Source organism: Trichomycterus rosablanca, chromosome 12 (genome assembly GCF_030014385.1).
Source record: "Trichomycterus rosablanca isolate fTriRos1 chromosome 12, fTriRos1.hap1, whole genome shotgun sequence".
NCBI classification, from domain to species: Eukaryota; Metazoa; Chordata; class Actinopteri; order Siluriformes; family Trichomycteridae; genus Trichomycterus; species Trichomycterus rosablanca.
This window is the reverse complement of record NC_085999.1, coordinates 20,138,747-20,263,688: the sequence shown is the minus strand read 5'-3', so window position 1 is coordinate 20,263,688 and position 124,942 is coordinate 20,138,747. Positions and strand designations below refer to the sequence as shown.

Genomic DNA, 124,942 nt, shown 5'->3' with positions numbered 1-124,942 from the left:
GTGAGGGGTGTACTCACTTTTGTGATACACTGTACATACTTGCATACACCCTAGCAACCAAACAAAACATCATAGCAACCACCACCATCACCGTAGCAACCACCTGGCAACTATTTAGTAACCCCAGTAATACCTTGTGGTGTTTGCAATTTGGCCTGTTGCCTTGTCTCATGTGGCAAATTACCATCTATGAGGTTATTTTATCCCATGGCAAGTGGCTGGGGAGACTGGCAAGCATACAAGTGAGGAAGTGGGTTGGGCTAAAAAGATACCTCAGCAGCATAGGGTTGTATGAAAATGGAGCTCTCTCTTTGTCATTTCAAGTCAAACATTTGCACTTCTCCACTAGGCTTAAAAATGGTGATCCTGTAGTAAGAGGCATTCCCCTTACACTGGCAACAGGAAAAAACTATTTCAACTGTAGCAGTATCAGAGGCAAAGTCTGCCCTCAGACATCAGGACATCCTGGGTGCCGTTCAGCATGACAGAGGGAGACTAGGGTTGGGAAAAACAATACCCAGTTGGTAAAAGGCCATTTCAAAGGAGCACAATTATCTGGTGGTGGAGGAAGTGTGCCGCCAGTAGAAAGAAGCCAGGTGGGCCAGATTAGTCTCCCAAGTCCAGTAATGCTGCTGGATAAGGTGGGATGGTATACAGAAAATAAAAAAATACATTAAGTGAACTGTGGAATATGTGTTTAGCCTAGAGTTGACGGTCCCATGGGATAATGCATTTAATGAGGCATATGAAAGGAAAAAGCTGCGGTATACCAACCTGGCAACTACTGTAGATCAGAGAAGCAAGGCTGGGATGTGAAGGTGCGTCCAGTGTAGGTAGGCTGCAGGGGCTTTGTAGCAAATTCAACCAAAAGGTTTTTAAAGGAAGTAGGCATCAGAAGTCGGACACAGTGGATGGTTATCAAGGAACTTGCCACTGCTGTCGAAAGGGCAGCGACTGACTGTGGCTGAAACAAAAGGAGACAGTGTGAGCTGCGGAAAGATCACTCAGTTGCTGAGCGACACACACCCAGATCTGATCAGCCTGTTGTGGGTTGTGATAAAAGGCCAAAACTATGGAGGTAAATATGTAGCAAAAGTTTTGCACCTGTGAAAACGAAATCTGTAAAATTTGTACCTGTAAAAAAAAAATCTGTAACTGTGAAAAAGATTTGTACCTGTAAAAAATAAATTTTTAACTGTAAAAATAATCTGTAAAATTTTTATCTGTAAAAATAAAATCTGTAACTGTAAAAAAGATTTGTACCTGTAAAAAATAAATCTGTAACTGTAAAAAATTTATTTGTACTTTTATTTTCGATGTGAGAATAAAAACCTTGCAGCACGAGTTTTGCAACATATATCTCAGACAGCGTGTTGCAAAACTGGGGTGCGTTTCCCGAACAACCACGGAGGTTAGCATTGAACTACCATAGTACGATGCATCGTTAAACTAACGAACATCCGAATTACGACCGTTTCTCGAAACCAAACTAACATGTTGGTACAACAGTAGTTCGAACCACGTTGGTTTAAACCACCGTTGTCTGAACGCTTTGATTTCCACAGCGAGAAACGTGGAGAAACTCACACAGGGCCGGCGCTAGGGGGGGGGCTGAGGGGGGCATTGCCCCCCCAAATTGTGTCTTTGCCCCCCCAAGCACAATGCAAGCAACGGCTATTTTTAAAATTATCTCTGAACCAATCACAAAAATGCATTTTGTTTTACAGTGTGAAGATATTTCCTTGCTTATTCCTGATTGGCTCTTTGAGTCATATAAAAATCGGCAGACTGCCCCAAACAGTTCAGTTCGGCAGTATACAGGTCCTTCTCAAAAAATTAGCATATTGTGATAAAGTTCATTATTTTCCATAATGTAATGATAAAAATTAAACTTTCATATATTTTAGATTCATTGCACACCAACTGAAATATTTCAGGTCTTTTATTGTTTTAATACTGATGATTTTGGCATACAGCTCATGAAAACCCAAAATTCCTATCTCAAAAAATTAGCATATTTCATCCGACCAATAAAAGAAAAGTGTTTTTAATACAAAAAAAGTCAACCTTCAAATAATTATGTTCAGTTATGCACTCAATACTTGGTCGGGAATCCTTTTGCAGAAATGACTGCTTCAATGCGGCGTGGCATGGAGGCAATCAGCCTGTGGCACTGCTGAGGTTTTATGGAGGCCCAGGATGCTTCGATAGCGGCCTTAAGCTCATCCAGAGTGTTGGGTCTTGTGTCTCTCAACTTTCTCTTCACAATATCCCACAGATTCTCTATGGGGTTCAGGTCAGGAGAGTTGGCAGGCCAATTGAGCACAGTAATACCATGGTCAGTAAACCATTCACCAGTGGTTTTGGCACTGTGAGCAGGTGCCAGGTCGTGCTGAAAAATGAAATCTTCATCTCCATAAAGCTTTTCAGCAGATGGAAGCATGAAGTGCTCCAAAATCTCCTGATAGCTAGCTGCATTGACCCTGCCCTTGATAAAACACAGTGGACCAACACCAGCAGCTGACATGGCACCCCAGACCATCACTGACTGTGGGTACTTGACACTGGACTTCAGGCATTTTGGCATTTCCTTCTCCCCAGTCTTCCTCCAGACTCTGGCACCTTGATTTCCGAAAACAGTACTTTGGACCACTGAGCAACAGTCCAGTGCTGCTTCTCTGTAGCCCAGGTCAGGCGCTTCTGCCGCTGTTTCTGGTTCAAAAGTGGCTTGACCTGGGGAATGCGGCACCTGTAGCCCATTTCCTGCACACGCCTGTGCACGGTGGCTCTGGATGTTTCTACTCCAGACTCAGTCCACTGCTTCCGCAGGTCCCCCAAGGTCTGGAATCGGCCCTTCTCCACAATCTTCCTCAGGGTCCGGTCACCTCTTCTCGTTGTGCAGCGTTTTCTGCCACACTTTTTCCTTCCCACAGACTTCCCACTGAGGTGCCTTGATACAGCACTCTGGGAACAGCCTATTCGTTCAGAAATTTCTTTCTGGTTCTTACCCTCTTGCTTGAGGGTGTCAATGATGGCCTTCTGGACAGCAGTCAGGTCGGCAGTCTTACCCATGATTGCAGTTTTGAGTAATGAACCAGGCTGGGAGTTTTTAAAAGCCTCAAGAATCTTTTGCAGGTGTTTAGAGTTAATTCGTTGATTCAGATGATTAGGTTAATAGCTCGTTTAGAGAACCTTTTAATGATATGCTAATTTTTTGAGATTTTGGGTTTTCATGAGCTGTATGCCAAAATTATCAGTATTAAAACAATAAAAGACCTGAAATATTTCAGTTGGTGTGCAATGAATCTAAAATATATGAAAGTTTAATTTTTATCATTACATTATGGAAAATAATGAACTTTATCACAATATGCTAATTTTTTTAGAAGGACCTGTATGTTCTGTTAGTGTGAGCGAGAGGCAGGTATACTGGTAAACACTTTTTTTTTTCTTTATATTTTAATTTCCCAATAATATAAATATTCTCACTCATTCCTATTTCCACGTTTGAATATTCTCAGTCTGTGTGTAGGTACATTTGTCAGCTTTGACTTAAATTTGTATTAAAGCCTTTCAAGAAATAGAGTTGTTCTATTAGTAATGGCAATTTAATTAAGGGGGCGTATTAAAATGAAATACAATTAGATAATCTTTTTTCTCCATTTACATAATCGACATGTATTTTTTAATCATTGGGTTTTAAGTTTAAGTTCGAAAACATGCATTTTTATTTATTTACCTCATACATCACTTTAAGCCAGTATCAATAGCTTGGCTGTCATCATTCATGCACAAATCAAGCCTTGAATATATTTCTGGCTTCAAAAACATGACTATCAACATGCCCCCTCATTAGGTTTTACTGCCCCCCCAAGCAAAGCAGTCCAGAACCGGGGCTGCTCACAAAGTTTGTAATTTTAGACCAAAATATGAGCGCTGTGACCGAAATAACGTCACTATTATTTAATCTAATAATATATATTCATATCACCGCCACCACCACCACCACCACCAACAAAAACATTCATAGAAATGACAATATTATTGAAATAAGCGTAAAAATAATGAATACTAATATATTATAATTATTATAAGTAAAATAATTCGAATTATATACAAATCTTCTTCTTAAAGGGGGAAAAAAAACCCAGAAGAACTAGCTATTTTAGTAAATTTAAATTCCCATCTCCGTATCAGTCCATTATGGCTCAAGAGGATAAACTGCTGAAGGCATTGTAACGCGTTTGCGAGAGTGGGGGGTTCGAATCCCATGAAAAGAATCTTTATTTCTTTCTTTTATCTTTTTCATAATGGCAGTGAAATATCTAATTGATGAACAATTGATTTATTAATCCTTGGTACCAAGAAAATAATGTTTAAAAAATATTATCTTAGTTCTAAATCTTAGTTCCCGTGGATTATACCAACAACAAACAATTAATATGTTTTTACTAGTGCACATAGTATTTTCACAGACAGACAGACAGACAGACAGACAGACAGACAGACAGACAGACAGACAGACAGACAGACAGATAGATAGACAGACAGACAGACAGACAGACAGACAGACAGACAGACAGATAGATAGATAGATAAATGCAAAGTATAAATTATAAAGTGTACCGTGCAAAGAGGTGTGTATGTGCCTGTCTGTGCATACATGTGCACACCCACATACATACATAGATATACACGTGCCACAATTCTGTTACATTTAGAATTATGTTCCTTCTCTGTTTCACAAAAGTTGTGTGCAGTGGGTGATTATGATTGTCCATAATAAAAAGTGATTAGAGTAATGAGCCTCTACCAAATAGCTGAGGTGATCACAAAAATGATGAACTTTTAAGGGTATTTTTTCAGCTGCAGGCTGTAATTTTACATATAGGTTTCTTGAAACAATCTACCCAATATTTTCCAGTTGAACATATGTCAAACAAGAAGTATGGCCCAAACAAGATTATTTAAATACAGCTTATTTTTATCCAGTTATTCAGACTCAAAGTAAGATCAGCCAAATGGTTTAAATAACTGTAAAGCTTTCAATGTTGTCTCTTCTGATTTGTTTGTAGTAAAATAACACTTTTCTCCACTTCAACACTTTTTCCTACGCCTAAAAGTAAACACATTTCCACATAAACTATAAATTTAAAGGGTAAATGTTATGTTCACCTTTTTTATGCTTTGTTTATTTATTTTACCTTTGGTTAAGTCATGTAATAATTAAGCAATGTGGAGCAATGCATGCAGGCCAAGAAAGACATCACCAATTAATAGAAACTATGTTTGGCCTTTAACCCCAAACCCACCCTCTCACACACCCTTTAGAAGTACTTAAGTATATTCATACACATGCATATGCATGCTAATGTACATATAGTTATGGCTATATTGGCCCAATCTAATGTGCAATACTTGTCACTTATCACCTTATATTTAAGATTTAATCTATATTTAATCTGTACCATATACTGTATACTTGGAACTGCACCTTCTTGCACTTTCTAATTCCATTCCATTGTTTATTTACACTCAATCCATCCTCATTATCAATAACTGCTCTGTAGCTATGCAGTATATGTAAAACTCAATCATCACTATAAAAAATTATTTCCCTCTTTCCCAGGATTTTTCTTCAGGATCAATAAAGTGTCTGTCTGTCTGTCTGTCATCCCATCTATCCCACAGCTTTTCCCTTCACTATTCATTTTGTAATTTTACATAATAATTCTCACTTATGTTACAACCGTTTCATTAATTCATTCACTCATTCATTCATTCCTGTATTAATCCATTATGTACAGATGATGGTTTCTACCAAATATCAGTCACAAATGGGAAAACAACATCCACATTCTTTCCCATACATTATATTTATATATGTAAATAATTATTCGACAAATGCAACTATATTTACATTAATACATTAAGAAGTCCATTAAGAACTACATTATTAAACATTTTACATTGTAAATGTTCGTACACCAAGATTACCGTCCAAAATTACCGTCCTTTAACGGCGTCCTACGTCAGCGATGACGTAGTCACCAGGAACTACGATTCTAACCACACATCTACAGGTGTAGTTGGACCTTTACCACAGTAGTTACGAACGTTCGTTGGAACCATGCTTTTGAGAAACACCTGTGTCGCCTTACGATGTTTTGAACTATGCAACTTACCAACGTAGTTACAACAGTAGTTCGAACTACGGTTTCGGGAAACACTTGCATCGCAACTGCATCGTTCCAACTATGTAAGTTGCTACTGTAGTTAGCAACTATGCTTTAGGGAAACGCACACCTGATCTGTACCTGTAGCTGCAGGGGCGGGGCTTAGGGGCGCAGGGGGGCGGGACTACTGGGGAGATAGACGTAATTACCGACCAATCAAAAGAGCTTGTTTTTAGAGCCACAAGAAGCGTGTCAATCACAAAGTTTCAGTGTAGTTGGATCAGAACATCATAACTCACGTTATAACTTCCTTATTACTGTTGCTGTGGGTATTATGTTGGATGTTGCCTGCGTGTTGTCTGCTAGTTAATGTGTTAATGCGTTTAACCCTGCTAGTTTTATAGTGGACATATTGGACACTCGGCCTGACATTCGAGTTTCTTTCATCTCGTTCTCGGCTAATAAACATTCAAAAGCGAATAAACCTGCACGAACTGACTCTGCAGTAAACAAAGCACAAACTACAATCTAATATGTTTTTAAAAGTCTTTCTGTTTATTTTTATTTAACGCTATTTCGTGATTGTGAGCTTTATCTGCCTTGAAAAGCCAGATAAATTCTCTTTATTCTCTAATAAAGAATAAAATATAAACGTAGAAATATAACATAGAAACGTACATTTTTATACAAAAAAGATTGTAGTAGTTACCATGTCACTTGCACTACTCACTATTTTACATAATAGTCTTACAGCATGAGTATAATAATAAAGAATGAAATATTGAAATTTTTCATTGCAATTTACATTGCTTATAGTTTGTGCTTTGTTTACTGCAGAGTCAGTTCGTGCAGGTTTATTCGCTTTTGAATGTTTATTAGCCGAGAACGAGATGAAAGAAACTCGAATGTCAGGCCGAGTGTCCAATATGTCCACTATAAAACTAGCAGGGTTAAACGCATTAACACATTAACTAGCAGACAACACGCAGGCAACATCCAACATGATACCCACAGCAACACTAATAAGGACGTTATAACGTGAGTTATGATGTTCTGATCCAACTACGTACACTGAAACTTTGTGATTGACACGCTTCTTGCGGCTCTAAAAACAAGCTCTTTTGATTGGTCGGTAATTACGTCTATCTCCCCAGTAGTCCCGCCCCCTAAGCCCCTAAGCCCCGCCCCTGCAGCTACAGGTACAGATCAGTTTTGCAACACGCTGACTGAGATATTTGTTGCAAAACTCGTGGCGGGCAGATTTGAAACTGTGCTGCAAGGTTTTTATTCTCACATCGAAAATGAAAGTACAAATTTATTTTTTACAGGTACAAATCTTTATTATAGTTACAGATTTTATTTTTACAGATAAAAATTTTACAGATTATTTTTAGTTACAAATTTATTTTTTACAGGTACAAATCTTTTTCACAGTTACAGATTTTTTTTTTACAGGTACACATTTTTACAGATTTCGTTTTCACAGGTGCAAAACTTTAGCTACATATTTACCTCCATACAAAACACCCGATGAGGCAGGGGTACACAATTAATGATGTGTAATAGTGATGGATACATCTCTAAGAGATCATTTAAATCACCCCCAAGAGGATATCTCCAACCCACTCAGAGTCTCTTTATGTATTGTAACACCTAGTCCTATTAACTAGTATTAGCAACTATACACATGGGCATTGTACGGCCCCCAGGCCACATCTGGCCCTTTGGCTGTCCCAACCTGCCCGCATGAGGTCAGTGGTAATTACAAATCCAACGTAAATAAACATACGTCATCATTTTGATGCAAAGCAATGATGATGCACGTGTTTTCTTGGAGGTAACCATGGTAAACACAAGAAGTCAATAGGCTTGTTCGAGATGAACTGCGCCTCGCCTTGGTGGTCAGCGAGAGCTGCCGGTTGCAGTTGGGGGAGGAGGTTAAAAGAAAGCCGTCAAGTCGGACAGTCGCCACCTGCAACAAACGTGAGCTACAGCGGATCTCGCGGCGTTTGCGTTCTGCGTGGCTGATGAAGTGAATGCAGTATGAAATCTGCTTTTGCATGAAATCGAACTAAACATTCTTGATCATTGAGCAGGTTAAACCCAGCGTTTGTTTTCCAAATCCATAGTGGTGAATATAGATGACCATAAAGTGTCAAACTAAGTTTCTGTAAAATCTGTAAATAAATATAGTTTTACTCATCATTCATTTATCTTGTAGATTGTTGAAAAAGAAAAGTTCTAACAAACATGTTATCAAACACATATTTATGTTATTGAATAGATTTAAATATTTGTCTACAACAATTTAAATGAATAGACCTAAACTAAGTAGCCTATTTTTCAAGACTGTCTATTGAAACATTTCACATGAAAACGTGAATACATAATTCCAAATATACGGTTTGTTCAAGGTAGAATTAGTGAATATGATAAAACAATGTACGTAAAAGTGTTCTAGAAATAATTAGATGGAAATTATAAAGTGCACTCAATCAGACCTTAATCATTATGGTTGTGTATATGGTAAATAGACTGCAATTATATTGTGTCAAAGTGGCTTAAAGTCCAAACTGTCTAATTATATTGTCTACGTAAGGACTTAATCACATTTACCCTTCTTTAGGCTTGTTCCAAAAATACAACATTTTGTAGAGGATGTTGTCCCCCTCTATAGTCTCTCAGAATTTAGAGGTCATTTCAGACTCTCCAAAGGACAAGTGGAGGTACGATATGATAACCTTTTTTCTCACTTACTATGTAGGATCTTATAAGCACCATTGTCTATATGAATCCACAGCAGACAAAATTGCCACTGACAAAGAGTGTCCTAGCCTGTCTATGGACACTGTCGAACCAGGAGTCATATAGGGGTATTTCAGACAGATTCAATATCACAAAATCCACTCTTGCCAAACATCTCCATGAGTTTTGTACTCACATGGCACACCACATTTCCTGGCCTTTAGGACAAACCCTGCACAATTCTTTGTTAGGCTTTCAAGCAGCTGGATTTCCAAACACTATCTGTGCAGTAGATGGATGCCACATTCATATTCAGAAGCCACACTGTGACAACCCCCTGGCATATTTTAACAGGAAACAGTTCTATTCTATCATTCTCACTGGATTTTGTGACAGTCACCGGCGGTTCACCCACATCAGCGTGGGTCATCCTGGTAGCTGGCATGATGCCAGAGCCTTTCGCCTCACAGAGGTTGCTTGTCTTTTAGAAGAAGATCCCCTGTCTGTCCCTGGTCCCACAAGGGATGTATATAATTGGGGATTCAGCCTACCCTCTATTGCCCCAACTGATGAGGCCTTACAGAGACAATGGGCACTTGACAGCTAGGCAGAAGCGCTTTAATAGAAAACTAAACACTGGCCGTGTGGTCATTGAGCATGCCTTCGGCAAAGTTTAGGAGACTCCGATGCCTGCACATGAGGAATGTCCAGTCCATCAGCTCAGCTTGTTGCATTCTACACAGTGTTTGCTTGGAGCCAGGAGACTATGGCGATGATGTGCAGGATGAAGAGGATGATGAACAGCATTCACTACAACCTCACAACCAAGATGTAATTCATTATAGAGACATAATAAAAAAAAATGTTTTTGTGTCATCTTTAACTTCATGCCTTTTGGAAATAATTTTATCTTCAACTTGCTTAACTGTTCACAGTAACAGTAATTTTGACCGGGGTGCCCAAATGTTCGCATGCCACTGTATTTTATAGATGCATTGTTAAACAGTAAACTTCAGTATGCTTACCGATGTGCCCAGTATGAGTCACTAATGAATAATGTGGTTAATAAGTACATTGTACAATTGTGTAGAAGTTTGTGCTTCTTCGAGCACTGACAAATCAGTTATTTAGGCATTGATGATGAATAGTGGCTGTGGTTTATTGAAGATGAATCTCTTAACACAATCATCTTCTGAACAACACATTTGTTTTGTTCTTCCAGAACAGCTTACCTTCTGGCCTTGGTTCTTGTAAAGAAACATGACACCATGCACATCCACACATTTTTATTTATGTAGCATATTTTAAAATGTTTACAAAGTTTACAGAGAAGAATGAAAAATAAATCAAAGTGTAGTAGTGATCGTGGTATTAAAACAGTTAAGATATAAAATATTAAAGCAATTTAGATTGCTTTATATTAATAAAATTAGAAGACAAGAACCATCAGAAGTTCTAGAAAAACATCAAGATAAAAAGATATGTTACATTAAAGAATATCAGGTAGCTTACTTGAGTCTTTTCATGATATGGAATGATAATTATGACATATGTTGCAATTTGTACGAAAATAAACTGTCATGCTACTAGAAAGCATGATAGTATTTCGCACATATCAGGTCTTTAAGACAAATAAACTGAGATTTACATTTTAGAATGAAACGAAACAACCGCCAAAGGATTCAGCGGAGCTTCTAGCCAATGAGGATTAAGCTCTGTCGTCATCAAGCCGTCTCTCAGGCAGCGCAGCCCGTGGAGAGCAACTGCAGGGACCGGTTCCGCCGCCTGAAGCCACCCCGCTCTCGCGAGATTATAACCAGTCTGTCACCGAGACGCGCCGGTGGCGCCGACGCAAGTCGGACAAAAAAAACTAACCGGCATGCACCGTACCGAGCCAGGCGGCGATCGGTCTGCGCAGCGCCGGGTTAAGACGAACAAGCCTAATGGTTTCAAGCACCACCCTTCTTTTAAAGCAACCAGTCTGCTCTTCTAATTCAATCAGCATGAGTGATATCAGCTGCCTTGTCTGTCATTAACACTTTCTCCTGAACTAACCAGAACATCACTGAAATGATGTTAGCACATGCATTTTGTGGCAGGGCTGAAATGCAGAGGGAAATTGGGTTTTTGTGATTAAGTTAATTTTCATGGCAAGGAATGACTTTGCAATTGCAAATTGTCACTATAAAAACTGAAGCAGCAAACTTTGTGAAAACCAACATTTTTGTCTCAAAACTTTTGGCCACAACTGTACATTTAGAACATGCTGTCTGAGGACTCAAAGTTTACACACATTCTCCAGTGGTTTTCGGCTTTGCCCTACACATACAGAGATTTCTTCATCTTTTCAACATACCACAATATGTTATCATTATAGCACAAAAGTTTCAAATTATACAAGACATATTTTTGAACTGATTAACAATTCAATCAAATTTCATCAAATTTGAAATGTTATATTTACAAGTTACAATCACATTGGTCAGTGGAGACACTTTTCACAGTTAAATCAATTTTCAATAGAATGAACGAATTCCTGTTTTTAATTGAATATATTCTTGATTTTATTGCATTTTATTAAAAATTACAACTGTTTTGAAAATGTGGCATGTTTAAACCTGGAGCTGAGCTGAACCTGACCAGTTAAGGTGAAGAATGAGCCTGTACAAATGTCTTGTTGTCAGCATTCTGATGTTTCTATATGACAAACAAAGCATTTTTGCACACCAGTGAAAAAAATTTCAATGTTCTCCACAATATATAAAGTCATATATACTTTTACAGCAAAAAAATCCTCTTAGAGACGATTTTTTTTTTTCAGTAACCCACCTGTTAAATGTAAAAATTGCTTTTGCTGTCAAAGTTTAATTGTAAACTGTAGCCAAAATGACACCAAAGTCCATGTACACAACATGGAAGATCTATTTTAACCAGTGTTTTTGGATTGTTCAGTCTCTGTTACTGACAAGTTAAAATACAGATATCTGATATTATATATTATATCTATCTCTTTAAGCAAACATTGGTAATAAAAAGATCAAAATGAACAAAACTATGGCAGTTTAGCCATGATCTAGTAGTCCATACAAGCTCACAATACTAGACATGTAATTCCAATCATCAGTTAAAGTGTTAGAAAGCAATGTTTTTCTTTGCTGGTCATGGAGGACTTTTGCCCTTTGGGTTTTTTCACTGCTCTCAACAACCCTGATTTAGCTCTTGTGTTTATTATTAAGCCCTGCATAAGTTTAAATGAAAACCATCAGTTTATTAAATATGCCATCAGTATTCCATTTGCAGCATGACAAAGTCCTCGTGTAAACACCTCATGCAAAGTACTAAAATGTACTTTTAATTTTTGTGGAGACGTGTTTTGTATTCTCATTATGTATTTTACTTGTGGTTTAATGTGGTTTTACAGTGTATTTGTAATCTTGATGTTAAAAAGTACATGTACATACTCATATAAAACATGTACATACTAAACATTAAAAAAGTACCATTGATGTTTCCACCACAGAAACAAAATTCTGGAAAGTGAACAGTTTAATGTCTGGAAAGAAGAAAAATTTGTTTTAAGGATCAACAACATTTGGAATGAACTAGAAAACCAACTGCAAGCCAGGCCTTACTATTTAACATAAAGGCCTGATCCTAATTCCACTAGTTCTAAGATCCAGTGGAAAGTATTTGCAGAATAGTAGTAGATGTTTTAGGAGCAAATAGAAACCAATTTCATACTGTTTCCCATGGATTAAAATGTGATATTGGGAAACCAGATTTTTTAAAACTATAACTACTGTACATTAACCTTTATTTTACTGACAAACATGAAAAGAAAATACTTTTAATGTTAACTGACTAACCTGACAATCTTCTGTCTTTGTAAGCTAAAATGCATTATAGAATAGAACCCCTTTTTTATAATACTGTATATACAGATACATGTGTACAGTACAACAAAATTCTTTCTTTGAATATCCTTTTGGAAGCTGGGGTCAGAGCACAGGGTCAGCCATTGTACGTCACCCCTGGAGCAGAGAGGGTTAAGGCCCAGTGGCAGCATGGCAGAGCTGGCATTCAAACTCTCAACCTTTTGATTAATAGCCCAAAGCTCTACCCACTAGACTACCACTGTCCCTAAAGGCTGTTAAGGGGCACCTGGATATAAACCCTTGGCTCATTACTTAGTACCAACTTAACTGGAGTGCTAGAACATTGGAAAAAAATTCTTAACAAAAAATTGTTAATAATTTACGTCTTTCACCATCTACCATACATACATTTGTGAATCGATTTAAGGAATCCTGAGAAATCTCAGTCTGTGTAGAGCAAGGTTGAATGTGTGTGACCTTTAAACCCTTGGACGACACTGCATAAGAAACCATCATGCTACTCTAATAAATATAATCACATGGACTCAGGAATATCAAGCAAAGCTGTTGTCATCTAACACCATGGTAGCATCAAGAACCTAAATCTCCTACATATATGCATATATAATCCATATATGAATTTTATGCAGAAATACCACTAAGTTCTCTGGGACTGAGCACATCTCAGACAAAAAGAAAGTGGAAACCTGTACATTGGTCAGCGTGGCTGCGTGTGCTTGACTGGCCTGCCTGCAGTCCAGATCAAGCTCCAATTGAAAATGTATGGTGCATCATGAAAATTACAAATATTTACTGCAACCGTTAGTATCCTCAGTTTCCAAATCCTGAAAAAGTCTAATTAATAAAAAAAAAAAGACAATGTAACAGAGTAATAAAGATGTCTCTGTCCCAACTTTTTTGCATGTGTTGCAGTCATTCTATATTGGTTCTTGCATTTTATAAAATGTCCCAGCTTTTCTGAAAATAGGGTTTGTAGTGTGAACAGATACTTGCAAGAGTGCAGCTAATCCTCAAGTTAAAAGATTAACATATAAAATTAAAACATTTTTATCTTTCTCATTAAAAGAATCATGAGGTTAACATGTAACGCTATCAGTAAAATTATTGCATCATAATTTTGCATACTGAAATATTACTACTTTACAAATTAAATAAAATTATTAAACACTGCAGAACAACATGTTTCAAAATTAACTAAAATTAAAACTAACTAGAAATATCTCTCTACACCTGTGGAAATACTGAAATGTATAAATATGTTCAAATATGCTATTTAAGAGGTGACTATATACTGTATATTACACTACTTTTACAGGTACAAATGAGTGGGATTTTAGTATCATTTTTTGATTTGCATGATTATTTTGCAGATTTTAATCTAATAGTAACTAAACCTGCCAACATACATTCATATTATTTGGCCGACTGCCTGAACTGTTTCAAATAAACCATAACAACCACTATTTTGTCTTAAACAGCAGTACCTAAAACTGGTAGGTAATGCCAATTCTACAGAATCTATTATTTGATAAAAGCTCAATTAGCAGGTCAGCTAGACAACTGCTAGAAATTAGCAGTTAACGTATTTTCAGTGAACAGTAGGCAAACATCCAAATGTACCATGTTAAAGTCTTTTTCTAGGTAAGATTTGTATATAAAACTAAACAACCAAAAAAAGTATTTTTAAACTAGTGAGTTATTTTATAAAATAATATGTATATTATTTAAGTGTAAGGGGCTCTTAAATGCCCTAAAGAATGACATTTAAAAAAGATCACCAGTCATTAACTGGAGGTCAGGATAAAATGACATCCAGTAGTTGGGAAGCACCCACCACTACCTCCTGCACCACCTGTCCCAGTGCACTACCTGCCTTTTTTAAAACAAATCATTTTACAAGAAAATCCTCTGGTACTTTCTTCTTTTACACAATCCACCTTTAAAAAAGCAGGATCTTTGATCTGCTGTGCCTTTAGTCCAAAAACTTTCTTGGTAAACTGTGTCCTCCTTAATGTTGCAGACAGTCATGAGGCATTAATATGGTTTAACAGGCAGCATGACAGGGCTTGTATAAGAAACAACCATGCCAGTAGGGTAATAAGGCCAGCACTGGAGGATTTATAGGCACACGAAACCTGGCCTTCTGCTGCCTCCTGCACTGTGCTGTTTTTCTGGTTCTCTGTTGAGTTCCCAGTCTTATCCCTGAGTTCCTGGTGCAGCAGTTTGGAAATCAGGCTATTAAACTTGCTCTCTGTGGGGGTGTTATCTGGAACAGCTGGTGTCAGGTCAAGCTCTGCTGGGTCTATGCAGGTACTGTTTAGATGAGTATAGACCACCTTGCTTAAGTCCAGCCCAGCTACCGAAGAAGGGGATGCACACGGAATGTCCCTTACCAGCCTATAGCTCTCCATCCACTCTTTTAGCCATTCTAAGTCACAGTTGCAATCCCAAGGGTTGCGAAACAAATAAATCCGTCCAATAAAGTAGACAGGCTGAAAGACAGTGAAAGGCAGTGCAGTAAGGTTGTTGCTATTGAGGTGCAGTGACATGAGGCTAATCAGGTTTTTAAATGCATCCTCCTCAATAAAGTTCAGACGATTTCGGTCCAGGTACAGCACCTCCAGTTCTATCAGATCACTGAACCAGGTTTTAGAGATATTGCTTAGAAAATTGCCACCAAGATTCAATATCTTCAGATGACTTAGACCCTTGAAACATTGCACTGGTAAGTCCACCAGTAGATTGTCGTTCAGGTAAAAGTTTTCTAGCTGTTGTAGGTCTTTAAAGGCCTCATCATGGATAACACTGATCCGATTCTCTTGAAGGTTTAGATACTTAAGGTTGGTCAGACCCAGCAAAGAGTTGTATGCTACTGCTTCAATTTTATTGCGCTCCAGGTAAACACGTGTCAGGTTCTCCATTCTGCGTATTGCACCTGGAATGCGTCTGAAATTATTTTGAAAACAAACCAGCTCTCTAAGTGAGACCTGTTCCAGGAAGATGCGGTCAGGCATGTTAAAGAGGTTGCAGTCAGAAAGGTCCAGGCTCACCAGCCATTTGAGGGAAGTGAAGGTCCGTGTATGAAGGTAGCGAATGTACTTGTTGTGGGCCATCTTAAGCTCCAGTAGATTGGGCAGCCCTTTAAAAGCTCCTGGTGTGATAAAAGAAATGTTATTGTGATCCAGTAAAAGTGACTTTAGAGAGGGCAGTGTGCCAAAAGCTCGCTCTGACAAAAACTTGAGGCTGTTCTTTTCTAGGTTAATAGACAAGGCTTCGCAAGGAAACTCTCTAGGCAGTTCTGCTAGATTAGCGTGGTCACACAGTACAGTGCAGCCCTTTTCCTGAGTGCACGTGCATCTGGGAGGACAGGAACTAGAGCAGGACCAGAGGGTGACGCCATGGGGCAGGACCATGAACACTAGGGAAAAGATTTATTAAATATTCTTTATTAGAAAGAAATATTTTGTCATGAAATATCCTAATAGTACAGATGGTGGGCCGAGTTACATCAGTTACATCTATTATAGGTGCATTTTGCAGACATACAATTGTGCTGTGCATAATTTGTCAGCTACTATATTCCTTATCCATCCATGAAACTAGTCCAAACAACGAACCACCACTGACTGTTATTATTTGGGTGGTAAACCATTTCTAGCACAGCAGTGACATTAACCTGTTTGATCTAAATGTTTCAAGTGCAGTAACACTGCTTTGAGTTTTGAACATTTTACCCTATGTTCAGACCAACAGCAATGTGATGAGACAAAGCATCAAGATGTCATTCATTTTCAGTTAGAGCTGACAATTTCTGTCAACGGAAGGCAATGCAAATGTTGATGAAGCGAAGTGGGCGGAGTTGGGGACGTACAAAGGTAAGCAAACATTATGCAAATTAGCAGTAAAGCGATGTGGTGGTTACAAATAAGAATTGAGCATTGAGCATTACATGCATTTTCACCACCACCATGAAATGGCGTGTTTTTGGTTTCAAGATAATAGTTACTACTAAAAATACAACACCAAATCAGAAAAAGTTGGGACAGTATGGAAAATGCAAATAAAATAAAAACACAGTGTTTCTTACATTTACTTTGACTTGATTGCAGGCAGTTTGAAGCCAAGATATTTCATGTTTTATCTGCTCAACTTAATTTCATTTGTTAATATACCTCCATTCCTGCATTTCTGGCCTGCAACACATTCCAAAAAAAGTTGAGACGGGGGCAATTTAGGGCTAGTAATGAGGTAAAAAAAATAAAAAAATAAATAATGATGTGATTCCAAACAGGTGACGGTTTGGTACAAAAGCAGCATCCAAGAAAGGCTGAGTCTTTGATAAGCAAAAATGGCCAGATGATCTATCTCCAGTTTGTCAACAAATGTGTGAGAAAATTATTAAAATGTTTAAAAACTATGTACCTCAAAAAATGATTGGAAGGGATTTGCATATTTCTCCCTCTATAGTGCATAGTATCATTAAACGATTCAAGAAATCGGGAGGAATTTCAGCGCGTAAAGGCCAAGGGCGCAAGCTAAGCTGATTACCAGTGATCTTCCATTCCTCAGACGGCACTGCATCAAGAACCGCCACTCAACAATAGCTGATATAACCACATGGGTGAGGGATTACTTTGCCAAACCTTTGTCAAGCACTACAATACAGAGTTACATTATAACAGAGCCTTATATTAACCATGTCCAGAAGCGGTGTCGACTTCTCTGGGTTCACACAGTGGAAATGTGTATTGTGGTCAGATAAATCAGCAAAACGTCTTTTAATTGTGGTGAAAAGGAATGGCAACATTACAAAGTGGTAAATGCTTTACTGTCCCAACTGTTTTTGGAATGCGTTGCAGGCCTGAAATGCAGAAATGGATGTTTATTATTATTATTATAAATTAAGTTGACCAGAAAAACATGAAATATCTCATATCTTCATTCTGTCTGCAATGAAATAAAAGTCAAAGTAAATGTAAGAAAGTCTAGGGTTTTTTTTTAATTATTATTTTCATTTTCCATGCTGTCCCAACAGCATGTTTTTCTGATAGGGGGTTGTAGAAGAGAATCTCAATGTTGCAATGTCAAACTTCTGCAAATAGGTGGCAGAAATTGTTAAGAACAAACACAGTTGTTTAGTGGGGACACAACTGATTTGTGGTAAACACTGGGTTGGAAAGGATCTGATTTGTGGTCATGGTATTTAAATCATGGCAACCAAACGCCCACAGGCGATGATTGCGCTTCCAGCGTGAACACAAGGTGATGACCAGTGATTTGACCTACAAAAGGATTAAAATTACTGCCGGACTGAACATAGGGTAAGTACTACTGCTGTGTTAACCATGGTTCACCAGCTGAAAATATCCAGTCAGCTGCATTCAACAGCAAAAAAGTGACAATGATAAAGATGAGATAATAAAGAGATAATTAACACAGAAGATGTTTAAATAAGGTAGGTGCCAAATGAAGTGTATAGCAGGGCTATTCAACATATCTATCAAACTGCAGCTTTAGTAATTACTGATAATAATATAAAACTGTGAATGTTAAATATAAAAGTTTTTGTAAAGAAAAGAGAGAGAGACAGAGAGAGAGAGACAGAAAGAATTACATCTGTGAAACATTAACATTCTGACTACCAAATGCATTATTTACTGCATTATTTGCAGTATACACCGATCATGCATATCATTATGACCACCTTATGACCCCCCCCCCCCCTTTTGCTGCCCCATACGTAAGAAACTGCGATGCACTGTGTATTCTGACACCTTTCTATCAGAACCAGCATTAACTTCTTCAGCAATTTGAGCTACAGTAGCTTGTCTGTTGGATCAGACCACACAGCCAGCCTTCGCGCCCCACATGCATCAATGAGCCTTGGCCGCCCATGACCCTGTCGTCGGTTTACCACTGTTTCATCCTTCTACCACTTTTGATAGATACTGACCACTGCAGACCGGGAACACCCCACAAGAGCTGCAGTTTTGGAGATGCTTTGACCCAGTCGTCTAGCCATCACAATTTGGCCCTCGTCAAACTTGCTTAAATCCTTAAACCCGCCCATTTTTCCTGCTTCTAACACATCAACTTTGAGGATAAAATGTTAACTTGCTGCCTAATATATCCCACCCACTAACAGGTGCCGTGATGAAGAGATAATCAGTGTTATTCACTTCACCTGTCAGTGGTCATAATGTTATGCCTAATTGGTGTATTTCATAGTATACCTTGTACAAGACCCAAAATCAAAACATAATTTACACCCTAAGTGTATCTATCTGTCTAGATGCATGGATGTATGAATCGAAGACAGACAGACAGACACACATAGATGTTTGTATTGTTGTATAGTTTAGTTGTATAGATGTTTAGTTTACCAGTATACCTGTGGTGTAAAAACAGCTTCCTATTCTATTGTATACTGTATATGTTATGCAGTTATTTCTGATGATTAAATATGACATATTACAAAGGGAATTTAAGCACAACAAATTTTTGTATAATTTAAGTTATTCCATATCACCCTATTAAAAAGTAAGTACCACTGAACTGGCTGAATCACCTTTAGAAGCAAGCTTACCTTGTGAACTACCAATTTTGCTTTATGATCTAAAATCTTTCAGAATAAAAATATGCAACAACTGAGGCTTTTAGAAGTGGAGCAATTACTAAACCGCACAGTCACAGTTCTTACCTATTATGAAAAGCATTGCTAATTCCTTTTATCTGTTGCATGTCAGGATCACATCTGAAACTTAAACAAACTTTATTGAGTATTGATTGATTAATGCTTACCATAAACAAACTAGTAATGCAATTAAGAAATCTATACATATAAAGACAAAATGAAATCTGTTTTTTTATCTTTTTTAAGCAAAAGAGGAAAATGTTGATAAAGAAACTGCAAAAAATAACAAATATACAACTTACCTGCCAACTCGTAGTAAAAATAAATAAAAACATCCAGTGGTTGGTATGCACATATCATACAGCCAACCCCACGCTTTTCCAGATCTAATCTAGTGATTTAAAGGTGTCTAAGAGTGGATGTGGATGCACTTACTAACTGCAGTGCTCTATTTTCAAAAGCCATCACTTAATGGCACAGAAATCCTCTAGATAGCTGAGGGATTAGAGATGGGTAAAACCGCCGACTGAAATCAGCTGATGTTTTGCAGGCCTGTATCGTGTGTGCATATCACCAAGGTTCTTATATTCAACTAGCAATGTACTGGAATAAGCTAAAAAAGAAAAATAGAAAGCAAATGCATGCAGAACATTTAATAACAGCATCATTACATCTAAATAAATAAAATAAGATTATTCATTTAATTAGATTATGTACACCAATCAACCATAACATTAAAACCACCTCCTTGTTTATACACTCACTCCATTTTATCAGCTCCACTTACCATATAGAAGCACTTTGTAGTTCTACAATTACTGACTGTAGTCCATCTGTTTCTCTGCATGCTTTGTTAGCCCTCTTTCACCCTGTTCCTTATTGGTCAGGACCCCCACAGGACCACCACAGAGCAGGTATTATTTGGGTGGTGGATCATTCTCAGCACTGCAGTGACACTGACATGGTATGAGTAGATAAGACACAGCAGCGCTGATGGAGTTTTTAAATACTGTGTCCACTCACTCTCCACTCTATTAGACTCCTAATAATACTTATAAATTAAAAAATCTAATAAATGGAAGCTACAATACACAGCACAGCCTACCTTAACAGATACGTAAATACTCATCCGTGGTCACAGGACGCTGCCCACAAGGCACTGTTGGCTGGATAATTTTGGTTGGTGTACTATTCTCAGTTCAGCAGTGACAGTGAGGTGTTAATCTTAATAAACAGGTTTACCAAATATAACGTATAAGCTAATTAAGCTAATTCAAAACAGCCAGGCTTGATGTCAGCTAACCCTGTAGAATAAACATGAATCACACTTACCTACCTGCAGACTTTTAAATCTTAGCTGTGCTACCGGCAGGCTAGGTGCCTTCACGAACAATGATTGGCTCATCCTCCAGGGTTAGATGCCAGAGAGAATTCCTAATTAATGCACTTATGACCTCTGCTGGCTTTAGTGGCGAGGAATAGTGGAGATTTGTATGTGACTCTCTGTGCTCTACACTGAGCCCCATATAAACTTGTCTTGTGCAGGTAAAAAGATGCAGTCAGCTACGTGTCGGAGGGGGTGTGGGTTAGTCACGGACCTCCTCAATCAGGAGTAGAGGATAGCAGCAGTAAAGAGGAAACGAAATGCAATTGGGTAATTGGACATGAACAGTGTTCTATTCTTATAGTGTGTCAATACTGAAAGTTTAACCCGAATCCAAACGTGCAGTTAGTTGGTATACACATATCATACAGTCAACCCCATGCTTTTCCAGATCTAATCTAAAGATTTAAAAGTACACTATATTGCCAAAAGTATTCGCTCGCATATGAACTTGAGTGACATCCCATTCTTAATCCATAGGGTTTAATATGATGTCGGCCCACCCTTTGCAGCTATAACAGCTTCAACTCTTCTTGGAAGGCTTTCCACAAGGTTTAGGAGTGTGTTTATTGGAATTTTTGACCATTCTTCCAGAAGCGCATTTGTGAGGTCAGACACTGATGTTGGACGAGAAGGCCTGGCTCGCAGTCTCCACTCTAATTCATCCCAAAGGTGTTCTATCGGGTTGAGGTCAGGACCTTGCTTTGTGCACTGGTGCCCAGTCATGTTGGAAAAGGAAGGGGCCATCCCCAAACTGTTCCCACAAAGTTGGGAGCATGAAATTGTCCAAAATCTTTTGGTATGCTGAAGCATTAAGAGTTCCTTTCACTGGAACTAAGGGGCCGAGCCCAACTCCTGAAAAACAACCCCACACCAATGGGTAAGATAGATGGGTAAAAAAGACTAAACGAAATGCAATTGGACATGAATAGTGTTCTAATCTACAGTGGTGTTCAAAAAAATAGCAGTGATTTTAAAAAAGCGAATAAAGCACAAAATCATTATAATAACTCTTATTTTCATAAATGCAAATGCACTGAAAATACTACACCTTAAATTATAAATCAAAACATTAACTAAATGTAGCCAGTTTGTGTTCATCCTTTACAGAAAGTTAAGAAAAATGAATATTAGGCTGTTCAAAAAAATAGCAGTGCCAGCATTTTTCTATAAAAACTCAAAAAAATTATCTATAAACTGAAAAAAATGTTTGAGGTTTCACTTTACTTTAAATTACTGAACTAATATTTGGTGGCATAATTGTTTTCGAGATCTGTGTTGCATGGAGTCGACCAACTTCTGGCACCTCTGAACAGGTATTCCAGTCCAGGATGATTAGACTACGTTCCACAGTTCTTCTGCAATTTTGGGTTTTGCCTCAAAAAAACGTGTTTCAGATGTCAGAACACAAGTTCTCTATGGGATTGAAGTCAGGGGATTGGGCTGGCCACGCTATTACCTCAATCTTGTTTGTCTGTAACCAAGATGTTTTAGGTCATTGTCATGTTGAAACATCCATTTTAAGCACATTTCTTTTTCGACATAGGGCAACATGATCTCCTCAAGTATTCTGATATATTTAAACTGATCCATGATCCCTCGTCTGTGATAAATAGACATAACACCATGGTATGAAAAACATCCCCATATCATCATTTTGTACCACCATGTACCACTGTCTTCACAGTGAACTTTGACTTGAATTCAGTGCTTGGGGGTCGTCTGACATACTGTCTACGGCCACTAGACCCAAAAAGAACAATTTTGCTTTCACCAGTCCACAAAATGTTGAGCCATTTCTCTTCAGACCAGTCAATGTGTTCCTTGGCAAATTTTAACCCATTCAGTACATGTCTTTTTCTTAACAACGGGACTTTGCAAGGAGTTCTTGCTGGTAAATTGGCTTAATTTAATCATCTTCTGTCCTCACTGGTAACTTCAGATGTTCCTTGATCTTTCTGGAGGTGATCATTGACTGAGTATTTGCCATTTTGGCTATTCTTCGATCCTTTCAAACAGTAGTTCCACGCTTCCTTCTGCGTCTTTCAGGTTTTGGTTGTCACTTCAAGGCATTTGAGATCATTTTAGCTGAGCAGCCAATAATTTGCTGCACTTCTCTGTATGTTTTTCCCTCTACAATCAACTTTTTAATTAAAGTATGCTGTTCATCATAATGTCTGGAACAACCCATTTTACCCAGTATTTCAGAAGGAAATGTGCTATGACCAACCTGTGCAACATTTGCCACCCTCCTACCTTAAATAAGGGCCAAAATTGACACCCGTTCTTCTGCAGAATGGATGACTTCACCAATTGAACTCCTCACTGCTATTATTTTGAACAACCCCCTTTCAATCAATGCTTCGATTACTCAGAATGAGCGGCATGCATGTCCTAATTGTTGGGTTTGTTTTGTTTTCATTACTCTACTACACTTTCAAGTAAATTTTTTGCTATGTAGAAATATCACTTCTACTAAAAACAGTGATTTATCAGGTTAATGGTGTTGGACTGCTATTTTTTTGAACACCACTGTAAATGTTTAAATACTGAAAATTTAACCCGAATCCAAACGTGCAGTTAAATTAAGTTCAATTTGATCAGCGCACTAAACTTGACCAGGTACTGTGACTGTGAATAACAAAGTAACTATCAAAAAAACTTCCAAGCTGTCTGAACTTCTCAAAGCTTCACGTGTGTGAAGCACAAACTACAAACTAAACTCTGTGAAGTCTCCTAACTAGGGCAACTGTTCCAGCCTTTTTCAACTTACTTGGGAGGGATGGTTTTTGATGGATGATGGTTGTCTGTGGGATAAGAGATCACAAGTGTTCAGCTTAGCTTTGCACCATTGCTTTTTATGCACGAAAATTCCTCCAGATTCCTTAAAACATTTAATGATATTATGCACTGTGGTAGGAGAAACATGCAAATCCCTTTTAATCTTTGAGGAACATTGTTTTTAAACCTTAAAATTTTTTTCATGCTTTTGTTGACATCACCTGTTTAAAATGACATCATTATTTAGTTTTTTGCCCCATCCCATTTTTTGGAATGTAAATGTTTAAAATAAAGACAAAAAGACATTGAGTTCAGGAAAGAATTTTATCAGATGTAAACAAACTTAAACCAGTCAAATTCTAAACAACTCCAAAGTTTCAGCCACACGATTAACAGCTGCTACGTGTTCTTCCCCATTTCTCCTACAACAAACATTTTTAGAAAACATGCTGTTTTGTACTTGAATTAGCATTTCAAACTTTAATTTTGGTAAAATCATACAATGACTGCACAGATGAGTTCTCTCATACAGTGCACAGCTTCTACGCTACTACAAAAAGCAAATACTAAATCTAAAGTGCTCTGGGGGGCTTTCAGAAAGGCTAGCAAGTCATAAGCTGTTGCTGTTTCTGCAGGGTATAAACTCAATTTTGCAAATAGACAGTAAGACTTTTAGCAACAACTATCACTTGCTAAGTGCCTGTCAAAGACCTAAACCCAGAGGCACGAAATATGCAAATGCAACACTAGAGAAGAACCACATGTGTAAGATTGCCTTGTGCCAGACATTCACTGAAACTAAACCTTAACAGAACAAAATTCAATTTAAAACAAAAATGCACACATTTGAGAAACTGGAAATGTTTGCACTAATACAATTAAGAACCTGTTGAGTTTTTTTAACTCTTTATTCCAAACCTTGGCATGTTTTTCTTCTATTTCCAAATTTGGTAGCCAAATCAACCAATAATTGTATAGAAATATGGCCTGTAGGCCGTAAACAGCTGTGGAAACTGACTCAGTCCAATATGTCTGAAACATTAAAAAGCTCACACTACCCCGAAGTATAGAAATTCCACGCATACAGGTGACATTCAACATTCAAGTGCCAGTGTTTTTGTACTGTCTTTTGGTCAAGTTTCTTTAAAATTTTAAAGAATCGCTTTGAGGCTTACAAAAATAAATATCTTTTTCAAAAAAGGCTTAATAAATTACACAAACTAGCAGCAAAAGTAGAATCTAGAAATCTGTGTGCAAAGAGCTAAATTCCCCCACTGCTAATCCCCCTGGTCCCAAATAAATCCTGGTAAATATTGAAATCCCTTCCCCTTTTGTAAACAAGCTGCGTTTCTACCACTTCATTTACAACATTTGGAAGCTTGAGGACACACACCCAAGACATTTTCTATAAAACTCTAGATGTGCAATTAAGAAACTTTGTAAAACTTGATGGGTACAACATACCTAGGCCTAGACCTAACTTAAGTAGCACCATTCATCATTAAAGTTCTCAATACTGTCAGTGCATCAGCTTCGGTTCATCAATTAAAAAAAATATATTCATATATGTATATATAATCAAGGCACAACACACATGAGAAAAAACTATTGCACTTAAAATGCTTTTTTTTCTCCTTCTCTCTAAAGCTTCCTTAATCTGTACAGGAAGCAGAAAGCTGGCACCCTGGCCAGGGGTTATTTCTTTAATCAGAGCAGATAAACTCCAGGAGGCAACAATATTAAAATGTTCAACAAAGTAAGGGAAACCTGGTGTTTGGCCACCACACAGTGATCAGAGCCCAACAGAACGCCCAACTCAGAAACCCTGGGCATATTTGTTAAAGCCTCAGACTGACCTCACAGCCAATTCTTTACATGTTTCCAAGGAAAATATGAGCCATGCATTTCAACGCAGCTTGAAAGAGAAAACATTTGTAATGACGTAAAGCCTGTGACAGAATTTCTCTCTTCTTGACCAAAAAACAAAACACTAGCATGTGTATATAATCAAAGAGTCCATGATAGAGAGGCAGGGTTGCTTTGGTACTATGGTCCATTTGAACTCGCCTTTAAAGTGGCAGGCACATTTTTGCTTCTTTGTTTTTTGTAATGAAACACTTTTCCCCAATCCATCTCTTTTTCTTAAAGGTGTTTCCAAAAAAACTAACGAAACAAAACAAAAAAAATTACAAAAAAACAAAAATGCTGCCCATTTAGAGTGGCTAGCATGTGGTACTTACTAGCTGCCATAACACTGTCAAGTCAATTAAAAACAGTGGAAGTAACAAGTTCCAGCACTCTCGGTCTTTAAATCTGAGTGCAGTTAACACTGAGTGTTTACCATTTTGTCATGACTATTTATCACAACTGAAATAGCCTTTCTGAAGACTACCATTTCCTTAAGAGGTGCCTACCCAGGATAGAGTGAGCAAAAAGTCAGAACTCTTTGTCCTTCATAACAAAGTTGCCACACATTGGAACCAAATGCCTCTGTGCTGGTTCCATGAGCTGTTAGTTCTATGGCCAGTAATAGGCCACATAATTCCCTGTGTCAATTTAAAGTTTAATCGGAATCGTGACTTATACCAGCTACATTCTGCTGATTGCCAAGGTTTGCTTAAGTACATACTTTTATATGTCTTACAACAAAAACAAATTAAGCTCTTGGCCAAGTTCATGTAAATTATAAAAAAAACTCTTATTTGAATGTAAAGGCACAGCACATTAACACAGAAATGATTCTCAGTTTTGTTTTACTAAACAAACCATAAAACAAAAAAGTGCAGTTTAGAACTAAGCCTAATATTTGAAATCAAGCATATAACTGAGTGTCTGTGTTGTTTTATGAATATAACGTGACTCTCTGTTCTGCCACAACTATTCAATCTTTTTAAGCTCCACTCAGAAGGCAGGCAGAGAATCACAGCGTGTGAATGTACTGTAAGTTCAGAAAGCTACACAGGGCGCAGAGTCTGGCTATGTGAACATGTGGTTTCCATTCAGCTAGTCTGGCATGATGAGCAACTGCACAGACACATTTAGTTGCCCCACCAGTCAACTTGGGTGTAGCTTCCTCCATAGTTCCCGTAACTTCCCCCATAGCCATCACTGACAAAATTTCCAAAAGCACCTGGGACAGAGAGAAGACAAAAGCATACATTATGGTAAATAAATACACTGAAACAAGCAATTGAATAAAGACTTCCCTTATACATACACAGGTAAGTAAACAATCAGTAGCAAAGCATATAAGTTTTGCACCAGACACATATTCTATTATTACTTAAGATTGTCAATCTGTCCATTATAAAACGGGTGGTAAACTTTTAAAGCAAGTTTTTTTGGGAACATTACTCCAAAATCATGTCGGTCATTATATCTGGGTAGAATTCATTTGGGGAGACTAATTAACTGTTTTACAGAGCATTTAGGATAAACAACCTGGGCAGAAGATAATTTTAAGGACAGGTGTGGTTCAGAGAAGGGACATAATTAAAAGCATATGGATATAACAGCAAAATTCACAAAAGTAGTACCTAGTTGTAGTAGTAGTCTAGTACTGTAATCTCATTATTTCCCGTTTAAACGTAGCATAGTATGCACTGGGTCAGTTGTTGACAACAAGAACCAAATACTGTTTTTAAATTCTTTTAATTTAACACTTAAGGTCTAATACCTTCTGACAAATAATAAATTAAGAACAGACCAAAAGCCTGTTTTACCCACATATAACGAATCAGTTGCACCTTACCCTTATTACCACCAAAACCTCGGTTGCCTGCAGCACTGCGAGCACCACGGTTGCCAAAGCTGTTGCTACCTCCTGGTATTTGACGATAATCTCTGGCTCCGAAGCCACCAGAAAACCTGCACACACAAAAAGCATCAAATCTCTAATCATAATAAAAAGTTAAGCACAAATGATTGAATAGAAGAAATAAATAAAAGTTTAAACCTCTTGGATCGGCCTCGGTTGCTGCTCTTGTGCTGGTGCTCAAAAGCCAAGCTCTCCAGCCAGGAAGGAACCTCCTGTTTAGCCTCCACCAGGATGTCCAGCAGATCTTTAGTGATGTTGCTGTTCTTATCATTGTAGAAAGAAGTGGCCAAACCTGAATACATGCAAGATCATATTTAAAATAATTATGATATCTTTAATATTGTTTTTTTTTTTATAATCATAATTATAAAAACAATATTGATATATTGTACCTAAAGTAGGTTGCAACCAATTCACATTCTGTAAACTTACCAAGATTTCCAACACGGCCAGTACGTCCAATGCGATGGACGTATTCCTCAATGTCACTGGGCAGGTCAAAGTTAATCACATGCTTCACATTGGAGATGTCAAGTCCACGGGCAGCCACCTGCAACATGAGAGGGTCATCAGTTCAAATGACTACAAATCCCTACTTTGCTGCTATAAATCAAATGTTGACAAAATATCACCTATCTAATTCTTGCTTGCACAAGGGCAGACATTTAACCAAAGTAACTGGAGATGCACAGTTTCAGGTAAACATTTGCTACAAAGAAACTGCCACTGAATATATGTGACCTATGTGAATATATGTGGAATGAGAAAATCATGCTACAGCAATAAATAGTCACATTGCCTCGGGAGTACTTGGAAATAATGAAATGTATCAAGAAATGCAACCTGAAACTATATTATGTATCGAGAAAGCCATACTTTAATTATATGCAGAAATGCAGTTTACTGGGTACAACCTCCCTTTAGATTGACAAAAAAACAAATGCTGTTGGCAGAAAAATCCACATACCAGCTAGGTTTTGACAAAACTGGATGCCAGGTCATTTGTGCCAAAAAGACTGTGATTAATGAAGATGGCAGAAAACCACTTCTATTGTTGAATAGGGGTGCATCAGTGCCCACAGCATGGGTGACTGTCCACATGTTTGTATCATCACAGTGTTTTAGGATTTTAGGGGGAACACATGCTGCCATTTAAGCAATGTCTCTTCTCAGGACACCCATGGTTATTTTAACAAGACAATGCCAGGCCTCATTCTGCATGTGCTACAACAGCATGGCTTTGTAGACACAGAGTCCATGTGCTAGACTGGCCTTTCTGCAATTCTGATTGGTCTTCAAATGAAAATCGTTAACGTTCCAGTCACAACTTGTGTGTTGCAGGCATTAAAGTTGCATATATATTTACAAATACAATTCGGTTTGATAATAAAAACATTGGAAATCCTTTCTTTGTACTTTTGTCAGTTAAATAAAGGTTGAAGAGCATTAACATTAATTAATTAAGCCTCCCATGGCTTCTCCTACAACTCCTATGCAGATGACACTCAGCTCGTTCTGTCATTTCCTCCTTCAGACACGCAAGTCTCAGCTTGTATCTCAGCATGTCTGCAAGATATCTCACAATGGATGTCGGCTCATCTAAAACTTAATCCCAGCAAGACAGAGATGTTGCTCATTCCTGGAGATCAGTCTCCAACCCAGGACCTAGTCATTTCTCTGGATGACTCCCAGATCAGACCATCTGATAAGGTAAGAAGTCTTGGTGTTGTCCTTGATAACCAGCTGACATTCTCTCTTCATATAGCCAACATGACAAGAGCGTGTCGGTTCCTCCTGTACAATATCAGGAAGATTCGTCCATTTCTCTCCAGGGAAGCTACCCAGATTCTGGTGCAATCACTTGTAATCTCACGGTTGGACTACTGCAACTCCCTTCTGGCTGGAGCTCCCATGTCCACGATTAAACCCTTACAGCTAATTCAAAATGCAGCTGCACGTCTGGTTTTTAACCAACCTAAACACTGCCACATCACCCCACTGCTACGTTCTCTTCACTGGCTTCCTGTAGCTGCACGCATTCAGTTTAAAACACTGACGCTTGCCTACAAAGCCAAAAATGGACCAGCCCCAAGCTACCTTCGTGGCCTAATCAAACCCCGCTCTGTACCACGCAACCTCCGAGCCTCTAGTCTTGCTCGACTTGATCCTCCACCCAGGACTCGAGGAAGACAAGCATCAAGGCTGTTCTCTGTTCTAGCGCCGAAGTGGTGGAATGAACTTCCTCTGTCTGTCCGAACATCTGAGTCTCTTGCTGTCTTTAAAAAACGATTAAAAACCCACCTTTTTACTAAAAAAAGGCACTTTGGTTCTAACAGGTTTTAGCAGATTTGTGTTCTTCGACTGTTTACCTAAACTTGAGAAATAAAATGTTCACTATAGAAGCACTTCTGTAAGTCGCTCTGGATAAGAGCGTCTGCTAAATGCTGAAAATGTAAATTAACAAGTAGTATATTCTTACAGCATTCAACAAACTGTCCCAACTTTTCTGCAAACGGGGTCTGTATAAATAAACTGTCCAGTAAGCTGAATAGCTGAGTTACACAAGTAAGGGCCTAGATCCCTTTGTTTGATTTAGTCTGTTTTATTAAGATTTTTACATCATGTTTTACACTATGGTTACATTCATGAAATCAAAGAGTCACAGGCAATTCTGTATCTCCAATTCACCTAACTTACAAGTCTTTGGGCTGTGGAAGGAAACCAAAGCTCCAAGAGGATAGTCACACAGACACGGACATGCATTTAGAATCCTTCCTCTGTGTTCTCATATCTAATTAAATATTATTGGAGACTTGACGAAGCTAACTTTATTTATAAACAGCATTCATGTACAGTCTGTGCTACTAGCATTCAACACACTTTTACAGAAGCCTTAGCAAATACTCACAGCTGTGGCAACCATGATGGGGCATTGGCCTGAGCGGAACTGGTGAAGCGCCTCTTCTCTATCCCTCTGAGATCGGTCACCATGGATGCTGGTACAAGCATATCCCTCATGGTACAGGAAGTTCTCCAAAGCATCTGCACCTTTCTTGGTCTCCACAAACACCAGCGTGAGTGAATCCTTGCCTGCACCCAGAGACACAAAGGTATAAGGTCTGCAAACTACACATAAGCAATGTGTTTTAATTGATGAGGACCTAAAAATAAAAGTATAATGGCAACCAAAAATGGGATTGCATATGTGAAATTTTCTCTGGTGTTAAACTGGGTTCAATGTTTGTCACAGTGTTTTCTTTATTGGGCATCAAGCAAAGCTTAATAAGATGTGATGCGAGTCAGGAGTAAACAAGGCCTTTGTCTAAAACGACTTTATTTAGTCCTTAGCCTTTTTTTGCCAGCAGCAACAGCAGCAGTGCTTAGATATGTTGACATGGAAACAGTGAATGATGAGGCTTTGCTACATGCTTTTGTGCAGAGTTGCAAGGGTAGGACACAAATGCCAGTTCAGCCAAACAGCCACTCACTTTTATATTTATCTGTTCAATGTTATGCTAGTAACCATGGAAACACAAGATCAAGGCCATTTTTAATTCTTTTTATAAGGATGTGTTACAAGAGTAAGCATTAGGCCTGGACGGAACATACCAAAATGAGTTTAAATGCACAACTGGAAAATGGGTTACCATGGTTAGCCATGATTTTTAGAGGCAACATCTAAATTGATGGAAAACTGGACACAACGCAAATAAATTACACACCAAAATATTTTTGGAGCAGACAATGCTTAAAAATAAATGTGAATGTCTGTCAGACAAGCATTCTGTCAAAAAAGATCAGTGTTTTTAAGCAGAAGAAAAAGGAAGGAGCTTATAGAGGACTGATGGGATATGAACATGTTTTATTATATGCTATTATTTAGCTGTAAACTAGACACTTACCTGGTCTCTCAGGAGTTTCAGTTGCACTTTCCTGAACCTCACTTGGAATGACTAAATAGAACCAAACCTCCCAGTAAACTTTATGCATCTTTAACCACCAAAATGTTTTTAAAAGAAAAAAAGAACTATCAATCATTCTTAAAACCCGTTAAGCAAATATATTACAGACTATATTAACTATTAGAATTCTGCAACAAACATTGAACCTTTAAATACCTTATTTCAACCATAAATGGCTCTTTGTTATCCAGTCTTTACATGAAAACATTCTACAAACATGGTTTAATGTACAGCCTACACCCTAGCATGGGAATAGATGGCTTTACCTGTGGCATTAAGCAGGTCCAGCAAGAATGAGCGTTTGTCACTCTCCTCCACCCAAACCACTTTCTGGGTGATGTTTTCAGAGGTGGAGCCTACACGACCAACCGCCAAAAAGATGTACTCCTCCAGAAAGTCACGCGCCAAGATCTGTAAACAAGACACATGGCTATAACGACTGCTTATATAGACAACAGTGTTGCTTCGTGTATCAGCTATAGCTGTGTACCTGAATCTCCTTAGGAAAGGTGGCACTGAACATCATGGTTTGGCGAACACCTTTAGGAGGCATGGTGTCCTGCTCCACTATACGTCTGATCTGTGGCTCAAAGCCCATGTCCAACATTCTGTCGGCTTCGTCCAGAACTAGGTAACTAATGAAGAAAATTTAGTCTTGTACAGATCTGATTATTCTTTATAATCTAAATTGATGAATACATTACACACACATCATTTATCTAATAATAAAAATACTATTCATAACCCAGCTAGGTAGGTAATGGGCTGTTATTTCAAACAAGGTATTAAATAAAGCCTTTGTTTTTAAAACACCTAAATGACACTGCAAAAAGGCACGTTATAAAATTTTCATTTAATTTACTATAAATGTAAGCATTTATACCAATAAGTAAAAAAAACTGCCATTTAAAGGGGAAAGCTTTATTAAAAATTATTAAAATAGTTTTGTTTTTATATACCTTAAAGAAAAATATGGAATTGTACATTATGATTTCTAGTAATGAAGTTACATAAAAAATCAAACCAGTCTTACCATGCCTTGAAAACCAACCTGATTTATGTGCAGTAATAATCCAGATTATCGACAGTAGTTGTAACCGATTTTTGACTATATTAAATTATGACCACTCTGCGACTGGCCAAAATCTTTCCTAATGTGAGCATGCTGAAATGTGGTTATAACTTCATGTAATTTGGTATACTAATTCCTGAAGGGTACTTGATCATATTAATATTGATATATTAATAATAAAAGAGAGCCAGATCCTTCCTGATCTGATCAAGGAGAGCTGGATAACCACACACCCTGTATCTATCGTATTTGCGACTGCTTCTTATTACTTGGCAGTGTTGGGTTCCCACACAGGTCAACCAGGGTCGGTGGCTCTGCCGAGATTCTAAATAGCAAGTTTGAACAATCAGAAGTGGTATGTTAGCACATTAGGATGCTGCATCACCAGACAGCCGTCTACTATGTTCTTTAAAAAAAAGTTAATGAAGAAAAAAAAAAAAAAAATAGCTAACTACAAATAAAGATAACATAACATTTAACATTATCCTCCTGGTACTACTCTAAACTAATCAAAACCAGAGCCATAATTTACATTCCTTGCATTTAGCAGACACTTTAATCCGAAGCGACTTACAGTATACAAGGTCTTAGAGCCTTGCTCAAGGGCCCAGCTTACTAGTCCAGTACCTTAACCGCTAGGCTACAACTAGGGCTGTCGCGCTAACCGCAATTTTGAAATATCGCAGTATAGACCAGCCAACCGCAGGGCATGCTGGACAACCGCAACGCCGCGATATTCACGTTTTTTCTTTCTTTCTTCTCCTTTTTTTTTATTGTTGCAGGTCCATCTTGTTTTATACGCTTACATTGGTGCGTAATAAATGTTAAATAAATTCATAATGAAAATGAGCTAAGAGCGACATTTTCCCGCAACCTGTTCTCATGCGTTGCTGCTGAGTGTCAGGCTTTGTGTTTTAAAATGTAAACAATCGCAACAGGAATTATAGGCAAGTTTATTAATGATTAAATTGAGTTCACACTCAATAAATACTTGTAATTTAGACTATATTTAAACAGCCTTGGCGAACTAAAACACTTAATGACGGTTAATATGGCATTGCAGCCTGCAGATTCTCTCTTGCTGGCTTGCTGGAATGATTTAAATGCATTTTTTCGTTGAATAAAAATGTATTGAAACGAATAATAACTTGAAACGTAGTATATATTGTTATGTTAATTATACCTACTAAATAGATGGTTAATAGTGGCGCAATAACCAGGCTAGATTTGCTTTGATCTCTAAAGTCGCATGCAGGTTCAGTACATCTACAGTGTATTAATGCAACGAGCACCATCAGAGAGAGTTTTAGTACCGAGGGGAACATCGCTATACCCCACTCAGATCCTCTCTAAAACACATCAGGTGAACATGTTGGTTCGTCTAGCGCGCATGATAACGCAGGTTTAAACTCTTACAGACTTTATTCTTTATTCTATTACCATATTTTGATTAGATGTGCATTTAAAATATTTAGCCTAAACACTTTTTTTTTGTTTCACAGTGTATATCTAACCTAGGCTAGAAGCTTATTTAAACCTTTTTTTAATAGAGAAAAGACGCACATCCCTGCTCTGTTCTGTATTTAACAATAGCCTAAACACGCATTTCATTGGTCTTAAAGCTGTCTCATCTTTGTCATTATAAAGCAATAATATATCGAATCATAGCCTAACAATAAAGCTTGTTTATATAGCTCTAAAATCCAGATCAATTAAGTAATTTTCAAAAACAACAAAAAAATGGCGATATAACCGCATACCGCGATATTGAGACAGTCTGAATACCGCAAGGGGAAATTCTGTCACCGCGACAGCCCTAGCTACAACTGCCCATAATGAGACAATAATGTGCCAATGTTTTAAGAATCTTATGCTTTTTAGGTATTATTATTATTACAACTATTAGTTGTAGTAAATGCTTGTGTGACCAGTGTGTCTTTTTTAATGTTTTGCATTTAGGCTGGAAATGTACACTGATTTAGTAAGAAGTTTATTCCACTTTCTGGTTGCAGTGGAGAAGTGATAGGTTCAACAAAATATACACCAAGCTTGTAGGCCCTACTGCATGTTGCCAGGTGTGAGCAGAACAAAGCGTGTTTGCTTATGATTGTGTAAGGGTGTTACAGCTGGGCTGTAAAATTACAGCCCTCCTACTCCATCATTTTAATCCTGCCTCCATAGACTGAACCACCTTATAGCCACCCAGTGGGGCCATGGCAACAGGGGCATACAGACTGTGAGTGGCATGAAGACATAAAAAAAAATCTTTCATTTTTCGAATAAAATAGCCACTTTAAAGACTTCTAAATCTATTTCACTGACAAGTGCATAAAACCACAACTGTAAGTTCTTCATGTCCAGATAAAACACTCACTTGCAATAATCCAGCCCAACCTTTCCCCGCTCCATCATGTCCACCAGACGACCAGGTGTAGCCACTAACAAGTGGCATCCCCTCTCCAGATCGCGGATCTGCTGGCCAATGTCAGCTCCTCCATATACCACACATGGGCGCACCCTGGAGCGGTATGCAAACTACAGTAAAAACAGACCGTTAGCAATGAGATTTCCTAATCAGCCAGTAGCTACAAAAAGTTAGCAAATTGCTACACATACTTTTCTGGCTTCATCATAGATCTGAAGAGCAAGTTCTCTGGTTGGAGCCAGAATCAAAGAGATGGGGTACTGTTTACGCCGGCCATATTTTCCATTCTCCTGTTTTAAAAAAATGTGGTTAGGATAGTCATTGTAACTTCCTGATAATATTTATATTCTACGATAAAATATTTGGAAACAAATGTCTTTAAGTGTAAAAAATGTGAGTGGTCAAGAAAATTTTAAGCACCTGGCCACTGTTTTTAGAAGCCTGTAGAGCCTCTCCTGGCCCTTCGGTGTAGATCTGACTTAACACTGGGAGCAGGAATGCTGCAGTCTTTCCAGAGCCTAAGTAAACACAGCACGTGAGTAATGAAGCACATCACCAAACCACTTATCACATTCACAGCCACTCATGGGGAATGAGTATGCATAACACCACTATCAACCATATGCATAGACATGAAAATGATGCTAGCCAACTACCTACAGAACAGCGTTCATTTAAAAATGTTTACTAAGGTCTCCAAGGTGGAGTATACACCATAGAGACATGCATGTAGTTTAGTATAAAATGGTTATTAGTAGAGATGCATGAGTACCGATACTAGTATCGGGTATTAGCCCGATACCGCGCTCATTAACTCGTACTCGCAAACGAGGCTCCGATACTAAACATCCGATACCTTGTGCCTAGTGCACGTTGCTGCGTTAACGCAGGGATTTTCAACCTGTGGGGCGAGTGCCTGACCGGGGGGGCGTGACATTGCAAGATTTTTTACTTCTAAAACTAAAAAAGGGCCTGTGGTAGCCTAGTGGGTAGGGCTTTGGGCTATCAACCGGAAGATTGGCGGTTCAAATCCAGGCTCTGCTATGTAGCCACTGTTGGGTCCTTGAGCAAGGCCCTTAACCCTGTCTGCTCCAGGGGCGCCGTAAGTTGGCTGACCCTGCGCTCTGACCCCAGCTTCCAACACCAGCTGGGATATGCGAAGAAAGAATTTCATTGTACTGTACATCTGTATATGTATATATGACAAATAAAGGATATCTTTCTATCTTTCTTTCTTTCTAAAGCAATTAATTTTTCACCCACGGGAGACAGACTGAATTATTCTCACTGACCACGCTCACACGCACGTTTAATGTTATTTAGTTCCATTTGAAAAAAAAAAAAAACCTTCAAAATAGAGCTAACAGCGAAGATAACCGGTTACAAAAGCAGCGACCGCCGTTATAGGACGTGTGTGTGTCTTTAATACTCTGTTCACAGTGTCGATACAAGTGATTCAGGAGTCGACTCATTTTAAGCTTCTTTTCTCAGTCATCTCTCCGTGTTTACTGTTATAATAAATGATGCGGTTGTAAATAAACACCAAATACTACAGAACATTTTGTGTGACTCGCTTACATTATAAAGCTCAGGCTTAATTATACTGGTTATTACCACAGAGCGGGAGCCGACTCAGAGTTGTTTACGATTTACCGAGGTGAACCACGAATGTATGTGCTGATAGAATCGGCTCAGATGGGATCGGACTGTATTATCCTTTTAAAGTAAATATTTCAATCAGCAGAATCGCATCGCATGTATGATGTGCACAACGTTAATTATGTGCTTTTATTAATGAACGTTAACGTTAGCTTGTCAGAAGCTTTCTCAATGATGTCTGTGCGGTGTTTTTTTTTTTTTTTTTTTACAATTAGTGATGGCAACCCAAGCAACTGTTCCACTGCACTATTTTACACTAAAAACTACACTATTCCATAATGCTCCAGATTGCATCATTCTAAATAGGTATCGTTATCGGTGAGTACAAAAATACATGTACTCGGTTGGGAAAAAATGGTATCGATGCATCCCTAGTTATTAGACACTGAAAAACAGTCAGTGTTTGACACATGTTGGTTATACTAGGTCAAACTTTAAGTACTTTATGTAATGTAGTACAGTGATGATTGTTAGGCTAATTGGGGCATTTTTTAATTCAAAATCAACACAGTGATCACTATGGTCTTATTTATGACCATATATATTGTACTGCAGAGTGTTTCAGCCCACTTGTTTAAATCGCAGGGGAGCCACCAAACTGGCCAAGCAACCACACAAACATAACTGGCAGTGTTTAAGAGAGGGACGGTTGCATGGGGTCTCTACACGGTGCGATATGCAATCTCTGGGACTGGTCCGGGTGCCTGGAACTTAGTTTAAATCTATGTATGCAATACAGCTCTGTGTGGGAACCCAACAAATTCAGTGGAAATTCTACATACAGTGTCATGTGGTAGGTCCTGACAACTTATTTACCTGTTTGAGCACAGGCCATTAGGTCCCTCTTTGACTTGATAATGGGAATGGCATGCTTCTGCACTGGTGTGGGACGGGTGTATCGGCTTAGAGTTATATTACCCATGATGATTTCACCCATGTCAACATCATGGAACTGAAAAGCATGAACATACAGCAAACCATATAATAATTCAGTTTTTTTAAAGGATATTTCATGCACATTTTTAAAAAAAGCTTACTGTTAACCGTACATTATCGATAGGGCCAGGGCAATTGTTACCAGTGGCCTCAACAGGAATGTCATCATATTTCTCAAAGTTAATCCCCGTATTGCTTGTAGAGAACAGCTCCCTAAGTAAGAGAATAAAGACATAGTTAACGTGGCAGATATTCTTATTTAGATATGACACATTATTCGGGATAGGTTGTTGTACATACTGTTCCAGACGTTCATTAGGTGGGATAGGCTTCGACCAGTCATCATCATCTCTGGACTCCTCTACCCAACGACTATTTCCCATTCCACCTCCTCCACTTCCAAAGCTGCCACGATCAAACCTAATCAAAGACATTCTCTCAAAATTGGCACACTAGCATTTGAGACTGCTTGAGACAAAATACTTGTATGAATGTATGAAATTATAAAACAATATCCTAAAGCTGTATATGTTTTATTTATTTGGTTTTCAATTTGTATGATATTCAAGTCTTGCTACAAGTTGCTCAGAAACACTGTAAATTAAATCTGTTCAGACCAAAAAGAAATTTTTGGACAAAAACTGGCACTGTTTAACTGAGTATTAAAGCAACCGTCTAATGAATTTCTTTTATACATTACATGTGTGTTATTAACATAGAGCATAGATGTAATACATAACGGCGCACAAACATAGTGTCTATCAGACCTTTTAATGACTGGATCACTGGTGTCCGCTTTCTGGCGTCACTGAATCACATCAGTGTTTTCACAACTGCCCTTAGTCTGGTTAAATTGGACTCTGGCTAGTGTTTCCCCTTGGTGCGAACACAGTAGTCACACTTGGGTACAAAACAGCCACAATGAGACCCTTGTCAACGTGCCCTATAAATAAGTTTGGCAATCTTTTGAAGTATTTTCACCTGGTATATTGCCCAGATAATTACCACAGCTATTAACAAATGCAATTTCTACCTTTGTTTCATGTTTAATTGCATAGAAATATGAAGTATTGCAAAATAGTACAAATTTTCTCTCTTGCTTCCATCTTAGACACGTGAGACCAATATGCAGAGTAAACATTCTCACATGGTTTGTTGTGATGCATTTTGGTGCGTCTAGATTTAAAAAGAAAAAGAATCAAGGGTAAAATGCTCCAAGCTAATTAACTCCACAGATTTGGAAGTAAATAAACTATAGATGTAAAAACACTCTTTAATTTTAATGTCCAACCATCTCAAATCAACTTACAAATGTTTAATTCGATGCTAGTTCCTTTAAGCTATTTTATTGCTATTTTATTCTAACTTTCATTTGATTTTTTTTCTCATTGTCCTTTTATCTCAGAAGGTCCTTTACTGTACTTTTTAATTTGTTTTTATATAAATTTAATTTATTTTTAAATCTTGCCTTATTGATTTTTGAATTGCCTTAATGGCTGAATTTTATTTTAACTTTTTTAATCTGTGTGTAATTTGATCCACTGCACTGTAAATGAGAGTCACCCTCAACGTATGTCCAAATAAAGGTTAATTGACAATGACAGCAACTGTAACACCAGTTGTGCTGAACATAACACAAAGTGATACATAACAAATAAAAAAATGACACACTGTTCTTCTCTAACATTTCTCATTAATGTTTCTGTTTTACCTTCCTCTTGATCCTGTTCCTCTGTCATTAAAGAAAGCAGACTTTCCTCTGTCAGAACGTCCACCAAAGCTGGAGTAGGCATCCCTGTTTAAACCCGCATTCCAGCCGGCATCTTTGTTTTCGAAGCCACTGTAATCTACAAGATTGCATTTAGTTTTAAAACCTGGACACAAGCAATGTAAAACAAAGCCGTAAGTTTTAAAAGTTTTGTTAAGTTATACAAGCTCACTTGTGTTTGGCATGGGCGGATTAAAGGTACCACCACCCCTAGTGCCACGGAAGCTGCCACGTCCACTTCTGTCATTGCGAGGAATGCCACGTCCGAAGTTTGCACCTCCGTTCATTCGATTGTCATGGTAGCCATTAACAAAGCAATTGGCGCGAGTGGCATCCCATCCAGGAGAGTCTTCCAGAAAGAGGACAAAATGTAAATCAAAACAAGCAATTAGAATGAATGAAATTTAATAGGAGACATTTGGGAAAAGGTAGCAGAAAGCCAAGCCCACACAATCAGTTTGTCTTTACAGGTCTAACTGAGAAACAGTAGTTGGCAGAAAGCAAGTGTTAGTATAAACAGTGATTCAAGTGACCCATATAAAAAGACACTATTACCCAGATAATTTAAATATTGGCACAAAAAGCATCAACATACCAGCTTTGCCAAAACAGACCCTTATTGCCTTCCATACAATGCTACTCTGTTCAAAGACTAGAGGCAGGTGGGTCAACCAAGTGATGGAAAACCATGAACAGTAACAGCTCAAATTTGGCATACATGCTGATCACCAACCAAAAACATCCAAGAAATGGCATGTCATGTCACATGACATGCCGCATACTACACAAGTATGCAGAATACTTATTCCCATTGGGGTACCGCTGTCTTTCATGTGCAGGAGAGTCTTGGTATTGGGTGGCACCTTCACTGTAAAAATTAAGTATCTTACAAAAGGTGCCAAATAAGGTAAGCTTTTCCATGCTGTAGGGACATGAGGCCAACACAGTACTTTTACCTTTCGTGGGTTAAAATCATTTAAGAAATCACCATTTATCATGAACACCAAGCTTTCAGAACAATGCGAATTAATAAGGTAAAAGTCAAGTACGACAATTTGTTAAAAATCTACAAAACCTTAAATAAATAAACAGATAAACATTCAGAACCGAAGCGTATGCTGCAAATTTAGTACAGTTGAGATTCAATGACTGAGCTTGAAAGAATGTTTGAAGGGTTTTACTGTCACAATAAATGAGGCAACTTCTATAATTGTGTCCTTTAAACAAATCCCCACATTTGGATTTATGAGCGAGTTCACTGATAATTCATTAAATTCAGTTAAGCATGCAGCAAAAGCAAGCAATCCAGTCATAGTATTACAGCAAATTAGTCTGCAGTGTCTATTAAATTATTCAAAAAGTTCCAGTCATAATGCTGTGACTGATCACTGTGAGTAGTGACTGTCAGCATGAGGGCTAAGTAAACACTGCATTGGCACATGCGGATATACCACATCTTTCTGGCCAGCCACCACTATAGGTGTGATAGAAGGATAGCTCCTGGACTGGAGGTCCTGGGTAACCTGAGCAGAAGCATAGGGCAATGAATTGCAAATCTTTGCTTTGAGGATGTTTTTATTTTTAAAAAATCATCATCATGTACTTACAAACAGAAAAATCCTAAATTAGCAATAATGTAATTAAACTTATATAAACACTTAAGTACTCTGTTATGCATTAATTATATTATAATGTGCAACCATTATTTTGCATCCTATCATTTTGTACTTTCTCTCCAGATCCTTTAGATTCCTAAATGCATACTTGTAGATTCTTCTCTTCTGCTAATTCCTTAACATAATCTGGGGATTAGGTCAAGAGACTAAGATAACTACGTATCCCAACTAGTTCCCAAGGTCTTTGGAAGAAAAACAGTCCCAGTGAAGATTTCAGTAACATCTGGAAAACTGTATGTGATAAGTTCATGGGTCTTTCACAGCAAATGGTTTCTGATGGGTGGTGTTTGATTATAGTTAGGGCGACGGCTGTTTGCATTTCCTTGTCTCACCACCTGAACCATCCTCCTTACTATGCATCCAGTCAATATAGACAATATAGCTTCTTTCAGGTAGTATCTTCAGTTGCTTTACACTTCATTAGTCTCCTAGTTCTTGTAGCAAATTTCTAATTTGTGCCACTAAACCACCTGTTGCACATTAGTGTATTCTCTGGTCTCTCTGTGTTTGAAAAGTAAGAAAATTAGGCTTGTGTAACCTCATATCACAATAAAACCGTCATGGATGACCATTTAAGGACTAAGTCTACCAAAGTTAGTCAAATTTTAGACAAATATGAATAAGTATATACTTCTGTTAGATTTAGACTTTCTAAAAGTGGCAACAATAGTGGCACACAGATTTAAGGAAAATAATATTCCTGTAAAAATGTCTTGATTCTTTTTTAATCATTGTACTTAAAAATAATCTGCACTTTTTAATATTTTAAAATATCAAAAAGATAAGCGATAAAGAATTATCTTTACCTACTTATGCTTCTTGAGAGCTAAAAAATCACTATGTTGCACTTATCAATGTTGTCTGGCCTACAGTTCCGCCATTTAAATGGCTGCAAGGTAGCCTGGCTCAAAAAGTAACCAAACAAGGTCATTAAGGTAGTGGCATTCATATCACTTTGTAAATAGAAATAAATCTCTAGCAAAGTGGTCAGAAAGAAAGACAGATGAACTTGGCTTATTATTACATAGTATTTAGTACATAGCACATGGTTTGGAACACAGCAAAGTTTGAAGACATTGAAAAAAAGGTAAGGAGACACCATAGTAAACACAGACTTGACTGATAGGAAAGATACAGACAGAAACACAGGCAACTAGAGCTGATAGCCAAGTATGAAGAGCAGATATCATATCTCCAACAAAAATATAAAGAAGTTGCTTGAGTTAATGTCCTCTGTATTCAGACCACTGACTATGCCCAATAAACCTATTAAACTTTTTTTTTTGGCCCCTATACATTGGCTCTTGATTTGTAATCAAACTTTCATGCATTTACAAATGAGCAGAGCACCTGCAGCAAAAGCTGACAAAGCAAACTTACAGCTCAGTACTGGTGGCATTGAAAAACCGCTCTGTCTATTAGAGGAATAAGCATTTCCTGCTGTAAAAAAATGGAAAAGCAGTACAAGTAAGAAACATAATTTAATCATTGTATCAGTCTATCAAACAAGTCCTCACACTGATGTGAAAGCAAGAGCCAAAAAGAAAACCTTACCCAAACAAGAGCACTGGTCATTGCTCACATTAAACTTAAAAATCCCCAAAAAACAACAAGTGTCATTTTGGTAAGTAGCTTGGTGTTACACTTGAACATAGTTTTATTTTTGGATAATTCTATCATCACAAAAATGTTACATTAACTGATCAGTAATTAGCTAGGTTAACTTCATAGTAATTCGTAGTGCTCCTGCCCATCAAGAGACAGGGCAGTTCTTAACCTTGGGGCTCGAACCACTTGTAAAGACACCTGAGATTTTTAATAAATTAATTAATAAAAATAAAAACCCCAAACATTAAGAGTTTTTGGCAAACATATAAGGTACACATAAGGTATATTTAAAACCATAATTACTTATTATACTAGTTATAGTTAGTTATATTATAAAATATTTGCAACTGTAACTACTAATTATTGTTAAATTAATTCTTCTGTAAAAAAAAACAAAAAAAACTTTTGCAATGTCCTCTTTTTAACAAAAAACAAAACACCTGTTTTTAAAAGTAATATGGTGCCCAGGTGCACAGTGGGATATTCCACTAGCACACCAGCACTGGAATTCTAAACTCTCAGAGTTTGAGTGTCAGCTTTGCTTCCAGTCAGCTGGGCACCCCCTAGCAGGCACAACTGGCAGTGCAGCAGACAAAATTGGCCACTGGTCTGTTGTGTGGGAAAAGACCGGACTGAATAAAAAAGGTAGGGTCTGCTGTGTAAGGACCCTGGTTAGAAGCCCAAGAGGCCTGTACAGACGTGAAGGAACATGAATATTAGTGCATGAGTAGTACTGGCCTCACACACAAATTCACCAAAGTATGGGCGAATAAGAAGGGGTGGGTGAACTGCACACTTGTCGGAGGGAGGTAATTGGGGTCTCCAGCAGCGGAAGACTAATTGACTATGTTAAAATAGAGAGAAAAAGGGGGGGGAAATGCATGAATAAAAAATATATAATATATATTCTTAAACTCCTAAAAGTAAAACATAAAAACCCAATTTAAACAAAATTTGGGACATTTTGTAAAGTGCAATAAAACAAGGACTCTGATTAGTTAACTCTCTTGAATCTTTATTTACCCGACGAAAATAGAAAGAAACGATTATCAGTATATTAACTGATCACTGCATTGTGTAAACATTTGATGCATGCAACACACTCCAAAAAAGTTTAGACAGGGGCAAAATATATTCAAGTCACAATATTTTACAACAAGCAGGTGAAGTGGTAACAGGTGAGGCTCAGTCTTTATAAGCAATGCTGGGTCATGGCTCACAATTTTGTATAAAACTTCAGGAGAGAATTGTCAATCAGTTCAAAAATTACATTTATCAATGCAATATCGCAAATAATTTAACATTTCACCATCTACTGTTTCTATATTGTGAAAAGATTTAGGGAATCTGGAGGGATCTCAAGTCAGTTAAGGAAAAAGCCAGAAACCACTGCTCAGTGAGCTCAAATTTCAAGCTTTCATATGGCATTGCATTAGAAAACGTCATGCTACTGTAATAAATATAAATATAGCCACATGGGCTGAGGAGTACTTCAGAAAACCGTTGTCACTTAACACAGTCCACCCCTGCATCAAAAAATGCAAACTGAAACGCTATTGCACAAAGAGAAAGCCATAAACCAATTCTATAAAGAAATGCTGCAGAGTTCTCTGGGCCCGAGATCAGAGGGGCTCAGATGGATCGAAAGCCACTGAAAATGTGTGCTGAGGTCAGATGAGTCCACGGTAAAGGTTGTTTTCAGGAAAAACGGAGATCGAGTTCTCTGTGGCAAAGATGCAAAAAACCATCCAGACTGTTACCGGTAAAAGGCACAAAAAACAACATCTGGGGTCATATGGGGGCACATCAATGCCCATTGCATGGTTGACTTACATACGTGTGAAGGTACCATTGACGCAGAGGTATATATTGGGATTTTAGTGAAACACATACTGCCATCAAGACATCTTTTTGCGGGAAGTCCATGGTTATGTCAGTAAATTGATGACAGGCAACATTCTGTATGCGCTACAATAGCAGAGATTTGTAGACACAGAGTGCGTGTGTGGGTCCTCTGTTAAAAAAATTATGGCGCAGCATGACCATTATGTATGTAATGTCAACCAAATATTCCACCTGCAAAACTTTTAGCAGTTAAATAAAGAATCAAGAGACTTAACAAATTACAATGATCACAACAAATCTTCTGAAAATGGGGTTTGCATTTAAGACAGGTCATTATGAATACAACATACAAGTTCAAATAAAATGAAGACTAAACTATCAGTTAGCTGTTGCAGCCCTAATAATAATTAAATAATTGATTACATAAGTGTTTTTTTAATTACACTTTGCTGTACTTGATTGAATCTGAAGGTCGCCCAATCAGCTACATTAAATATTTTCCTTTGTATAATATGTATATAATTTTAAATAAAATTGTGTTTTTACTTAAATAGGAAAATTACTTAGCCAATATTTTGTGGAATGTGCACTTTTTATAGTAATACACTGAAATAATAAGGTTACAGATTTAAAATTGTGGTGAGGTCATAAAAATTGAGCCCCTGAAATGGGGTCAAGGGCCAAAATAGGCAAAGAACTAAGTTACAGAACCACGCCACAAAAATCATAGCATTTGCACTTGTTCTTCTCCAAGAAAATGAGTATTTTTTATGTCATCAGTCTGTAGTCCTTAGCTAAATGAAAGGAGTACAAGATGAACATACAGTTGTTAGTGAAAACACTTACCATTTTTAGCGACATCTTTATTTCTCAAGTGAGGTGGAATGTAACGGCCTGGAATAAAAAAACAAACAAAATATCTGGTGTAAAACCGAAGTTTTAATCCTGCCCACAAAAACCACATCATTAACAAAAACAGACATTTGTTCTGAGGTGAAATGCACGTGAAGTTAAAAATGTAAGGGAAAACTTACTGCCTGTGCCTCCACCATCTGCAGAGTTCAAGTCTAGGGCAGAAAGCTAGAAAACACCAAATTCATCATCAGTCACTAGTCAACATGGCTGTGGATAAGACTACTGATTTACTTTCAAAACTTCTTTCCATTTATATTTCATGTTTTACCACCCCTTTATCCTGGTCAGGGTCATGCTTGGTGCATTTCTTCTGAATTGCTGGTGCAATGCAGCAACATACCCTGAACAGGAGGCCGATCCATCCATATTCAACTCCTATTAAATATTCCTGATTTTAACTCCTAGAACTGCTAGAACTAGTTAGGTTACAATATGATTAAACCACTGTGACTTAATAACCCTCCTTAATTTGCTTTAACTGTAATGTGTTGTATAAACACCACCCAGAGATGTTTAATGTGTGTTGCCACCATGGAGCAGTCACTAAAGCTGAGAGCGGATAACTTCATTGCACCAAAGGGAGAATGGGTATAAAATTTCCAAAACCTTGAACATCCCTAGAGACAACAAATCTGTCTGGCTATTAGAGAAAGCCCAAAATTCCATCCAGAGTCCTTAGCAATCTCATCAGGACAATAAAAAAAATTAAACTTCCCATGTTCCTGAAAGAGACTTACAGGATGACATGACAAAAACTTGGACAAATGTCAGTAGCAACCAGTGGTCTGCAGAGTTTTGGGAGTGAAGAATCCACAGTGGAACTGTTTGGTCATATAGATCAGTGGGTTGTCTGGCACAGAAAAGACAAAGCTTATGTCCAGAAGAATATGGATGGTCCCATGGTCAAGCATGGAGGTGCATCAGTGACATGGGGATGTTTATCTGCTAAAAGAACTGGCAATCTTGACTGTGTGACTAGAAGCATTACAGAATTAACACAGTATTGTGAGTCCTTATACCCACTGTGGTGATCCCAAGCACACTTCCAATGCTGGTCACGTTATTGAGGCATGACCAGCTTAGCAAGACTAAGTAAATAAGCAAGGAGCAGCACTGGTAAATGCAACATCTGCTCATGCAGCACACGTTTCCATCCGCTAACGTGTCATCAACCAATGATAGTAACCAATCCATGCAATGTTTAAAAATTGTGTGTAAGTTTATATACGTGTGTGCAAGTAGATAATCGCTTAGTAAGATGAGCTTTATTTAATAACTTGGCTTTGATTTGATGGTCTGGATTGTTTGCCGAAGAGAACAAAATGGTGGAAGTGACATTCTGTTAAAGTGAGCGGAGGAGGCAGAACTCGGATGCGGCCTGTCGTACTGATCCTCTCGATGAAAGCAGTTTACCATTGGTTCTGCAAATCGTCAGCTGGCTTGTTGTTTGCTAAGCCGATGCGTTTCCTGAATACAGTTTTAATACCTGCGCAGTTGCAGCGCAAGGTGCGACTTACAAAGTACGTGGGCCTCGAAGTAAACACGATCATTAACACCGCATTACATTTATCTTGATTTGCATACACGCGTATTTCCCCATTATCAAGCAGACCGCAAATGTAAACAACTGCAGCGTGTTTACTGGATTTACAGAGGAAATCCAGTTTCCATTCTGGACAACAACAACAGACACAGGGCATGCTAAAGCAAGGCTGCTGCATTTCTGTCTGGTTAGGTACCGAGTTAGAAAGCAAAACCAAAAAGGTTTTTCTAGTATTTTAATGATTAAACTGGTCATCTTGATGACTATAAATCAGCCAAGTTTTATCCCTATTTTAAACAATCTGTAGAAAACTGGACTGGATTCTACACTGCACTAAAACGACTCCATATTTAAACGCAAACAGGCAGGTCTATCCACATTAACCGAGCTAAAAATAATTATTAAAATTACTAGCAAAATATACTTACGAATACCATAACTATATGCAACCAGGTAAAGCGTGTAAGAAGTTTGTGATATTATAGCAATAAACGAAAGTGGAATTATAGCATTAGCTAACCTTAGGCTCCATAATGACGCAGTTCTCCGAGGAAACCTAAATTGTTAAACGTGTATGTATTTAATTTATGCGCTTTAACTCTTTATACAGGCCTAAAAACACTTATATGCAAGACACATTCTAAATCTAAATGCAGCCAAAAATCAGTTTTCCTGTCAATGTAAATGTAAAGACAACTGAACTGTTTTTGCTGCAACAGAATTCTTTCTTTTCTTAAGAACATTAACTGAAAACGATTCTTAATTAGTGTCTATATATAAACACACACATGCATTATATATATATATAATAGTTAATTATAGTTAATTATATATATATATATAATTCTGAATGTACATACAGTATCCTGAAAGCTGTCTGTACACTGACAGGACTGAAAAACATACTCATGTTGATTCCCGTTCTTAAAATTCGTTAGACGCACAAAACTAACCATGATAAATCAGCAGTTCACCAACCAAAGCACCAGCAGTCAAAAATACAAATGCACTTTGAAACGATTACTAATGTACTTTGTGCATGCTGTTTAGTTAAAGCAGTGTGCCTGACCTACTTACTGGAAAATATGACACCCTACCGTTACTAAACTAAGCTAGTGAAATGTTGGCTAAATTCGATGCGGGGAAAAAAACAAAGTAGGTCCAATAATGTACAGAAAACTCACACTTACCTGCTGATCTAGACCGTGTGAATTGTCGACGACCACATGACTCATAACTAAAGAAACTAGTGAGGAGGATCACTCCTGTTCACACAAGATCTTCTTTGTTAGCACGCCTGCTAAGCAGCTAGCCGAAGTCTACTCTACAAACGACGCGTCACCTCGATTTTATTCTCCTAAAAAACAAACTGCAACGAATACAAAAGAACAAGTCAACAAAATTATCCAATAGGCGTTTTTCTAAATCTTTGGTAACTATACAATTGCAAGTTTAGTTTGACAATTGATAACTAGCAGTATCTATATATACAGTCTACTTCACACCACCAGCACCTTGCAATTTTCACTACGCCAAATAGAACCCGAATCAGGGCCGAATATCGCGAGATTTCATTGCCTACGGGTAGATAGCTATAAAACTTATCGCGAGAATACAGTGCCCGGAACAGCCGAAGTTCTAAATAGCGTAAGCGTTAATATTTATAACGCAATAAACTGTCAATATCGTGTGTCCCAATATTTTTAAAAGCATCTGCAATTAAGCGTGGGAAACATTTGTAATATGTATGTTAGCATGTTTATTAGTCATAAATGTAGTCTAGTCATAATAATAGACACTTTCTGCCAGAACTAAAAATACAAAAGCTGCCAGTCACATGTCAATAAAGGTTATGTGATCCATGTCCTGATCAAAATTTTAAAAAAAAATATGAACGATGAGCCTGACCAAGTAAATCAACAATAAAATTATTTATTTTCAAGAAAATGTGTGTTTTTTATTTTAACTGGCAAAGAGCTTCAATCTTAACCCAACTGAGATGTTGAAACGAAATGCTCAAACAAAAATTTTTAGTAATTTGAGTTGCCATAACAATGCAAAATGGTTATCACGTTAGGCAATAAATAAGTAAATAGCTTACGTAACTACTTTACTTTTTTACTTTTCAGTTCACAAGGTTATAGCGAACACAGTCATGGACAATTTAGTGTTTCCAATTCACCTCACTTGCATGTTTTTGGACTGCGGGAGGAAACCGGAGCACCCAGAGTAAAGCCATGCAGACATGGGGAGAACAGGCAAACTCCACATAGAAAGGACGGACCGCTCCACCTGGGGATTGAACCCAGGACCTTCTTGCTGTGAGGTGACAGTGCTACCCACTTAGCCACCGTGCTGCCCTGTTTACATAATTTAACTTATTATTATTTATTAATCCTCAATTCACAAATGTCAGACGGTATAGAATATCTTTCTAACAGCATTGTTTGTAAGTGCTTTAAAAGCATCACTGGCTAGAAGGTAAATCACCTACATACAGGAATGTTGCTTATTCTGTTACATATTTATTGTTTCAGTATGAAGAGAAGAGAATTGAAGAGAATTGTTTGCTTGAAACTGAAAAAACATGGTTGCAGGTGGCACAAAGCCTATACTGGAAACACCAAAAATGCACCTTGTACAAGATATTAATCCATCATAGGGAACTAAACACACTCACCGACTCACACTCTGGGGCAATGTACAGTAGATTAGTCCTTTCCCCAACTTGCATATTTTGTGATGCAGATAGAAACCCTCGATATAGCCTACTACATACTACTTGCATACTGATTGGGTCCCAAATCAGTATGCAGCATACAGTATGCAACCAGATAATGGGATGACTTACTTCTCTGGCCAAAATTTTTAAAACACGACCAGAGCTTTCTTTGTGGGGTAATGCATCTTGTCATGCAACCTGACCAGTTTCGACATGCCATTAATAAAGTGGGTGGAACCTTTATACGTTTGTGTTCCCAGTAGTTCAGTTTGCTTCTGTCACATACTTGATACTACAGTACACAGCTTACTGCTACAGGGACCAGTATGCACTATACAGTATATATTAAGTTCAGTTTGCAGTATACAGTATTTAATGAGCAATTCTGAACACAGTCATGCTCTCAAGAGCTCTATCTCCTTCTTTCCTGCTATCAAATACAATTCTAGCAATAATTTGTACAGAACAAGATGGAATAGAAATAGTATGAGAATGTTAATAAAACGAAGTGTCTTTTCAACAAGCTTGAAAAGTCAGCACCAGCCTGAAAAACAGTGCCCGGCTGACTTAATTAAATTCCTCGTATACTACCTTTGCCAAATGACTGACATGTCAATTTTCTGTGGTAACACTGGGAAACAATCAGATGTAGTTCACTTTGTACAGCTACAGCCAAAATTGTACTCCACATGAACTGTTAAGGACTGATGAATTTCATAGGTTGTTCTCAACATTATAAAACAATGCGATGCAGCTGTTAGTTTTCATTTTAGCACATATTCTACATGTCACTATGGAAAAGCAATGATGTATGAATTGCATTGCACATTTGTGTTCCATTGTAGTAATTGCATTTTAATTTTTTTAACTTGATTCTTTGATAAACAAACAACACTAAAGTTATGCCAGATGAGAGAACAAATGAAAATACACTAACAATAATTAAACCCAAAAAAGAAAATACAAAAAAAATACATTGATATAAAAATAAGCAATTACAGAAAAATATGAATGAATTTAAAAAAAAAAAAATTACAAAATTATAAACAAGATTATTTGCATAAAATGCCATAATCAGGGCACAGTTTCCAAGTTTGTATAGCTTTCTTATTGCAGGAAGAAGATAATATTCCACATCTTTTAATAAAGGGACAAAAGGGGGTGCACTCTTTTGCTCTTTGCACTTATTTCATCAACAAATTTTCCATTTTCGGCATTTCGCAGACGCTTTCAATCAAAGCGACTTACAGTACAGTGACAGTATACAGTCTGAGCAATTGAGGGTTAAGAACCTTGCTCAAGGGCCCAACAGCAGCAACTTGGCAGTAGTGGGGCTTGGACCAGCAACCTTCTGATTACTAGTCCAGTACCTTAACCCTTAGGCTACAACAGCCTACCAGAGAAATATTTTAGTCACTATGAATAAAGTCTTTGAGTGTGATCATGTAGGCAAAATAGATGAAAAAAATTACAACTTACATAAAACAAATACCTTTATTAGTCAAATATTTATTTGACTTCCAACTCTCTCTGCAGAACAGACGATTCCTGCTGGCCGCGCATCCCAATCCACCCGAATTCATTTATTTTTTCCTACTTGCTACACATCAGTGCACAAACAACTTCTCTTATTGTTGTTGGTGCATTTTTGGACATGGTATCATTAAACCCCTTGTCACTTCTCGCAAGTGTTTTCATGCTAAAACATGGTTTGGGAGACCTGACAGATACATACTGTAGATAGATTCAACTTGTTGCTGTCATTGCTCAGTACAGGTACAAGGCAACGAAATGCAGTTAGCATCTACCAGAAGTGCAAATAGCAGCATTGTGCAAAAAAAACAAAAACAGAGACTATCAGTAAACTTACACCGATCAGCCATAACATTAAAACCACCTCCTTGTTTCTACACTCACTGTCCATTGTATCAGCTCCACTTACCATAAGGAAGCACTTTGTAGTTCTACAATTACTGACTGTAGTCCATCTATTTCTCTACATACTATTTTCAGCCTGCTTTCACTCTGTTCTTCAATGGTCAGGACCCCCACAGGACCACCACAGAGCAGGTATTATTTAGGTGGTGGATCATTCTCAGCACTGCAGTGACAATGACATGGTGGTAGTGTGTTAGTGTGTGTTGTGCTGGGATGAGTGGATAAGACACAGCAGCGCTGCTGGAGTTTTTAAACACCGTGTCCACTCACTGTCCACTCTATTAGACACTCCTACCTAGTTGGTCCACCTTGTAGATGTAAAGTCAGAGACGATCGCTCATCTATTGCTGCTGTTTGAGTTGGTCATTTTCTAGACCTCCATCAGTGGTCACAGGACGCTGCCCATGGGGCACTGTTGGCTGGATATTTTTTTGTTTAGTGGACTATTCTCAGTCCAGCAGTGACAGCGAGGTGTTTAAAAACTCCATCATCATTGCTGTGTCTGATCCACTCATACCAGCACAACACACCACCACCATGTCAGTGTCACTGCAGTGCTGAGAATGATCCACCGCCCAAATAATACCTACTCTGTGGTGGTCCTATGGGGGTCCTGACCATTGAAGAACAGGGTGAAAGCAAGCAAAAAAAAAAGTATGTAGAGAAACAGATGGACTACAGTCCGTAATTGTAGAACTACAAAGTGCTCCTATACTGTAAGTGGAGCTGATAAAATGGACAGTGAGTGTAGAAACAAGGAGGTGGTTTTAATGTTATGCCTAATAGGTTTATATACTGTATCCATGATTAATATTAATATATAGTTATAACTATTACTGTTTACATTTATGGAATTATATCTATGTACATAGTACAGTACTATATACATAATAGCAATAATAATAATAATATGCATATGAATAAAAATGGGATTAGTTAGGTATGACTCATCTGAGATTGCTCATGGTGATGGATCATGTAGTGTGTGACCCCTATCGTGCAGTGTGAAAACCACACTGACTTATGCCAAGTTCACACTACACGACTTTCCAAGTCATCAGGTCGCTGTACAGTTCACACTACACAACTGGATCTCTTGTAATCGGGAGTTTTTCAAGTTGGTGTGTATTTCACACTATACGACTGATCGGCGATAGGGGAATTCACACTACACAATCTATCACCAACTGGAATCGTAGGTGAGCCTCTCTGGTCTCCCAAACTATGTTTTGTCACGAAAACAAAAGCGAGAAGTGACGAAAGTTTTAATGATAACACGTCCAAAAATGCGCGTCAACAAGTAGCGAGCGATCAAAGTTTGTGCAGCATGAAATCAAGAAAAAAAAAGATTCTGACTGGATTTGGCTTGGATTGTTCTACAGTATAGTAATTTGGAGGTTAATAAATATTTTTTTGCAATGCAACATTGGTGTTTTGTAGAGAACAATAAGGTCAGAAATACTGTAAAACTTGTGTGTGTACCGATGTATTCGGATGTAAACTATATTATGCTCCTGTCCCACCTTTTTACAACGTCTCCCCTGCGTTTCCCCTCACATCGTATCTTGCATTCTCATTGGCTGTTCCATATAGCACTCATTGCCAGTCGGGCAATTCAGATCCAGATATTTGACATGCTAGATATATAACTTCAGTTGAGCGCTCGGCGAGCCACTCGGATCGAGTTGTTGAGTAGTTCAAACTCAAACTCAAAAGAAGCTTTATTGGCATGACAAATAAGGACATTCGTATTGCCAAAGCTCAACAGAGTAGTTCACACATAGCGATTGGGAGCAGAGTTTCGATCGCTGAGCGAACGGCGAGTTGCTCCCGAGCCGGCAAATCTAGTGCCGACCAGTTGGCGAGCGAAAATCAGGGCAAAAATCGTGTAGTGTGAACTAGGCATGAAAAGACTCCAGATCACAAGAGATCAAGTTGTGTAGTGTGAACTGTACAGCGATATGAACACCTTAAAAGTTGTGTAGTGTGAACTGTACAGCGATATGAACACCTTAAAAGTTGTGTAGTGTGAACTGTACAGCGATATGAACACCTTAAAAGTTGTGTAGTGTGAACTGTACAGCGATATGAACACCTTAAAAGTTGTGTAGTGTGAACTGTACAGCGATATGAACACCTTAAAAGTTGTGTAGTGTGAACTGTACAGCGATATGAACACCTTAAAAGTTGTGTAGTGTGAACTGTACAGCGATATGAACAACACCTTAAAAGTTGTTTAGCGTGAACTTGGCATAAGCTGAGTACTAACATGTACTTTCTAACATTATATAGCATCTTATTTATTTAAAAACACTTTGTTCTAAAAGGGTTTGAGCAGACTTGTATCACTGGAGTAGGTAAATGTTTACTGTGGAAGCACTTTTGTAAGTCACTCTGAATATGAGCGTCTGCTTAATGTCGTAAATGTAAATAGAAATGTACATCCACCAGCAGGGGGCTCACTGCGCTCTGTCTATTTCTCCGGAAGAAAATCGCGCTCTCTCTCTTCTACTTCCTTTTTCCCTTCAACGGAGTTTAGGTATGAGCGCTGTGTTTCATTCTCTGTAGTCAATCGAAGTTCAATCTGTGTTTTATTCTAACCATCCACTTTTAAAAGCGAGTAATAAACATTTAGATAATATTTATATGCTGTTCCACATTAGTATGTACTTAAATGGTGGTGAATTTATTAGTGTATCGGTTGGTAAATGTAGATGTGTTAGTGGAGTCCATGTCCGGGCCTTTAGTGTGTATGTGTGTGGGTTAGCAGCAGCCTCTAATGTAAATGATTCTGTTGTTAATAAACGTTACTGGACTATAATGTGTTTTTGTTTTATACTTAAGTTTTTCTTTTGGTAGTTAAAAAAAAACATACACCACTAACAAGCCTAACGTTTAGTTCAAGTGCCGGCTACGTCAGATAGCCAAATAGCCATGAAGCTAACACAACTGGCGGTGCAGGTTTATTTTCTCTGTTAGCTCAGTTATCTGGACTTGGTGGTGTACATTTTTTTCTTTTTAATTTATTTATTTACTTGTAGATTCGTAGTTTTCGCTGAGAACGGTTACTTTTCCCTTTTGGCATTAAACGCGTGTGCTGTAACGTTTAAAGTAGTAGTTGCTTAGAATGGCTGCTAAATCCATATACATACATACATCTACTCCTTTATATAGTGTTCAAGGCTGCACGTTTGTTTTAGTTTTAATATTGACCAATCTGGCCACAAAAGAGGACTTGGTATTTAGTTCTGTCATCAGAACTTTAAATATTGAGTAATCCAGCAGTCAGTACATACGATACAGACCAGCACATGGTAGAATATGAATAAAGAACTGGAAAAGATCTTAAAATGTAACTATTTGTCCTTCCAAAGAAAATTAACAATTGTCCTGACTGTTTGTGGTTGTCTATGGGTGTGAAAGATGGACAGTAATGCAGGACAGAAAGAATTTTAATGCCTTTGAACTTTGTTGCTGGTGAAGACTTTTGGGAGTACTTTAAATGGCAAAGACTAATAAAAATAAATCCCTGACCACTCATCTGAAGCCCAGATACCCAAACTAAAGCTCTCTTACTTTTGTCACATGAGAACAACCAGTTGATTAGGGAAAAACGGTTATGCTTGGAAGAGGAACAGGTAAAATAGGAAGGGGACGGTCAGCAACAATATGGAAGGATACAAATAAGAGCAATAGTAAACAAACCATTAAGCCTAAAGACAGTATGTTTTGGAGAATAATGTCTGATAGTTCACTGGAAATGTGTAATTGTATAACATGATTGCAGATGACTGAGTCAACAAATCAACCACAATATCCCAAATCTTGATCAATCTGTGATCAAGTATTCAGTATCAGACCACTATACATATAGGCTTAGCACACTGCTACTGTCAGTTTCTTGCTTGTGCTTTGTTTATGCTTTATAGTTGAATGAAGTGATTAAATAAAACTTTGCATTCATTTAAATGTGAGTTAATTACATGCCACACCTTTTTCATATAGTAAATTGAATTCACAATTGTAGGCTTTTTAAGAATACGGCTTGTTAAGCATTGTGTTTGTGTCCATGCAGAAGGCGCGATGGGCCGTGTGATTAGGGCACAGAGGAAGGGTGCGGGCTCCGTGTTCAAAGCCCATGTGAAGCACAGGAAAGGTGCTGCTAAACTCCGACACATCGACTTTGCCGAACGCCAAGGTTACATCAAGGGAATTGTAAAGGTAAGGTGTATGCCAATTACCCCAAATTACAGTATTTGCATGTTTGTTAATGGGAAAGAACTTTAAAAATACATTTGTCATTCTTGTAGGATATCATCCACGACCCTGGCCGTGGCGCTCCCCTGGCCAAGGTGGTCTTCCGTGACCCATATAGGTTTAAGAAGAGGACTGAGCTGTTTATTGCAGCTGAGGGTATTCACACTGGCCAGTTCATCTTCTGTGGCAAGAAAGGTAAGAGTGCTTGTTTTTAGCTCACCTTGTTAAGTGTGTTGGTCGTTTAATGTTCAGTAATGCTTTGATTCCTTGCTCTAAAGCACTATTTACTTCTTCTGACCTGCAGCCCAGCTGAACATTGGCAATGTGTTGCCTGTTGGTGTCATGCCTGAGGGTACCATCATCTGCTCTGTGGAGGAGAAGCCTGGTGACAGAGGAAAGCTGGCTCGTGCTTCTGGAAACTATGCCACAGTCATCTCCCACAACCCTGAGACCAAGAAATCCAGAGTCAAGCTGCCGTCAGGAGCAAAGAAGGTCATCTCTTCAACTAACAGAGCTGTTGTTGGTATGTAGTCACTGTAGTAGGCAGCATGCTAGATTTTTGCAAAAAAGGTGTTTGTTTCCAGACCTGCAAAAGCATTCAGCTTAAGCACTAAGTTTTAGAAAAGCTGTAAATAATCCTTTTGTTTATAAGGTAGGGCATTGATCAAATAAATGTGATTCATTTTTTCACCATTTCTAGCTACTTCAATGCAGTCTATAACTGGCCCCACCAATTTTGCACAGTCACAGTCTTGCTGCTGGGAATGCACATTTTCCCTGCTCACTAAACCATCACTTCATTAATATGACATGGGTAGAGTTGTGGATTTGAATCCTGGCTCTACCATGCCTCCACTGTAGGGCCCTTAACTGTTTCTCCTCTGTATAATGTCTGATCCTACTTTCCATACAAGTTGGGATATGTGTATATATGACACACTCAATATGCTATAGATTATAATTATTATACAAGTGGTTGATTTGTACAGTAAGTGATTTAGCAAAACTTATATTGCCCTGCTCATACACTCAGGTCCACTGATGCTAGTCTTGCCATCCCTAATTTCAGACCAGTCTTGGCAGGGGGCAGATCTTTCAGTGTCATGGCCCCTAAACTATGGAACTCTTGACCACAATCTTTCCATTTCTGCTCCCCATTTTCATCCTTTAAAACAGCTGTTTCAATATTACTAATTCCCTCCTGCTGATAGTTTTGTTCTAAAGCATGTATGTATATTGAGTATGTATATTACTCATTATGTAGCCTACAAACTTTTTCCAGTGCTATTTTATAGTTTATATTTTGTTCCTTTGTAAACTAAGCTGCTGCAGTTTAGCACAAAGATGTTCAGCCTAGTTTTTTCTTTCTTTTTATAAAGGTCTCGTTGCTGGTGGTGGTCGTATCGACAAACCCATCCTGAAGGCAGGACGTGCTTATCACAAGTACAAAGTCAAGAGGAACTGCTGGCCTCGTGTCCGTGGTGTGGCTATGAATGTAAGTAATAGGACAGTTGTGGTGGTTACATTTTAGTTCATTAAAAAGAAACTTTCTAAAAACTGGGTGACACGGTGTCTCATAGGTAGAGATGTTCATTTTAAAATGATTGATTCCTGAATTGAATAGGAAACAACTGTCAGTATTGGGACACTTATAAAACTTGAGATTTTGCAGAAAGTTATGGTCACAATGCCAGTAGTTTTAAAACATGAAAAGCCCTATACATAAACAGCTAATTAGTGGGCTACTATTCTAACCTGATCTCTTTCTGTTTACAGCCTGTTGAGCATCCCTTCGGTGGTGGTAACCATCAGCATATTGGCAAACCCTCAACCATCAGGAGAGATGCACCTGCTGGTCGCAAAGTTGGTCTTATCGCTGCCCGTCGTACTGGCAGGCTGCGTGGAACAAAGACTGTCCAGGAGAAAGAAAACTAAATGTTTCCATAATAAAATCTGTCCAACTAAGCAGTTCTTGTTGCGTTTTTTTTCCCTTTGAATTTAACATTTTACGGTTCTTACAAAGTGTATTCAACACTGCTGTACGTTGTCTGTGAGTTTGTGTCAGCAATGCTGGATTTTAATCAGGCAATAGGTTAAAGCTTAACTGATTTAGGAAAGTCAAGTGTAGCTTGTGCTTGGTTTGTATAGACAGGAGTATACAACAGCAGTGGCAATACTTAAATGGTCACATTAAAGATCTGACTTTTAATCTACTTCTAACTTGGCATGATTTTTCTAAATTGCATATCTGCCAAAATGTAAGTAGCAAGCAGTCATGACAATTTCAAGATTCAGTTTTCTTTATTTTTAAGGGCGCAATGCTGTAATATTTCTGTGCACAAAAAAACCTCACAACGTGAACGCTAACATTGTGACTGCGGCTCCAGAATTCAATGTTACACTATGGCCAAAACAGGCAAAGAACTCTGTACAGTCAATGTTTAAAAAGAACACAAGGACAAAAATGTTCCTCTTAAATCAAATTCTTATTTTTCTTTTAGTGAAATACAACAAAATAAATTCTATAAAATAAAACAGCAAAATATTTAAATATGATGGGCAGAATAGTTTCATTTGCAGGAGTATTTGGTTTTTTTAAACAATTCAAAATTCTTCCAAGTTTCCAATCAAATACACTATTTTCAGTTGTTTACTAATCTTAACGCTATCATACGACTAACCAGCAGTTTTGTAATATGACCCTGCTTATGTCCATCCTGCTCCAAGGAAAGGTTCCCACACAGAGCTGTTTTCAAGTAGAATAAGCAAAAACAGACAGCAAGTCTGCAGACTTAAGTGGCCAGGCATCCTGGCATAGCAAACTTGCATATACATTTTCTCTGTCTAAAATTCCTATAGGTCAAACTAAACATTTATTTCCACCAAGAACTGAGTGCCAAATGTCAGGTCAGAGGATACATGTGCAATTCAAATACCACTTATTGTTTAGATTTTAAAAAAATGTAGAAATGAAGTAAGGGGAGCCTTTTCAGAACAGCTGTTGATTAAAAACTACAGCCATCATGATCACAGAATTTCCCTTTGGCTACACTAATTGGGTGTGAAGCCATGCTAAAACATTACAGCATAACTGGAATTTTTAAATTAAATACCAGAACCAAGAAAAGGCAATGAAAGTTTCCAGAACAAAGTTACATCATCTCTTAGAGCAACCTAACAAGGGCATCACCCAGCAATTGTCATACCTACACTACTGCCATGTCTGGCTCCAAAGGTGGGGTAGATAAGAGCTGACGTGAGTAAAATAATCTAGAGCTGAATGACCAAAAGGCAGATCAAATCTCACAACCGAGCACAGGTAATCAAACAGGTTTTTTTTTTTAAAGTCTTTTTACTCTTTTTTTTCAACTTTAAATGTTGTTTTCTGAAATCCATAAGTCTTCGGCACGTGGTGCCAATGGTTTTAAACAGTCAAAAATATTAGTAGAATATGTACACCACCATCAAGTGCATGTGAAGTGCATCAGGCCAGGCTTGTTACTGCACCATCCACTGTACGCAAGTTGAAGTACTGCAGGTAGATGGTGAAGTCGCCACCTCAAAGTTAGCAGGACAGGGAACACATTTCTGGAGAAAGTTTGTTGAGTGACACTGGATACTGGGGCCTTGCTCTTCGTTTGAACAGCTTGCGCTCGGATGGAGAACCGCATAAACGAGTGGTGCTATTCTTTCATCTGGGTGGGTGGAGCTTCTTCTGGGGACTCCCAGTTTTCTTGTGCTCGTGGGCCTGGACGCTGAGGATTGTTCATATGTTGTGCTGCCGGGCCGGTGTATGGCTGTCCATGAGGAAGGTTGTTCTGCTGGTGGGGAGGAAAAAAGTGACTTTATATGTAGCTGTTTAAAGGTTAAAAAAAAGATATGTAATAGATAAGCTCATAGTTTTGGGTATTACCTGTTGAAACTGTGTCCCTGGAGAGTTGGGGTACAGTGATGTGTCTTCTGGTGGAGAGGTGTCCTGGTCATCATGAGCCTCTTGATCATCTGGCTCCTGAAAAAAAAAGCAATGAGCAATAATTAATAAAGAGCAGAACAGTAAAAAGATTATCTTAAACATATATGCGCACTAATGCCAGGGTTGCCACCTTAAAATGAAAATAAACATCACACCACATTTGCAATAAAGCTAAACTGCCATTACATATATAAAAGCCCTATAGCATTCCTGTGCTTGACTTGTGTCTTAATGCACTTTTACTTTACTTTTACATTTACTTAAGTATTATAAATGTGAATTTTTTTAATTGGCTTTATCTGCTTTAGGCTTCTGGGGGCAACAAGAATATCGGCACAAGATAATTTTAAATAATTAATACTGTTTTAATACTTATTGGCGACACTTATTGACACTAGCTAGCTCATACTTGGATACAATTAAACTAGGATCCTGCATATTACAAAATCATGATAAAATAGCAAGTTGTCAGAAATGACAACAGAATAAGGTGTAGGGAGGCACAGCGGTATAATGCGCCAGCCAGCTACAGCTGAGATCTCAAGTTCTTTAGTTTGAATCTAAGCTCTGCTATAGACCAGACGTGTGTCTACACAGACATGATTGCCTATGACTGAGGGTGGGAGGGCTGAGGAGATTCGTCATTGCTTTTGCAATTGCGGCCTCTGCTGGCCAATCAAAGGTGCTGCACAGAGACGTGAAATAATGGAGATCAATGTATGACTCTCCCTTCTCAATACTGCACTTTGTGTAAACCCTCCTTGGGCAGGTGAGGAGAAACAGGGGGCTACTACACATGTTAACGAGTGCTTGTGTTTGGTATGGCCCATCATGGTCAAGGCAGCACTGAGGAGTGATATATCTCGGTAACTGGATACGACTAAAGGGAAAAGGTATACATAACAATAATTTAAAAAGAAGTTAATGAGCCAGCTAAAAATAGCACACAATGTAATTTAGAAACTGGTCAGATGTAATGTCTTTTGTTGGATGTACTGTTTTTTTAATGATAATCCAGGTAGTGTGTGCCAGGCAGGCAATTTTGAATTCTGTATAGAGAAGAACCTCTATTTAGTCTTTAAGAATAAAAACAAACATACAGATGGGAGGATTTGCAAACATCTGTGAATACTAGTATATTTATGGAATAGTTCTGTATTACAAGGACAGGTGGTAAGCATAGGTTAATTGTAACCCTTTATTAGTTTTAGCTCCTATTAGACAGAAAGCCATAGGCAAGCAAAGGAATACATGCACTTTACGTGATATTTATTGAACCTGACTGCCACAAAAACAAAACTACACAACATGCAAAATCACTGCATTGTATTTAAATGCTGTGTATTAATTAACAAGCTGAAAAGGATCCAATTTTAACTTTAAAAGCACAGCATGCACTTACAGAATACAGGGCTACTAAGAAATATAAATGTTTCTAGTGGCATTTAAACCTATGACCAGAATTTAGTTACTTATAAGACAATACTTTCACAGTTAAAAAAAATGTAAGCATAACATTTATTTGGAAAACTATAGCTAAGGCTTGGAGTTTTCGATCATTTTGTGGGATAAGGAGGTTAAATAATAATACAAATAATAAAAACACATTAAAGGTGCAGACAAAAACATTGTATTAGAAGTTGTGGGGGTTTGTCTAAAGGGGGAAGGGTCATGGATTTGGTTTTACTATGTCCTGTAAACGTTAAAAGATACGCAAATGGCCGGGGCATACGAATCTTACAGTGTTCTGCTGCTGGCCTGTCACTTCCCCTGGTAAAAGCTGCTGTGGCGAGGACGGCTTCCGGCCTGCGTCCTCTTCAGACACCACTTCGTGCTTCGGTAAGTGACACTAGTTTAAAACGGCAGTAAATAACGTATATGGTATTATGGTATACTACACAATTTATAAAAAAAGATACAAATTTGGCTTTATCCTTGGTTGGTAAGATGTAACAAACATTGTCATTTATTACAAAACATCACACAGGCCAAGCTTACTTAGTTATGCAAAATAAATTAAGCTTTCTAAAAGAACAAAAATGAGGCATACAACTACTCTTAATAATTTCTATAAATGGCAACAACAAATGTACATTATAACTGGGTTCATTAAGAATCTGGAAAGTCAAGTTTCGAAAACTCGAAGCCCTATCTACAGTTGAACTGAAATTTCATATCTTAGAAAAAAAAAAAATAAATAAAACAGAATTAACTATTAAGACACAAAAACATTGTACAATTTAATTCAGTCTTTGTGCATGGGTTAAATTTAGTGAATAAAAAAACTAATATATTCTTTTAACCATTTTAACAAACATGCATAAATATAACTGTCAATAGCAAGCAACCAATTGAAATAGTTCCACAGGGCATTTTCTACAAGCTTAAGGGTGGTAAGGAGGGCATGCAATCATCTTACCTCTTCAGGGCACAGTTCGCAGGCCTTGGCTAAGGTCATGCGGGCACTATGGGAGCGCTCCAGGAAGTAGCCATTGGAGGTCTCATTGCTCTGAACGGGAGGTGACCAGTTGTTATACGTGTACTGGGCATTACCAGTGTATGGCCTGCGCTCAAGCTCATCACCGAGCCACTCTACTGCCCATGTCCACTTCCTTTTTAGGTCCCCGTTACTCTGCAGGCACAAACAAATGCAATACAATTTGTTGTAAATACATCATTAAAGAAACTAATAATAAATATAATAAATAATTCAATCTGCAATAGTTTGAATTTTAAAACTCGGTGTCAAGGTTGATAACATTTAAGCTTCTTGAGTTCCACAATGTCATGTTTGCATTAGAGGAATGCCAGGCCATTTAGGGTGTTTCTATAACAAGTCTGACAAAATTGTAAACACAAACAACAAGTCTAGCCTTGCTTTGTTGTGGCAATTACAGTTACAGTTCAATGTTCAAACTTCCTGTACCATCCCTGTGCTGGCTAAGGAGAGCTAAGACTATCACACATCCTCACTGGCATGTGCACAGTCTCCAGCCGCATCTTTTCACCTGTCATTGGAGAACCATGCTGAACTCAGAGAGCCGAGTTCAGCGAATTCCCCACCACTATTGCAGGCACGTGGGCTAGACAGCAGAAATTGTGATTGCAGTTTCTACTAGTTGAGTTGTGTACCTGAAGAATTTGATAGGCAACTTGGCAGTTGCTGAACAGAGCCACCATGCACTTGATGCACTGGTAAGCTCTTTTCTGGTAGTGGTTTTTAGAGCGCTGGATGGTGTCAAACAGGCCATCACGGTCATCTGGAATCCCCTTCAGTACATTGTGGATCCTGTTGGATCATAAATATTAGTAACAGTGTAACTCAAGATATGCTATTTATAATCTGCTAGTACGGTAAGCTTAAACTAACCTGTGAGTTTGCCAGGAGTCCTCAACAAGCAAGATCTGCAGCAGCAAGTCCAAGTAAGGCCTTAGCTCATAAGTATAGGAATATGCCACCTTTAACAGGAGAAAAACAATACATGTCAAGAGGTTGCATTTATGCTAAAGTACCCCTAAACAGGCTATTTAAATTAAGTAAAAGAACACGAGGGAGTGTGTTCTTGCGAAAAACATCATGTCCATGATTTGGTGGCAGACACAGGCCAAGGGCGAGTGCCGTAGATCATCACAGCCATGAAGTTATTCACGATAACACACCCTCTCATGTGCTATTGCTTTTATACAATGGTTTTCACAAGATAAAGAAACTAAATAGGTTTTAATACTGGCAATACCTTTCACCAATATCTAGTTCCACAACAAGTGAGTTGTTGCTATGCAATAGTACAAATTCCCTAGCCTGACTTAACACAGTAAGCTACAAAAGTCCTACAGTTATACTGTATATAAGACCACCAAATAACGTTAGTTTGAAAGTGCAAATATTTATTTATTAGTTTGGGTTTAATGCCAACTTATATGCATAACTGTCTCATTATGGCATGATCAGTGTTGTATTTAGTCCAGCTTATTATGTGTTTTCATTTTGTTTTTATTTTCCTTTTAATACAAGGAAATTTTGGATTTTTCTTGCATTTCCTTACAAATACAAAACAGCTACAGTTTCTAAGCATAAAGCTTGTCATTACATGAGAATGTGTTTCTTGGCCATGTCGGAGAGTGATACAGTTTTGGTGTGAAAAAGCTATACTAATGTGCGTGCTGGAATGCTTCTTAACAAATCAGCTTGTAGGTAAGAACTGTATTATAAATTATTCTATATTATACAACAGTTAGTTCCGACCTTACAATCTGATTGGTTGAGAAGCTTTCTAACTGTGCTGATATTCGTGATAACAGCACGGCCTTTTCACACCACAACTTTATTACTCCGCTGACGCGTTGCCAGTAACGACAAGCTTCATGCACACAAACGCGCACGCAGGCGACACAGACTTTTTTCCCGATCGCGTTTTAAATCCGTTATCTGATATACAATCTAGTGCACTGTGTAGGGAACATAAATCCGTGATCTGATACACAATCTAGTGCACTATGTAGGGAACATAAATCCGCGATCTGATACACAATCTAGTGCACTATGTAGGGAACTTTAATGTGTTTGTAACGCGAACAGTTAGCTTAATAGCCCAGTTAGCAGCTCCTAAGAGTTCTGTTATCACCCATATCCTTTGGTGTGTGTGTGAGAGCTTTTTTATTTCTTTTTTTCCCTTCGGAGGTTCTTGCCTTTTTCTTCTTGTTGTTCTTACCTCCCTGAAATGAGTTTTTGCTACTTGGGATGTCTGCTTTGTAGTGTTGTGGAACTACTTTTTGGCAGAAGGTATTGTCAATATTAAAGCATATTTAATATGAAATTCAGGGCTTCTTTGATTTATTTTCTTTCTTTTGTAAAAACTGTTGTATAAAAGCAATAGAACACTTGAGGTCGTGTGTTATTGCGAATAACATCACGGCTGTGATGATCTACCGCACTCGCCTTCGGCTCGTGCCTGCGACTGAATCACAGACGTGATGTTATTCGCGATAACACACTCCCTCTCGTGTTCTATTGCTTAAGTATATTACACACCTCCATGTGTGTGAGTGTGTAATAATGCATTGAGTTACTGTTTTTTAAAAGCACTATGGCTAAGATACAACCAACAGACATTCCTTGTTCAACAAGCAGAACCCAATATGAAGGGTATGTTCATTAGGTTATGTTCGGGACAGGATGGAATATAACCTTATGAACATAGTCTTTATATCTGCCTATTGTGGATATTGCTTTTGTAGCAACTCATGATTACAATCATCTGTTGACATTACCTGTTTGAACACACATAATTTAGTTTTCTTTTTAACCTCGTTATTAAATGGAAGTTTGTAAGTATAAGAAACAATGCAGTTTTTTTATTTATTTAAATTTTTCATACTGTCCCAAGTTTTTTCTTATTTGCGGTTGTATTTTTAAATGTTACAATGTACTTTACCTGCCACAGTAGCTCACTAAGCACTGTAGAAGAAAACTGGGGGTTCTCCCAGCAGCAGAAGCGCAGCAGTTTGATGGTCTCTTCAGAGTTACTGCAGTCCTCGATGATCTTCTTGACATAACTGGTACGTACAAACAGAATCTCAGCCACAAGCTGATGCAAAGGCATGATGGGCTGTGTTAGGCTGGGGTCCCCATATGGGTTTGGAAGAGGAGGGTTGCCTGTTAAAGAAGGACAGCACACCATATTATTGAAGTCAATGTACAGTAGACCTATTCTCCAACAGTGTATATATACACACTGCACTGTAATAATGCCCTCAGCTTCAGGTAATGCCAACGTGGCACTAATGCAGTGACATGACACTGAGCAAGGATGTGAATCATCATAAGGCAATAAATACCAAAATTAGGAGGGAAGCTTCAAACTTACCGTTGATTGATGACTGCATACGCGAGGTCACATCACAGCACCGCACCAGTTGTGACACCACTGTGTACAGTTTACCCAGCTCAGCATACTGGTACTTGATGGGTGGACCTGGGCCTTCATCCAGAGCCACCAACATGAAGGTGGCTGGCACACCAAGTTTTAATAGCTGTGTCTTTTCACCCAAACCTGAAGGATGTCAATAGTGATATTTCTCAGTCAAGTTGAATTGGTGGTGGAGCAAAAAATCTAGTGACCACTAGCAAACTTTTTATTTATTTATTACAAATCAAGATTAGTCTATTCTTAATACTTTTATGCAAATATAATTTTTTTCTTAACCTTACCTAAGTTGGCATACATGACAAAAAGATTAAAGTACTGCTGCAAGTGGCGGCCATGCTCCGACACCTCTCTCCGCAACAAGTTGAGCACAGCCCGTAGCAAATGGTCACTTAGGGTCAGATTATCACAGCCCTAGCAGAAAAATAATCCATTAAACATTGGACCTATCAACAATCTGCATTTAGACTTTTACTGTTCAGCTCATCATGGATTCATTCTGAGTTTACCTGACTGGATGTTCCTGGTGAGGCAACAGGTGAAGGGTAGGGCCCATCTTGCAGGGAGAAATGTGCAATGAATACTATGAGCTTGGAGAAGGCTCCTCGCACCTCAGCACTAGGGCACTCAAGCAAGTATTCAGAGAAACGATTCGGGTGAGAAAATAGGGCATTGTGTGCAAACCAGCTGCGTACAATCTTGCTGTGTCGAAGGAGAATGCACAGTGCATCATACCTAGAGAGGAATTGCAAGTTTAGGCATACTTCAAACATGAAAATAATGTGATTAATAAAGATGTATTTTTTTTATTTAAAATCACATAAAGATTAACTAAATGGCCTATTAAACCGATGGAAACCGATTAAATTCAAACTAAACTTAAAAAAGACCATCCACAAAATTAAAAGGACTTTAAAAAAAACTGTGGTGGTTAAATGACTGGGTCAGAGATGGTTAGACAACATGAGTGGGGCCTAGACAATATTAGGCATTTAAATTTAATTTTTGTGATTTGTTCAAATATGCAAATTCAAAATGTCTGTCAATCCCTCATCTGTACTTTACCTACAATAACCTTATTACTATAATCAAATATTTGATACAATTCTAATAAAATGCAGAAGTGCTGAACATTTGTAAGATATTAAAATGCATTAAATGCATTCAAACATCTGTTAAAATCCATACATACCAGTCACTGGCAGGACCACGGACAGCTTTCTTGGTATGGAATCCTGTGCTGAAAAGGAATCTAGCAGCTAGCTGAATGCTAATCTTAGCAATTTCTTCAGCCTCAGGCAAAAGATGGTCTTGGCCTAATTGAATTGGGGAAAAAAAAAAAAAAAAAAAAAAACATAAAACAAAAATTCCTAAAAAGTCTATCACATACGCATAACATATCAGCACTGCTAATGGAATAAAGGACAGTCAGTACATACAACATTTAAAGATTAAGGAACCTATTCTCTGTCATTTGATCTGGTGACTTTGCCTGTCTGCCACCTTAGATCAAGGTTTAACATGAAGTCTTGGAAAGGTGACAGCATAAAATATAAAAGCAGCAGAAGAAATTTCATGCTGACATGGTTTACATTTGCACCATTATAGGCTTTGCTAAATGTTTAATATTCACATCAGCAAACCCTGGACTAAAAAATAAAAAAATAAAAATAAATATATATATATAAATTACATTCATCAACTGATTGTCCTTTAGTTTAGAGGAAACATCGTTACACATCTATCTTAAATTCAGTATGATGTTTTAGGGCAGGGGTGTCAAACTCACGGTCCGCGGGCCAGACCCGGCGAGAGGTTTAACGACTATGATTGTTGTGATGGTTCGAGTCGTTACAGAGATGCGCTTATAATTTAATGGGAGTCCTGCGCCTTTAAGAGACAATCGTGACATCGTAGTCGTGGCAACTAACTTTAACCTTCGCTAAGAAGCCATGTGACTTTTACGGCAAACAGAACGCGAAGTAGCGTAGTCAGTAACGTAAACAATAATAATTAAATACAAATAATTATCTTGCAGTATAATACCAAAGCATCGTCTGTAAGTAGTGGCGTTTATATTCTCGGTTGTTAGTAAATGTTTAGTGAGTATATCACAGCGTTTTATTTACAAATTCACCGTAATTAAATACTGTTATTACGTTACTATAGCAATTAGTATCTTTACATAAAATTTTAACTCGTTAGAGTTATTTTACGTTTGGTTAAATCTCATATTGTACCAGATGTAACACTTGACTACAGCTGTGTGCTTTTACTGTATTAAGTTCTTTATTGTTTTTATTGTTTGTATTTTGACTTCATTTTGATGCACAGTGTATCACACAGCTGGCGAGCAAATAAACCGACTGTATTCTGAAGAGAGCTGTCTGTCTGTCTGTTTAGCTGGGAAAGGGGGATAAACTATTAGTGAGGGCAGAATGATTGTCTTAAAAATACACTGTAAAATCCTAAACAAACTGCATCTTTCAAAATGCATGCTGATTTTGTGACCTGCAAAGTGACACAGCCCGCCAGTAGATGATGTTACACATATTTACACACATTATCCTAAAATGTACAAGAAGATAAGTTAGAAAATTAAGCAGAAGGAGGAAATTTAATGAAAGTGAAAACAAGTTTGTGCTTCAGGAAGAGAAACCGGTGCGTCTTGTGTTATGAGGCCGTGTCTGTGGTAAAGTAGGACAATATAAATGCAGAATTCGGCCTCCAAGAAAAACAACAGACTGCAATCACAGCAGGATACATTACAATCGGCCCTTTGAGGGCCACAATAATGCTGATGTGGCCCTCAGTGAAAATGAGTTTGACACCCCTGTTTTAGGGCCACTGTTAAAACACTGAAAACAGTAGACTGAAAATAAAATAATATTTCGAGAATAAAGTTGTAATATGTTTATACAGAATCTGTATTTATTTATTGTTTATTAATTATGATTTTAACGTTTTACACACTTTGGTTACATTATGACGATACGGTAGCTACTTACTACACAAGGTTCATCAGTTCACAAATTTTAATGTCAAACACAGTCTTGGACAATTTTGTATCTCCAATTCACCTCACTTGTACGTCTTTGGACTGTGGGAGGAAACCGGAGTTCCTGGAGGAAACCCACGCAGACACAGGGAGGACATGCAAACGGCACACAGAAAGGACCCGGACCGCCCCACCTGGGGATCAAACCCAGGACCTTCTTGCTGTGAGGCGACAGTGTTACCCACTGAGCCACCATGCCACCCGATAATGAGGTTGTAAAGTAACAAGTATAAAGTCTTGATAAAGTAGGCTAATTGTGATGGGGTGTTTGGCTAATTGTGCTTTAGAGAAGCACAGACAAAGCAGAAGGCATCTAAGCTCCCTTGAAGTGTCTACTATTTTTTAACAGTTGCCCTGAAACAGAGCTGTAATTTAGGAAGAGTCCACTCAAAGATTTCACTGATTTTTGCTTAGCATTCTTTTTCAGGTCATCAAACTCTGACACTACAACCACTCCTCCCAACTCCTAAAACATTGGATCTCATGGAAGTTCTCAAGCAAACATGACTGTAAATCAAAGGAAGGCCTAGACAATTTTAACAACACTGCATATTAGAACTGTTAGCTTTACCTGGTGGAGGGGTCAGATAGACACTATTACAGGTGAGCAGTTTCTTGATGAACTGGAAGTATTCCAGGCTATACTGCATGCGGCTATGCATGAACTGCACGTTCTGCTTGCGCACGCTGCACTCGATGGCCGGGGGCATCTTGATCTGGTGTGGCTTACTGCTGAGGGACAATTCTGAGATGTACTTCATCAGCTCGCCATCTTTGTCCAGCGAGTCCATGCGCTCATAGAAAAGAATGTAGGCGTTCCACCAGCGCTTCTGCCTCCGGTATGACATGCGCTTCATCATGTGGTCAAACACTTCACCCATGTACTCGCCACCGAAGCACTGGTTCTTCATCTCCTCATCGTCATCCATCTTGCACTCAGTGACGTCACCGTCATCAAACTTGTACCAGCGGTTGGTCTCGCCCTCACAACCGCTGCCATTCCTCTGGATTATGTACGAGTAGTAATGACCACCACTGGCCTGGCCTGAGTGCACCAGCACGCCCACCAGCCTATACCGTGAGCTGCATGGCATCTCTGGCTCCAAGGGGTCATGCTGCTGAATTACCTGGGTAATAAACAAAGCATATTTTAGATGGACTCTCTGCGAGACCTATAAAAAGGTTACATCAAATATTACAAAAAACACAACATACATTCAGCTTTGTGGGTCATGACCAGAGTTTGAAATTAACCAGTCAGTCTGCAGAGGCCAGCACTTTGAGTTTATCTAGATAATTCTAAAAATGTCTGCTTGCACAGGAACTCATCACAGTACAGTAGGAAGTAGTCAAAGACATATGAAAGACTTGTACAGGGAAGATGCCCAAAAAAGGCAAATAAAATCATTAAAAAATAAATAAATAAATAAAAACACTACATCCTCTCAGCTCACAATTTAAGTTGTTAACATCAGGCAGGTGGTATAGGATGCAGAGGGCAACCAAAATGTTTATATATAGGTGGTCATTTTTACCAAACACAATTGAAAGGATTTCAGTAATGTGATATGTTCATTATGTATGTTTTAAGTTTTGTATTATATGTTGTAATTTTTTTTTAATGCAATGAGTGACCGAAGAATTCCACACTGTGAACACAAATTCTGTTCTATTCTACTTTCACTTAATTTTTGTGTGGCAACATAACATATTGAGTCCACAGTGGTACAACAAAAAAAAAGTATTCACCCAATAGCCTGACTTCAGCTAGTAATGGTCAGAAGCTAATGTAGAAGAAACAAAATTCCTGTATTCAATGCCAGTGTTGTGTGTGCTGACCTACTCAATGACATCTTATAGGCTGCAGCACATAATTAAAAGGTTAGCTGGCTATGTGTGTCTTGGATAAATCGTGCTAACCCCTGCTTTACCGGATTAGTGGTTGTTAGGTGATTAGGAAGACCTATTTTGTTTGCCATTGTAATTGGGTTTCTACTTCTTATTAAATAGAGTTTGCTCTACATTTTTTTCACATCAACAAACTAGTTCTCTTTTTTACGTTTTTAATGTATGCTTTCTTAAACCAGCCACCACATCTTACAACATAAGGCAGCAGAATGTTTTTAGAGAGTACAGTCTCGCATGAGCTCTGAGATATAGACATTGGTTTATCTGACAGTGGAGTGGAATGGCCAATTAGACATGAATTACACAGTTAGGATTTGAACATGCAATAACTAAACAGTTAGATAAAAGCTTTGCCATTAGCCAAGGGAGAGCACAAAAATCAATTGTTTGTGGTGAGGAAACTCATCTGCTTAATACATTGGACATACTTCATACAGCATTCACTTTTGTCTGTGTAAAAAATTAAGAATAAATAAAATGTATCCCTATTCATAACTTGCATTTACTTAATATTGTTGTGGTTACATTTTATTTCTTGAGCAAAATAGCATTCATCAATGAAAGGTAAGAGACCCAGAACTTCCTGTTTCACACACGTAGATGACAAACAAATATTAATGCCGAATATTACAGAAAAATGGCCCTGGCCGGCGGTGCCCAGGTGGCGCAGCGGGATATTCCGCTTGCACACCAGCACCGAGTTTCTGATCTCCTCGGTTCGAAACTCGATGTTGCCACCGGTCGGCTGGGTGCCATCTGGCGGGCATAATTGGCAGTGCCTGCAGCAGATACTAACTGGCCACCGTATCTGCAGGGTGGGGGCCGGACTACATGTGGGTGGGTGTTTCTTCATACGCTGTGTAAGGACCCTGATTGGCGAAAGAGACGCCTGTGCAGAATGCATGGGCGAGAAGAGGAGGGCTGTGCACGTGTCGAAGGAGGCGTGTACAGCAACGTGCTCTCCTTGGATGCAATCTGTTATCTCTCAGCAGCGAAAGACAAAATTGAGTGTGCTCAATCGGAAGGAAAATGGGGAGAAAATATATTTAAAAAAAAAAAGGCCCTGGCCAAGTAAGCCAGCGTGGAATAGACCCATGGGTCCTATGTCCAGGGTTTAATCCTGCCCATCACTCACTGTTGATGGAAAGTTTCTAGATAGCCAGTGACCCACTCAGAACAAAGCAGTTAATGAGGATGAATGAATGTATTAATTGACAGTAACAAGTGGTGATGTTTGTTAAGTAACTTGTCATAATAAAATGGCAAAAAAGATTAGCTTAAACCCTGGCTATTACTGACTACATTTAAACCATGCTGTACCTGATTCTCAGGGTGCACATCAGATCCCTCCAGCTTGGCTACTCCTGCTACTGTGTAGGGTTCCATGTCCAGCTCCCGAGGAAACTCAAAGTAGTCATTAAACTTAATGGCACACTCCCGTTCCCAATCATAGTCAAATCGCTTCAACTGTATGGCAAGTACTGGAGGCAGTTTCTTGATGAGCAACCGCTTTACTGTGTCAACCTGTAAATGATAACATACGTTTAGTCTTTAGAGCTATGCAAAGCTTATTTTTTATTCTTGTATTTAAAAGGTATAAAAATGCTTACTTTCTTGTTGCATTTTTCACAGTGGTAGGCATTAGCACCTTCGAGTAAGTCCCCCTTTACATACTGCTCCATGGAGTCAAGAAGATTCTGGTGGTTTCGGATATCTACATTCAGTGTTGTAAAGGACTCCTCACATTCATACCTGTAAAGCAATGGACACAAAAGTTATTATGAGCAACCCTATTTAAGTTCAGTTAACAACCTGTCTAATTTAACCATACCCACCTATGAGGACAGCCCTGACAGATCTTCTGATCAGCAAAGGAACCTCCAAGCACTTTGCTCAGCATGGCAGGATGACCCAGTGCTTTTAAAGCCTCATCTAAACTATCTACAAGTGAATTGAAGAACTCCAGAGCATCATGTTGTTCTCTTAAATTTACTGGCTCACCCCAAAGCCTGTGAGCAGAGAAACACGACCAGATAAATTCACAAGATCCATGACACAAGACAATAAGTTTTCCGAACATTAGAGAAACAGCTGATACTAGCTATGTGGTCAAATAAGGTTATGAAGTTTAATGAAAGCATGCACTTTTGCATCCAATTCCATCAATCTTCTTTAAAATGATTCAATCAATACAGGTCATGCATAATGCATTATTCTACAGTAAATCCTTAGTGTAAATACATTTTCACTGCAGAAATTTACAGCAGATTCATTTTTTGATGACAGACAGGACAACAATTCATCACAAAATGAAGCAAACTATTGAAAGGGTAATTCATTTATAATAAAAGTCTAAAATTCCAAAACCTTTTTAAAAAACACGTTCCAATATATGAGATGTTGGCCTGTAAAATGTTACAGTAAAACTGACACAAGGACACATGTTCAGCATAGACAGGCATTATTTTATGAAGAAGTCAGGTTTAAAGTCCATTTTTAGTCATATCTGGGCATGGTTCCTGGGCAATTCCTGTATAAGGTAAACTGATTCCAGGTTGTTAAAATGGTTGGTTTATGAAATATTACACTATTATTGAATTACCTTTGTACACTGAATATAAAAACATTTTTTTATGAGAGGAAAGTAATAAATAAATGTTTATTTAATAGGTGGTTGTGCCATATGACTATGCTGCTATTGCAGATGTAAAATGATAATGATGCATTGCATGATCATCAAAATTAAAGTGTTACTGCCTAAAAGATTTGGAAAGCTGTCAAAACATTTACAAGCAACTTCACAAAAGAACAGCATAGTTACCTGAACTGTTTCCAGAAGCCTCTGGGAACATAGTACTGCAATCTAGACGAGGCAAGATGTCCAAAAATAACCTGCAGGTGGCGTAGAACCCCGATGTTATATTCCTTCCTGTCCTCAGATTTCCCCAGTGATGGCTTGTCATCAAATTGGTGCTGATAGCTAAAGACCTCATCTCGTGGATCGACATTACTCTGCAAAAATATTGGCAGGAGCTAGATTGTAAACAAGCACTGCAACAGTTCAACTATTGTGTTTTTTATTCTTTAAGAAACTAAAACTATGCACTATTCAAGCTTGCAAAATTATAGTGTACAAGCAAATCAATTTCCTTAAAAAAAAACCTCAAATAAAAAAGTCAAAGAGAAGTTTAGTAAATACCTCATTATCTGGCTTCTCATCCCCAGACATGTCATCGTCCACATCACTGCCTGTACCCTCAATGGCCAGGATGCCGTTTCTGATGGGTGGGATCATGTAAAGCTGCTGGATAACTGAGTTCATGTAGCAGGTAGCACCTGCATTCTTTAACCCTACAAAGCCCTTATTAGGTCTTGGACCCACAGGTGGCAGATACTCCCATTCAGTAAGGGCCTCACATCCTGGGAAAGATTGTTTTTATTTAACACTGTGCATAGAAAAGCAAAGCAATTCACACATATACGAAAAACAGGACTAGTATCCATACCTGAGTAGTACATGTCAGTTAGGGTGTCGACAATCTGTCTGAGATTGCGTACACATCCAACAGCAAGTGCAACTAAAAGTTCAAAGCAAGCGGTGATTGTGGCTGGAGTGCTACACACAGGTATGGCCTGCTCAGGAGGAAACTCTCCACTCTTCATGTACTGCAGGTAGACATTAGAGGCTGGGAAAAGGAAGTCATCTATCAGCTCCTAAAAATAAAACAGAATATAAAAGCAGAGGTAAGCAAGTCTTTATTAGTTAAATAAAACTATATGATACTGCAAAAGACTTAAAGGATGATCTGATAATAGCTAACACAAACGTGTCAGTTGCAACCATATGACAATCATTTAACAACCAAGGACTTTATGGACTGGCTGGACTCAACAATGCACACAACCCTTGACAAAGAAGCACAGGAAAGGCAACTGAAATATGCCAGAAGGGAGTAGGATAGACCAGAGAGTTCTGGGACACAGTTCCATAGTTTAGTGTTTAGTTTTTAACACCATGTCTGCCCTTTGGGACATGTTCATGGCAGGAAAGGTTGTGATCTGTCTTTTATTTACTTATTTCATTTGACTTAGAGAAGTTATGTCTGTTGTCTATGTATGTTCATTTATATGAGTTGTTTCAGTTTTGTTAATGACAGGAATTTGTGTTGTTATGTTGTTGCTTTTGTCTTGGTAAAGAGTTCTTTTATGGTTTTTGCTGATAAGATCTGTTGTCTTTCATGGTTATAGATGACACATTCCAGCATTAAATGTTTTATTGTAATCTGTGTTTGGCATGTTGCGCAATATGGGACAGCTTCGCCTTTTATCAGGTACATGTGTGTTAATCTAGTATGTCCAATACGGCATCTTGTGTATACTGTCTGGTCCCAACGGTTTTCGAGGTAGGTCTTCATTTTTTCCCCCAATAGTGGGATTAGCTTCGTGCAATTTATTATTCTGGTGTGTGTTCCAGTCGTTTTGCCATTTGTCCTTGATATATGAGTTTATTGTAGGTTTGAGGTCCACTGGTGGGATCTGGTACATTGGATCCGGTATGCATGTGGCCTTTTTTGCTGCTTGATCTGCTCTCTCGTTGCCCAGGAGCCCGCAGTGTCCTGGTATCCAGAATAAGACGACATTGTAACTGTGTTGTTCTAGGTAGTACACTTTCTGCAGAATTTCTGTGATTGTTGGGTGGTTGGTTTCTAGAGCTTGAAGTGCTTGTAGACAGGATTTTGAGTCTGTGCATATGAGTGTTCTTCGTTGTTGAATTGATTCTGTATACTCTAATGCTAGGAGTAGTGCTTGGGCTTCTGCTGTGAAAATTGAGCTTTGTTTGGGGAGGGTTATTCCTTTCAGTTGTTGACCAGATACCATTGCTGCTGATGTATGTCTCAGTTCCATGTAGTGAGGAATAAAAACTGGAACTGTCTGGCCATATAGATCAGCACAAGAAAGGCTACGCTTATGACCAGAAGAATACTGTCCCTATGGTCAAGAATGAAGGTGATGATGTAGGAATGTTTTTCTGTTGCAAAGAAAACATATTACATGTATATATTATATATATATATGCATAGCAAACCGGCACCCAAAATCACACTTGGCCATAGTTTCAACGTGTATACAAACATGCAACAACCTCCAACACTAGATGACTTTCTGAAATGTCTATGCAGACAGTAAAACAAAGGCTTTAGGTCTTACCTTGATGAGATTGGCTCCTCCCTTTTCACAGCCTATATAATACTTCTTTTCTGCAGTCTGGAAAGCAAGGAGCTCTTTTGTGACACCAACATGGCCCTCTAAAATGGTCTCCTCTACCCCAGTCTCTCCAGTCCTTTTAACCTCTTCCTAAAAACAGAAAACATTCAATGCTTTCAATTTCGCTGTACTGCACGCAGTGGAGTGACAAAGTATTCTAATTCTAATAAAGGTATCTGCCAAATGCCATAAATGTAAATGCAGGTAAAATAGAATAGAATGCCTTTATTGCCATATATACATATACAGGTGTACAATACAACAAAATTTCTTCTTTGCATATCCCAGCTTGTTTTGGAAGCTGGGTGAGAGTGTTAAGGGCCTTGCTCAAGGGCCCAAATGTGGCAGCATGGCAAAGCCAGGATTCAAACTCTCAATCTTTTGATTGATAGCCCAAAGCTCTACCTACTAGGCTATCACTGTCCTCAGTGGTGTCTTCAATGTTAAATGTCTGCAATAACAAATGCAACAAACAATAAAACAGCTGAAAGTAAATCATACCTTGATCCGCTTCAACCAATCAATCTCATTATTAAGAAGAACTTCTGCATTGGGGAGATTAATATTGCTATTATATGCGTAGTTGAGCAAATGTCGTAGGAGGGTAAAGTAATCGCCAGCATGCTTAGCCCGTTCCTTTGCAGTGCTCTGGAAAAAAAACCCAAACAAAATCAGGGTTTCCTGCATCTTGTAGATTTAACATTATGAACCATTTATGATGGAATTGTTTAATACTTACACCTAAAACTGTAAATAGAAGAGTAATAAAGAACAGTAAAGGCCTGTGTCCCATACAACACCTAGTGGCCATGAGGAAAAACTGTTCTTGGGCCAACTGACGAACAGACCTGCAAACAAAAGTGTTTAGAATCTTGAGTTTTAGTAGTTAAACCACGGCTAGTACACATGCAAAAAAAAAAAAAAAAGCTACTTACTTGCTTTGGCAGTGCAGCAGCAGGTCAATAATAAAAGTCTGCCAGGCCTTCTCTTTGCTAAGTGCATCAAGTGCAGTGGGGATGAGAGCAAAGCACAGGGTCATGACCTCCAGAGCCTCACAGCATACCTGCTCATCCTCTGCATCCGGCTCATTTCCTGCATTCGTCTACAGGAACATAGGGCATAGATTCAACTTCTGCTTGCGTATGAAGTAGGCTGTACTACATTACATATGAACAATGAAGCAATTTTTATGAGGCTTTAATACTCTAGAAATATTGATGTGCACCTTCTCATAGATGTTGCTGATCTCCTCAATAGGACTAAAGACATGCTGAATTGAGCCACAACCAGAGGCCCAGACAATCTTCTGAACTGCTCTGATCACACCGATGTCTGGGATATACTTAGAGGCCTGGAAAAAGTTCTGTATCAGAAAAAAATTTGATCAAATCTAAATCAATTTATCTTTGTTATCAAGTTTTTTTAAACAAATGTGAACAGCAAAAAATAAGGAATGATATAATTGAGGAAGATAATCATGCAAGAGAGGGAGTGTGTTGTCACAAATAACATCATGGCTGTGATTTAATCAGAGGCACAAGAAAAATAAAGAAACAAGATAAATCAAAGTCACACTGAATTTCATACTGAATAGTTTATATTGTGCTTTATCATGCTTTTATCAATTTTTTGTTTATTGAGTGCATTGGACGGCAAAATCTAATATTTTAGCATCTTTGTGACTTGGGATCAGTAGACAAACAGAGGCACCAAACAAGCCTCGAATGTGATAGTGCAGTCTTTTCTGACCATTTATTAGCATAATGTCTCAAACCGATACTTGTATTTTCTAGATATTGTCTAGATAAGAACTAGATAATACTGTTCACACAGTGCACACTTCAAGTACATTACAGTTATTCAAATTAATCCAATGTATATGTTTAACAACTGAATAGCTCTGCAGTGCTGTAGGAAAAAAAATGCCTGCATCCAAGCTATTGCTTAATGTTCTTTTACAGGGTATCTGCAGGTATGGGGAAATTAAATTTAAGACTTTTTAAGACTTTTTAATACCACTCTGAGACCACATTGTCGCAGTAACAAAGCAGCAAAAAGCACACATCAACATTATGTTTACAGACTTTATTGTAAGCATGCGAGTGCTGTATTTTCTGTTTAACCAATATTTAATTATTCAAATTTAAATGAAGTTTTGTATAAACCAAAACCATTTATACTTATATTTTGTATAAACCAGAACCGTCTGTACACTGAAAACGGGGTCTCAATTTTCTCTAATTTTTCAAATACATACACTATATTGCCAAAAGTATTCACTCCAAGCACCTTGACATGCAGACTGCTTTTACAAACATTTGTGAAAGAATGGGTTGCTCTCAGGAGCTCAGTGAATTCCAGCGTGGTACCGTGATAGGATGCCACCTGTGCAACAAGTCCAGTCATGAAATTTCCTCACTACTAAATATTCCACAGTCAACTGTCAGTGGTATAACAAAGTGGGATTGAGAACGACAGCAACTCGGGCCCCGAAGTGGTAGACCACGTAAAGTTACAGAGCGGGGTCGCCAAGTGCTGAGGCGACTGCATAAAAGTCTCGAACGCTCTGCAGTATAACTTGTAGCCTAACTGGGCTTACATTTCAAGCTTAAAAAAAAAACAATTAGAAACACAAAAATAATTAAACTGCAGCATTTAGGGCAAGTTTGCATTTTAAAAAAACACGTTCTCTGACTTCACTTGATTTCTCCACTCGGGAATAATCTGTCCTGTTACACGTTAGCATAATTAAACAAGTTTATTTCTTAATTATTTGTCATTATACTAAGAGCACTGCTTATTTTCTGCATGTTCTATCTGTAGCTCTGTTACGGCTCTCTCTCTCTCTCTGTGTGTGTGTGTGTGTTTGTGTGTGCGTGTGTGTGTGCGTGTGTGTGTACGTGTCTCTCGCTCACTCTTTATTATGACTCATTATGACTGATTAATTCCCTCTACTGATGTGAAGCTGAATGGGTAGATTACAGTCGTTAAGAACTGCGCAAAAATAAAAAAAATACACATAGCGGCTCCCAGAGGCGCGACTCGGTTCCTTTCGTTCATTTTAAAGAGCCGTTCAATAGAATCGGATCGTTCGCAAATGACCTATCACTAACACCCACTGTCTCTTCGGGGGACGGGTCACACATGAAAACAGACTGATCGCAGTCACACACTAGCTGTCGGTTGCGAATGAGCTCTTTGAGCCAACTATTTTTTACGTGAACAATGGGAGCCGACTCCCGTCCAAGAGCCGTTACTTTCTTTATTTCCTTTTGTAACTTAAAACAAGGCAGAATATTAGGGTGATCTTCTCCGCGGCACGGGCAGGCACTCCACAGGCAGAAGTGGTAACATTGAAGAGCCGTTTTGGAGCAGAAAGAGTCGGCTCTTCTCGGTGAGGTGAGCCCATGGCTGAGCCAAATGGCTCACCAAAAAGAGCCGGAATTCGCATCACTGTTACACACAGGAGCAAGCAAGGCGCAGGCGGAGCAGTTTTCCTTTTAGGCTCTGCGACTTTTTTATTTCTCTAATAAGTGAACTATTCGGTCAGATAGCTATTTGTAGTGAAAGAAATACTGTTACGATTTCAAGCATTTTCAAGCACTTCACCCAAAATTCCAGCACTTTTCAAACCTGGAAAATACGACATGAAAATTCAAGCATTTTCAAGGATTTTCAAGCACCCGTACGAACCCCGTTATTAAATGTACACTTTCCCATGCCAGCAGTGGCGTTTAGCAAGTAATGAGCGTAAGGTTACCTCAAATTAGCGCTCCTCGGAACCATTAAGACTGCCGTTGGTTCCACTTAGTTCAGTCCGCCGTTTAAACAGTTAAACAATTTGCATACGAAATCTGGAAATTACGAGATACAATCCGCGAAAATAAAACCAAAATTATATTTACACTCTGTGGCATTTTTAAGACCAGTGGCAGATGAATTTAAGACTTTTTAAGATAAGACTTTTTTTTAAGAGAAACAAATTTAAGACTTTTTAAGGATAAAGCAAGTGCATCACTACGACGCTCGGTTACATAACTAAGCCAATCAGAGTGCTCAATACTGAGATGTCGTTCAGTCTTGTAACACGTAAACTCATAAAAGCTGTATGTTATGGTCCTGAAGTTTTCATACTCGGATTAAAAGTTATTGTTTTGTAAACCGGAGTGATCCTCGACTCACACACCATATAAATAGTAAAATTCTACAGTAATGAACGCAGCTCTAAAAATTATTCCTATCGGCTGTTTAGTTTCAACAAAAGAATTTTCGAACCTAAAAGAGCCCGGGTGAAAAAAGAACTTTGGGCCATACCTCATCAGAGATCTGCTGAGCTAGGCGGATTGCAACATTGCGTAGCATGCACTCAGCTGAAGGATTGGGGATGTTCTGCAGGGCACTCTGAAGAACCAGTGCCTGGTCATGGGTGACCTGGTTTATCTGTGGAGAGTCAGAGGGAGACCAAACTATTAGTGTCTTTTTTTTAATAGAAACATGCACTCTAAAGGAGGCGTATTTAAATCAAGCATACAGTTATACAACTTGCATAGACAAATATTAACAGTAGAAGACTTGGATGACTTGACAAAAACAAAAAACAGAGTGCAGTTGGATCTGTACGCAACACTTCGAGTCACCATATACTCTTGACATTTGCCGAGACCTAAAGATGGAACCAGGATGCTCTAAACCAGGGGTCACCTACTTTTTTGAAACTGAGAGCTACTTCAAAGGTACTGAGTAATACGAAGGGCTACTTGTTTGATACAAACCTTCTGAATAACAAAGTTGCACAGTTCACCTTCAATGATGTCAATCATGTCCTGTTAGTACTCATCACTAGCTTTGTAACATTTTTGATCATGTTTGTACAAATGATCAGTTATGAAAGATTAAAAAATAATCTAATCAAGCATTTTTAACAAATCATCACATCGGTTACCTTTTTTAACAAATTAGGTTTCACATTTTTGTACAATATTTAAGTTTAATGCTCCATCGTTTAACCATCAAACTTGCCCCCAGTAGAACATTGGAGAAAGTGTTTTTTTTTTTGCATTTTCTCCCACTCTAGTTGTATTTAATTACCCGATTGCATTACGCTTTCTCTCTACTGATGCTGATCTCCACTGCTGAGTGAGAAAAGCGAGACTGTCACACGCCTCCTCCGACAAGTGTGCAGTAGCTGACTGCATTGTTTTACCTGCACGAGGCAAATTCATATGCGGATCAGCTTTGTGTACTGAGAGCCACACCCTCATCAATGCATTATTCTCTATTCAGCTTCCCACCCTGTATGAACAACAAGACAATCGTTGTTAATGTAGCTGCCCAGTCCAGCCAGATGGCAGAGCTGACTTTCAACCTGACAAGTTCGAAATGTCAACTCTGGTGTGCTAGCGTGTTTTATCACTGCGCCACCTAAGCGGCCTTTCTTCTTGTCTTTGAACACAGTTTTTGCTATTATCACCATGCTTCTTTTAAGACCTCCCTATCCAAAAAGGCTTTCTTTATCAAAAAATTTTCAGCTCTAAATGAAGCTACAGTTGCTTTTTGTGACTTTCACCGGTTTTATGAAAAAAGACTGCTGTCTGCCCAAAGCTGCCTTCAACTCATGGGACTTTCCTGCCTGTAGTGCACTGCCAGGTGGGTAGTTAGCATGTAAGCTTTTGTGTCACGTACTGAAATGTCTCACCACATTGTGCCGCTTTACCGTCTCCCCGCAAATGAGACATATACGTACATGTTCCTTTTCTAAAAAAAAATAAATAACTCGTGCTCCCAATGTTGTGAAAATGGTAGGTTCTCATTTGCTTTGGCTCGCCATCGAAGCTGTGCCCGTTTGCTTGTCTCAGCAAACCGTGAGATTGCGGTTTGTCTTGGGCACAATATTAAACTTTGACCCCCAGACTAGATCAGTTTACATATACATAAACATATTTGTTTTTAAAATTTTACATTCAGTATTGTTGTTTTTAAATCTACATCAATGCAAGTGTTGGTTCAAAAAGAACAGCAACACGAATGCAATTTTTACATGAAGCTCTATGGTGACTAATGCTATTTTTAGAACATGCCCTGCAGGCGACTCACGTGGCCCCTGCGAGTGACCAGGTGCACTCAGGTTGGCGACCCCTGCTCTAAACATTATGGGAACTGTTAGGCAAGCGGGGTCTTTAAGCAAACTGAAAAGGTCACACTTGCAGACACAGCAGGTCTCCCCAGCAGCTCAGACATCTGACTGTAAATGCTTCCCAACAATATTTTTTGCAGGAGTTCACCCTGATAGTATATCATTGTATAGCTGAAGCAGAAGAAAAAGGGAAAATATGTGGTGGAGGGTAAATTTTAAATTGGAAAACTTACAGGTGACACAGGTACATTGCTCTCTGCCACAGGTTGGCAGGCTTCAGCCACAGCCTTCACATGGCCAAATCCCACCGCTGTTAGCAGGAGCTTGGCTATTTTTAAAGCATTGAGATAGGCTCCCCGGCGGGTCTCCATGTCAGCATTTGGAAGAAAGTTATTTCGGGTCAGCATGCTCAAGACCAGTGGTAGGCCACCACTACGCAAGAAGTTGTATTGGAAATCGTTAGCATCCTCTCCCAGCGTGCCACTTGCTGGCATGAGCAAGGCATAGACCACCTAAAAGACAAAAGCACACAGCATTGTTTTTTTTGTTTTTTCCCCCCAATCGTTTTTTTTTTTTCATACTTCTGTGTGTTTATAATAACATGTATAACAAACCTCTATTAAGTAGAGAACTTGGGAGGGTGATGGGCCAAAAAAGCGGGAATCAAGAGTGGGGCTAAGACTGCTTTCTCCAAGCTTGGCATGATCCAGACAGATTGCTCGCAGGTTTTCCACTGTAGTGTTATCTGGGAACAAATAAATGTATGGCATAATCAGTGCAATCCAACAAACGAAGATGTTAGCTGACTGCAGAGACAAAAGGTACTAATCAAGTACCTGGAGGCATAAGCTTCATAAGGACCCGGGCTCCATCTCGTAGCAGAGGCATGTTGAGATTACAGCCCAAATCAGCTACTTGCCACAGGAAAGAAATATAGCGCAAGTGCAGGGACATTATCTAAAAAAGACACAAAATAAATATTGCAAATATCACAATACTTATAGTATCAATGATAATTTACAGTAACAAACACAATAATAACTCATGATGATTGTTACTTCTTTTGGCAACTCCTCTTATATATACGAAACAATGCAATGTATGAGAATAATTATTTTCTTGATGTCCGATACCTATAGTTCCAACGATCCACGTAGGTTCATTGTAGTTTATTCAAACCTGTGTTTAAGTAGGTTTTAAACAAATTTTTTGTTTTTCTTGACATTAACAATAATTAAAATCTATAAATCTGTTAAAAGGACAAGTAAAAAACTATTAAAGGCATTATTGTATGAGCTACATTATGGTGTTGCATTTAGAGGTTTATATAAAGGGTTTATTTGACTTTTTAAGTCATGAGTTTTGGAATGAATTAACAATGCGAGATGTTTCTGTGCTATGGTCCTTACCACACCAGGGAGACAGCTCTCTACTTCAGGGTTTGGCCCATCACTGTAGTGGTTGCCATGGTTTCCAGGGGAGCCAGTAGAAGAGTCAGAGGAACTGTCTGGGCTTGAAGGCATATTGGCACTGACCTGGGTGAGCTTGGCTGTGATGAGCTGGAAGATGAATACAACTAACAATGTTATGGGGAGACAATAATAACAATAATAATAAGAAGAAGAAGAAGAAGGAAAAAAAAGCACAAGATAATCTTATTAAATGTTTTTAAAAAAAAGTTCTTTAGTCACATAATGCTTAGTTTAAGTACAATTTTACAATTTACAAAAATGTAACAAAAGCTTCAAAACACTGTTGCTAACTTTGAAGATATTTTATTTTTATTTTAGTAGGCACTTTATTTTCCTCCCTTATCAGATTGGAGTTGTGCAAGCAGCAGCATATTCACAGGAACATGCTGAAATTAGACATGATTGAATTGGGAGATAAATAAAGAAACAATAAACATCTTTACCGTTTTATCTTTAAGATTAAGCTGACCAATCAGTTTCCTGTCATCTGCCGGATCAATGATGTCTCCACCGATAAAGAGCTCAATCTTGGTGTGTGCACTGTTGGCCTTGATACGGTTGAGAATACAGCGCCTGACAGAACCAATAGTGTCGTTGGTGTGGGACCAGATGTCCAGGTCATCCACCTGTCTGCCTTGGTTTGGAAAGCGCACAATCAGTGTGATGTGCTTCCCACGGAACGCTCTGCAGAAAATAAAACAAAGAAAGGCTAGAGGTTATTCATCAAGAGTTTTTTGTATTGTAACCCCTCTCATAAATGTGTGTGAGTAAAGAACCTGGACATGGGTAGGATGGTCCTCTCTTCATGGTAGTCGCTGTCACATTCTGTGATGTACTCCCTTAGCACGGTGAGAACCCGCACCATGCGGATGGCCTCCTGCCTGGCACAGTTAATGCTGTCCTTATCTCCGTCCAGCACACACAGTGTGTCATAGGAGGCTTTGAGTCGATCAAAGCAAGACTGTATAAAGTCCTCATGGATCTCAACCTGCACACAAATGCATCACAACGATGACATCAAAACAGCTAGCAGTCAGCTTTAAGACGCTTCGTAAACATACTACACATCCAAAAGTATTTAGACCTAAACTGGGGATTCAGATAAGGCTGTCGCGCTAACCGCAATTTTGAAATATCGCGGTATAGACCAGCCAACCGCAGGGCATGCCAAGCAACCGCATCACCGCGGTTTTTTCTTTCTTTCTTCTCTTTTTTTTTTTTTTTTTTTTTTTTTTGCAGGGTCCATCTTGTTTTACACTTACATTCGGGTGTAATAAATGTTAAATAAATTCATAATGAAAATAAGCTAAGAGCGACATTTTCCCGCAACCTGTTCTCATGCGTTGCTGCTGAGTGTCAGAGTTTGTGTTTTAAAATGTAAACAATCGCAACAGGAATTATAGGCAAGTTTATTCATGATTAAATTGAGTTCACACTCAATAAATACTTGTAATTTAGACTATATTTAAACAGCCTTGGTGAACTAAAACACTTAATGACAGTTAATATGGCATTGCAGCCTGCAAACATTCTCTTCATTATTCTTCTAAATCATCGCTGGAATGATTTAAATGTATTTTTTCGTTGAATAAAAATTTATTGAAACGAATAATAACTTAAAATGTAGTATATATTGTTATGTTAATTATATCTACTAAATAGATAGTTAATAGTGGCGCAATAACCAGGCTAGATTTGCTTTGATCTGTAAAGTCGCATGCAGGATCAGTACACGTGTATTAGTGCAACATCGGTAACGCCGGGAACATCACTACCCCACTCAGATCCTCTCTAAACCACATCAGATGAACATGTTGGTTCTTCTAGCGTGCATGATAATGCAGGTTTAAACTCTTACAGACTTTATTCTATTTTTTTTTTACCATATTTTGATTAGATGTGCGTTTAAAATATTTAGCCTAAACTCTTTTTTTTTCGTTTCACAGTGTATATCTAGCCTAGGCTAGAAGCTAAATTTAAACCTTTTTTTAATAGAGAAAAGACGCACATCCCTGCTCTGTTCTGTAACAATAACAATAAACACGCATTTCATTGGTCTTAAAGCTGTCTCATCTTTGTCATTATAAAGCAATAATATACCGAATCATAGCCTAACAATAAAGCTTGTTTATATAGCTCTAAAATCCAGATTAATTAAGTAATTTTCAAAAAAAAATAAAAATAAAAATAAAATTAAAAAATTAAAAAAATGCCGATATCACCGCATACCGCGATATTGAGACAGGTTGAATATCGCAAGGGGAAATTCTTTCACCGCAACAGCCCTAGATTCAGATCCATAATAAGGAAACATCTGTGCAATATCTGTGGACGGACAACAGAATGAGCTGTAATAAAGATTTCAACAACTTAAAATGGCACTGTAGTAGGACCACACCCTACTAACAAATCGGTTCCATAAATCTTAACCTAACAAATCAATCAAACCTGTATTGCAAAGTGCTAGTGTCTATGACCAAAGCTGATGCATGGCAAGCTTAAAAGTCTATTCTTGATTGAAAATGGAACTGAAACTGAAACCAACTGTAGCATGACCTGCACAGGCAAGAAGCCAAACACAAGGCTAGAACCACCATCTACAACACCTGGCTGTGGCAGGAAATGTGTAAAGCACACCACTAATAGACTTCCCAGTGTTCCATCATCAGGCACAACCAAATGTCAGTAAACTACCTGTCTGAACACATACTGTCTCACCACCACAGCACATTAACATTCTGGAGAAGTGTTGTTTGGACAGTTTGTAGGTAGCAAGAGGCGAAAAAGGGCATTTAAGTCCATATAGAAATTAATAGTAATAAGAGGTCTTACCTGATTTGCTTGTAATTTGGGTCCAAGGTTTGTGTAAATCTCTTTAAGCAAGTCAATTGCTCGGCTAGCAATGTCATCACTTCCCTGGATCACAACCTGTAATAGTTAATTGTAACATATTAAAATTTGAGGAGCACCTATGGAAACGTTAAAATGTTGAACCTATTTGACAAAGCCTTTTGGAAGGTCATCTAAATAATCGGCACAACAGACCATTTAGATGATATGTTATTATATACACATATATCATATGTTATTATGTACACTGATAAGCCAATAGATTATGCCCACCCCCTTTAAAAAAAATTAACGTCTATTTCACAACAGTCAAGCAAGTCATGGTCATGTCAGGGTTATATTAAATATTGGGCTGATGGTAGTCTTAGTCTTAGTACAGTATGCTGAATGCAGCAGATATGATCAGACAACCTGACTGGCTTTGATAAGGACCAAACCATTATGACCAAATAACTGGGTCAAAGTATTTCCGAAACATCAAGGGGTGCTCATGGGCAGCCATGGTGAGTACCCACTGACAATGACTAAAGTAGGGACTAACTCTGAACAGTACAGTGTGTTGGACAGTCAGGACTTGATGATGTGTACAATTAAAGCTATCGTGTCTGGTACAGAACGACAGAAGCCCAACTATGGCTTAAATTAAAGTGTGTGTGTGTGTGTATAGGACTGTGTAGTTGCAGAGCAGTCAAAATGCCCATGCTAACTTTTGTCCACAGTCAAACCACTCACAATGAACACACGGGACAAAAGTGGACATTAGAGCATGTGGATGTCCAGACATATGTGCTTTAAGTACATGAGGAATAGATGCCACCAGGATGCTCTTTAGGACTGTCTACCTTGCAGCATACAAAAGTTAAGGGACCTGCTGCTGATGTAACAACACCACAAGACACCTTTAGAGCAGGGTTGTTCAAACGTTTTTCAAGCGAGCCACATTTTGTCCATGATTTTTTTACACAACCAAGGCAACACCAACAATGCATCTCTGTATAATCTGGTCCCACTGTGATTTACAAAATGTATCATAAAGCCTCCACAAGGGGGCGTTCATGTACAAGTTTATTTAATGATTAATATTTTTCTCTGCGACCCATTTTTCGGCTTGCGACCAACCCTGCTTTAGAGGATCAGTGGAGTTCCTCTCTAGTTGGTCTGAGCAGTTCTGACAACATATTACAGTGGTGGCCATAATGTTTTGGCTTGGTGAACATAATACAAATAAGATCATTAGATTTTTACATTTCTGATGGGATCGGGAGTACTCAGGTGTGACTAAACTAAAAAAAGGCTGCATTTAAGATAAGAGCTTAAAAAAAGGACTGCTGTAACAACCAAATATTGTTCTAAAACAGCCATATTGCTGTTATCACTGGTCAACATGCCATCTCAATCTAAAACGGCTCAAACTGGTAATTGTTTCTTGAACTTGAGCATGTTTTTTGAAGACATACATTAGTTCCTCTGCATTACAGACAATACAAAGCCAATTAAATAGGTCACTGCACACCCACCCATCAAATGTTACATTTACACTGTGCATTAAGGATATAGACTACCATTTAGCTATACCATTAATTCGCACAAGCTCACATCCTCTTTTAGACCTGCCTTACTGAATTAAAATTGTACTGATAAACAAGATCACATAATTAATTTTTCAGCATCAGATCCAATGTAAATACACTAAAAACAACACTGCTGAAATATCCAAAAATCAGTTTTAAAACATCTAATGGTTCAGCTCTGATTCTCTGCCCATTCCTCCTGCAAAGGGATTGGAAAACACTTCTTTAATCTAATTTCTCTGAAACACCTCCATTACCAGTCAGTGGTGTAAAAATAGCCAACATAATGAATATTTGCCCATGTATAAAAACTCACAGCAGTTCAAGTCATGATATGCAGAAAGGATCTTCAGCAGAAAATATCATATGCATACTACAACAGAAATGTCATGTAAACTGGTCCTGCTTTAATACTGACCCTCCACAGGTAATCCAGCCCGATCAGCTCTAGATCATCCATCATGTAAACCCGGCGCTTGGCTACTAGCTTGCCCTCTCTGCAGTTTACTGCTTTAAAGAAGCGCTCAAAACACTTCATGCCGTTCTCAGTAAGCAGAGAGGGGTCCAGCTGTAGCACGTTGTTCTCAAAGAAGTCCTTGTTGATGTCGGGATCAAGGTCCGGCTCGTCCCCCATCAGCTTGGAGTACCATTTGAAGCAAGCTTCACGATCACACAGAAACACAGCATTCTCTGCTAGGCACTTCCAGATCTGCTTGGCTTGAGGAGCGCAGAGCCACAGCTGTCCATCCTTCAGCAAAAACCTGGGGGGCACATCCCAAAATATACAAGTTACATAGTCTTGAAAAAAAAAAAGTTTCCAAAACCTTGTCATGAGTTAAATAACCACTCCCCAGGTTCTTCTAAAGCATTAAGGATGCACTCTCTGATGTCTGAGAATGATTTAGTACAACATTACATCAGATGTCAGCAAAAGGAATTATATAACCAACAAATAATGGTGCGGAAATGCATTTATGCCGATTAAATACTTATGGAACAACTAAATAAACAATGACCTAAATCCAGTTGTACTTCCACACTTTATTAGTATAGTGTCATTTCAAATTCATACCTCAAAAAGTTCAGACGCTCCTGCACCTCCTGCACATGACTGTATCGACTCCCGGGCCTGACAGTCTGAGGGTCAAAATCTGTGTGTTCTGTTAAAAATCACACAACCACAAACAAACAATTACTCATGTCCTGTGACGTTACCATTTAGCATTACTAAACTCCATAACTTCTGAAATAACCAACCTTTGGAGAATTGTCTCATGTTCTCCATGTAGGCTGACAAGTTCTCAGCTACGAGAGTGACCAGTGCATGATTGTGCTGGAGTTGGTTAATAAGGTCATGCCGATAAAAGACATGTGGGCTCCTCTGCGTCTGACTATAAATCAGAGAAATAAAAAAATATATATATATATATACACAGATATATAAGTAAATAAATAAATCAGACCTCAAGGATCAGCTGCTTTTAAGTTTAGGGGCTTTTCCATTGAGAAGGCAGTTTAAATCAGAAATCTGTCACCATCAGGTAAAATTTCAAGAGAAAACAGCAATTAGGTGTGAGCGAGTGCAGTTTATGAGTGTAGCTAAACCCAAATACTACCAGAGATTTGGTATCAGATTAGGCTCGAAAAAGAGAACACAACGACAGAGGAATGTTAAAGTTGATTCTCAAAAGTTGTTGGAATTTTCAGGGCCAGTTTTCAGACACAGATTAAACTTATTACAACTTTTAGTACCTATTTAGGATTAATCAGAGTCTGAAAAATGGCTTTGTGCCAGCAAAGCTTATAAATCATGTGTTATATCCTAAAGTAGTTTTACACTTACCCATCTAAGCGCTTTAAGTTATAAGGTATTTTCTTTCTGCAAAACAGCATGTAGATAATATATTTGCTACAATTACATTAACTAGATTTAAAATCTGTCATGTGATCAGTTTAAAGTTTCCATAAAAGGAAACAAATATTAGCACACCTCTGTTACTGAACATAAATTTAGTGCAGTTATCCATTTCAAATAGTCGACTATAAGCAGAAAAATTATTATTTACACATGCTGTTTTATGCAAGATTTTGGGCACTCAAGTCCAACTTACATATTTTATTCATGAAACGAAACAATAACTGATGCAAGCTATTTAAAAATAATAAAATTTGCTGCAAATTTTAAATAAAAAAAAAAATGGAGGAACCCATAGCCAATGACAGTTCCTAAACTTTTAAGGAGTAAAGTAAGGCCTAATAGGTTAAGTTTCAAGATTTCACAACCACAGTATTACATGCCACAGGCTTCACCTGTATTTTTACATCAAATATAAAGTAACTTTGTATTTGCAGAAATGTGTGTATTAGTAAAAAAAATTTATTAGGTTTTACATTTTAATGCCACCAACTGAATAAAGCTAATTGCATACGTTCTAACTGGTGAAGATTATTTTATACAACAAGTAGCATCAGTGTTTAAAGCAAAGTTTCTCGAGGACATTAAACTAAACCTGAATAAAATAACCTAAGATTGGGCCAGTACAATTGGTTAAATAATCTTCAAGTTTAAAGGTCAACTACAATTGTAAAAGACAAGTGTATCAACTAAAGATTTATAAGAATGTGCTTTTAGACTAATGATAAGAAAGATAAGAGACAAGTCAGTGTTTACTTAAAAGTAATTGCAGTGACCTATAACCTAGGACTGCTTCTCCACAAACAACACTATGGGAACTACATATATGAAGTAAGCATCTTTGGAGCACCGTACTATGACATATTAAGGAATAATCACATAGCATCCTTGAAAAACAACCAGAAACATACAGTAAATGGGAGGAAAAAAGAAGCTAAATCTGCTTAGATGGCCCAGACAATCTTTTGTATTATACAAACCAAATTGTGTGGAAATGTAAAGCAAACGTGCTTAAAAACTTTAATGGATGGGTTCAGTTTTTAAATGAGTGTGACAAGAACTGATGTTTAAAAAAATGATCATAAGAAACAATACCACAATCCAGCAGTTTTACCTTAGATTTTGAGGAGCCTCTCCAAACAGACTGCAGATCTCTCGAATTTGTTTCAAGGCTGGAATTACCCACTTATCATTAGATCTCAACTCTTCAATGAAGCGATCTATCCACTGGATTTTCTGGGTATCTCTGTCCTAAAAAAGGAAAGAAAAATCCATTCAAGAAAATGTTGACTCAGAAAATATCAACCGTTGGTGGTAAGAAATAAACAAACAGGATTACAAGATCAATATTTACTCTGCACAAGGTTTTATATGCAACATCAGTACATAATGTTAGTATTAAGTATGCTTAGGCATATTTGGGTTATGTAACGATCAGGAATGCAAATTTAGCCAAATCCTATTAACCAATACCAATATCAAACTGTAATTGATCGATGGTTAATCAATAACCGACAAAACAACCGTGAAGTAAACTCAGCCAACTGGGAGAATTTAGAAGATCAGAAGCTAAAAAAAAAACTTTCACTGCTGATCTTTAATTTAGTAGCATAAAATCTGCACCAAACCAGACCTTTTTGTCTTCTTTTGACTGCTCCTGTGTTTAGAGTCACCACAGGGGATCATTTTGGTCTGGATACCTGATTTGGTACAGTTTTTATGCTGGATGCCCTTCCTTACAAAACCCTTCTTATTTTTGTTGGGTTTGGGGCTGGCACTAAGAGTGAAACTCAGAAACTACTTATAATTCCAATGAAAACTAAACAAACTGAAATCTGTGATCACAATCATCTTTGTTAATGGTTATAGTTTGTCTACATTTTGCTACAAAGCAACTTTAAAGAGATCAATCATCTAATCTCCTAATTAGTAAACATTTAATGCTTTTTGAGATTCTGCACATGGTTGTACCTGGGAGCAGCTATAGTCAAGGATCTTGATATGAGCACTAAGAGCCTGGTCCATAATATCCACAGGAACATCATCACTATGGGCCAAGTTCCACAGCAGATTGAGGACTTTGTGAGCCATTACGCCATCCTTGTCATCTTCTGCCAGCCTACGAATCAATTCCAGCAACTTTTCCCGCTGCTTTTTACTCGCGTTAGTCCAGCTTTCCTATAAACCGTTAATAAAACATTGAAATCAGATTATTAAAGCAGTGTATTCAAAATACATCTAGTTGTTAGCATCGTAACACACAATTTAATTGAATGCTTTTCGTTTCAAATCCTAAGCTCTCATTCATATTGCACTAATACATATTCTGAAAGACTTGTTTTTAGGTTATACATAGTTTTTGGTTGTTCTCATACACTTTGTTATACTATGTCATTTAATTGTTAATATGTAACTACCGTGATTCATTCTGTAACATGCTCTTGATATAAAACGACTATGGTGTTCCACACGCAGGAGACAACTGACCTTAAAACAGTCAAACAGATGATCCAGCTGTTCAGGTGAGAAATCCCAAGCCAACTTTGCAAGGAGATCATGCATATTCTTAACAATGGCCTCATGTTTCCCAGCCTATGGATCAGAGATACTGTTAATTTCCTTTGTGAAAATGACATAATAACAACAAATGAACTTGAGAATAAAATATATAAAATAAGTCAACATCTTTATTATTTGTTTTATATTAAATGTGTTAATATTAGGGCTGTCGTATTAGCACGTTAAAATTTTAATCGCGATTGAAAAAATTAATCAAGATTAAAATTTTTAATCTAACTATTTTTATTTGGCATATACATGTGTGTCTCTGTGGTAATTAACTGTATTTCAGATGAATTAGGATGTAAAGCGCATGAACTGTCCGATGATAAACTACTTTTAGCGGTTTTCACTTTTTTTATGTGTTAATGAAAAGATGAATGAAACCACGCAAGCTTTGTAACGAGTATTTCCATTGGCTGCTAGACCTGTCCATCAAAACCGCATATCTCCGCCTCCTTCCCCTCCGGTAAGAAGTGAAGCTCTGTATGATGTTTCATCTCAACATTTTATTCAGCTTATTCTATCACATGGTTATAAACATGATTTATATTTGTGATGTTTGTAGTTTTCTAAAAACACATTCGTATCTGATATTTATATGGACTAAGCATTTACATGGACTGTTTTAATTAACACTTTTTTTATATAGCTACAGTCAAATTAAATGGTAATTTAGAACAGTATTTCTCAGTATTCTTTCTGCACAAACACAGTATTAAAGGGTTTTCTTAACAGATCTATGAAATAATCATATCTGTGTTTTGATGCTTTATTGATGCCTTATATTAGATCAAAACATTATGGTTGGTGCACCTGTTTTCAGTGTCAGGGTCATGAACAGGAAAAGATCCTCACTTTTGTCAGATAATGTGCTTTCTACAATGAATTTAGATTTAATAATTTTATCATATTTTATGAATGTTTTATTGGTAAACACATTCTTGCAATAACAATGTGCATAACTGTTCAAATTTTGCTTAATTATTAGTTTGCGATTAATTGAGATGAATACATATATATTTAGGGCTGTCACACGATTAAAATTTTTAATCTCGATTAATCTCGATTAATTTTGTTCTTTAATCACGATTAATCTCGATTAAAAATTTTAATCGTGTGACAGCCCTAGTTAATATGTCTATTAAATATTTACATTCATCCATTAGTTCAGTTGTATTCCACTTAAAGCAATGTGGAATTTTTTTTTCTTTACCTGGGCTGCCCAAATATTGTCCAGGTCTTGAAGTGTAAGTGCCTTCTCCTTAATAACAAAACGCAGGATCTTCTCCAGTTTCTCCACATACTGTGGCTGGTGAAGACTATCCCGCAGTACAATGGACAAAATGTTGTTTTGCTGAATCCATTCCTGAGGGAGAAAAACTTAGGTTTAGTTTATAGCACAAGCAAGTTAAATACATTGTGTTGTCAACAGAACTCTTCTGTAGAGACATACTTTTATAAACCTATTCAAAAGAAGTTGGGACAGTCAGTAAAATGACAATTAAAGCATTGGTTTTTACTTTAGCAACTTTTATATTCATAAATATACTAATTTGACAGCTTCAGCACTTTCCAACAAAGTTATGAAAGGAGCAAAGGCCAGGAAAGCTGTGAATTGGGAAAAAAACCATCTAAAAACAGGTGATGCTAATATGATTGGGCTTACACTGAGCATTAAAATAAATGCTCTGTCATTTAGTAGCCAAGATGAATTAAGTACAGCTGCAAAAAACTGCACTTGGGCTGAACATGCACTTTATCTTTTTCATGGACATTCTGGCTGGTTTAAGAAGAAGCCAAGCCATATTCTGCATGTGTTCTCTTTTTATAAAAAAAAAAACAACAGCTTTTTAGTTTCAAGTCACACAACATTCACGTCTGTGTTACTAACCCGTATTTTGGTAGTCGATAGTTTTCAGTCAGGGTAGTACAACTGATGTTTGTGGCTGGTGGCCAATAGGGGTTGCTGTTCAGTAATGATATAAGAGCAGTCCTTTAAGATAACCTTTTTTTTTCATGAATAGGTGACGTTTTTTGATATCCACAAATACACCAGAGCAGATGATGCTGCCAAAAACAGCTTTCTGATAGTACATAATAGAGCAACTGGGTGTAAGTCTTCAATCACTGGCCAGCATTTGAACTCTTTCCACTTCTATTTCCACTACTCTTTCCACTTCTAACACCTCAAAAGACATTCAAAAACATGCACAATACATATGGCTTCTATTCTATAATAAGGCTGATAACACCTGTGACTAGAATAAAAAGCATAACTTACGGCCATGCGCTCTGCGGTGAGCCACTCTGCCTCTTCTGGGTTGCCATGGCGGTGTGTGTAGTAAGAAACACTTGAGATTACTTTATTTACTTCATTAAGTGCATTCATTTTGCCGTTAAAAGAAGAAATTTGCAATAACCTGTTGGAAAAGTTGAAAAGAAACAGCATTGGTGCACTGTAAAATTCCAATAATCCTAACAAAGAAACAAATGTATTTCACTCACCTAAGGATCATTTTTAACCTAAATATTTCCATGTTCTTCACGGTTTCCTCTTGCCCCGGTACCCGGGAAGCCAGATTCTTCAGTGACTTGATTATCATAGACAGAGCATCATTTTTGGCTTCATTTTTGGCTTCCTTTTTTAACTCCTCATCAGTGAGGTTTTCTAGAAACTGGGGAACCATTTCTATAACTGGAAGGAAGTACTTCTTCACCGTGTGCAAAGTGAGAAACTCGTAGCACTGCCCAAAAGGCCTGCAAAAAACCCACAAAATAAATTCATGTAAACTCATGAAGTTTCCTACATTTAAAATGCTAAATTGTTTCTTTAGTTTCTTTACTTGATTAGTGCGGCGATGATCTGAACGTTTAGAGCTTGACCACTCATGAAACGATCGTGCAGAATTTGGAACCCGTTTAATGTGCCAAATTTGTTGATTAAATCCACCAACCAGCCCTGCAAAAAGATACAAAAAGAGTTTTTTTCTTTATGCCAAGTTCACACTACACGACTTTCCAAGTCATCAGGTCGCTGTACAGTTCACACTATACGACTGAATCTTTTGCACTCGGGAGTCTTTCAGTCGGTGTATATTTCACACTACACGACTGATCGGCGATAGGGGGTTTCACACTACACGATCCATCACCAACTGGAATCGCAGGCGAGCTTCTCTGGTCTCCCTTTTTTTCTTTCTTTCTTTTTTTTTTTTTTTTTTTTACAAACACACGTGATAAGTGACGAGAAGTTTAATGATACCACGTCCAAAAAAATGAATGTCAACAAGTAGCGAGAGATCAAAGGGTTTGTGCGCTGATGTGCAGCGTAATATCAAGGAGAAAAAATAAATGAATCTGAGTGGATTTGGCAACACGAACAGTATATTGTTTTGTAGTAAGTTTTGCAATGCAGCATGGGGAAAAAACGTGTGTGTGCCGGTGTATCCTGATATAAACTATATTAATTAAGCCCCTGTCCCCTGTCCTCTCCTGCATTTCCCCTCACGCTGTATCCTGCGTTCTCATTGGCTGTTCGACATGTCACTCATTCCCAGTTGCCCGTCTGAGATCAGATATCTGGCGTGCTAGAAAACTCAATCCAGTCGCCGAGCGCTCGGCGAGCCGATCGGGTCGAGTTGTTGGATAGTTCACACTTAGCGACTGAGAGCAGAGTTTTGATCGCCGAGCAAACGCCGAGTTGCTCCCGACCCGGAAAATCAATCGCAGACCAGTCGCCGAGCGAAAATCAGGGCAAAAATCATGTAGTGTGAACTAGGCATTAGCAAACAAACAGTGCGTAGTAAATGAGAAAACTGTCATACAATAATCAAATGGAAAAAAATCTTACACTTACCTTAGGAGAGCGAGGGTCAGGCGGACGGGCAAAGAGCTCATCCTCAGCCAGCTGCACCCCAGCAGGCACTGTCTCTGAGGGCCGGGTACCATTGTAAATGTGGAATTTGCAGTGGGGGTTGGTGGCCATTGCCAAGAGCTCTAGTAGAGGAAACCAGTCCTGAGAGAGCTTGGTCACACACAGCTCCATCAGACGATGGGTGTTGTTGATTATGCACCTCTGCAGAGAGAAAAAAGGTGAATAGTCAGCAAAACAATGTGTGTGTGAAATGTAAGAGTAGATTTATGAACTATGTGGTAGGTACTGTTAATCAAATTTTTTAATTTTTATTTTTGGTTCAGCTAAAAAAAGAAGCCACTGTCTCTTAAAAAGGGGGTGAGTCAGAGCTGTCTCCTACTGCTGGCATTGTCCCCGGCTTTACTGAAAGGATGTCTTTGATCAGTGGCATGGATGTTTTAGGACTAAGCCAAACTAGACTGTAGCCCCGAGAATAACATTGATTAGCTAATGAAAAACTCAAAGCATCAAAGAGTCTAAGGAGCACCTGCATTTATGTTGTAGAACTTACGTGGATTTCAAATTTCCATCCACTGACAGCCTCATCAGTCAGTATTTTTGTAAAAGATATAGTCAACCCATCACGGAAAAACCTCTGGCAGGCTTCACTCTTGACATCAAGTCCTAAAGGAAGAAATTAAAGAAAAACCTGTTAAAGGCTGACATTTGCAAACGCTTTTTTCAGGCATGTGCATTCAAACTAAAGTGAGAAAAACAACAGTGTATTATTAAAGCTTAGATAATCTTTACATAAACCTGACATAACACAAGACAACTGGGTGCCAAAGATATAAAACATTTAAATGTAACAAATTAGCAAAAGAAATTATGAAAAGCACTATGTTGCTTGTAAGGTCAATGCTTGCTTACATTCACAACATTTTTTTTTTATTTCCCCCCAAATGTTCCTTCCAATGTAATCGTATGTAATTACCCGACTGCATTACATTTCCTCTCTACTGATGCTGACCTCTAGTCAAATCCCTCAAGTCAAATCCCCACTCCGATTGAAAAGAATGAAACCAACACGTGCAGTAGCCGAGGGCATCTTTTCACCTGCACAAGGCAAGTTTATATGCGGATCAGCTTTGTGTACGGAGAGCATCACCCTGATCAACGCACTCTTTACCTGTCTCTGTGCAGGCGCCATCAGCCAGCAGAGGTCGTAATTGCATTAGCCATGAGAGAGTCCCTATCCGGCTTCCCACCCTGTATGAACAACAGCCAATCGTTGTTCATGTAGGTGCCCAATCCAGCCGGATGGCAGAGTTGAGTTTTGAACCGATGAGTTTGAGATGTCTGCTCTGGTGTGGTAGTGTGTTTTACTCTATTTTAAATTTACCAACCCCCAGTAATTCTAAACAAAAAAAGTTAACCAACCCAGTTACACAACCAAAATAAGAAAGCTGATCTTGTGTGTGTGTGTGTGTGTGTGTGTGTGTGTGTGTGTTTTAACAGCACCATTTAAAATATACAACACATGCACTATTCGAAATAAACAAAGCAAACTGTTCAAAAACAAATCACCTTTTTTACAGAGATCTATAGCAGCTTCAAGAAGAACTTCTAATTCACCCTTTGGCAAGACTGGAACAACCCAGCGGGGTCTGCAGGAATAAAAACAATCATGTATGCATCAACCTTGCTAACACCGAATCTTTTCATCCTAATTGAAGTAATGACAACCTGTACTGGACACAGATGTTTACCTGTTGATCATGTCATCCAGTTTGGCCAGGTCTGTGTGAGGGAAAGCAGGTTCCTCCTCCTCCTCCAGCTGGGCAGGGCAGTCTCCCTGACCCTGCTCATCTGAAGGACTCACAGGAGAGTTCTCATTGGACGAAGTGGGAGAGGACGTCTAGGATAAAGAAATGTAATTTCAAGTGATTCAGAGGAGACAGCCTGAAACTAGGTTATTTAAACAACAAAAATCAAAAGTGACTGCTGTGGAAAATAATTATTTCATCAGGCTACAAATGTAAGTGAAAAACATGATCTGTGCACCTATAATGTTGAAGAGTTATAGTGAAAACCTGTTAAACCTTTGAATTTTCCTTTTTAAATATGATTTAGACATAATTTAATCACTTGTATGCACACTGTTTGCCTTTGCAGCTTCTGAAGACATTAAACAATAAACTAGCTATAACTGTGCATGGCATAAGAGCATGGTATTATTGTAATTGCAAAAGTTCCCCCTTATTGGTGAATTTACTTACCAGGGGTTGAAAAACATACATATACATACACACATATACACCAATCAACCATAACATTAAAACCACCTCCTTGTTTCTACACTCACTGTCCATTTTATCAGCTCCACTTACCATATAGAAGCACTTTAAAGTTCTACAATTACTGACTGTAGTCCATCTGTTTCTCTGCCTGCTTTTTTAGCCTGCTTTCACCCTGTTCTTTAATTGTCAGGACCCTCACAGAGCAGGTATTATTTAGGTGGTGGATCATTCTCAGCACTGACGCTGACATGGTGCTGGTGTGTTATGCTGGACTGAGAATAGTCCACCAACCAAAAATATCCAGCCAACAGCGCCCCATGGGCAGCATCCTCTGACCACTGATGAAGGTCTACAAGATGACCAGCTCAAACAGCAGCAATAGATGAGCGATCGTCTCTGACTTTACATCTACAAGCTGAACCAACTAGGTAGGGGTGTCTAATAGAGTGGACAGTGAGTGGACACAGTATTTAAAAACTCCATCAGCACTGCGGTGTCTGATCCACTCATACCAGCACAACACACACTAACATACCACCACCATGTCAGTGTCACTGCAGTGCTGAGAATGATCCACCACCTAAATAATACCTGCTCTGTGATGGTCCTGACCACTGAAAAACAGCATGAAAGGGGGCTAACAAAGCATGCAGAGAAACAGAAGGACTACAGTCAGTAATTGTAGAACTACAAAGTGCTTCTATATGGTAAGTGGAGCTGATAAAATGTAGAAACAAGGAGGTGGTTTTAATGTTATGGCTGATAAAAGTCAAACCATTCACAGGCTGTGTTCACATAATACACTTTTGCGCTAACTGGGCTATTCTTTCTTGTGGAGTAAAAGAAAATGGCCCATACCTAGCCTAAGCATCTCAGACCATGCACATGTGCCGCACTGATGCTCATTTTGCGCATTCAGTCTCACTGAAATTAACCCAGTTTGCTACTGACCGCTTCAAAGGCCGCAGTTAGTCATGTAAAATCCGGTTTGGGGTTAAGCTTAATAGTAGCAGTATTGCAGTGCTGTGTAATAACTTTGATTTAATTTCATTTGGTTTACTTTTCAAAGCTGAAAAGTAATATTGCTGACAATTCGGTTAAGCCAAAGAAAGCTGTAAAGTGCTTCTCTTAAGTAAAAAAATACAGATTCTCAACTTGATTCAGAAATGACATTTGCTGATGACCTTTTCAAAGACAAATTGTTAATATGACGTAGCCAAGTGAAGCACAGAGAGAAAATTATGCTAATCGTTTTACAAAACTCTGAACTGTTTATTTTAACCTCAAATCCAGCATGATACTGTGAGAAAACAAAATATGGCACAGTGACTAGTGAGCTGTAAATAATTATTAATACTGTCAAACTGTCTATGATTTTTGAACCTGCCGCTCAGTGGCACAGTGGGGAAAAAAACAAATACAAACCCCATTTCATGAAAACCTCACCACTGACCAAGTCACCTGCTTGTAGTTAGAATAATCTCCAAAATTGTGAGTTAAGAGTTCAGTATTGTATGCATCAAACTCTAAATTTGCTTATACAGTGGACCATTGACTTACGAATTTAATTGGTTCCGAAGGGCTGTTCTTAAGTCAAAATGTTCGTTAGTTAAACCTATTTTTCCCATAAGAAATAATGTAAGTAGAATTAATCCGTGCCAGACCTCCAAAACCCCCCCCCCCCCCCCCTTACCTAACCTTTCTAATGTCTTAAACGGTCTTTTTTGTTATAAATACAAGTATATTTTCCCTTAATCTTAAATTATAGAATAGATAATACTGTAATAAACAATAATAAACAATAATAAACAACAATACACAGTACGTGTGCTGTACCATACACCATAATAAATTTCCTTCTTTTTTTATAAAATGTATCTAACAGAAACAACAATAACTCTCATATTTCTCTATTATTTTCTTCTTTATTTTAATAGTGTTGTATTTTGTAGGTGTAATTGCACGAAAGAAAGAATCCTTTACTCAGTGGACTTCTGCTCTCTCACTCACTGTCCCCTCTGTCTGATACACAGTGACAGCTACTGGCAGGAGTAATTATACAACAACAAATGTAATAGATTTGTTCATTTTCTCACCACTACGCTCTTATTTGGGGACATTTTAATATTGAATTTTACAAAATATAAAAACAACACCGTCCGCTGACTGTGTATGTATATATGTGTGTGTGTGTGTGTGTGTGTGTGTATATACAGTATATATATATATATATATATATATATACTCCTGATCAAAATCTTAAGACCTGTTAAAAAATTGCACGAATTTGCATTTTGCACTATTGGATCTTAAGAAGGTTCTAAGTAGAGCTTCACAATGCTAAAAGAAGAAATGGGTGCAAGAGACAAAAACTTTTAAGCAGCCAATTTTTTTAAAAACTGCATTTACACTCAAACACGCTTTTTTCAGCTAATCAAAAGTTTAAGACCACAGCCTTTAAAAGCCAAAATTTTTGCAAAAATTTTGATTCCATGTCATTTTCTGTCAAGTATTTACACTGTCAAGACCTCCTGATGGCAAAAGCAAAAAAGCTCACTGACTTTCAATGTGATAGGATTGTTGAGCTGCATAAGCAAGGCCTCTCACAACGTGCCATCGCTGCTGAGGTTGGACGCAGTAAGACAGTCATTTTGCATTATTTAAAAGATCCTGAGGGTTATGGAACAAAAAGTCAAGTGGTAGACCCAAAAATATTTCACCAGCGCTGAGCCGCAGGATCCGATTGGCTGTCCGTCAAGACACGGGACAATCCTCGACCCAAATTAAGGCCATTACTGGTGCTGACTGCAGCTCAATAACCATCGGACGGCATCTGCGAGGGAAGGGCTTCAGAAACAAAAAACGTCTTCAAAGGCCACGTCTTCTTCAATGCCACAAAATTGCCCGTTTGGACTTTGCAAGGGAGCACCAAACATGGGACATTGAAAGGTGGAAGAAAGTTTTATTCTCTGATGAGAAAAAATTTAACTGACGGTCCTGATGGCTTCCAACGTTACTGGCATGACAAGGAGATCCCACCTGAGATGTTTTCTACGCGGCACAGTGGGGGAGGTGCCATCATGATTTGGGGTGCCTTTTCCTTCAATGGAACAATGGAGCTGCAGGTTGTGCAGGGGCGTCAAACAGCAGCTGGCTATGTGGAGATGTTGCAGCGGGCATCCCTCATGACTGAGGGCCCTCGTCTGTGTGGTAACGACTGGGTTTTTCAACAGGACAATGATGCAGTTCACAATGCCCGCCTGACAAAGGAATCTTCCAGGTGAATAACGTCATTCTTTTGGACCATCCTGCGTGTTCCCCTGATCTAAATCCGATTGTGAACATTTGGGGATGGATGGCAAGGGAAGTTTACAAAAATGGACATCAGTTCCAGACAGTGGATGCCCTTCGTGAAGCCATCTTCAACACTTGGAGCAACGTTCCCACTAACCTCCTGAAAAAACTTGCATCAAGCATGCCTAAACGATTGTTTGAAGTGATCAACAAGAATGGTGGAGCTACTCATTACTGAGTCCTTTTTTGACACTTTGATTTCTGTTTTGAGGGAGTTTACGGGTTTTTTTGAGCTACGGTCTTAAACTTTTGATCAGCTGATGAACAGCCTATTTCAGTTAAATTGTTGTTTTCAATAAATTCCCTGCTCAAAAGTTTTTGTCTCTTGCACGCATTTCTTCTTTTAGCATTGTGAAGCTCTACTTAGAACCTTCTTAAGATCCAATAGTGCAAAATGCAAATTCTTGCAATTTTTTAACTGGTCTTAAGATTTTGATCAGGAGTGTATACAGTGTATCACAAAAGTGAGTACACCCCTCACATTTCTGCAGATATTTAAGTATATCTTTTCATGGGACAACACTGACAAAATGACACTTTGACACAATGAAAAGTAGTCTGTGTGCAGCTTATATAACAGTGTAAATTTATTCTTCCCTCAAAATAACTCAATATACAGCCATTAATGTCTAAACCACCGGCAACAAAAGTGAGTACACCCCTTAGTGAAAGTTCCTGAAGTGTCAATATTTTGTGTGGCCACCATTATTTCCCAGAACTGCCTTAACTCTCCTGGGCATGGAGTTTACCAGAGCTTCACAGGTTGCCACTGGAATGCTTTTCCACTCCTCCATGACGACATCACGGAGCTGGCGGATATTCAAGACTTTGCGCTCCTCCACCTTCCGCTTGAGGATGCCCCAAAGATGTTCTATTGGGTTTAGGTCTGGAGACATGCTTGGCCAGTCCATCACCTTTACCCTCAGCCTCTTCAATAAAGCAGTGGTCATCTTAGAGGCGTGTTTGGGGTCATTATCATGCTGGAACACTGCCCTGCGACCCAGTTTCCGGAGGGAGGGGATCATGCTCTGCTTCAGTATTTCACAGTACATATTGGAGTTCATGTGTCCCTCAATGAAATGTAACTCCCCAACACCTGCTGCACTCATGCAGCCCCAGACCATGGCATTCCCACCACCATGCTTGACTGTAGGCATGACACACTTATCTTTGTACTCCTCACCTGATTGCCGCCACACATGCTTGAGACCATCTGAACCAAACAAATTAATCTTGGTCTCATCAGACCATAGGACATGGTTCCAGAAATCCATGTCCTTTGTTGACATGTCTTCAGCAAACTGTTTGCGGGCTTTCTCGTGTAGAGACTTCAGAAGAGGCTTCCTTCTGGGGTGACGGCCATGCAGACCAATTTGATGTAGTGTGCGGCGTATGGTCTGAGCACTGACAGGCTGACCCCCCACCTTTTCAATCTCTGCAGCAATGCTGACAGCACTCCTGCGCCTATCTTTCAAAGACAGCAGTTGGATGTGACGCTGAGCACGTGCACTCAGCTTCTTTGGACGACCGACGCGAGGTCTGTTCTGAGTGGACCCTGCTCTTTTAAAACGCTGGATGATCTTGGCCACTGTGCTGCAGCTCAGTTTCAGGGTGTTGGCAATCTTCTTGTAGCTTTGGCCACCTTCATGTAGCGCAACAATTCGTCTTTTAGGATCCTCAGAGAGTTCTTTGCCATGAGGTGCCATGTTGGAACTTTCAGTGACCAGTATGAGAGAGTGTGAGAGCTGTACTACTAAATTGAACACACCTGCTCCCTATGCACACCTGAGACCTAGTAACACTAACGAGTCACATGACATTTTGGAGGGAAAATGACAAGCAGTGCTCAATTTGGACATTTAGGGGTGTAGTCTCTTAGGGGTGTACTCACTTTTGTTGCCGGTGGTTTAGACATTAATGGCTGTATATTGAGTTATTTTGAGGGAAGAATAAATTTACACTGTTATATAAGCTGCACACAGACTACTTTTCATTGTGTCAAAGTGTCATTTTGTCAGTGTTGTCCCATGAAAAGATATACTTAAATATCTGCAGAAATGTGAGGGGTGTACTCACTTTTGTGATACACTGTATATGTATATGTATATATTAGGGCTGTCGAAGTTAACGCGATAATAACGCATTAACGCGATTTCAATTTAACGCGATTAAAAATAATAGTGCCGTTAACGCAAATTCTAGTTAATTTTGAGACTTGACTGGTAGAACTACAACGCTCGGTTACATTATGTTAACATTATGTTAAAACAAACGTTTTAATGTCGGACTTGCCACCGTTTTTCATTTGCGGTTTGTTAACATAATGTAACCGAGCGTTGTAGTGATGCACTTATAAAGAAATAAATACACACTATATTCACAAGTTGTCGGGAGCAGAACACTTTTATTAACTTATTCTGTTAAGGTACCAAATACCGGAAAGCTGAGTCAAGCACGTTAGTCCATGCACTATGGAAGCCCCAAAGGGTCAAAACACACTCACTTCGTGTAGAAACGGCCATCAAACCATTGTCACAATACAACCACAGAAAAGTCTGTTACAATAACTACGCCTTATCCCACCTAAAGCACCGCTGATCTACAGTGTTTGCTGATGGAGAAATTCTAAACTACAATCTGACATTTACTGCCTAGTATGTGAGTGAATAAAACTCCCTTACAGTTTTCTCTTGTCCCAGCAGTTTTTAACATCAGTACATTTAGCATAAAATGTGTTCACCATTTTAATTGTAACATTTCCCATAAAAATCCTTGTTTTCTATAACATTTACACAGATTTTTTTTTAATGCGATTAATCGCGATTAACTATATGAAATTCTGAGATTAATCGCGATTAAAAATTTTAATCGTTTGACAGCCCTGGTGTATATATATATATATATATATATATATATATATATATATATATATATATATATATATATATATATATATATATATATACATATACAGTGTATCACAAAAGTGAGTACACCCTTCACATTTCTGCAGATATTTAAGTATATCTTTTCATGGGACAACACTGACAAAATGACACTTTGACACAATGAAAAGTAGTCTGTGTGCAGCTTATATAACAGTGTAAATTTATTCTTCCCTCAAAATAACTCAATATACAGCCATTAATGTCTAAACCACCGGCAACAAAAGTGAGTACACCCCTAAGTGAAAGTTCCTGAAGTGTCAATATTTTGTGTGGCCACCATTATTTCCCAGAACTGCCTTAACTCTCCTGGGCATGGAGTTTACCAGAGCTTCACAGGTTGCCACTGGAATGCTTTTCCACTCCTCCATGACGACATCACGGAGCTGGCGGATATTCGAGACTTTGCGCTCCTCCACCTTCCGCTTGAGGATGCCCCAAAGATGTTCCATTGGGTTTAGGTCTGGAGACATGCTTGGCCAGTCCATCACCTTTACCCTCAGCCTCTTCAATAAAGCAGTGGTCGTCTTAGAGGTGTGTTTGGGGTCATTATCATGCTGGAACACTGCCCTGCGACCCAGTTTCCGGAGGGAGGGGATCATGCTCTGCTTCAGTATTTCACAGTACATATTGGAGTTCATGTGTCCCTCAATGAAATGTAACTCCCCAACACCTGCTGCACTCATGCAGCCCCAGACCATGGCATTCCCACCACCATGCTTGACTGTAGGCATGACGCACTTATCTTTGTACTCCTCACCTGATTGCCGCCACACATGCTTGAGACCATCTGAACCAAACAAATTAATCTTGGTCTCATCAGACCATAGGACATGGTTCCAGTAATCCATGTCCTTTGTTGACATGTCTTCAGCAAACTGTTTGCGGGCTTTCTTGTGTAGAGACTTCAGAAGAGGCTTCCTTCTGGGGTGACAGCCATGCAGACCAATTTGATGTAGTGTGCGGCGTATGGTCTGAGCACTGACAGGCTGACCCCCCACCTTTTCAATCTCTGCAGCAATGCTGACAGCACTCCTGCGCCTATCTTTCAAAGACAGCAGTTGGATGTGACGCTGAGCACGTGCACTCAGCTTCTTTGGACGACCGACGCGAGGTCTGTTCTGAGTGGACCCTGCTCTTTTAAAACGCTGGATGATCTTGGCCACTGTGCTGCAGCTCAGTTTCAGGGTGTTGGCAATCTTCTTGTAGCCTTGGCCATCTTCATGTAGCACAACAATTCATCTTTTAAGATCCTCAGAGAGTTCTTTGCCATGAGGTGCCATGTTGGAACTTTCAGTGACCAGTATGAGAGAGTGTGAGAGCTGTACTACTAAATTGAACACACCTGCTCCCTATGCACACCTGAGACCTAGTAACACTAACGAGTCACATGACATTTTGGAGGGAAAATGACAAGCAGTGCTCAATTTGGACATTTAGGGGTGTAGTCTCTTAGGGGTGTACTCACTTTTGTTGCCGGTGGTTTAGACATTAATGGCTGTATATTGAGTTATTTTGAGGGAAGAATAAATTTACACTGTTATATAAGCTGCACACAGACTACTTTTCATTGTGTCAAAGTGTCATTTTGTCAGTGTTGTCCCATGAAAAGATATACTTAAATATCTGCAGAAATGTGAGGGGTGTACTCACTTTTGTGATACACTGTATATATATATATATACAGTGTATCACAAAAGTGAGTACACCCCTCACATTTCTGCAAATATTTCATTATATCTTTTCATGGGACAACACTATAGACATGAAACTTGGATATAACTTAGAGTAGTCAGTGTACAGCTTGTATAGCAGTGTAGATTTACTGTCTTCTGAAAATAACTCAACACACAGCCATTAATGTCTAAATGGCTGGCAACATAAGTGAGTACACCCCACAGTGAACATGTCCAAATTGTGCCCAAAGTGTCAATATTTTGTGTGACCACCATTATTATCCAGCACTGCCTTAACCCTCCTGGGCATGGAGTTCACCAGAGCTGCACAGGTTGCTACTGGAATCCTCTTCCACTCCTCCATGATGACATCACAGAGCTGGTGGATGTTAGACACCTTGAACTCCTCCACCTTCCACTTGAGGATGCGCCACAGGTGCTCAATTGGGTTTAGTCCATCACCTTTACCTTCAGCTTCCTCAGCAAGGCAGTTGTCATCTTGGAGGTTGTGTTTGGGGTCGTTATCCTGTTGGAAAACTGCCATGAGGTCCAGTTTTCGAAGGGAGGGGATCATGCTCTGTTTCAGAATGTCACAGTACATGTTGGAATTCATGTTTCCCTCAATGAACTGCAGCTCCCCAGTGCCAGCAACACTCATGCAGCCCAAGACCATGATGCTACCACCACCATGCTTGACTGTAGGCAAGATACAGTTGTCTTGGTACTTCTCACCAGGGCGCCGCCACACATGCTGGACACCATCTGAGCCAAACAAGTTTATCTTGGTCTCGTCAGACCACAGGGCATTCCAGTAATCCATGTTCTTGGACTGCTTGTCTTCAGCAAACTGTTTGCGGGCTTTCTTGTGCGTCAGCTTCCTTCTGGGATGACGACCATGCAGACCGAGTTGATGCAGTGTGCGGCGTATGGTCTGAGCACTGACAGGCTGACCTCCCACGTCTTCAACCTCTGCAGCAATGCTGGCAGCACTCATGTGTCTATTTTTTAAAGCCAACCTCTGGATATGACGCCGAACACATGGACTCAACTTCTTTGGTCGACCCTGGTGAAGCCTGTTCCGAGTGGAACCTGTCCTGGAAAACCGCTGTATGACCTTGGCCACCGTGCTGTAGCTCAGTTTCAGGGTGTTAGCAATCTTCTTATAGCCCAGGCCATCTTTGTGGAGAGCAACAATTCTATTTCTCACATCCTCAGAGAGTTCTTTGCCATGAGGTGCCATGTTGAATATCCAGTGGCCAGTATGAGAGAATTGTACCCAAAACACCAAATTTAACAGCCCTGCTCCCCATTTACACCTGGGACCTTGACACATGACACCAGGGAGGGACAACGACACATTTGGGCACAATTTGGACATGTTCACTGTGGGGTGTACTCACTTATGTTGCCAGCTATTTAGACATTAATGGCTGTGTGTTGAGTTATTTTCAGAAGACAGTAAATCTACACTGCTATACAAGCTGTACACTGACTACTCTAAGTTATATCCAAGTTTCATGTCTATAGTGTTGTCCCATGAAAAGATATAATGAAATATTTGCAGAAATGTGAGGGGTGTACTCACTTTTGTGATACACTGTATATATACATATATACAGGGGTTGGACAATGAAACTGAAACACCTGGTTTTAGACCACAATAATTTATTAGTATGGTGTAACCTTTTGCGACCAATACAGCGTCAATTCGTCTTGGAAATGACATATAGAAGTCCTGCACAGTGGTCAGAGGGATTTTAAGCCATTCTTCTTGCAGGATAGTGGCCAGGTCACTACGTGATGCTGGTGGAGGAAAACGTTTCCTGACTCGCTTCTCCAAAACACCCCAAAGTGGCTCAATACTATTTAGATCTGGTGACTGTGCAGGCCATGGGAGGTGTTCAACTTCACTTTCATGTTCATCAAACCAATCTTTCACCAGTCTTGCTGTGTGTATTGGTGCATTGTCATCCTGATACACGGCACCGCCTTCAGGATACAATGTTTGAACCATTGGATGCACATGGTCCTCCAGAATGGTTCGGTAGTCCTTGGCAGTGACGCGCCCATCTAGCACAAGTATTGGGCCAAGGGAATGCCATGATATGGCAGCCCAAACCATCACTGATCCACCCCCATGCTTCACTCTGGGCATGCAACAGTCTGGGTGGTACGCTTCTTTGGGGCTTCTCCACACCGTAACTCTCCCGGATGTGGGGAAAACAGTAAAGGTGGACTCATCAGAGAACAATACATGTTTCACATTGTCCACAGCCCAAGATTTGCGCTCCTTGCACCACTGAAACCGACGTTTGGCATTGGCACGAGTGACCAAAGGTTTGGCTATAGCAGCCCGGCCGTGTATATTGACCCTGTGGAGCTCCCGACGGACAGTTCTGGTGGAAACAGGAGAGTTGAGGTGCACATTTAATTCTGCCGTGATTTGGGCAGCCGTGGTTTTATGTTTTTTGGATACAATCCGGGTTAGCACCCGAACATCCCTTTCAGACAGCTTCCTCTTGCGTCCACAGTTAATCCTGTTGGATGTGGTTTGTCCTTCTTGGTGGTATGCTGACATTACCCTGGATACCGTGGCTCTTGATACATCACAAAGACTTGCTGTCTTGGTCACAGATGCGCCAGCAAGACGTGCACCAACAATTTGTCCTCTTTTGAACTCTGGTATGTCACCCATAATGTTGTGTGCATTGCAATATTTTGAGCAAAACTGTGCTCTTACCCTGCTAATTGAACCTTCACACTCTGCTCTTACTGGTGCAATGTATACATATATACATATATACATATATAAATAGAGTGAGAGAGAAAGAGAGAGAGATGGTTGGAGTTCACTTGTTCGTGACGTCACGTGTTTCGATTCCATAATCCGAAAATTGGTTGTACGTTAAGTTGAAACAGATCGTTCGCAACCCAAAATGTTCGTATGGTAAACCGTTCGTAACTCAAGGGTCTACTGTATTTACAAAATACAATTAATTTGATCAGTAAATCAGTCAGTTAAATGAAGAAACATCTAAGATAATCATCAATGTCCTTTTTTTTTCTTCTAAATATGGTTTGGACACAAGCTAAAAAAATAAAACAAAAAGTAAAATTGGAAAGAAACTGTAGCTTTAGTGAGAAATGCACTGAATAATGATATGAAAATAGCTTGAGATGAGACACTGACCTGGTTTTGAGGCAGTGGAGGCTGAGACTGACCATCCGGAGCTTGGCTTTGCTCCTGACTCTCATTCCCCCCAACGGGGGAGCCACGGGTCGTGGCAGTCATATTCGACACAGGGCAGATCTTTGCAATCTTGTCTGCTTATGTCACTGGAGCACGGGAAGAAATCACTGCCTCCTCTGGATCGACGGAGAAGTGGCACACAGCTGAAAGTGCTAGCACTGATGCAGAGACCATTGCATAACCTAAACACAAAAAGGGAGTCAGATCACACAGGGCTGAGGATGTAGTGTAGAAGACAACAGGATCTTTCCTTTCAAATATGCATAAAAAAAAGCAGGGGCGCAAGCCTAGACTGATCTCCGATCCCTCAGACAGCACTGCATCAAGAACAGTTATCATAAATAGCTGATATAACCACATGGGCAAGGGACTATTTTGGCAAACCTTTGTTAAGCACTACAACACAGAGTTACATGCACTAATGCCACCTAAAACTTAAATGTGTAAAGAAGAAGCCTTATTTTAACCATGGCCAGAAGTGGCATCAGGTTCTCTGGGCTCAGATGCATCTGAGATGGACCATCAAACAGTAAAAATGTATATTGTGGTCAGTCGAATTATTATTCCATTTTCTTTTTTCTTTTTTTTTTTTTTTAAGAAATGGACGCTGTGTGCTTCGGACCAAATACAAAAAGGACCACCCAGACTGTTAACAGCAACAAGTCCAAGTCCAGTTTAGAGCAACATATGCTGCCTTTAAGACAACATCTTTTCCAAAGACTTTCATGCATTTTCCAAAAAAGACAATGCAAAATCACATGCTGCACACATTACAAAGGCATGGCTGCAGAAGAAGAGGATACGGGTACTGGACTGGCCTACCTGCAGTTCTGACCTGGCCCCAAGAGAATGTGTGGAGAATTTTGAAACAAAAATTGGGACAACAACCATCTTGTTCTGCTGCACACTCTAAGATGTGTTTGCAGGAAGAATGGGACAAAATAACATCTGTAACACTTCAATTGCATGGTATCCCCAGTGCCAAAACGTCTTTTAGGTGTTGTGAGAAGAAATAGCAACATTACAAAGTAATAAATGCTTTACTGTCCCAGCATTTTTAAAATGTGTTGCAGGGCTGAAATGCAGAAATGGATGTTTATTACCAAATGAAATAAAGCTGACCAGAAAAAAACATGAAATATCTCAGGTTTATACTGTCTGCAATCAAATAAAAGTTAAAGTAAATGTAAGAAACTCTATTTTTGTACTTTTTCTGATTTAGGGTTGTAATATGTAAACTTGCACTGCTTAACTTACTAGCAAAGCACAGCAAAAATACAGACATACACAAAACTAAAAAATGTCACACTTTAAAATACATGGATATATTTAGATTTGACTCTTGGTAACTAAATTTTGGTGAAGGGGATGCAATTTATAACACTGATATGAAAAATTCAAACCGACTAACATGAGCAGCTTGATCTAAGAAAACATGGTGTTGAAAGATGACAGTAATGCGGGTAATGTCCTGATTACACCAAAGCATTTAAGAGGTACTGTTTGGCAAGATTTGGGGTTTTGGAAACAAGAAGTCGACTACAAAACAGGTCAGCAGCAACCAAAAGAAAGAAACAACAATCAAAAGCCTTAGAGACATAGTAAACAAAGTTTTGAAAGCTCTCTCTCATTGCTATACTTACAGAGTGCATGTTTGTGCATATTTCATTTCATTTTTCATTTTCAGCATTTAGCAGTTAGAAGACTTCATTTTCAGCACTTAGACACTTTTATCCAAAGCAATTTACAATACCATGACAGTGTATTGTCTAAGCAATTGAAGGTTAAAGGCTTTGCGCAAGAGCGGCGACCTGGCAATGGTGGGGCTTGAACCAGCGACCTTTCGATTACTAGTCCAGTACCTTAACAAGTAGGTTTGAGGAACCATTCAGATTTTTTATTGTAAGCTATTAATTAATAAAGGCACGCACATCCCAATTTAATATGCTCAAAACACATTGCTAGCTTTGAAGCTGCATTATAAGCCATAAGTTGTTGTATTACGCATAAGCATCTCAAAAAATCAATAATCAATAATTGAACGTCTTACACATATACTTCACAACATTTACGAGCCAGAAACTGACTTCTGTTACAACAGCATTGTAGCAGGGTCTGGTTTGTAACTAATACTTTTCCAGAAAGGACTATGTGGCTTGCATTGTCAATGTGATCATGGATTTACTGTTTTTAACATTTGATGTTTTAAAGTTTTAAACATGTTACCCACAGACTGTCATACGTTCTACTGCATATAATAAATACCATGTCAGAAAGCGCAAGCATTCAAACAAATTAGGCCTATTCCACAAACCTAATCATGCTCTGCTACCCAGCTGCCCCAGTGTCAAAATGAGTTTGCTAACCATAACAGAAATGGATAATGTTCTTTGGTGAGCATTATACTTGTTTTAAATGTGACTAGTACTCGAGTAAAAATGCACAATACAGGTTAGGCTACTGGTGTTTGTTACTAATTGAGTAAAGGATTTCACACTGGTTTATATTAGGCTGACTATAAAAACTTTTTAATAATTAAAAATCATTGAAATTTAGATGAACGGCAAAAATAAGTGGTGCTGCCTCTATGTGCTTCCTGCAAATAAATGTGATTCAGTCTTCTAGCTGGTCAGCAGCTAAAGGCCTTAGCCTGTAGGCATTTTGGGAGTCAAATTTCAAATAATATAATTTAATAACTATTACAATAAGTACACTTCTTCTATATAAATCTATAATTACACACCTTTAACTTGTTAAGTTAGTATTAAGAAAAACGATCCAATTTTGTCACAGATAATTCATCTAATTTCATAAATTTTGCATATTCAGATAAATTAGCTTTAATGACAGGAAATACATTACATTTACTATAGTGTTTATATCATAGTACAAATGAATCATTAGATTAATGCTGTAAACTGCCAAGAAACAGATTTGCTTATTTCACTGTAAATGCCATTCACAATGTGTTAAAGAGGTTAATATGTAACTGTTTACCTGAAAACCATCAAATCAATCACATCGTAACACTCAGTATAAAAATAGGTCAGTTAAACAGCTGACAGTTCATATTTACATTAAGAGTGTCTCCGCAGACTGAAACAGACACACAAATTAGAGAAAAATCTGGTGTTGTGCTAAAATCTGACTGTGTGCATGCACAGCATACGTTAGTAACCAGTGGTGTTTTGCCTAAATATGTAAGCCTGAAATCACACGTAGCACAGCACACATAATACCATGTATATGAAACTCAGCACATATGAATCTGTTTATAGTTATTTGTCAACATAATTTGAATATTTTGCCCAATGCTTAGACATGATGGTAGGACTCGGCTGACCATTTTTTATTAGCTAAGGTTATCAAGAGTAAATCTGAGATGTCATCCAGAATAGCATTATTAGCTGCAATTACCTGCTAGCTACACTTAGCTATAATAAATAAAGGGTGTGTCTTATATTTTAAATCCATCAACTAACTGTGACCAAATCATTTAAGAGAGTTTGTAAAATTTTGGAAGAAATTACAAGGCATGGAAAAAAGGTTTACTTAGTATCAGTACACTAGATTTGACACAAGGCAGATTTTTAATACTTTGTTTTAAGTACAACATCATGATAAACATACACACCAAAGTTTTATAGCCCATCCCTACATGGGACACACAATGGCCAACTTTTGACACTAGTGATGGTCAACTGATCTGCCACATTCTTACAACAATCAAGCTGACACTACGCAGACTAGTAATGAAATAGTTAAATGTTGGCCTAAAGACAGTCTGGTTCATATATTTACATTGGTATGCATTATATGACTAAATATTCAATACACTCAGCATAAAACATGTCAAGAGATGGGACTGGAAAATTAGTCATACTGATACAGCATTGTGGTCCAGTATGGGCTTTGGGACGTCCTCCTAGTTGGACTCCCTAAAAACAGTGGTGGCTCAGAGGTTTGGGTACTGGACTAGTAACTGGAAGGTCCCTGGTTAAAGCCCCATCACTGCCAGGTTGCCACTTGAAGCAGGAGCCTTAATGAACTATATAATCCTCAATTGCTTGTAATGTATATCGACGAAATTGAGTCTCTTTGGATAAAAACGTCTGCTAAATGGCCATAAATGTAAAACTACAAAACCCTCCCTACTAATAACAGCGAAATGTTGAAAAAATTGAACTGAATTCAAAGGGATGAATGGGAAGGAAAGAGATGTCAATGTTTTATGTCACGCGTTTAGTATTTTTAAGAGAATATCTGCTTAATACATGTAGAACAGTGGATTCTGTTCCAGGGCACGAATGTTTTTAACCGTCCAACCCTAGATACACAGAAAACTTGCGTTCTTTTTTCAAACACAGGACCGCGGAAGCAAAATGCACAACGATATATAAAACATTAGTGTTGTAAATCAATCATGTGCGTTTTTCAGACAGCAACGTTTCAGACTTAATGACAAGTATATCAAATTCGTTGCTGCATGCCTGCTAGCTAGCTAGAGAGATAGAAGATGACTGGCTGTTTCATCAAGCCAAATAACTGAAGGAATAAGAAAAACAATAAAGTGTCAGTTCAATTGACGTAGGCAGACAATTATATTAAAAAAAACGGAATCTAGTGATGTATTATTCAAGCAAGCTTTGACCACGTAAAATGATCTAACGATAACAAATAGGAACTGCCCTGCTCTGGGCCTACAGCTTCGGCCTAGTTTCCTCATCACACACGAAGGAGTGTCCTGTTAGCACCCTGCTTGCTAGACAGCGTTAGCTAACTAATGTACAGAGTAGTTACGATAAATATGCATAAACTATTTCGTTTGATGTCCTACAAAGAAAATGACTTATTTGAATATAAAATAACAAACTTGGGCACATCTACCTGGACTCCAATCACGACGAGCTATAGGTTTTTAAAAGAACACCGGCTGTGTCGCAATCCGCACGCTATCTTCTAAACACTACTACATTGTACCTTCAGAGTCTTTACTATTTTGACAGACTTTGTAGTGTGTACTATGCGGTTTGGGACGCAACCACAGCAGCACCATCGGGCCTTTTAGCGAAGTTAATGTTATTATCCAGTTATTAACAACACAAATACAGAGTTACCATAATGTATACAAAATAAATTAACCACTTCGTTTGGCAACATAACGCCTGCAAAGAAATTATATCCGAATTAAAACCACTTGTTTGTGTTTTAGCGAACCACCATAAAAAACCCCGACCTGCTAGCTATATTGTTAGCCAGCTAGCTTGTCTACCCTCTTTGTAATAAAAGTTATTTTGCATACTGCAGCAAGCTAGCAGAAGGCTAATCAGTTAAATCAGACGTCTTAATAAGCATAACGTGTCTGACTTAGTAAAACATGAAGAACTAAACAATTTGCAAGATGACAATAACTCTTGACTGTACAATGACAGGAATTAAGCAGCCAGCTAACGATAAGCACTGCTGCATCAGCGATGACTTACCTCCTCAACAGCACCCTGCCATTCATCACAGTGTGTCAAAATAGCAATGACAATATCATTGCAGTGCTAATACAACACACTATTCAGAGCGCTAGCATGCATACTCGAGCGCAGTTCAAACATACTACTTAGTAACGTTAGCTAGCATGTTAGCTGACTGCTTATTTAGCTAGACGCCGAGCTAACGTTAGCCTGTCAGCGGACCAGCTAAAAGAAAATTCTAATCACTTACCAAAAATTCAATCGGACCTTCTTTCGTTTTGAAGCCAGACAGGACCGATTACGAGCTGCTAAAGCCTGTTTGTGTCATTGAGCTGTGTTTGTGTGTGTTAGTGTAGCGCCCAGCTTACATAAACTGTGTGCGATTAGCTCCTAGGGTTTTTGTCTCCTGTTGGGTGTTTTTCCTGCGTCACCAGCATCAGCTGCCCCCTTCCTCTACAGACTTACACTCGCTCACTTACTTATTCCAATAAAAATAACTTAAGGTTATTTTAATTTTCTTTAAATTGTAGTTTATTGTGGATTTGTAAAACTTATTCTCAGTATTTGATGGTTTCCGTTTGAGTTCAGACTGGTTTAGATTGAAAGCTGGGAATGTGTTTTGTTGTTTTGGTTTTGCTATACTTTAATGATTGTTCCCCGTCCACATTTAAAACTGTGTACGTATTTTGTTCACCTCTTTGTTGGTTTTATTAGTATTAACACATAAACTTTAAACACATGCAGCAGTGATTACCATTATTAAAGCTTACTAGCATGCGTCTAATCATTTATAATGCTGTTATTTAAAATATAGGCCAATTAACTTGGGTTCCATCTTTGCCACCTGTCACTGTTTGTAATAAGTTTTGCATGATCTTCACTTTCTCTACAATGGTCATCTCCATTTACTCCGGGTTCTTTCCACTTCCAAAACCAATGCAAAGATGAAATGGCAATTTTTATTGCCTCTAACTGTGAGTAAGTAAATGAATGAGATAAGTGTGTTGTTTGTTTGTTTGTTTATTAGGATTTTAATGTCATGTTTTACACACTTTGGTTACATTCATGACAGGAACGGTAGTTACTCATTACACAAGGTTCATCAGTTCACAAGGTTATATCGAACACAGTCATGGACAATTTTGTATCTCCAATTCACCTTCACTTGCATGTCTTTGGACTGTGGGAGGAAACCGGAGCAACCGGAGAAAACCCAGGCAAACATGGGAAGAACATGCAAACTCCACACAGAAAGGACCTGGGCCGCCCCACCTGGGGATCTAACCCAGGACCTTCGATAAGTGTGTTGACCTGAGATGAATTGTTGCTCTCTTTAGGATGTACTAACACCTTGCACCCATTCATGGACGAAGTGATTAGTGATAAGTGCACAATCTATGAATAATAATACTAAAAGGATTTGATCTCATTAGCTTTATTGATTTAAATACAAACCCCATTTCCAGTAAAGTCGGAAAAGCTTGTAAAAAAAACAAAAATCTGTGATTTGTTAATACACTTGAATCTTTATTTAACTGATTTTTTTTTATTCTAGCTTGATACAAGCTGCCCAACAGTTCATTAGCTGCCCAACAGTTCATACTTGCTATTGTTTGATTCTCCTTCTAATGATGAACCTTACATTTTCAGTAGGAGGCAGATCTGGACTGCAGGCAGGCCAGTCAAGCACATGCACTCTGTGTCTACGAAGCCACGCTGCTGCAGCATGTATAGAATGAGGCCTGGCATTGTTTTGCTTAAATAACCACAGATTCCCAGGAAAAGATGTCACCTTGATAGCAGCACGTCTCTTTAAAATAAAAAAAATACACTTTCACATCATTGGTACCTTCACATATTTACAAGTCACCTATGCTGTGGGCACTGATGCACCCCCATAACATGACAGATATAACATGATGGTCATCTACATGTACTCCAGGCTCTTTTCACTCCCAAAACCAATGCAAAGACGAAATGACAGTTTATATTGCCTTTAACTGTAAGTGAAATAATGAGTTAAGTGGGTTGACCTAAGATGAATTGTTCACCCATTCTACACCTTGCACCCATTCTTCGTGGACGAAGTGATAAGTAAACAATGTATGAATATTAATACTGATAAAATGATTTGATCTAGTATTTAGCTTTATTGATGTAAACACAAACCCCATTTCCAGTAAAGTTGGAACAGTTTGTAAAATGCAATAAAAACAAAAATCTGTGATTTGTTAATGCACTTGAATCTTTATTTAACTGATTTTTTTCATTCTAGCTTGATACAAGAATTTAGCTGTCCAACAGTTCATACTTGCCACTGTCTGATACTCCTCCTAATGATGGACCTAACATTTTACTAGGAGACAGATCTGGACTGCAGGCAGGCCAGTGAAGCACACGCACTCTGAGTCTACGAAGCCACGCTGTTGCAGCTTGTACAGAATGAGGCCTGGCATTGTTTTGCTTAAATAACAACAGATTCCCAGGAAAAGATGTCGCATTGATAGCAGCACGTCTCCTTAAAATAAAAAAAAATACACCTTTGCATCATTGGTACCTATGCTGAGGGCACTGATGCACCCCATAACATGACAGTTTTTGACTGTTGCAGCTTTCATTGATAACATAGTGGATGGTCCTTTTCATCAGTTTCAGTTTGCATTTTCTGATGTAATGGCAGACCGTGTTTAGTGACAAGGTTTTTGAAGTACTCCTGAGCCCATGTGGCTATATTTTTCACAGCAGCTTGACGGTTTCTCATGCAGTGTTGTCTGCAGGCTCCAAGTTCATAAACATTCAGTAGTGGTTTCCGCTGTTGCCTGACATGGACTGAGATCTCTTTTCACAGTACTAAGAACAGTGGATGGTGAAAGACTAAATTACTCTTATTATTATACGTACAGACTGAGCCTTGGTGGATCCTTTTGTAAATCCAGTCATGATTTCCTCACCTTTTACCAATTCACTTGCTTATTGTGAACTGTCTCCAAACACTAATTCTTAAATATTCTATCAACTTTTTACACTAATATTGCCTCTGTTCCAAATAGTTTGGAGTATGTTGCAGGCATCAAATTCTAATTGTGTTTATATTTATAAAATACAGTACAATGAAGCTGATCAGTGAAAACATCAGAAATCTTTTTTTCTACTTTTTCTAAAATTATTGTTAAAATGTTTTAAGAGAATTACGAAATTACAGGTTCTTTCTATTCCATTTTACAAAATTTCCAAACTTTTCTGGAAACAGGGGCTATATATGCTATTTACTGATTTTGTTCCTGCACATTCCAAACAACTTGGCCCAATACAAGACCAAAAACACATCTCCATAGGTAAACAGAAAAAATGGTTCATCAGTTCACAAGGTTATATCCAACACAGTCATGGACAATTTTGTATCTCCAATTCACCTCACTTGCATGTCTTTGGACTGTGGGAGGAAACCGGAATTCCCAGAGGAAACCCACGCAGACACGGGAAGAACATGCAAACTCCACACAGAAAGGACCCTGACCCCCCCACCTGGGGATTGAACCCAGGACCTTCTTGCTGTGAGGCGACAGTGCTACCCACTTAGCCACCATGCCGCCCCCCTCGTCATGGACACAGTGGGTCTGATTCATTGGGTTAGATGTAGGAAACACCCGGACAGGTCGCCAGTCCATCACAGGGCAAACACTCACACACACATCAAGCAATTTTAGTAGATCCAATTAGCCTGACTGCATGTCTTTGGAGTTGTGGGAGAAAACCAGAGCACCCTGACACAGATGAAACATGCAAACTTGGAGCACCCACATGGACACAGGGAAAACAGGCAGACAGAACTCCAGACAGAAAGGACCCCTGCCACATGGCTGGAAAATCCAACCCAGGCACTTTTTGCTGTGAGGCATTAACGGTACACACTGCAGCACCATCCTAATTGTCCAACAGTTTAAGAATGATGTTCCTCAATGCACATACAATCTAGAGAAATCTCTGTGCGGGCCAAAAAATAATATTAAATTCCTGTAACATTTAACAAAATCTAGAAACACTGCCAACTGTGGGCTCAAGCTTAACTCTGGGCTCTAAGATTAACTGACACAATGTGGAAACATGAGCTATGGTCTAAGAAATCTACCTTTCAAATAGATTTTAGGAATAATATACGTTATGTTTTTGGGACAAAATGACTGTTACCAATGCAAATTTCAAAAACCATAATCTGTTAAAGTATTATGGTGTGTTATTGCCAGTGGCATGGGTAACAGTACTATTAGTGCTGAGGGGCACTTGTTAAAGCAACATATGATTTATTCTAAAATATGTTGTCTAAAAGAAGTCGATTAGTTAAAACATGAAATGTCTTTAATTTAAGATAGGTCAAAAATAATTTACAAATCATTGCTCTTTTTCTAATGTCCCAAATGTTAAGGAATCAGGGTTGTTTTAATACTAACTACATTACTATTGACTTGCATAAATGAGCAAATTAAGGTGCCACTTAAAATAAAAAAGGGTTATTTGGTGTGATCTTATAGCCATTTCTGGTTTTCTAAAGAGAGTTTTAATGGATTTTTATAGAATAATTTTCAGTGCTACAAATAATAAAATGACACTTTCTTCCACAGCATTTTTTATGACAAGGTTTTACTCTTCTAACTTTTAAGGTTGCTCTAAAAATCTAATTCCTAACAGAGTATGGATTAGTAGCACTTGTAAACCAAAACTGAAAGCAAACATCAGATTTGTGTGTGCAGCTAATACATTTAAGTAGCAAGCATAGAAATACTTAACCCTCTGACGCAAAGTGGTCACTACAGTGTACAGTATTCAATAGCTGATTTTTTTTTTACAAGCACAGGTTTACATGCTTTAAATGCATATCAACCCCTACAGTGGACACTACTGCAGCACTCTATAGAATTCTACCCAGTGGTCAGTAATTGTTACTGCCACTACTGTAGAATTCCTTTCAACCAAGATGGCAGATAAAATGCCAAACAAGTGTTGCATGGCAGGAATATCATGCCAATCTTTCTAATCTAGAAGATCCTTGCAGGTTAAAAACTATAATGACATAATGTAACATCTAAGGAATGAATAACCATGTGTCCACTAAACTGCAGCTATATTTCAGCCATACTGTTCCTATTCAGTCATACTATTTCTTTAGCTTTGTTGTTTTGAAAATACTTTCTAGTGACTTTTTGTTGTCAGTCAGTTAGTTTATCTACATGTGAGTACACCCCTGTGCAATATCACTAAAATGTCAAATAATTTAAAATTGTATCACCTCTAAATAATTGAATTGTTTCTAAGTCAACAAGTACTTTAGAAATACTATGTTGAAAATACAGGCCTCAAAGTAGAAAATCAATCCAACAAAAGTGAATACATATAGGAGTTTCTGTAACAGCTCAGAAAGTGGGATGGACATTGCATAACATCAACCTCTATGGATGGCGTACAAGGAAAAAAACTTTGAAAAAATCTCTCCAGATATTTGTGCAACACTGGTATATTCCATGCCGAGGAGGATTGAGTCCGTCATCAAAATTAAAGGTGGACACACTAAGTATTTAAAAATATTTAAAATTTACATCTCAGTGATGAAAGGCGTACTGATGTTTGTTGCATTGAGTTTCTACTGTGGGGCCTGTATTTTTAATATAGTAAATCTAAACTGTTTACATAAAAGCAAATACCCTACTGTTCAACTTAGAACCAATAACATTCCTGTAATGCCAAGTTCACACTACACGACTTTCCAAGTCGTCAGGTCGCTGTACAGTTCACACTATACGACTGAATCTTTTGCACTCGGGAGTCTTTCAGTCAGTGTATAGTTCACACTACACGACTGATCGGCAATAGGGGGTTTCACACTACACGATCCATCACAAACTGGAATCACAGACGAGCTTCTCTGGTCTCCCTTTTTTTTTTTTTTTTTTTTTTTTTTTTTTTTTAAACACACGTAAGAAGTGACGAGAAGTTTAATGATACCACGTCCAAAAATGCACGTCAACAAGTAGCGAGAGATCAAAGTTTGTGCGCTCACGTGATGAAATCAAGGAGGAAAAATAAATGAATCTGAGTGGATTTGGCAACACGAACAGTATATGGCTTGTTCTGTAGTAAGTTGGAGGTTAATTAATAATTTTGCAATGCAGCGTGGGTATTATGTTTTGTAGAGGACGATCAAGTCAGAAATACTGTCAAACGTGTGTGTGCCGGTGTAGTCTGATATAAACTATATTAATTAAGCCCCTGTACCACCTGTTTACACTCGTCTCTTGCGTTTCCCCTCACGCTGTATCCTGCGTTCCCATTGGCTGTTCGACATGTCACTCATTCCCAGTCGCACATCTGAGATCAGATATCTGACGTGCTAGAAAACTCGATCCAGTCGCCGAGCGGTCGGCGAGCCGGTCGGGTCGAGTTGTTGAGTAGTTCACACTTAGCGACCGAGAGCCGAGTTTTGATCGCTGAGCGAACGCCGAGCTGCTCCCGACCAGTCGCCGAGCGAAAATCAGGGCAAAAATCGTGTAGTGTGAACTAGGCATAAGGTGATACAATTTTGAATTATTTGACATTTAAGTGATACTGTACCGGTGTATGTAGTGTTGTGTGGCTGTGTGCCCTGGGTATTTTGCAAACTTTTATAGCATGTAGATATTCATATTTTCCCCAGTATGCATTAGTCTGTTGACTATGTGTTGATTTAGGTTTAGATTCCATTGATGTATGCAGTTCACTAGAGTGAAAATGTTTGTTAAAAAAATAAAATTAAAATAGTTTTTTTCATGCCTTGCAAAAATCCTGACTTAGGTTATCATAATTCATGCACCACATGGTTAAAAGATACCAGAAAGACCTGTCAAGCAGATTTCATTTTCGAAATCTGTGTCATTAAAAGCATTTTACTTTTACATATTTTTCATCTATAGGCTGTAAGGTTTGTTTTACTTTTATAAATGTTTAATCACAAACACCTAATTGCATTTAAGGAAAGTCTTACAGCAGTAAAATAAAAATAGAAAGAAGTTTAATGTAAATTAGTCAGACTTCAGTAGTTGCTTTTACTTTATTTGATTTGTTTCAGGTAACTGTACTTTACTCAAGTGCTAGTATTAGATAAATACTATAAATTAAAAAAACATTATAAATAAAATTAATAATTGAAAATAACTTTTTAGAATACTTTTCAGAGTTTATTATAAATGTTCTAGCTAGTGTATTGTAGTATGGAATAAAGCAAGACGAGGCATATTGTTAAAGAAACAAATCCATCAACTATAGTGGAAAGTGACTATTATTAAGCATAGACGTAGTTACTTCTTGTTTATTTTCTTATGACAGGAATGTAGATTTTCTATGGCAGAAATGCAGTCTATTGCGGCAGCCCAACACATCTGAGATCCGCTTTTGTGTGAATCACAGTGCTGCTATAATTATTGCTATGTTCGTGTATTCCAGCTGGGCACCTACACAAACAATTATGTGGGGGTGGCTAAAGTCTTGGAATCGATTGGTGCCATGTCCAAGGTATTCCCACTTTGCGACCAGTTTTTCCCGGTGGAACAAGACCACCATTTGTCATGAATCATTTTAATTCACCTCTGTGCTGCTTAGGCCTGGTTTTGTCTGATTTATTAAATATGTCAAGGTAAAGTGAATACACATGTTTTTTGTGTTCATGTGGGTTTTTTCAGTATACATAAGCTTCCTCCTACCCCTAAAAAACATGCCAACTGGCTATGTTCAAATGCCCTTAGGTGTGTATGAGTGTGTAATCGATCAAAATGAACTGTAAATAAATGAATTATTGATTTATTAATAATGTTAACATTGTTTATATAACACTATACATTTTTGTAAGGAACTGTAATTTTACAATCTACAGTTAACATTTAAATCTCTAAAAATTACAAATTAGTATTAATCATAAAAGACATGTATTGTAACTTTCCATACTTATTGGCCAAGTAAAAGTATGCCTTAAATCTTGATATCAAAACATCTATACTGTATGTAATCTTAATGTTATATGGAAGGGTATTTCAAAGTTTAGGCAGAATATAAATAAAACTTCGTTTACCAGCCAAGCTGTGATTCTGCATATACAACAAGCTTGTTCTAAATAAAGTTAATTGGGATACAGTATACTGCTTCAGTGGATGTATAAATTATGCTGAAGCTAAAAAAAACTAGGTTTTTAAGTGCAACTTTTCCTGATAAGAACATGAGCTGCAGCAGTGTTAAGTTCTAAGTTTACTCAAGTGTTTTTAAGGGGCAGCAGTGCCCACTGCCAGTCAGAAAATCCACATTAACTTGTTTCTGTGTCATGGAGGACTGACATTAACTACATGTGGACACCTGATGTTGGATGAGAAAGCCTGGCCTGCAATCAACATCCATCCATTAAGTGTTTAAAGGTCTGTGCAGATCATTGTTGTATCTACACATCAAACCTCGCTTTGTGCACAGGGTCAGAGTCATATGCCTTTATTTGCCATTTATACACATACAGATGTACAGTACAACAAAATTCTTTCTTTGCATATTCCAGCTTGTTTGGAAGCTGGGGTCAGAGCACCTGTACAGCCACTGTACAGCGCCCCTGGAGCTGAGAGGGATAAGAGCCTTGCTCAAAGGTCCAACAGTGGCTGCATGGCGAAGCTGGGATTTGAACTCTCAACCTTTCAGTAGACAAAGCCCTACCCACTAGGCTACCACAGTCCCACTGCACATACTGGAATAATAATGTGCCTGTTTGAAATGGTTGGCTTAAAGTTGAAGCAATATATTGATGTCTTTTTTTTATCTTAATGTTTAACACTTGTTAGCAATGGGTGTAACTAATGCACTTGAACTTAATAATCAATAATAATTTGGGTGTCCAAATACTTCAGCCAAAAAGGATATATTCTGGCTATAATAATATACAGTCATAAACATTTATTTTTTGTGTATCAGTCATAAAAACAGGGAAACAGTCCTAAATGTCATGGCAGCATCCTAAACATGGACTGCTGGTATCAGCAAAAACAGCGGTCATAAGTGAAAGCACACAGATAGTGATGGCTGTTCCCCACAGATTAAACAATAACATCAGAAATAAAACTGGTCATATATTAACTTACCTAAAATTGTATTTTATGAATTACAGAAAAAGCTGCAAGTCATAAGACTGTTTACAATGAACACGGATGAATAAATTGGTGTAAGCACAAAACCTTATAAAAAAAGTATTAGTCTGAAGAGTCTGTATGCATTTATTTTCAAGTTAAAGGGATTGTTACTGCCCACAAGATCTGCTACTGACAGCTTGGTACAGAAATTACCCATAATGGTATGGGCAGCCATCTCCTAAAAGTCTTTAGGTTCGAATTTTGCTTTTAAACTGCATGTTATGATCACCTAATAACTCTGAGCAAAAAAGTAATACACCCTAAACTGGACATTAAATTATTGTAGAGCACGACACATTTTAGTCACTTAATCACACTTAGAGCAGCCTACTTAAAATATTTTGGGGGTATCGAAGCGATTTCAGTGACCAGTGGTGAGAATCGCACCTAAATTCCCTGCATCCCTGTTGCTTTACCAGCTGTGTGATCATGCCTCCCGCTTTATTTACCAGTACAGTCTAGGAGGAGTCATCGAGGACGGTGTCGCGTTACCGCTTTATAAAACAAAAGTCTCTCAGCCA

The 124,942-nt window shown here is 38.5% G+C and overlaps 4 protein-coding genes across 14 annotated transcripts; 1 reads left to right on the top strand and 3 right to left on the bottom strand.

The window, feature by feature from the left end:
- Positions 1-14,841: 14,841 nt before the first annotated feature.
- Positions 14,842-16,230, bottom strand: nyx (nyctalopin). The gene has a single exon (XM_063006670.1). The coding sequence runs from the start codon at positions 16,228-16,230 to the stop codon at positions 14,842-14,844; it is 1,389 nt and encodes a 462-aa protein (XP_062862740.1).
- Positions 16,231-23,926: 7,696 nt separating this feature from the next.
- ddx3xa (DEAD-box helicase 3 X-linked a) lies at positions 23,927-48,475 on the bottom strand. 7 transcript variants are annotated; one of them, XM_063006005.1, is made up of 22 exons: positions 48,357-48,475; positions 48,033-48,211; positions 45,419-45,464; positions 45,231-45,278; positions 42,312-42,371; positions 40,707-40,778; positions 39,428-39,604; positions 39,199-39,334; positions 37,788-37,907; positions 37,601-37,700; positions 37,368-37,503; positions 35,313-35,410; positions 35,084-35,182; positions 34,842-35,002; positions 31,886-32,030; positions 31,662-31,806; positions 31,336-31,386; positions 30,342-30,523; positions 27,866-27,983; positions 27,572-27,725; positions 27,368-27,483; positions 23,927-26,746 (listed from the first exon to the last, which is right to left on the bottom strand). In XM_063006005.1, the coding sequence occupies exons 2-22, from the start codon at positions 48,075-48,077 to the stop codon at positions 26,655-26,657; spliced, it is 2,301 nt and encodes a 766-aa protein (XP_062862075.1). In that variant the 5' UTR covers positions 48,078-48,211; positions 48,357-48,475; the 3' UTR covers positions 23,927-26,654. The 7 variants fall into 7 exon arrangements, with proteins under 7 accessions (XP_062862075.1, XP_062862074.1, XP_062862078.1 ...); XM_063006004.1 differs by lacking the exon at positions 48,357-48,475 and having other exon boundaries at positions 48,033-48,337; XM_063006008.1 differs by lacking the exons at positions 40,707-40,778; positions 48,357-48,475 and having other exon boundaries at positions 48,033-48,337.
- Positions 48,476-53,981: 5,506 nt separating this feature from the next.
- On the top strand, positions 53,982-57,724 carry rpl8 (ribosomal protein L8). The gene is made up of 6 exons (XM_063005636.1): positions 53,982-54,041; positions 55,578-55,723; positions 55,813-55,954; positions 56,064-56,282; positions 57,139-57,254; positions 57,536-57,724. Exons 2-6 carry the CDS (start codon positions 55,586-55,588, stop codon positions 57,692-57,694), a joined length of 774 nt encoding a protein of 257 aa, XP_062861706.1. The 5' UTR covers positions 53,982-54,041; positions 55,578-55,585; the 3' UTR covers positions 57,695-57,724.
- A 317-nt stretch (positions 57,725-58,041) lies between these two features.
- On the bottom strand, positions 58,042-115,647 carry usp9 (ubiquitin specific peptidase 9). 5 transcript variants are annotated; one of them, XM_063006553.1, is made up of 47 exons: positions 115,487-115,647; positions 109,712-109,953; positions 98,016-98,164; positions 97,834-97,913; positions 96,818-96,930; positions 96,250-96,468; positions 95,237-95,352; positions 94,899-95,150; positions 94,675-94,813; positions 93,607-93,759; positions 92,319-92,423; positions 91,803-92,009; positions 90,946-91,082; positions 89,174-89,307; positions 88,989-89,076; positions 88,335-88,677; positions 86,328-86,423; positions 84,272-84,483; positions 83,939-84,179; positions 83,433-83,582; positions 82,860-82,980; positions 82,638-82,768; positions 82,257-82,535; positions 80,205-80,330; positions 77,116-77,253; positions 76,826-76,992; positions 76,630-76,738; positions 76,392-76,538; positions 75,834-75,980; positions 74,132-74,339; positions 73,825-74,045; positions 73,447-73,637; positions 72,461-72,634; positions 72,236-72,377; positions 71,946-72,149; positions 69,289-69,844; positions 66,852-66,975; positions 66,169-66,394; positions 65,944-66,073; positions 65,600-65,785; positions 65,168-65,388; positions 63,103-63,191; positions 62,865-63,021; positions 62,152-62,364; positions 61,474-61,581; positions 59,673-59,768; positions 58,042-59,580 (listed from the first exon to the last, which is right to left on the bottom strand). In XM_063006553.1, the coding sequence occupies exons 2-47, from the start codon at positions 109,811-109,813 to the stop codon at positions 59,443-59,445; spliced, it is 7,785 nt and encodes a 2,594-aa protein (XP_062862623.1). In that variant the 5' UTR covers positions 109,814-109,953; positions 115,487-115,647; the 3' UTR covers positions 58,042-59,442. The 5 variants fall into 5 exon arrangements, with proteins under 5 accessions (XP_062862623.1, XP_062862625.1, XP_062862624.1 ...); XM_063006555.1 differs by having other exon boundaries at positions 58,042-59,577; XM_063006554.1 differs by lacking the exon at positions 115,487-115,647 and adding an exon at positions 115,255-115,283.
- Between the last annotated feature and the right edge of the window lie 9,295 nt (positions 115,648-124,942).

Bases quoted from the DNA above. Each gene is read 5' to 3' on its own strand.
- rpl8 (XM_063005636.1), top strand. From the start codon at position 55,586: ATGGGCCGTGTGATTAGGGCACAGAGGAAGGGTGCGGGCTCCGTGTTC. The intron at 55,724-55,812 runs GTAAGGTGTATG...TCATTCTTGTAG, and splicing joins ACATCAAGGGAATTGTAAAG to GATATCATCCACGACCCTGG. The intron at 55,955-56,063 runs GTAAGAGTGCTT...TCTGACCTGCAG, and splicing joins CATCTTCTGTGGCAAGAAAG to CCCAGCTGAACATTGGCAAT.
- nyx (XM_063006670.1), bottom strand. From the start codon at position 16,230: ATGGTCCTGCCCCATGGCGTCACCCTCTGGTCCTGCTCTAGTTCCTGT.
- ddx3xa (XM_063006005.1), bottom strand. From the start codon at position 48,077: ATGAGTCATGTGGTCGTCGACAATTCACACGGTCTAGATCAGCAG. The intron at 40,779-42,311 runs GTAAGTTTGCTT...GCTTCTGCTCAG, and splicing joins AATGCCACCAGTACTGAGCT to GTTACCCAGGACCTCCAGTC. The intron at 27,984-30,341 runs GTGAGTATTTGC...CTCATGTTGCAG, and splicing joins CCATCATGGTTGCCACAGCT to GTGGCTGCCCGTGGACTTGA.
- usp9 (XM_063006553.1), bottom strand. From the start codon at position 109,813: ATGACTGCCACGACCCGTGGCTCCCCCGTTGGGGGGAATGAGAGTCAG. The intron at 97,914-98,015 runs GTAAACATCTGT...TTATTCCTGCAG, and splicing joins CTGGATGACATGATCAACAG to ACCCCGCTGGGTTGTTCCAG. The intron at 72,635-73,446 runs GTAACTATGCTG...CTCTGCTCACAG, and splicing joins GGCTTCTGGAAACAGTTCAG to GCTTTGGGGTGAGCCAGTAA.